Source organism: Carya illinoinensis, chromosome 8, assembly GCF_018687715.1.
Source record: "Carya illinoinensis cultivar Pawnee chromosome 8, C.illinoinensisPawnee_v1, whole genome shotgun sequence".
In the NCBI taxonomy this organism is placed as follows: domain Eukaryota; kingdom Viridiplantae; phylum Streptophyta; class Magnoliopsida; order Fagales; family Juglandaceae; genus Carya; species Carya illinoinensis.
In genome coordinates, this window is record NC_056759.1 from 237,323 (window position 1) to 381,501 (window position 144,179).

General features: G+C 36.7%; 10 protein-coding genes, 2 long non-coding RNA genes and 1 pseudogene across 15 annotated transcripts; 6 read left to right on the forward strand and 7 right to left on the reverse strand.

Annotated features, from left to right (window-relative positions):
- Positions 1-19,714: 19,714 nt before the first annotated feature.
- On the reverse strand, positions 19,715-20,738 carry LOC122274151. Its single transcript, XR_006228235.1, has 4 exons — positions 20,466-20,738; positions 20,251-20,315; positions 20,087-20,152; positions 19,715-19,788 (listed from the first exon to the last, which is right to left on the reverse strand). It is a non-coding gene; the product is annotated as an uncharacterized LOC122274151 (long non-coding RNA).
- Positions 20,739-23,134: 2,396 nt separating this feature from the next.
- LOC122319015 (putative per-hexamer repeat protein 5) lies at positions 23,135-23,889 on the reverse strand. The gene has a single exon (XM_043136870.1). The coding sequence runs from the start codon at positions 23,759-23,761 to the stop codon at positions 23,297-23,299; it is 465 nt and encodes a 154-aa protein (XP_042992804.1). The 5' UTR covers positions 23,762-23,889; the 3' UTR covers positions 23,135-23,296.
- A 1,579-nt stretch (positions 23,890-25,468) lies between these two features.
- On the forward strand, positions 25,469-29,473 carry LOC122319014 (protein FLX-like 4). The gene is made up of 4 exons (XM_043136869.1): positions 25,469-25,647; positions 27,624-28,250; positions 28,710-28,849; positions 28,944-29,473. The coding sequence occupies exons 2-4, from the start codon at positions 27,697-27,699 to the stop codon at positions 29,198-29,200; spliced, it is 951 nt and encodes a 316-aa protein (XP_042992803.1). The 5' UTR covers positions 25,469-25,647; positions 27,624-27,696; the 3' UTR covers positions 29,201-29,473.
- A 940-nt stretch (positions 29,474-30,413) lies between these two features.
- Positions 30,414-38,088, forward strand: LOC122318390 (cytochrome c oxidase subunit 6b-2). Its single transcript, XM_043135678.1, has 4 exons — positions 30,414-30,521; positions 36,358-36,446; positions 36,546-36,627; positions 37,708-38,088. Exons 1-4 carry the CDS (start codon positions 30,513-30,515, stop codon positions 37,759-37,761), a joined length of 234 nt encoding a protein of 77 aa, XP_042991612.1. The 5' UTR covers positions 30,414-30,512; the 3' UTR covers positions 37,762-38,088.
- A 2,248-nt stretch (positions 38,089-40,336) lies between these two features.
- Positions 40,337-43,133, forward strand: LOC122318388 (tetraspanin-8-like). The gene is made up of 2 exons (XM_043135677.1): positions 40,337-40,974; positions 42,658-43,133. Exons 1-2 carry the CDS (start codon positions 40,468-40,470, stop codon positions 42,958-42,960), a joined length of 810 nt encoding a protein of 269 aa, XP_042991611.1. The 5' UTR covers positions 40,337-40,467; the 3' UTR covers positions 42,961-43,133.
- Positions 43,134-44,940: 1,807 nt separating this feature from the next.
- Positions 44,941-47,548, reverse strand: LOC122274297 (WAT1-related protein At4g30420). The gene is made up of 7 exons (XM_043083336.1): positions 47,202-47,548; positions 46,985-47,053; positions 46,733-46,849; positions 46,127-46,361; positions 45,862-46,020; positions 45,584-45,735; positions 44,941-45,332 (listed from the first exon to the last, which is right to left on the reverse strand). The coding sequence occupies exons 1-7, from the start codon at positions 47,378-47,380 to the stop codon at positions 45,095-45,097; spliced, it is 1,149 nt and encodes a 382-aa protein (XP_042939270.1). The 5' UTR covers positions 47,381-47,548; the 3' UTR covers positions 44,941-45,094.
- Positions 47,549-49,917: 2,369 nt separating this feature from the next.
- On the forward strand, positions 49,918-53,934 carry LOC122318391 (splicing factor-like protein 1). 2 transcript variants are annotated; one of them, XM_043135679.1, is made up of 2 exons: positions 49,918-52,421; positions 53,558-53,934. In XM_043135679.1, the coding sequence occupies exon 1, from the start codon at positions 50,043-50,045 to the stop codon at positions 52,389-52,391; it is 2,349 nt and encodes a 782-aa protein (XP_042991613.1). In that variant the 5' UTR covers positions 49,918-50,042; the 3' UTR covers positions 52,392-52,421; positions 53,558-53,934. The 2 variants fall into 2 exon arrangements, with proteins under 2 accessions (XP_042991613.1, XP_042991614.1); XM_043135680.1 differs by having other exon boundaries at positions 53,669-53,934.
- Positions 53,935-58,409: 4,475 nt separating this feature from the next.
- On the reverse strand, positions 58,410-81,708 carry LOC122318393. The gene is made up of 4 exons (XM_043135685.1): positions 80,858-81,708; positions 78,127-78,328; positions 60,362-60,455; positions 58,410-59,053 (listed from the first exon to the last, which is right to left on the reverse strand). The coding sequence occupies exons 1-4, from the start codon at positions 81,280-81,282 to the stop codon at positions 58,782-58,784; spliced, it is 993 nt and encodes a 330-aa protein (XP_042991619.1). The 5' UTR covers positions 81,283-81,708; the 3' UTR covers positions 58,410-58,781.
- Positions 60,462-76,774, reverse strand: LOC122318201 (annotated as a pseudogene).
- Positions 81,709-82,271: 563 nt separating the features above from the next.
- LOC122318392 (ran-binding protein M homolog) lies at positions 82,272-107,550 on the reverse strand. 3 transcript variants are annotated; one of them, XM_043135683.1, is made up of 11 exons: positions 107,396-107,550; positions 106,932-107,319; positions 105,442-105,588; positions 105,175-105,261; positions 99,051-99,096; positions 85,398-85,474; positions 84,558-84,720; positions 83,934-84,002; positions 83,362-83,421; positions 82,945-83,031; positions 82,272-82,844 (listed from the first exon to the last, which is right to left on the reverse strand). In XM_043135683.1, the coding sequence occupies exons 2-11, from the start codon at positions 107,312-107,314 to the stop codon at positions 82,572-82,574; spliced, it is 1,392 nt and encodes a 463-aa protein (XP_042991617.1). In that variant the 5' UTR covers positions 107,315-107,319; positions 107,396-107,550; the 3' UTR covers positions 82,272-82,571. The 3 variants fall into 3 exon arrangements, with proteins under 3 accessions (XP_042991617.1, XP_042991618.1, XP_042991616.1); XM_043135684.1 differs by having other exon boundaries at positions 83,368-83,421; positions 106,932-107,477; XM_043135682.1 differs by having other exon boundaries at positions 106,932-107,476.
- A 2,797-nt stretch (positions 107,551-110,347) lies between these two features.
- LOC122318636 (protein FAR1-RELATED SEQUENCE 6-like) lies at positions 110,348-111,832 on the forward strand. The gene has a single exon (XM_043136184.1). It carries the CDS (start codon positions 110,348-110,350, stop codon positions 111,830-111,832), a length of 1,485 nt encoding a protein of 494 aa, XP_042992118.1.
- Positions 111,833-125,285: 13,453 nt separating this feature from the next.
- LOC122319399 (proteinase inhibitor PSI-1.2) lies at positions 125,286-126,090 on the forward strand. The gene is made up of 2 exons (XM_043137455.1): positions 125,286-125,484; positions 125,781-126,090. Exons 1-2 carry the CDS (start codon positions 125,436-125,438, stop codon positions 125,996-125,998), a joined length of 267 nt encoding a protein of 88 aa, XP_042993389.1. The 5' UTR covers positions 125,286-125,435; the 3' UTR covers positions 125,999-126,090.
- Positions 126,091-142,309: 16,219 nt separating this feature from the next.
- On the reverse strand, positions 142,310-143,830 carry LOC122318109. The gene is made up of 4 exons (XR_006244717.1): positions 143,396-143,830; positions 142,926-143,047; positions 142,640-142,815; positions 142,310-142,523 (listed from the first exon to the last, which is right to left on the reverse strand). It is a non-coding gene; the product is annotated as an uncharacterized LOC122318109 (long non-coding RNA).
- Between the last annotated feature and the right edge of the window lie 349 nt (positions 143,831-144,179).

The window sequence follows — 144,179 nt, forward strand, 5'->3', positions numbered from 1 at the left end:
CCAGCCATCACCTACAAACTTATCTTCATTTACACGTTCCTTTAAAAGAATATCAAATACTTTCTCTCGGACAGCTTTCAGGAGTTCTTTTGCACGCCCATTTCGAAACTTTTGTAAGTGTTTTATCATAAAGTATCCTTCATATAAGTTGTTCCTTTTTTAGTCTAGTTTATATGGATATCATATTTGTCCCATTTGAAGATCATTTGGTCAGTAAAATATTATATAAACTATAAAAAGGTCATTCTGGGAGATAAATTGGAGAATATGTTATAGTTTAGAGTTTTTGACTAAGTTAATGGATAGATATTGGTCCGAAATTTTTATGGAGTATTGTTAACATGTATATATGACTATTGGTTGAGGGGTTTTGCATGATTAAAGGTTTTGATGAAATATTTTCTTAGATTTAGAAACTTAGAAACTGGAAGAAGAAAAACAGTTTCTGTTTTGAGAAAGTTTAACTCTTTGGTGGTCTAAACCTATTCTAATGACTTTGATAATTTTATTGGAAGATCCTAAGCATCTTATATACATGTTATATTATTATTTTGAAAATATTTGATGTTAGTTTCAAAGATATGAAATTTTATGCAAAGAGATATTCAGATAAGCCAAAGTGTGGATATTCTTGGCTAAATTTATGTTTTGGTTAATTTCTAACCATGTGATCTTAAATTAGAAGCTTATATATGTTTTAGGACATCTTTTTAAACCATGTAATGGTTTGGTTTGAAGATCATATATTTATAAGTCATAGATCAAGAGATTTATCAAAACTAGTTGAGGAAAAAGTTTCTGTTTTTGGACTAAGTGTAAAACCAAAAACTCCAAATGTTATTTTGTGATTTTGGTGACTTTAGTTTGATGATTTAAAGCATGGTCGATGTTAGGATGATATTATGAATATGTTAGAAGTAAGATTTGATTTTTTGAAATTCTTGGAGATGTTTTGATTTAAGGTCAAAACTTGTGATTCAAGTGCTTGGATCTTTTTACAAAAAAGTTTGGTGTTGATTATTAGATTTTTCTAAATTGATGTTTTAAGTATGGTTTTGAACTTAGGATTGGAAGATGTTTGTTGCAAAATTTTGGTTTAAGCATGAGTTTTGAAGTTGGAAGGAATTGCAACAAAAATCAAGGGAAATGGCCTATGGATGTTTCGGCCATAGTGTGTTTTCCATAGTTGTGTTTTGTTTTAAACTTTTCTGAGTTGATATTTAAGTTTAGGACAAAATTTACATGAGGAATGTAAATTTTGGAAACTTTTGGAGTTAGTATGCAAAATTCTTAAGTTATGGGTAAAACGGTCATTTTTCCACATGTAGAGAATAAAATGAAAATTTTACTATTTAAGTTAGTATTTTCCATATTTCAAATTATTAGTGATTTAGTTCTAACTTTTAGAATCACTAATTACAGTTCCTCGTGATCGCACTTGAAGTTTTATAAGAAACGCGGAGATCGAGGTAAGTTAGCTTTTAACTTACTAGCAGTCTACTGTGTATGTGTGCTAAGTAAAAGAACTACAGTGTATGTATGTGTGTTATAATATATGTCATGCCATGCCAAGTCATCACGTAATTGTTTGTTATACAGAATTTATTCTGTCATCAATTTTTATCTGTTACATAATATATTCTGCCATGTATTGCTGTACATTATAAGTACATCATGCTAAGTATGCCATCTATTACATGAATGTCAAGTCATGTAATATTCACTGTTGCAAGTATGTCATGTTAAATATGTTGTCTATTATATGTTGTGCCATGTTACGAAATATTTCTATCTCAAGTTGGTCATGTATTTCAAGTTATGTTCAAGTCACGTTATGTTATGTCAGAGCTTCAGTCATTTCGTATTCCAGTCACGTTTCATCTTGATTACTTATGTATGGGGTCACAGCAATTGTGATGCATACACTACGTGAGACACAGCAATTGTGACACGTAGAATACATGGGGCCACAACAACTGTGGAGTATGTATTTAAGCAGTTAAAGAATAAGTTTCCGTAGAATACTTGGGGCCACAACAACTGTGGAGTATATATTTACACGTAGAATACATGGGGCCACAACAACTGTGGAATATGTATTTTTCATGTTAAGTCAAGTTTGTGTAGAATACATAGGGCCACAACAACTGTGGAGTATGTATTTACACGTAGAATACATGGGGCCACAACAACTGTGGAGTATGTATTTTTCATGTTAAGTCAAGTTTCAGAGCAAGTTCATGCTAAATCAAGTTTCAAATCAAGTTCATGTCAAGTCAAGTTCAGTTCGTGTTTCAATTTAAGTTATGTCAATTATGCTATGTTGTACGCCAAGTTATGCTTTAATTACTTATGAATTTGATTATGCATTTATACTTTTACTATCATTCATGCATCATTAGCTTGTGTGGAAGTTTTTTTTTTTAACTTACTGAGATTTGTAATCAAATCTCAATTTGGTAGTCCCAACTACCATTCCTCCCGAATGGTAGATCTTGTTACAGGACCTGAAGGAGAATCAAGAGCTGATCAACTAGACACAGTTGACTAAGCGACGGTGCGACATCAATGTTAATATAGTAATTAACGTAAATTACTACTTGTACGATTGAGTTACATCTCTAGTACTTTTTGGATCATAACCATTTTGGACTAGTGTTGTGATCTTAGTTGTTCAATGGGTTTTTATGTATGAAATATGTTTTAAGTATTTGGGATATTTTCAATTTGGTGCATAGTATTGCTAAAGAAAAAATTTATCCGCTGCGAATATTGCATATTGTTAGATACATGTTAGGAACATTGCATCTTATATGTCATGAACGAGGGCAGGTGACCTTGTATTGCATGTCTCGACGCTTCAAATGTCTGTCCGATCCCAAACGAAATTTGGGGGCGTCACAGGGTGGTATCAGAGCAATACGTCTCTGGGCAGTAAATCCACATGTCCTTAGGAAATGCACCAAACATTAGGCTTGAAATTTTAGTCGTCAGTAGGCTTGAATTTCTTAAGGTATGAAAGGTAGTATGTGGTTTTAATACATATACTCGTGTGTTTCAAGAAGAGACACATGACTTATGATAGAATACATCGGAATCCTAAGGGAGATAACAATCAAGAGGATCAGAATTTCCCGATGGATGAAGGATTAGTTGAGGCAAACATAGTTAACGTTGATCTGATTGCAATTGATGGTAGTATTGCATTATTGTTATTTTCGAGTAGGTCAAATCATTGGGGTTGGTAAATTGTACATTGTTTGATTCAAACGAGTCATTGTTTCTATTAATTGTGGTAGTGCTTGAGAATTCAGCTTGGAAGCTGAATTGTTACCCTAGTGGTAAGAGTAACAATTTTCATTAGAAGGATTATTGTTCATACCAATGTAGATATAGAATACCTTTTAGTAATATGAGAAAGGATATGTAGGATTGATGAATGATATTTCACATATTTGGAGAATTGTTTTGATTCTGAGAATACGATAGAAATTGTGTTTGGAAGAGTAATTTGATTAGGAGAAACTTTAGCGTTAGTATGATTCATTTATGATAATAGTATTACCACGTCGCCAGTAAATGATTTCTGGCAAAGCACTATCTTTATGGATATATAGATCGATCTTCTTTTGAAGACTATTATATGGGGAGTAAAATCTTGGTCTTGAGGATTTATGTGAACATTAGTAACAAATCATTTAGAGTTAGAATAATTGATAACTCATGATGGATAGAAGAGTTATAACAATCATAAGAGAGAAAGTCTCAAGTTTAAGTTATTAACTGGTCAGTTATCGAAGTATCACCTAGGAAGATGACTGATTGTTGCGATTATAAAGAAATAAGTTAGTCCTAGACCAGTAGAATTCCTTGAGGTTTTTATTAACTTGAAGATTACTGAGAGTTTGGATATGCATGATTAAATGCATATTTATATGAGTCATTGGATCATGTCATATATATGAAAATCTCTGAAAGAAATAAAATGCACATAAAATATTTATCAGAAGATAGAAACACAAATATGAATATTTGTGAAGTATTATTTTATTATCATAAAGTAAAATTACAGAAATTTGAGGCTCTCTGCCTCAATCTTTAAACGCTCTTGCTCTTCAAAAATCTGCATGCCTTTCCTATCTAAAGGAGTAGCCACTCAAAAAGAAGAGTTAAGCAAAGATTTTAAATCTCTGTTCTCTCGCTTTACTGCTTCTATCTTTATGTTGGATTCCATAAGAAGCCTCTGAAGGATAGAAATATTCTCGTGGAGTTTGTCAACCCCACCAGTCCTGGATTGCAATCGCTGAGAATATGCGACAATGGCTGATGAGTATCGGATACCGAGACTCACAAGCTCGTAGATAAGTTCATTATCTGACTTATTAGTCAGATCATTATTGGATTGCATTATAGCATCTACGAAAGAAGCATAAACAACTGGTGAACGAGGTGCATAATACCTCATGTTTTGGTAATAAGAAGATTGCTGAGCCATTGCAAAGTAAGTAAGCAAAAAGAGATTGCAGAGTAAGAATGCAGACTAATTTCAGAAAAGTGAAGAAGATGAGATGCGAAAGAAGATGAACTGAATAATTCTTTTATAGAGAAAATTATGACGAATCATCTCTCGTGAAGCATTTCTCTACAAGAGACAAGAGCAATGTAGTATCATAAATGCGGTGCCTGACAACTACAGAAAAACAAAGTAGTGTCATAGCTATGCGACGCCTGACAACTACAGAAGAGCAATGTAGTATCATAGCTGCGGTGCCTGACAACTACAGAAGAGCAAAGTAGTGTCATAGCTATGCGGCGCCTGACAGCTACAGAAAACCTATAAAAATCATGCGGATCAGAGTTGTCTGGTCTAAAACAGAGGGCTACCGATTTTGTTAAAAAAATAAATAAAAAGAGAGAGAGAGAGGTTAACGGCATAATTTTGATGAATTTTCTACTAATTATGGTATTTATAAGAACACTTAAAGTATATCGCCTATGTTTTGCTAAAAAAAAAGTTTTGGAAGATTATTTACTTGAAGTTTTAGGTTTGGAGAGTGTGTCGATACAACTTGGCCAATCTGGTGGAAAGAAGTATAATATAATTGTTGATTAAAGTAAGAGAGTTAAGGAATGACATAATCTCAAAGGCAAATATATATGGGATAGACAGCAAGTTGGTAAGCAACACCTATTCCTTAACTTGTTATTTCTTACTTCGATTTCGAGGACGAAATCTTTTTTTTAGGAGGGGAGATTGTAACAACCCGCTATAAATTCAATTGTGAAATTTCTATTGACTTTAAGAACCTTGTGAAGATTCTATAAGTTTTTACAAATCCATTAATCATATAGGTTTTAATCTAACCACATACTTAGTGTTACTATTTACTATGGTATCCGAAGTGTGTTTTTGATTATTGGAGATAGTTAGAAGTGTCAAAATGTATTAAGGTTTGTGCCATTAGACTCGGAGGGTTATTTAAGGTCTTATGGTGCAATAACACTTTTTCATATTTTCGGACGAAACGTCTGCTCAAAACTGTAGATATTATTAGATAAAAATATCTTGAACTAATTTTTGTAGATATTATTAGATAAAAATATCTTAAGTTGATTTTTGTAGATATTATTAGATAGAATATTATGAGATAATATTTTATAGATATTTTGGGTAGGAGAAAACTACACTCAACTCTCAACTCCAGTCTTATCATCTTCCTTATCTCGTCCATATGTATCTCCAGCCATCACCTACAAACTTATCTTCATTTACACGTTCCTTTAAAAGAATATCAAATACTTTCTCTCGGATAGCTTTTAGGAGTTTTTTTGCACACCCATTTCGAAGCTTTTGTAAGTATTTTATCATAAAGTCTCCTTCATATAAGTTGTTCCTTTTTTAGTCTAGTTTACATGGATATCTTATTTGTCCCATTTGAAGATCATTTGGTTAGTCAAATATTATATAAACTATAGAAAGGTCATTTTGGAAGATAAATTGGAGAATATGTTATAGTTTGGAGTTTTTGACCAAGCTAATTGATAGATATTGGTCTGAAACTTTTATGGAGTATTGTTAACATGTATATATGACTATTGGTTGAGGGATTTTGCATGATTAAAGGTTTTGATGAAATATTTTCTTAGATTTAGAAACTTAGAAACTGGAAGAAGAAAAACAGTTTCTGTTTTGAGAAAGTTTAACTCTTTGGTGGTCTAAACCTATTCTAATGACTTTGATAATTTTATTGGAGATTCCTAAGCATCTTATATACATGTTATATTATTATTTTGAAAATATTTGATGTTAGTTTCAAAGATATGAAATTTTATGCAAAGAGATATTCAGATAAGCCAAAGTGTGGATATTCTTGGCTAAATTTATGTTTTGGTTAATTTCTAACCATGTGATCTTAAATTAGAAGCTTATATATGTTTTAGGACATCTTTTTAAACCATGTAATGGTTTGATTTGAAGATCATATATTTATAAGTCATAGATCAAGAGATTTATCAAAACTAGTTGTGGAAAAAGTTTCTGTTTTTGGACTAAGTGTAAAACCAAAAACTCCAAATGTTATTTTGTGATTTTGGTGACTTTAGTTTGATGATTTAAAGCATGGTTGATGTTAGGATGATATTATGAATATGTTAGAAGTAAGATTTGATTTTTTGAAATTCTTGGAGATGTTTTAATTTAAGGTCAAAACTTGTGATTCAAGTGCTTGGATCTTTTTACAAAAAAATTTGGTGTTGATTATTAGATTTTTCTAAATGGATGTTTTAAGTATGGTTTTGAACTTAGGATTGGAAGATGTTTGTTGCAAAATTTTGGTTTAAGCATGAGTTTTGAAGTTGGAAGGAATTGCAACAAAAATCAAGGGAAATGGCCTATGGATGTTTCGGCCATAGTGTGTTTTTCATAATTGTGTTTTGTTTTAAACTTTTCTGAGTTGATATTTAAGTTTAGGACAAAATTTACATGAGAAATGGAAATTTTGGAAACTTTTGGAGTTAGTATGCAAAATCCTTAAGTTATGGGTAAAACGGTCATTTTCCCACATGTAGAGAGTAAAATAAAAATTTTACTATTTAAGTTAGTATTTTTCATATTTCAAATTATTAGTGATTTAGTTCTAACTTTTAGAATCACTAATTACAGTTCCTCGTGATCGCACTTGAAATTTTATAAGAAACGCGGAGATCGAGGTAAGTTAGCTTTTAACTTACTAGCAGTCTACTATGTATGTGTGCTAAGTAAAGGAACTACAGTGTATGTATGTGTGTTATAATATATGTCATGCCATGCCAAGTCATCACGTAATTGTTTGTTATACAGAATTTATTCTGTCATCAATTTTTATCTATTAAATAATATATTCTATCATGTATTGCTGTACATTACAAGTACATCATGCTAAGTATGCCATCTATTACATGAATGTCAAGTCATGTAATATTCACTGTTGCAAGTATGTCATGTTAAATATGTTGTCTATTATATGTTATGCCATGTTACGAAATGTTTCTATCTCAAGTTGGTCATGTATTTCAAGTTATGTTCAAGTCATGTTATGTTACGTCAGGGCTTCAGTCATTTCGTATTCCAGTCACGTTTCATCTTGATTACTTATGTATGGGGTCACAGCAATTGTGATGCATACACTACGTGAGACACAGCAATTGTGACACGTAGAATACATGGGGCCACAACAACTGTGGAGTATGTATTTAAGCAGTTAAAGAATAAGTTTCCGTAGAATACATGGGGCCACAACAACTGTGGAGTATGTATTTTTCATGTTAAGTCAAGTTTGTGTAGAATACATGGGGCCACAACAACTGTGGAATATGTATTTACACGTAGAATACATGGGGTCACAAAAACTGTAGAGTATGTATTTTTCATGTTAAGTCAAGTTTCAGAGCAAGTTCATGCTAAATCAAGTTTCAAATCAAGTTCATGTCAAGTCAAGTTCAGTTCATGTTTCAATTTAAGTTATGTCAATTATGTTATGTTGTACGCCAAGTTATGCTTTAATTACTTATGAATTTGATTATGCATTTATGCTTTTACTGTCATCCATGCATCATTACTGTCATCCATGCATTTATGCATTTTTTTTTAACTTACTGAGATTTGTAATCAAATCTCACTTTGGTAGTCCCAACTACCATTCCTCCCGAATGGTAGATCTTGTTACAGGACCTGAAGGAGAATCAGGAGCTGATGAACTAGATACAGTTGACTAAGCGACGATGCGACATCAATGTTAATATAGTAATTAACATAAATTACTACTTGTACGATTGAGTTGCATCTCTAGTACTTTTTGGATCATAACCATTTTGGACTAGTGTTGTGATCTTAGTTGTTCAATGGGTTTTTATGTATGAAATATGTTTTAAGTATTTGGGATATTTTCAATTTGGTGCATAGTATTGCTAAAGAAAAAATTTATCCGTTGCGAATATTGCATATTGTTAGATGCATGTTAGGAACATTGCATCTTATATGTCATGAACGGGGGCAGGTAACTTTGTATTGCATGTCTCGACGCTTCAAATGTCCGTCCGATTCCAAACGGAAATTGGGGGCGTCACACCCTGGGCCTAGAGGTGCTACCCGCACCATACGGTGCGGGGTAGACCCCCCCGGCCCCCGCATGGGGCGGATGGAGAAATGTTTCCCCGTCCCCCACCCCCGGTGTGTGGGGGCGCGGGACCTTGTCCCGCATGATGGGGTACGGGGTGGGGGGGCAATCCGTCCGCCCCCCCGCACCCCTTCCAGAAGCAATTTTTGGGCTAAAAATGGCCCAAAAGCAATTTCTGGGCCATTTTGGGCCCATAAACCGAAGCAATAGGCCAAAAATGGCCCACAAAGTTGTATTTTTGGCCCAAAAAAGCTTGTAGGCCATTTTCATTTTTCAGCCCATAAAATTATAAGTAAAAAGGAAAAAAAAAATTTAAAAACCAGATTAAAAAAAAAGAAGTGTTATGAATGGTAATTGATTTTATGGCTAATAAAAGTTGCTAGTCTAAGAGTCTAATACGTAATAAACTAATAATAATAACTAAGTTATTACAAAATTGAAAGATTAAATAATTACAAAATTACAATCATAAAAGTGTTCAAGGGACATTGTATCAACATTACAAATCATTGAATACAAAATTTGACCAAATAATTTAAAATTGAATATTCTAAAGAGGCTTGTCAGCTGTGGCTTGTCTTTGAGTCAAGGGGTGTGACAGTTGGGGCGGCCCAGGCTTGAGCACATTTTTATGTTGCAGATGTGCTAGACGTCTCATGTGTTACTACAAAAATTAATATTAAAATTAATAACGATGAAATGGGAATGAATATAAATAAATTAAAATAATAAAATAAAAAACAATTACCAGGTGGTCCAAATCCAAACTGATCACCACTCTCATCGGTCTTCTTAAAATCTAAAATATCCGGAACATGAATATCCTTTCCTATCGTCCAACTCTGTGTGCATATCAATGCCTCTACAGTTGTAGGAGACAATGAACTACGGAAAGGATCCAATATATGACTAACGTTGACTCTGAGGCAACAGTGCTAATAGGGATGACCAAAATACAGCGGGCAATCTCAGAAATGATGGGATATTTTTTTGAGGCATTCTTCCACCATCCTAATATATCGAAATGATCATCATCATCTTGGACCATATCCGCTGATAAATAGTTGTCTAACTCAGAAACGACTTTCGTAGATTGATGGACTCGTGTGAGATTCTGTGCGAGGGTCTTCGTCCACGACATTCTGCGCTTCTTTGTAAGGCCCGGTCACGGTGTCTGTAGAAGGTGTTGGGGTCGGTATATGTGTCTTTGATGTAGTACCACCCTTAATTGCATTAAACTCATCATACAATTTTTTCAGGGTATCTCGGGCCAATTCACCAATAAGTTCAATCCATACCTGATTGTGAACAAGTCCCAACCCATATAACAAACCTGAAACTTTTAGACGGGGATCAAGAATAACAGCCACATATAAGAAAATATTCATTCTAGTCAAATCTCCCCAATACTTGTCATATTTTAGCATCATGGTCACTGACATCCCCATCATCCTTTCATTGGAACCCCTACACATATCTTCTAATTCTTCTTTTACCCTACATATTTGTTGACAAAACCCATGGGATGTAGGGTACAAAGAACCAGATATATTCAATGTGACATCATAAAATAATCTAAGAAAATCAACGAAAGTAGAAACTATCACCCAATCATCATCATTAGGCTTTCGTGATCCCTTGTGCTCATCAAAGTATTTGACATATTAAATGTCTTCATCACCCAATAATTGAAAGGCTGCCTTATATTCTTGGGCCGCCTCCAACATCAAGAAGGTTGAGTTCCATCTGGTAGGAACATCAGTACAAAGACCCTTCTTCGATGTTATGCCTGCAGCCTTTGCAGCAACTTTGAATTTCTCCAATCTAGAAAGAGAAGACCTCACCTATTTCACAACCATTCTAACTCGTGCAACCAAGTCATCAACATCTTTCAACCCCTCAGTCACAATTAAATTCAAAATATGTGCAGCACATCTAACATGTAAGTATTCACCACCTAAGAATGTCTTATTTGCATCTTTAAGATAATTCTTTAGATATCCCAATGCGACATCATTAGACGACGCATTATCAACTGACACGGACAAAATCTTTTCCAACCCCCACTCCTTTATTGCGGCCTCCAATGCCTTCCCAATCGTCTCACCCTTATGATCCGTTATTTGACAAAATTTAATAATTTTTTTGTGCAGAACCCAATCAGCATCAACAAAATGCACAGTCAACGATATGTAATTCATATTTTGGATAGAAGTCCAAGTATCGGTAGTGAGGCAAACTACCAAACCCGCCAATTGGCCCCTCAAAACATCTTTATCATGGAGGTACATCTTCTTAATATCTTTTGCCACAGTGTGACGAGAAGGAAGTACAAATCTCAGTTTCAATTCTTGGACAAATTCTTGGAACCCTTTACCCTCCACAAACTGAAAAGGCAGCTCGTCCATGACAATCATATGAGCTAACTTCCTTCTACACTCATCGGGGTTATACTTCGTATACCCCTTCAATGTTGGCCCCCCGGCCCCACTACTCTCATCCGCCATTTTAAAATCTAGTCTAGATTGACCATTATCTACTAAGAATTTTAAAATTGGACTCTTTTTGCATTATTCCTCTAGATGGACCTTCAGCTAGGATGTACCATATTTTCTATAGTGACATCCATACATTTTCCCAAAGTGATTACATTTAGCTTGTGGGTTGTTGGGGTCACCACCCTCTAGTTTGGTAAAGTGTTGCCAAACTATGGATACAAGTTTTTTGCCCTGTGTGGGCTTCGGAGCAGGGCAGGGTGTACTCGTTATAGAGGTAGGAGTAGGGTTAGTTTCTGGGGTAGGGGTGTTGGCTGGAAAAGGCGAGCTATCACTGAAATCCGAAGACATTCCCGATTCTCCAACAAAAAAAAAAAAAAAAAAAAAAAAAAAAATTTAAAGTGCAATCCAACACAATCAGTAAAAACTGCATACAAAACTGCATACATCAAAAAAATAATTGAGTTTCGGATTGGAACCCCAAATTTTCAATTCGAAACCCTAAATCAAATTGGGGGTTTCATTGATTGAAACCCCAAAATCAATTTGAGGGTTTCAATCAATGAAATTGCCAAATCAATTTGGGGGTTAGGGTTTCAATGAAACCCCAAACAATTGATTTAGGGTTTCGGATTGGAACCCCTAATTGGGATTCCAATCTGAAACCCTTCCTCAAATTAGGGGTTTCATTGATTGAAACCCCTAATTCATTTGGGCTCCAATCTGAAACCCTAAATCAATTTAGGGGTTTCATTGATTTAAACTCCTAATTCAATTTGGGGGTTTCAACCAATGAAACCCTAATCAAAATTAGGGTTTCGGCTTGGAACCCCAAATTAAATTGGGGTTCCAATCCGAAACTCCAAATCAATTTAGTGATTGAAACCCCTAAAAAAATTAGGGTTTCGGATTGGAACCCTAATTTAATTTAGGGTCCCAATCTGAAACCCTAACCCCTAAATTGATTTAGGGGTTTCAATTCAGGGGTTAGGGTTTCAATGAAATTTACAAAAAAAAAAACAATCTGAAACATCCAAAAAAATTGAAATCCGAAACAATCACACAAACAACGAATCCACAACACACAATTCACAAATCTCATCCTCCATCTCCGATTCAACTCCATCCTTCCTCCAATCTCCGATCAAAACTCTAAAAAAAAAAAAAAAATTAACGGAGAAAATCAAACGAGGAGGAGAAAATTTAACTTACCGTGTACCGTGTGGCGTGCGTCCGGGGCCGAGAGAGGGAGGAGGGAACACGGCGTGCGGCGGACCGATTGGTTGTGACTTGCGAGGGGAAGGAGGGTTTCTGGGTTTCAGTCCTTCAGATGTGCGAACTGCTTGGGGGTTTCGGAGGGATGGGGATTTAGGTTAACCCACTAAATGAAACGGCGCCGTTTTGTGGTGGACAAAACGGTGCCGTTTCATTTAGTGGGTTAATAATAAACCCCCCTAAGATGAAACAACGTCGTTTTGTCAACTACAAAATGGCGTCGTTTCATTTAAGCATACTTATTCATATATATATATATATATATAATATAATATAATATATATTATATATTATATATAATTATATACTTATTAATATATATATTAACCGGGGCGGGGCGGGGGAAAACCGGACCAGGGGGAGGCCGTTTCTGTCCCCCGCCTCCGCTGGGAAGCCATATACTGGCAGGGGGCCCCGCCCATGCGGTGCGGATGCCCCGTCCCGCCTATGCGGGTGCGGGGAGAACGGGGCGGGGCAACGGGTTCCCCTTGCCGTGCTGCCCCTCTGACACCGTTTATTATTCGGTACTCTCTCTCTCTCTCTCTCTCTCTCTCTCTCTCTCTCTCTCTCTCTCTCTCTCTCTCTATCGTATACTTTTGTTTGGTATTTCTTGCATTTATGCCCAGTAAGTGTAATGGCTATTATGGATAGGTAGAAAATATGAGAGAAAATATAAAGATGTGTTTAGATTCTTACAATATGTATGATTGTATTTTTATTAACTGTTAAAAACCCATCAAGTGGATCGGAGAAGGCCTCCAAGTTGCCTTGTGCCGCCCCTTTGTAGATAATAGGATCCATTCCAGTGATTGCCTCTATATGCTGCCCGGTCTTCATTACTAACTGTGGAGCCCTCAATGTAAAGCAACAGAGTACTCCAGAAAATCCTATGTTAGCAACAATCATTCATGTAGTTGATCTCACATTGAACATTTCTCTATTAATGTGCAAATCCTATATATAAGATTACAGAATATATAGATTCGTCTTGAAACATGACTATCAATGATCAACGTTCTAAACAAAATAGAAGTTTTCTTATTAAAAGAGGTCGAAAAACGTTCTAAACAAAAGTTCCATTAGTTATTCCAAAAATAATTATCAGTCTGCATACCCCATATATACATTTTTAATGAATATATTTGGAAACATACAATGACGATATATCTACTTTCTATATTAACACTTATTAATTAATAAACAATTAAAATTGGCAATAAAGTAGAAACTGTTTATTTGAATCTTTACGATTGTTAATTCTTTGAAATACCAAACATGACCCTCTATCTTCATGTATCATTTCTTCTGTGAGAGATATGAAATGATAGTCTATTTCCTTCTAAATTGAGTAATGTTTTTTTTTTACCTAATTGCTAATTATGTTCAATAGAAAGAAATTAAAGAATACAATATGCATTTGAAGGCATCTCTGTTTCTGTTTCTCTGTTTCTGTTTATCTATTTCTGTATTTTTTTTCTGATTCTCTGTTTCTGTTTCTGTATATTTTTTTTTTCTGTTTATCTGTTTCCATGTTTCTGTTTATCTGTTTCTGTATTTTTTTTTCTGTTTCTCTGTTTCTGTTTCTGTATTTTTTTTTCTGTTTCTCTGTTTCTATGTTTCTGTTTCTGTTTCTGTATTTTTTTTCTGTTTCTCTGTTTCTGTTTCTGTATCTGTTTCTATTTTTGTATTTTTTTTCTGTTTCTCTGTTTCTGTATTGTTTTTTAATCTCTACCTATTGGCTAATGGCTATTATCATTATGAGACAACAATTCTGTTTCTTGTTTTTCCTGTAAATTTATTTTATGTCTCTTCATTTTTGTAGATGGAGTCGTCTACAAATGATGTGCAAGAGTCAACACAAGACATTCCTCCATTTTCACCTCCACCTCCACCTCCACAGCCATCCAATGTAAGTAATAGTTCGGTTGGTGGGTCACAACGTGGTAGACAGCGGTCAATGGTTTGAGATCACTTTACAAAAATACCAAAAGGTGATCCCACTAAACCTAGGGCTGCTTGCAATTATTGTGGTGTTTCGTATGCATGTGATATGAAGACCAATGATACGAAATCCATGAAGTGCCACATTGAGTACCAATGTAAAAAATGTCCGTTTAAGAAGACGGATAATTCCCAGACCACTCTAGGTTGGAAGGTGGAGGGAGGAAGTAGTAGTGGGGGACTTGTGCCCATTTCATTTTCTGTTGAGGCTTGCTAACAAGCCTTAGCGGAGATGATTATTTTTGATGAGTTGCCCTTTAGGCATGTTGAAGGAGAGGATTTCAGGAAGTTTATACTTGTAGTTTGCCCTAAGTGGGTAGGGATTCCATCTCGTATGACGGTTGCCAAGGATTGCTTTAGTTTGTTTTTGAGGGAAAAACAAAAGTTGAAAAATGCTCTTCGAGGGCAGCAAATTTCCTTGACCACGGATACATGGACATCCGTTCAAAACCTAAACTATATGTGTTTGACAACACATTTTATTGATGATGACTGGAAATTACACAAGAGGATTCTATCATTTTCTTTGGTTGAAAATCACAAGAGTGATACACTTGGTAAGGGTATAGAGATGTGTTTGCATGATTGGGGGCAACCAAAGATACTTGCAATCACTCTTGATAATGCAAGTTCTAATAATGGAGCTGTTTCTTTTTTGAAAAAAAAAACCAAGTATAGGAGAGACACGATTTTGGAACATGATTTCTTACATATTCGATGTTCAGCCCATATTTTGAATTTAATTGTCCGTGAAGGGTTGAAAGAATATGATGAGTCTATTGTGAAGGTGATGGGTGTTGTGAAATATGTTAAATCCTCCCCTCAAAGGTAGTCAATATTTAAGAAATGTGTGGGTTTGGAAGATATTCAATCCAAATCCCAAGTTTGCTTAGATGTACCAACTAGGTGGAACTCCACCTATCTTATGTTGGAGAGGGCTGTAAAATTTAGTAAGGCTTTTGAGAGATTGAAGGAAGAAGATCCGTGTTTCCTTGGTAGTATTCAAGGTGATGATGACGACGATGTTGATGATGAAGATGTGGTGAATAAAAGAAAGTCGAGGAAGTTAGGGACTCCCAATGCATCTGATTGGGAGAAGGTGAAGCTATTTGTGAGGTTTTTTCAATTATTTCACGATACAACGTTACGTTTCTCGGGGGGTGAATACATAACTTGCAATATTTTTTTCCCGGAGTTGGTTGGTATAAAAGATGCTATTAACATGGAGTGTGAAGAACGAAGCCCTGTGGTGGGATTAATGGCCACAAATATGTTGAAAAAGTTTGAAAAGTATCGGGACAATTTGGAAAATCAAAATATGTTGCTGTATGTTGGGGTTCTTCTTGATCCTAGGTTTAAGATGCGATATCTTGATTTTGGTTTGTGACAAATGTATGCACATGATCCTACAAAAAAAAATTGATTTCAGTTGGAGGGTGAGAAATGCATTTACTCGCATTTATGAGGCATACATGGAAAATGAAGAAGAGAGTTCTCCTCAGTCCACAAGTTTCCCACATGAAGATGTAGGTCCTTTAGTTGACAAGAATGAGAGTAGAAAGGCACAATTGATGGCACAATTTAAGCACCAGTTACAGTCAGAAGACAGTTTGGAAAGTAAGTCAGAGGTTGATAGATATTTAGCTGAAAGATGTGATGATCAAGATGATAATTTTGACATTCTAAAGTGGTGGAAGGTGAATTCAGTTAGATATCGTGTACTTTCAAAAGTTACACGCGATGTACTTGCAATATCGGTATCTACTGTGGCCTCTGAATCTACTTTTAGCACTGCTGGTCGTGTGCTTGACTCTTTCAGAAGTAGTTTAAATCCGATGAGTGTTGAGGGTCTCATATGTGCACAAAATTGACTTCATTCTTCTTCTACTCCAATGAACTTTAATGGATGAAGCAGAGAAATTTGAGAAGCAATTGGATATGGGTATGTAATGCATTTATTTTGTTGTTTATTTTGTTTTATAATATATGTTGTGTAAGGTTATTTAACTTGTTTTGTTTTAAATTTTAGAGGAGTTTGCTGATTCTGTGGAGGCATCAAATTCAATGCCTACCGACCCAAATTTCAATGCTAATTAAAGACTAAACAGGTGAGAAGATTGTAGTGAATTAATGGTGCTAATGCTTCTAGTTTCTGTTATAATAGTTTCTATTTCTGTATTTTTTTTGTTTCTCTATTTCTATTTTTTTCTATTATAATAGGTGAGAAGATTGTAGTGAATTAATGGTGCTAATGTTTCTGTTTCTGTTATAATAGTTTGAACATTTCTCTATTTTTTTCTGTTTCTCTATTTCTATTTTTTTTCTGTTTCTATTTCTCTGTTTCACTACAACTATTTCAGTACTTTGCCTTAGAGGTTCTTACCTTTTTGCTAAGGATTACTTTTCTCTATTTCCATCCATAAGAACTATATTAATTGTCTAAACATTTCAATATAATGAGTTCTAAACATATAATTTGTTATGTATATTGTATTCAATAATTTTACAACTAGAAGCTAGGGCTATAAGCTTTCTTCCAATATGAAGAGTTTGAAATAAAATGCTGTTTGGCAACTACATGGGGCAAAGATTTCTGGTTTGTTTTTTGAGTTTGAAGAATAAACCAAATCACATAATTTAAGTTAAGAAGAAAGAGTAACATAGGACTTCGGCTTATATATACTCCATTTTCATATGCAAATATCAAATACTACTGACATCTATTTCAATTTAGTTCTTGAAGAAAACAATTATGTATTCTCAATACATAATTGTTTTGCAATCAGAGTATACCAAGTGATATTTTTTTTCATCAAGTTATTGTACTAAATAACTTATTAATCAATATGCTTCTAACTCAGGGTATTTCCTATGAGAAAATTTATTTACAAGTCTAGTTTTTTACACACCCACTGCAGCTTTCCACATCAACTACACTAAAAACTTATTGGTATTTTGATTTTTTAAAGCTATCTTGGACTATATTAATATAATCAACATTATCAAGTGTATGTGGAATATCTTAACATTACGGTGCAGAGCCTTATGGCTAAATGTGTATATAAAGAAATTTCTCATAATTACTTTATTTTTTACTTGGTTTATTGAATTTGTTCTTTACTGATTTTGAATCTGATTCAATAATTTTGTGCCTTTTTCAATGCAAATCAGTGCATGAGCATGTGCAAACTGGAATGCATGAGCATCAGTAGCAAGATGATTGAAGTAGCAATTTTGTGGTAGTAGCAGGGAATTAGTAGCAACATGGGAAGTCTGGAGGCAGCAACTTTGTGGCTATGGTTTATTATGTGTTTTGTTATTTTGTAGCAATAGGCTGTAGTAGGGAAGAAACTTCATTTGGTTGCTAGTCTAGATGTGTTCATATATATATATATATATATATATTTGTGTTTTGTATTGATGTAAATCAGTAAATATGAGAGGGTAAGAGCCTAAGAAAGTGACAGCTATGTATTATTATGTAATTGTTACTTGTATATATATTTTTTTTTATCTTTTTTTATTCAGACTTTTTATCATAGGTTCACTTGTTTGGAATGGATGGAATTAGGGAAACTGGGACTTCTCCTGTTCTCCAGTGCTGCAGCTGCACTAACATGGAATGTTAGTGTTTTTTTTTTCCTTTTGGGCATGTCCATTTTTTGCTAATGTAACAGTGTTGATAATTGGAATATTTAGTGTTTTATGGAGTGATGTACTAAAATAATTAGATTAATAATTTTAATTATTTTTATTTTTCCATCAAGATCTTTTTTTTTAGTATTTTTGGACTTAAAATTCGAAAAAATGTATAATGGGCTGAAAAAATTGAACATAAAATGCAAGTGTTGGGCCAAAGGCCCAGTTCGGACCAGGGCAGACCGACCGGACCAAGAGCCCCGAATTGGACCGACGGACCAACTGGACTGGCCCGTCCCGAATGGGACCGGACCGAATCGGTACTTACCCATTTCGATCTGGTCCAGGGTGGAAAAACTCCGAATCGAATAGGTTCGGTCTGGTCCATAATACCCCCTTCGGACCGACCAGATCAGACCGAATGAACCCCTAGGCTCAACTTAGCTCCAACGCCATGTTAAAATATTGAATGTAAAGGAAAGTTTAACAAAGAAGATGAGAGAAAACTGAATTCTCATTAAGATGATCAAAAACTTACATCCACATTGTGCATTACAAATATATACACTACAAATTGTAGCTGATATAGCAGAAAGGAATAAAAATACAAAAATGACAGCTGCACAATAACTAACTCCGCAATATCTACATGAATGTGAGTGCAATACACAAAAGTTCCTGGAGTGGCAGACTTGGTGGTGCGAGGCCAAGGCATAGCAGCAGTGTGGTTAGTGGCCTCTGTTGTAGACTGTCTTGTGTCCTCTATCAGTGCTACTTTGACCACTTTAGCAAGGGAATAAGCATATTCTCTTGATGCTTTTGTGTATAATTCTTGAGAATGTTCTTAGCCAAAAGGTGATTTAGCTGAATTCTATGCCTATACAACCTTATAGGTAGCGGTTTTGTAGTATTGGAAGTAGGCCTGTTCATCCAGGTTTCGACCCGGAAATCCGGGTAGATCCAAATCGGAATCCGGATTTCAAATACGGGCCGAAACCCGGCCCAGGTTAGTCCGTGTCATAAACGGGCTGGAACCCGGATGAATCCGGATTTTTCAAAACCCGGATTCCGGATTAAACCCGGTTTTTTTTTTGTTAACCCCATATAAAAGCCTAAATATATCCAATATTTTCACATATAACTCTGATTTTTTTTATAAAAAATAAATAAATTTGATTGTGCACTTTAGAGGTTGAAAAATATCACTCCTATATAAAAATTCCACTTAATTTGCCTCCCAATAAAAATGCATATCAAACCAAAAAAAATTCCAATATTCATCTATGCAAGTATGCATGCATTACAATACAATCCGCTACATATTATATTATTTGTTATTTATACATTACATTACGAAATACTAAATTACAATATATGAATTACAAAATCAGTGATTTAATTTCTACAACAAATAGCAACTTCAAAGAGATTGGCCTCAAAGTGATCTTGCAAAAAATAAAATAGAATGAAAATGGCATTTTAGTCTTCCCAGTTTGTAACTACTCAAACATTCTCATCAAAATAATAAAACAGAGAGTTTCTAATAAGCAGCAGTAAATACAGTTGAACTTTTATTCAGTATCCATCTAACACTAACAATACGATCCACAAGAACCGAAAGAAAAAGCAGTACTTCAAAAAACAAAAGCCCATAAGGTGCACCTCAGTCTCTTTTGTACTCCTGTAAGTTGAGCTTGCAATACCCTTAATTGATTCCTCAATTCCTGCACATCGTATTTACCCACAATCCACTTAATCGAGTAAATAAAGAATCCAAATAATAATGTATTAAGATACTGGTGGTAAACAATCTGTACCTCGATTGTTTGAGGGCTGCAAGAAAAAAAGAAAAATAAGGGGGTGCCAAGTCAGATAGGGTCAAGAAGTTCTTGGATTAAATCATACAGATTTGAGGAGTAAACAGAAAAAGGGCAGCACACTCTTCATTAGTATTTCAGAAGAGTCGGGAGAGATTAGCTACTGGACACAACTGAGAAAGAATAAGCTGAAACTTGATCTTACCTGATTGGAAATCAGTAGATTACCATCACCTTGAACTTCTTCCTTCGCCACATCTGAAACTTCTTTCTATAGCATCAAAATTTTCAGATATTTCAGTTAAAATGAAAACTTGCAGGAATAACCTTGAACACATAAAATTTACAGATTGATCAATACAATAGTACCTTGAACACATAAAATTCTCTATATTTACATCATGGTCCAACTTCTTGAAGGTTTTCTTTAGAACCTATATTGCCAAATAGAACATCGACATGAATAAAGGAATAAATATTGAGGGATAAATGTTGTTTGTGATATTGATCTGTGAAAGGAAAACAAAATGACCAATATGATGCTTTTCTTTTTTTTGTTTTTGGTCTCATGGATCATGACTCACATCTGCAGGTAGCATCCTCAATCTCGCTACAAATCACTGTGTCTACAACAAGAAACAAATGATATTATTTCAACAGTTGAGCGATATTAAGGATGTCTAGAGAATAACATGTAGGGTTCATTATGCACAACTTATTACTGTCAGCAAAATTAGCAACAGCAAAGATCTTCCAACCTTTTGAAATTGTTACACTGTAGAAAACCAACCAACTTATCTGCCAGACAAAGTGATTTCATTCTAAAAGAAGTACTAATAATGATGACCATTATCAATATTATTTCACTTCGTTTACTCTGTTTGTTAAACTTGTTATGCTAACATGAGTTTGCCTTTTAAGTAGAGGAGGTGTCAACACTTTTCTCAAGCTGCGGTAGCTTGAAGATATATACAAGTTACTACAGCCTATATTTTCTTGAATTTCTTTTTCTTCTACTCAAATAAAATAATATTCTTAATATTGAACTTACTCTAAAAACATTAAGATTTATCAAATATGATTTTCAAAACCCCCCATAGACCACTCTGATATTATACTTTCAACAAAATACTCCCATTACTTCTATACTAACAAAACAATCCAGTTCAACAAAGAATCATATGATATTCAACATGTTTCGTAGGTTCAAGGGCATTACCCTCAATATTACAGCAAATAAGTATCATTCAGTGAAGACCCAAGTGATAGAAGATTTAACGATAAAATAGAGGGTAAGCAAAGAACAAACCTTGGGCTCTTGAGAGGGAAAATCAGTTGTATTAAGCTTTTGGATGTTCAAAACTAGAGCCCTTGGCTCGTATATAAACAGGATGCCCCTTACATGGACCTAGGCTAACAAAACTAAAAATATACAAAGAAAATAAAACAAAAAGGTATCCCTTTTTGTCCCTTTTATTAGCTCTATATAATATGCTATAATATGTGATGCTGTTGTTCACAGCTACTCCTTACTCTTGATCATGATAAGATTATCATCTATCTCTTTGGTAAGACCACTCAAATGAACAGAAAAAACTGATCTTGGTAAGATCCTAAGGTATCTACCAACAAGAGGATCAACACAAAAAAAATATTGACTAACAAAAAATACGTATGCTAGCACAGATCTGACCCACAAATATATTCCTCGAAAAAATACATTCAACATTCTCATCAAAACATTCAAACATTCAAACAACAAAACCCTAAAATACATTCAAACATTCTCATCAAAACAGACCCAAATCAATAAAGAAATAAAAGAAAAAAAATCCTAAAAGATCTAATAGCTTGGCGATGACTAAGGTTTTAGGGCTCAAAACAGAGAGAGAGAGAGGTCAGTTAGGGACGAAGGCCTTCGAGCGAAGCACTTCCATCTTCTTCCCATATTTGCTCTCTCTCCATCAACTAACCATCGAGATCTCGGAGATAGGGAACCCTGAGACGAAGCGGCGGCTAGGTTTCTTGGCTAGGTTTCGCGTGAGAGAGAGAGGGAGGGGGGGGAAGGATTGAGGCCTGGGGGAGGCGAAACAATTTTTTTTTTTTTCCTTTTATACAAACCCGGTTACTAATACGGAACCCGGGTTTCTTACCCGGGTCTGGACCGGATAAATTCGATTTGTCTAATGCGGGTTCCAGCCCGGATCAAATCCGGGCTGAAACCCATAACCGGAATTCCGGTTTTCAGTCCGGGCCGAGCCAAATCTGGTCCGCATGAACAATCCTAATTAGAAGTATGCTGGAGATTCCTATTACTGCAGATACAAATCTGCAGCATAATTTATTTTCAAGCAATATGACTTCAGTCTTCAATTCTAGGGCAACCAATTGTGTTTACCAAAGATTTTCACACACGGTTTTGTTGTTTAAGAATTACATTTTGATGAGATTTGTTGGATACTTTGGATGAGATTTGACAGCTTCCCTAGTGGAGGATTAGATTTTATTGGTCATGGCTTTAGATGGATACTGGGAAAATTATTTGCCATTGTTATATTTTCTGATAATGCCAAATTGCCAAAGGATTTCTGGCTTGAAACAAGACTTGTTTGCCATTTCCAAAAGGTTTATTTTCTTCCAATTTCACATCATTTGCTCGGACTAGGGTTATGTTTGGAACATAAATTCCTATCAACTCATTTCAAATCAATCATTGATGGAACTCACCACTATTTCAACTTCTCTTAAAAAAGTTAAACTAGATCAATTCAAATCATTTCAGCATCCAAATGCAACGGAATAAGCTTTTTTTTATTTGAATAATATTAAGAAAAAATAGATAAGTTAATACATAGTATTTTATAAAAGTCAATGTATATATATATAGAAGAGTTTTGGTGATATATTTTAAGAGTTTAGTTATATGTAATCACTTTTATGTATTTTTTATGCTCTCTTATATGATTATAAAGCCATTGAGAATGTTGGGTGGGTTGGGGAATAAAAGTTAAGAAAGAGGTACAATAATTATAGTATTCGAAGGAAACTTTTCTTAAATGGACATATATAGAGCATCTTAAATATAATTATATGGGATGAAAGATTGTAAATATAGATTGAGTTTTGCTATATACAAACACAGTCGCGTACTAATCTGTGTACCAATATTGATTCATTTATACTTAAAATTTAAATTAACACTATTTTTAACAAAATTTACTTTTTGATCAATCACATCACATTGATACACAGATTAATATATAAGTATGCTTGCAATTATATTTTTCCATATAAATATATCATATAAGGATACATAGACGCACGTCACAATCACCATCTACTTATTTATTCATGCTTAAAATGGTGAAACTTTTTGTTTTTCTTTTCATTTCATTCCAAGCAAATTGGGGCGACTTTATTTTCCGTGTCCGCTCCCAGACCCTGAGCCATAACCACGACCTTCACCGTAACCAGAACCTTTACCGGAACCACTTCCTCTGCCAGAACCCTCGCCATAACCTTCACCACGTCCAAAACCAGAGCCTGAGCCTTGATTGCCTCCTGATCCTGATCCGGCCCTTGACCCAGCGTAAGATCCAGCATATGAGCCTGCTTCTGACCCAGCGCCAGACGAGCCTGACCCAGAACTTGATCCCGAGGCAGAGGCTGAACCTGACCCTGAGCTAGACCCAGAACCAGAGCCCGAGCCCGAGCCTGCACCACTTCCACCTCCGAGTCCAATGCCTACCCCTGCACCAAGACCAATTCCAACGCCACCAAGGTCCAAGCCCAGGTCCTTTCTTGCCACTCGGCTTTCAGACACCATTGCAGAGGTTGACATGAGTAAAGCAACAAGAGCAAAGCACTTCAAACTGCCCATGATTTGAGGCCAACTTGCCCAAAGAGCCAACAGTATATAAATCGAGGTTTGGAACGCTGGGAAAAGAGAGTATATTCTAAAATTTAGCTATTTGTGCTAATGTGCTTAATTAGTGTGAGGGGGAGGTTGAGAAACAGGGCTATTTATAGTGATAGATAGCGAGGTTGGTGGAGCATGTGAAGTGGTGAGCGAGTAGACTGCAGCAGCAAGAAGTGGGAAACAGATGTGGCTTGCTTTATAATCAGGGATTGTGATGGATTTGGGGCAATATTTTACTTAAATCTGGTTGAAAAAACTGAAGTTAGTGGATGCAAATGCATGCTGGGGTATTTGGGTGGAAATGAATATGAGGTAGTTTAGAGAACAGTACTGATATGATCAATTTTATATGCCACGTGAGTAGCTAGGAGGAATATTGGGTGGACACAATAATTTTAGCATGGTGCCGACCCATTTACATTTTATTCCCCACTCACTCGTCATAGTGGAGTCTACGTACAGGTGGCTCACAAACACTATCACAAGATAAAGTTCTGATCATTTCTTTCGGGGATCGAAAGCATTATGACATCTATGTTGCGTGAACCTGTTGGAGATGCAAGACACTCGATGCAATATATTATTAAGAATGGCCGTGCATGCAGCTAGGCTAGAAGATACTAGAAAAACGTGAAAATTTTTACAGCAGCTAGCTAGCTCCAGTTCTTCCTTTCGACAGACATCTCGAAACTGCATGCATGTTCCCTCCACGGTCTTTTATTACTTGTTTTTTCTCTTTCCTTTTTGGTTTTCGGATAACTATCATGACTATCATGCAAATAGAGTTTGAAGGAGCGATCTCATCTTAATTTCAACAACTAGCTAGCTAGAGCATAGAAAATATTTAAAAGCAGAGTTTTTTATAACCTCAAAAACTCTGAAGTCTGTGATGCAAAGCAAGTTTCTTCGCCAAGCATATATATATATATATATATATATCATACATGTGATGCATCCACGTACATGTTATCATATATATTACAACTAAGAGTTAGCTAGCCAGTTTAAATTTCGAAATTTATTAAGGAATGATCAAGACAAACTGCTAGTTTCTGTGATCATTGGTGAAAATCAAGCGGGAACGCTACATGCAGTAGTACTATGCCCGGCCGCCAGAAAGCGTGCGGCCGGCCAGCGGCAATGGCGTTTGTTAATTATCATTTATATATTTCAAAATGGAGCACATGTATGCAGCTGTTTATAAAGAAGTTTGTTTGGCATTATTAGGTATATATTAAAAATTATATGAGATTTCAACAGCATATTCCATAATTAATATATATATATATATGGATGTTTAGTTACCAAAATATTTTGATCTTTCGGCTGTTGGTTCGTTCCAATGTAAATGTAATATTGTTCGTAGAGGAGTAGGAGGATATCATATGATATGAGTCCAGTTCTAACACATCCATTTGGATTTTGGAGGCGTACGTGCTCTTTCACAGCTCCAACATGTCAATCTGATCGATTGACCCTGAGTTGTTTCTAATACTGGCACCGCTCTTAATGGACTCCCAATTTCATATTATTATGGACACAAAACGCTAATTGGGCCTGTTTTCAACCCTAGTATTGCTGGTGGGCTACCGTTACATATATTAAAAGATGGGCTGCTTTTCTTTCCATAAGTCCCAAAACGGCTAACAATTTCGTCGTTTAACTACAGCCAGAAAAATCCTTATCTCCGTACCAGACAAAGCCGCGGCAGCTATTTCCTCCGGTTTCTGCAGACTCTCTCAATCTGATCACAGCCAACGTCTCCATTTATCCCATTCCCCAAACCAAATACTACCGCTTGTTCGTATTCTATTTATTCGATTACCCCCTGCCCAGCACTGCAACTTGTACGTATCTCTCTTTCTTTCGACACTAATTCTTGTTTTGGCTCGTTCTCTTCTTGTGATCATATTTTTTTTTTTCTTTTGTTTCTCTTCATTTTATTTTCCTTTGTTTTCGGGTTTGGATATCTTTATCGTATTGCCTCTTCTTGATTATCTTTATCTGATATCAACCATGTTATTTGATCAGTCAATTTGATTCTGGCTCGCATTTGCATAAAGATGCGTGCTTGGGAAGCTATTAAGCTCGCCAAGTATCGGTATCATCCTGTTAATTTAGGTGCCGTTTGGATAGTGAGTTGAGATGAGATGAGTTAAGATTAAAGTTGAATAAAATATTGATAGAATATTATTATTGATTTGAGATTTAAAATTTGATGTTGATTATATTTTATGTGAAAATTTGATAAAGTTGTAATGATAAGATGAGATTAACACTTTCAGGCAGTGTATAATCTTCGTCAAATATGCAAATTACCCATAAGCTCATTCTATCATTTCCTATCCGATATAGAAGTTTTGGGTGTTCAGGCTTCAGAGTCATCTGCTCCTATACTTCTTTGTAATCAACTAGCTCTCTCTCTCTCTCTCTCTCTCGGGATTTGATATGTAGGTTTACTCCGGTCACAGGATTTGTCTGTAAATTTCTCTGGCCACACGTATTATCTTCCTGCTGCCCTCTTTTTGTGATAAACTCGTATGATTGGGAATGCCTGGCATTATTGTACTCCGTGCTCTGCACAGCAAGTAAGAGATTGTTGGGAAGTGGCGTTTCTGGATAATATCGACCTACTCTTCTTGAGATTTAATCATTTCTGGCTAATGGCAAAACTTTTCCCTACTTGGGAAATACTCTACCTCTTCCTAAAGTTCAGTGCTTTAAGTATTTAGAAACATAAGTAGAATCTACTTAACTGTTTAGGTAGAGCATCTGTCTGGGAGACAGCTTCTGTTTGACATTAAGGCTGAAAAAAAGGAAGGAGAGAGAGTGTGTGCATATGATTTCATTTTTACAAACGAAGAAAATTCAGCTGAAAGGATAGAAGGAAAGTGATATTAATTCAGATAATTTGGAAATTTTATTTTACGTTCTTTGAGTGGTTCAATCCCATTATGGAGTGTCATTTACATTACGAACAAACAGAAGTCAGCTCTACAGCTTTAGAAAGAGCATGGCTACTGCCCACTTGTGTTACTGTTAGTAAAAATGATGGTGCAAGTGAATAATATGTGCTCATTTAGAAAATAAATAATACGCGCCCCAATTGGGAAGAAGTTGGTAATGGTAGTTTATGGGGGGTTTATGCGAAATATCAAGGCAATATATTTTTTTTTTGATAAGTAAACGCAAGGCAATATAATTAGTTATGCATTTTTTTTATACTGTTTCTATACTAGCAATAAATTTATAGTATTTAACGGCAGCAATGACTACAGCAAGGTCATAAACTGTCTAACAACTTTCCAGTCATCAGCGTCTAAAGGAAGATGTCTTATTTTACTTTCATTCGATAGGAGTAAAACTATTCCTTTCGGATGACATCATCAATTAAAATTTACAGGTGGTTATCTAATGGATGGAGCATATTTCATGTGGGTGATTTTGAGGCTTTTTAAGTCAAATGCATCAATTAGAATGAAATATAAGTTGGCCAATCATATTAGAAGCTTTAATCTCTCCAGCTTGCTAATGATTTGCTGATAATGCAAATATTCAGGGATGCTCCTAGTTTTTTAACACACACACACACACACACATATATATATATATATTTATAACTCCATCTAGTTATTCTGTTTGGAAATATTGCTATTGCATTGTGATCTTTGTAATATTTCATATGTTGCCGATTTGTCTGGGTAATCCTGTTAGTTAGTGTTGTGGGTCATCTGGTTCTCTCTCTTAAGTTTTAAGGATGGCCTGAATTTTAGCTTGATCACTTGTTTTATAGGTTTGATCACTTGTCTCGATAAAAATGCAGGTAGCTGCCTCAGGACTCATATTGTGTAAATCATAGTTGATGTTTGCCCTGGTCTGAGTGGGTCTTCTTACAGATGGCTGCAAGAGGACAAATTCCACCAGCTTTTGAACGACATCCTGTCCAGGCTTCAGGAATGATCCGGCATGGCCCATTTCCTGGATTGTTTACTGCTTCTGGGCAGCGCCTATTGGAGCCACACCCTCCTTCTGAACTGTTGGAGAATAAAATTGCCATTCAGGCAGCTGAAATAGAAAGACTTGCAGGGGAGAATCGTAGGTTGGCAGCCACTCATCTGACTTTGGAGCAGGAGCTTGTTGCTGCTCAGCGGGAAGTGCATAGAATCAGTGACCACATAAGAAACATCCAGAGGGAGCATGATATACAGAACAGAATTTTGCAGGATAAGATGAGAAAAATGCAAGAAGATATTAAAGCTGGTGAGAGTGTGAAGAGGGACCTGCAAAAGGCCCACATGGAGGCTCAGAACTTGGTTGCTACTGGACAAGAGCTGACTGCCCATGTTCAGAAGGCCACTCAGGAATTGCAGAAAGCCGAGATAGATGTAAAGCATATACCAGATTTTCATTCTGAACTTGACAGTTTGAGGCAAGAACATCAAAGGCTGCGGTGAGTCATGCTTTAAGTATCTTTCATGGATGTTTCCTGAAAAGACCTTACTCGTGTATGTAAAGCAAAAAAGTCCTTACTAAATGTAATTTAACAATATTCTAACAAGGTGTCAACTCACTAATAATTGAATTGCAATAATGTGGCCTTGTACTTAATATTCAGATTATTAGAATCCAATGATTCCAGTCATATCTTGAAGATATTCCTGATTGCTTGTGCCCATTGGAATAAAAATGTGGAATGAAATCATTGTTTCTTAAGCCTCTCAACTCAAGTTATATTTCTCTGCACAGACCCTTTAGTCATGCTGTGTGGATTGATGGAAGGGTAATGAAGCTTATAGACAAAAATATTTTAGATACCAAAGAATCTTCTCCACCTTATTTTTCATTTTGAATCTACGTAGTGTTTTAACATGGACTGATTATTCTGAAAATCTGTTGTTTGGGTGAACAGTACCACATTTGAGTATGAAAAAGGAATTAACATAGAGCAAGTGGAGCAACTGCAAGCAATGGAGAAGAATCTAATTGGAATGGCAAGAGAATTGGAAAAGTTGCGTGCCGAGGTCTTGAATGCTGAGAATAGAGCACTTGGTAACTTTTCTTGCCTGTTTATATGATGGTCTCAGTAGCAGATAGTTTCTTTAGATGTTCGTTTCTAACGCCTGTGTTGAAATTGCATGAATAGCTCCAAACCTATGTGGTAGTAGTTATATGAATCCAGATTCGTCGTACCCACCTCCTATAAGAGGTGCTGGCGCCTATGTTGACAGCTATGGAAGGCCTCTTGTTCAGGTGGATGTTGGGCCAGCGGGAGATGGGATGATTCCTTATAGTACTGGCAATGGAGCTGCTAGTGGTGCTGCTGTTGGTGCATCTGTCCCTAGTGCTGGAAGTGCCTCTGTCCCAGGAGGAGCATATGATCCCTCCCTTGTGCAGAGGTGAATGGGAAGAAGCTGGCATTAGAGATTTTTCATAAGCTTTTCTGTCTTCTTTGGAAATTTGTTGGTTTAGCAATGTGAAGAGTGCTTTAAAAACTGTAGATTAGAGCCCTCTCTCACAGAATTATTTGTTCTCGTGCTGCCTTTTCATATACGTATGCAACCTTATGGGTTGACGAGAAGTTTGTTCTTCTTTGATCTTGAAGTAATGAATTGACAGGACTGGAGGACTTGAGTTTGAAGTACCCAAATATAAGTGCGGAAATTAGTCAATCCAGTGAATCTGTTTTAAGTCCCTTTGAACGTTGAGTTCATCTCAACTCATCTCGAAAAATTTAATGTCAGGGTCAGGTGACATCTCATCCTTCTGTTCATTTTTTTAATTTTGTATGGCAAACACCATTGTCTTAAAAAATCTATGCCATTTGATTCTTGATCGACCACTCCCAATCGTTTTCCACTATACACGATGTTTCACTATCAAACGGCACCAGTTAAGGTGCTCAATGTTTCTACTTAAAAAGTTAAAATCATGGTAAAACGAACTAGAGGATGCTGGATTGAACTCCGACCATTACTGGAGCCCTCTCGACTGCTGTGAAGCTTGGAGTGGCATGGCAAAGCTCTCGACTTTGTGTGCTATGGAGGGTTCCATGATAACTTCTACTTAATGATAGTTATGAATTCATATAACATAGTTAGTTACATAAATATTTTTTCTTTAATATATTTAATTATTTCTGCTTATCAATACGCGACTGTTTTTATATTTTGAACAAGCAAACACCCCCCCGCATAGAGTCATCTCTTCATTGTTTTTTGTATTATCCGTGTAATTTCACGCCTGGTTTTCCTTTAATTATAGAAAATAATTTGAAGGTATTTCCATTGTTGCTATAGTTTAAGAAGGAAATTACCCACCCAAAATTTTACGTGGGAAAAAGAAAATGAGAAAATATCATTATTTTATTTTATTATTTAAATAATAAAATTTAATTTATAAAATTTAAATTTTAAAACTTATTTTTTTAAAATTATATTATATTATGTCACTTTATTATAAGTATGTTAAGTCTTAAAACATTTTCTAAAATATTTAACGAAGTATTTAATCATCAACTCGTAATTTCTGGAGGAAAAAAAAAAAAAAACTCGTAATTTCGTAAAAAAAAAAAAAAAAAAAAACCCGATGGCGTGGCACATCATTGTTCACTGGACGAACCGGAGGGAAGCTTTGAGCCATTCTTATACTCCAACTTCCCAATTAGACCCTAGCATCATTTCTTTTCGCGTGCTCTCATCTGATCCGACCGGTCATGGCAGAGGTAAGCTTCGATTCTCTCTTCTCAAACTAGGAGTTATTAAATCGATTGGGAGCCTCATGTATGTCGAGTTCTACACGGATACGTCTGTTTGTCTGTCCATATGCCTGATTGTCGAGAATTTGCGAGAAAACTAAGAAAAAGAATTTGTTTTTTGTGATTTCAAAGTCTGAAACTTTGTCTGTTGATCCTGATTGAGATATTCATGTCACATAAATGTATTTTTCGAATCCTTGCTTTGTTTGCTTATTCAGATTTCTTTTATATTTTGGTATTGATCCATTATCGTTACTGTTCTTTAAAAACTATTCCTTTGACGAGGATTTTGTGCCTGTTAAGTTTATTAGGAACTGGGCCTAATTGATTTCGGCCAAGATTTTCTTAATACAATTACCGTGTCATTTATGAGATAACAATCAATATGCATACTCAATGCATACTCAATGTTAATCACTGGGTGCATGTGGTTCTATGTTTTTTACCTGTTAAAAATTGGACCCTTTCTCTTTTGATAAATTTATACAAATCTTATTGGAAGGGTAGAAGGATTCAACCAAAGTACACAGGAAGTATGCCAAAGGATACACCCAACAAGCAAAACTTTGAACCCTTCTGAGATTACTCATTTTGAAAAAAGGAGATTAGACCGAACTGGTGGAAATTTTAGTTAAAGTGATTTTGATATTTCAACTAAGTTGCCAGTGCTGTTAGTGGTTGTCTATAAACGTAGGCTTCATAGAAAATAACTAAGATTGAAATGCCTAAGCTGTTCTCAGCATTTTGTTAGTCATTGATTCACAGAAAACAAATGGGTGTGCGTATTCTATTTTTGTTTTCCTTTCTTTAATGAGTAAAAAGGGTAAGATGGGGCAACCTAAGGTGGCTTCTTTACCTGGGCATGACCATAGTAGCACCCTACCCGTTGGGAATTGGACAAGGGGAGCTTAAATGGCAGGAAGCTGCGAGTGTCCTCTCAAGTTGGGTTTGAGCCATAACTTAAACCCTTGCTCCACTAGGGAATTTAATTAATTCTTGGATGGCTAATACCGATTGTCTAAGGTGAATCTATATTGGGATTTGAACTCAGGACTTGGTACATGCCACTTGGGAGTAACCCAAGGAGTACTGAACCACCCCCTTAGTGGCAGGGTGTACTTTTATCTGAAATTCACTTAGGGCAGGTTTGGTAAGTAAGATGAGAATTTTGAGTTAAGATGAAAGTTTAAAATATTATTTTTGAGTATTATTATTGTTATGGAATTTGAAAAAGTTGAATTGGAATTTGAAAAAGTTAAATTGTTTATTATATTTTGCGTGGGAATTTGGAAAAGTTGTAATGATGAGATGAGAATTTTGAGTTGAGATGTATCTTCCCAACCTGCCCTTAGAGCTTTTATTTCCAATTGCAAGGTGCATTTTGTTCATTCATTTTCTAGAAGACACTAAATAGAAATGTGCGAGAACCACTAGAATGTCACATGGATCAAAGGTGCTAAAGTTTATAGCTTTTTTCCACAGTCATATGCTGGTCTAAATTCTTCTTTGAAAAGACTTTTTGTGACTAGAATGATAAGCTTGGGTGTAACACCCTGTTCCCGTAGAATAGAGATGTTACTAACGTACATAACATAATGCCCGATAAAGAGATTCATATTCTGAAATACTTCATTTATTGAAAACATTAATTAAACTGAACATAACTTTTTTTGAAATATGAAACTGAAAACATAAAGTAAAAACATAAACTAAACCTACATATGACTTTTTATCCAAAAATCATAAAAGAAAACTAAGTCCTTGCACTAGATCTACTCCTAGCCCTTCAGCTTTATGTCCTCGCAACCATCATCTGTGATAGTTAAACGTAGGAGAAAACAAAAAAACAAACAAAAATGAGTCGAAAACTCACTAAATGGCACATCATACCGTAAAACATAACTTAGCAAGACTTAATTTTTGAAAGACTCTTCAAACAAACATATATGATTCACAAATTCTCATAGCATGTCTATTCATCATTAACATGATCGGAAACATGCATAATCATGGCAAACATATAACGTGAATGCATAAATTACTTGTTTATCTTGTCTTTCACTTATTACATGGTGTACCACGCTTGACTCCGTGGCACCCCATAACTTGTCATAACATGAAGTGAAACACACTTGAGTCCTTGTTTCACTTAACATAAGGTGAATCACGCTTGAGTCTGTAACACCGCATAACATAACTTGTTGTAAACACGCTTAGGTCTGTGTCACATATAACATAACTTGTAGTGAACACGTTTAGGTCCATGTCACCTTTAACATAACTTGTGGTGAACACATTTAGGTCCATGTCACCCTTAACATAACTTGTGGTGAACACACTTAGATTCGTGTCACCCTTAACATAACTTGTCATGAATATGCTTAGATCCGTGTCATCCTTAACATAACTTGTGATGAACACGCTTAAGTCCGTGTCACCCTTAACATAACTTAGAGTGAAACATGCTTAGATCCGTGTTTTACTTAACGTATGGTGAATCACGCTTAAGTCTGTGGCACCGTCTTAACATAGCTTGTGATGAACATGCTTAGGTCTATATCATCCTTAAACATCTCATCTTTCTTAATGCATGAGAACTTATTGAATATCATGAACTTTTCTAGCATGGCATATACTTGTAAATTAGCATAGCATAACATGACATATTCTTGTACATGGCATATTCTTGTACCTAGCATAATATGATCTAAACATAAACATTCCATGGCATACATGTGATAACATATCATCCATCAATCAACCATACATTATAGCATAACATACATAAGCTTACTTACATTTATATCATCATAATTCATTGAAGACCGTGAAGGGAATCTAACCTTGACTTGGCTCTTAGCATAGCGTAGATAACCATCATAAGCACATCATATTTTCATGCATAACACTAATATTTACAGTACCCATGCATTTATATGATCATACTATTTACCTCTTAGCACTGCTTCGACAATCTTACGTCATAGCCTGTGATTTATACGAGGCACTAGTTGTCACTAACTTTCCTAGAAAGATGCGTCGTAGCATTCTAAATACTTAAAATAATACCAAAGAGATATTTAATAATTATTCAATTATACAAAGATTACATCAAATAATATTATTCAAAACTAATAACATATTCCCTAACTTCTATTAAAAAAAAATAACTGAATAATTTTCTTAAAAACATAGTTAAATAGAATAGACAATTAGAATATTAATTAAAATAATAGATTAAAAAGTATACTTTAAAATATGCTTAAAATCCCTTAAATATTTTCTGATAAAAACAAGTCTATGACTCATATATTTATTTAAGTAAAACAGCCCACTCAAATACACTAAAACAGTTTTCTGCAAACACAACCAGCCCATTAAAATCATCAAGCCCACAAGAAATCAACTCACTTAACTATTATGATAGTTTCTGCAAAAACAAGCCCACCCGATTTAAAACATTAGCCCAGATACAATGAAAACCCAGCCCCAGCAAAACTCATCTTACTAAGAAGGGCATTTTGGGAAAGGCATAGACAAAGAATTAGAAGTTCTAGTCTACGTTACCAACGAGACAGTGAGCTTTGCGGCATAGGGGACTTTCAAACGCACCGAAAGAGAGATGAAATCTTGCGATGGTGGACCTTGGGTGACTGAAAGTGATCGGCGACGCAAAGGGCTCCTCAGAATGGTGGTGCGACCCGAGAGAGAGAGAGGGAGGGAGGTAGGGAGTGGGTTCGGCTGGGAAAGTGCTCCGACGTCCTCTGTGGTCTTTTGTAACATACGAACCTAGAATTTAGGTTAATTCAGTTAGAAATTATTTAGTTATGTTATGATTATATTTATTCTTTTTATTAATTACTTATTTATTAAATTATCTCTATGGTAAGATTTTAAGTAATTAGATTGCTACGACACGTTTTCTATAAAGATTAGTAACGTCTAGTGCCTCGTATAGGTCACGAGTTACGACGTAAGATTTCGGAAGCAGCGCTAAGAGGTAAATAGTATGATCATATAAATGTACGCGTAATGTAAATATTATAATTGGGTATGATAATATGATATGGTTTTGATGGTTATCTACGTTGCGCTAAGAGCCAAGTCAAGGTTAGATCGCTTTCACGAACTTCTATGAATTACGATGATTTACATGAAAGTAAGCCTATATATATGTTATGCTTTATGAATTGTTGATTGATGGATTGAATGTTACTAAAATCACATGGAAGTCATGATATGATCATATAATAATTTAAGATAGGTATTCTATGAATTAAAATAGCCAGATCATGCATGCTTCATTCATGTAGTACTTAGACCATATATGCCATGTATTGTTCATGCAATAACTTAAGTCAAGCATGCCATGTAATAAATAGCCAGATCATGTATGACATGTTCATTAGTTCTCAGATCATGCATGCCATGAAATGTCATAAAATGATTAAATCATGTTAGGCCATGTCATGCTATACTATACCATGTACAAGAATATATTATGTTATGCCATGCCGTGTACAAGAATATGCCATGCTAGAAAAGTCTAAGAAGTCCAAGAAAATTATCATGCATCAAGAAAGATAAACATTTTAAGGTAACACGGACCCAAGCGTGTTTACCACAGTTATGCTAAGACGGTACCACGAACTCAAGCGTGTTTCACTCCATGTCATGCAAGTGAACATGGACCCAAGCATGTTTCACTTCATGTCAAGCAGGATAAGTGAAACACGGACCCAAGCGTGTTTCACTCCATGTCAAGCAGGATAAGTGAAACACGGACCCAAGCGTGTTTCACTCCATGTCAAGCAGGATAAGTGAAACACGGACCCAAGCGTGTTTCACTACATGACAAGTTATGTGGTGCCATGGACTCAAGCGTGGTTCACCATGAAATAAGCACAATTCAAGATAAACAAGTTACTCATGCATTCACGCTTCATGTTTGCCATGATTATGAATGTTTCCGCTCATGTTAATCCATGAATGTTATATGAAAGTTATGATAAGGCTTTAAAAACCAAATTTATGCTAAGCTAGATAGTATTTTACGGTATGATGTATTATTTACTGAGTATTCGACTCATTTTTGTTGTTTGTCTTTTTGTTTTCTTCTATGTTGATTGCCACAGATGGTGATTATGATGATGCAGAGCTGGATGACCAGGAGTAGATTTAGTATAAGGACTTAGAGATGAATAAGTGTCATTTACACAAAGATTAAGTTTTTTTTTCAATAAATGAGGTATTTCAGAGTAATGAGTCTCTTTACCGGGCATTTTATCATGTTTGTTAGTAACGTCTCTATCCTACGGGAATGGGGTGTTACATCTTTGGCACTGGCTGGAAAAATTGAAGGGGCTAAGCGAGCGAGTTTTTTCCTCTCTGTCGACTGGATTTTTGTATGATTAATATGAGGGTTTCGTGGGATTTTTATAGACGAGGAGAAGGGAGTATTCGTGAGTCTTCAGGAGATTGGATAAAATTTGGAGTTGGGAGTTTGTTTCCAATTAGGGGACTACTGGGAACTAGAGCATGACTATACTTTAGGAACCTATTCCTACGGGAATACCAACACTGAGAGGATAATGGCTAGGTGGGAACGCATTCTATTGCAAACTATAACTAATTCTACCCAGTAGTTAAGGTGACTCTACTTAAATTAATAATAATAATAATAATGGTAAAGTCACACTTTTGGGGTCTGGATGTTATATTGGGACTTGGGGACAAGTTAATTATTGATGTCTTACTTATTTCATATTCTTATTTATTGAATGCTTCTGCTATTTACTCTCAGATTGAGCTTAAAACAGCCCCTGCTGATTTTCGATTTCCTACAACAAATCAAACAAGACACTGTTTCACACGCTACATTGAGTTTCACAGGTACATTTCACTAACTCACAAATTGGGTTCAAAGGGAGTTTATTATCCAAGTTCCTTTTTCTCCCTTGTTTTCTTTTTTGAAAGCCAACTTCATTACAGGTGCTTGGCAGCAAAAGGTGAAGAGTCTGTTGATTGTGCAAAGTTTGCCAAATTTTATCGTTCTCTCTGTCCTGGTGAATGGGTGAGTACCCCTGGCTTATTGTATTGACACAATTGACTGAAAATTTACTTAGTTGTACCCTTCTTCTAAACATACTCACGCTCTTTTGATTTTTTCTGATCTGGTTTAATAGCTTGCCTGGTTAAATAAAGGCACTGTATTCAGTTAGCAGTTAGTGTTATATTTATTATCAAACTGCAAGAGTCTAGGATTCTTGAATGGTATCATGAAGCAACTTTAAACCAAACTAGTCTATGCGCTTTATTCTGCCTTTGAATAGGGAATGCAATGCCACTGCCATGCCAACAGTGTAGTTACTTTTCAGCCCTATGCTCCTCACCTTCAGCATGCCTCTCCCGATGATATGGATTAAATCTTTTGCCCTCATGTCGGAATTCTAGCATTTCCAACCAATCTTAAGTAGCAATCTCATTGTCATATTACAGTCTCATGCTAACAAATTATTTGTATGTTTGGTACAATCTGAAGATACGACATTGAACCACAAGAAGCTCAGCAAGCTCTCGTCTGCCGGATAAAAATATTAAACTAAAAGCCCATACAAAATGAGTACCTAGGAAAAAAGCCATATGCAGGTAATGAAGAACCATAAGACTGAATTACCTAAGATGGCTGTGCCTATCAGAAATCGCAGAGCCAACTATTTATAGTAATGGAACTCTGTGCAAAGTTTCCTTCTGATTGTGCAAGAGGAGGTGATGGCTGCGAGGCACCTCATAAGTTCCTGGTTCGGTAATGTTGAAGTTTGAACTTTATAATTTTTTGTGGAGTAGAGTTGTGAAAAGTATGTAAGGATATAGAAATCAATGATCATGGAATACTTTTTTCTATTGTATTTATTTCTTCTAACGACATCACACCAAAAATAGAATAGCTAATTCAGCAGCTGGACAAAGCTTGTTTATCACAAAATTATCTTGTCCTTGGTTGTTCATCTCTATCCTGTGATTTTCTATCTTCACAGCTCTTACCTCTATGTTTTCCCGAGATATGGGTTCTTAGCCATTTACATGCGACAGAATTTTCAACAGTTTCTGCAGTTTTTCGTAACTATTTTTTCTTTTAACTGAATTGCTGCAGGTTGAGAGGTGGAACGAGCAGAGGGAGAATGGGTCTTTCCCAGGCCCTCTTTGATGTCACATCAGCACCGTAGATGGTTCTTCTGCAACATAAATGGCTCTGATCGTTTCTTTAAGCTGTCTACAGTATCTTTCATCTGAATTTAGTGGAACAATAAGGCACGAAATTGAGTTTTATTTGAGTTTATGGAACAGTTGATCCCTTATTCATTGCGCGTGGACAAGTTGCTTCCATTTTGTTTTTTCTTTTGTTGATCGGCAGTTGCTCCGGAACTTGGAATGGCTGTTGGCTGTCATTTTCCGATGTTCTGATGGATGAATTTGTTTGAAGCAGATATTGTTCAATCTTTACAGATAGACCTCGTCGGCTTGGTTTGTTCTACATATAACCCAAAACTGAGCCAAACCTGTGTTGTCAAATATTCACGTCTAATTTATTTTATAGTCCTAACTAAACTGACGAAGAACTGAAGACAGACAAGACTGCATCGTCACATTCACAAAAGGAAGAAAGGGGCTTTCCGAAAAAGCGAAGGAGCTCTGTGAATCCAGCATGCAGTCATGGAAAAATATTTCCACAATAATCTCAAAATTTCAAGAGATTCTAGTGCATATGCAACACTCAAAAGTACATGATAGCTTGTTTACAAGTAAGGCTCTTTACCTATGTCAGTCACCTCTGCAACATCATCCCATTCTCCCGGACATCTTGAAAAAGAGCTTGTCACATTCGAGTTATGAGAAGTTATTCTCAGACAGCCTTTAAAAATATGAGATCGAGATCCTCTCAAATTCAAGCAAAAACTGATACAAAGGATTGATGGATAATGCAATTATTAACGCAATGGGATGAGAAATTTCAAAATCTGATGGATAATACCAAATCAAAACAGTGAGATGAGATTATAGATTTAAATCTCGTTCCAATTTGAATTTGTCTATTCCTTTCTAGAATTATACCATCTAATTCAATTGAACAATCGAAGATCTAACATGGTTAATAATGAATTATATTATAATACAATTGCAATATTGCTAATTACTTATTGACTTTACTTTTAAAATAAGAGATGGTTAAAATAAAAATGGAAATCATTTTGGAAGAAAAAAGCCACTTCAACTTCAAGTCTTTGTTAATGGCCAAAATGTTATTATATATACATATATTTATAACTCAAAAGGGTTTCTCATCTAACAAAGTCCAAGATATCATTATTCAACTTCACTAAGTTGTCATTATTCAAAGATATTTTTATAATTTATTTTTTTTTATGCATCAATCAATTTTCTTTTGTTAAAAATTATATATTTTTTTTATTAAAAATATTGTTTCTAAACGTGTCTTACAATGTGGTCTTAATCTGCTTTTCTGTCAAATCTGCTACACCCCTTATTCTTTTTGACCTTTCAGCCACATTAATTAAGGAACTAAGTCCTTCAGCACACAAAATTACAATGGCAGATTTTCTGTCAAATCTGCTTATTTTCTTGGGAAGGAAAAAATTAGGAGGAATAGGGGGAAAGGTTCAGGGAAAGATAAGGTGGAGGAAATGTGGAAGCAAATATGGAACTTAAATGTGCAAGGTGCTGTGAAGTTGTTTTTGTGGAGAGTGGGTCAAGAACTATTACCTACTAAGGAAAAACTACATAGAAGGAAAGTATCTGATTCTAACATGTGTCCTATTTGTGAGAGGAGGGTGGAAACAGCTGTACATATGATATGGGGATGTTCTGCAGCTGCGGATGTATGGGGGATGGATGAAAGTCCTGTCAGGAAATGGTGCAATGCGGAATGGGGTTTTGCAGAATTATGGGCTTCTATGGTTCAGAAATTAAGAATAGAGGATGTGGAGCTAATGGCTTATACCATGAGGAGATTATGGTTGAGAAGGAACTTATTGGTGTTTGAAAACAAGTTTGATGCTCCAGAAAATGTTTTCAAAGCTGCTAAACTGGCAATGTCAGAATTCAAGGAAGCAAACTTGATTAAGCAGAGATGCTTGGGTGCTAGAGCCGTGAGAAGAGGGGTGGTTAGATGGGAAAAGCCTGAGGTGGGAATGATTAAAGTTAACTGGGACGCTGCAGTTGATGCCAATAATGGAAGAATTGGATTGGGGGCTGTTGTGAGGGATGATCAAGGGGAAATCCTGGCTTGTCTATGCTCGGGTGTTGAGAGTCAAGTGGGGGCCTGTGCTGCTGAAGCCATGGCAGCTAGAAGAGCTGCTTTGTTGTGTATAGAACTGGGGCTGAGCAGAGTAATTCTGGAGGGGGATTCACAGGTTGTTGTGAAGGACCTGAGCAGTGATGAGGAGATTCTAATAGATTATGGGGTGTTCATAGAAGATGCAAAGAAGTTACTTAAAGAAAGGCCGGATTGGTCTATAAAATTTGTGTATAGAGATGCTAACAAAGTAGCACATATACTTGCAAAACTAGCTTTGTCTAGTATAGAAGAAAGAGTGTGGATAGAGGAGGGTCCTAGGCAAATTACAAATACTGTGCTTAGTGAGAAATACTGTATTGATTGAACTTTGTTTCCAGTTACTTCAATAAAGATTCATTGTTATACTCAAAAAAAAAAACGTGTCTTACATGTTGGTCCAACCTAGCGTATATATATATAAAACTCAAAAGGTCTCTCATCTATCAAAGTCTTAACGTTTTGCAACAGGTATAAACCAGGCGATTGGCAAGGTGCTGCTCCTTAATAATTCCCCCGCTATTCGATCGGCGTCAAAAGCGCTAGCCAAAGCCACCAATCATGTTCCGCGTCAGCAACAACCTGGTGGGGATCCTCAACCTGGTCACCTTCCTTCTCTCCATCCCGATCCTCGTCGCCGGTATATGGCTGAGCAAACAGGCCGACAGTGAGTGCGAGCGCTGGCTGGAGAAGCCCGTCATTGTCCTCGCCGTCTTTCTCATGCTCGTCTCCCTCGCCGGCCTCATCGGCGCCTGCTGCAAGGTCTCCTGGCTCCTCTGGCTCTACCTCCTTGTTATGTTCCTCCTCATCCTCCTCCTCACCGTCTTCACCATTTTCGCCTTTGTCGTAACAAACAAGGGCGCCGGAGAGGCCCTCTCCGACCGAGGATACAAGGAGTACAGGCTCGGCGACTACTCTGACTGGCTCCAGAACAGGGTCAGCAACACCAAAAACTGGAACAAGATTAAGAGTTGCTTGTACGACAGCAAAGTCTGTTCCAGTTTCGCGGACAATTACCTAAACGACACCGTCCAGGAATTCTATGCCGAGCACCTCTCCTCGCTTCAGGTATCCGGCTTATTTTTCCCATTTTATTTGGGTTTTGGTTATCTTTTGTTTTGGTTATTCTGAGATTGGGATTTTATTTTTTTCTTGCTTTGCATGTCGAATATGTTTGATAGAGATCTGATTACGTGGTTGATTTGATTTTGAGATTTGTGTTTGTTTCAGATCTCAATTTTTAAGCAATTTTGTACATTTCTTCTGGAGGTCTGAAGTTTTCTTATCTTTGTATTTTTAATATTAAATGCAAGGTCTGAATAATTAGTTTGAACTGTGTTCGAGATTTTTCCGACTCTTGTTTTGTTCTACATGCTATCCTTTTTTGTCCAAAAAGATAAAGTTAATTATTTAAAAAAAAAGTTAATAAACCTGCTTAACTCTCTAAACAAGGGTATGTCCATTTGTGGTCAGATTTCTGAATGCGTGTTGCCATGGAGGGTTTGATGTTTTTTCTGTCAATCTGCCACTGCCTGTTGTGATAAGTTTTTTTTTTTACTATTATTGAAAAGCTCAGAGAGAGAGAGAGAGAGAGAGAGAGAGAGAACGTTCTTTTTGAAAAGGTTGAAGCCTTTTGAGCGCAGTTTGTTTATTTTTGGGTATAAAAAAGGGCTACATTGCTTTCCTCGTATTTATCTTGTTTCAATTACTCTTATGTTGACCAAGTATTGCTACTTTGTATGAGTTCCTGAATACAGATCTGCTTGGATTCCTTTCTGAACGAGCACACACTATTGGAGCTTAGTTTGTTTTAATCAAATTCGGTGTTCAATCTTTGAGTTTTGTTGATAATATTACTTAGACAAACGATTTACATCTTCATTCTTGATTATTCGTGTTCACCACTCCGTTCATGTTTTTCTGCCCTTTTGGAGGCAATCCCATCCTAGGTTGGGTTAGTGATTAAGAGTTATTTGCATTAAATTTCTGGTGCTGCCTAAAATCTTCACCTCTTCTAAAAATAATTGTACTCCGTAGAAGCCTGGGACTAATTTTATAAATTTCTGAATTTGTTTGTTTTTTGTTGATGAATTGGTCTCTTGGAAGGAAGAAGCTAACATCTGTCTTTTCTCCTTCTCCAAGCAGATCCTATAAGCGAAAGATGGATCATTTCACTCCTATTTCTCCTTTTGGGATTATCTTAACATTGTCCAGATCTGTGGTCTCTGTCTCTGTTGTCTCTTTCATTTCTGATCAAATCAGGTCATTGAATGCATTTAGGTCCTGTGTTTCCTCAAGATTTATAACATTCATGGGACATTTGGATATCATTTTGGTGGTTGTGGTGTTTAAAGGAGAAGTGTTACATCCATAAAAGATTTCACAAACTAACATGACTTAACGTGATACGTCAAATCTTTTACACACATAATAATCTATCATATCACATCAAGCCACATCAGTTAGTAAGTTTACTTTTATGTCTATTTGTGGATGAAGCATCTCTCATGTTTAAATATTAGAAACCAAAACAATTGCAATTCTTGTAGGACACACAAGGCCCTCAAAATAGGTGCTTCTTCTTCTTCTTCTTATTTGGCCTAACCTCCAATTTTAACAGATAAATATGAGTCCTGTGTGAAAAAAGTGTCATGTGTGTAATTTAGACTGTAGTTTGAATAATTTCCCGACCTTCTATAACTTATTTTCACAAATTGAACATGCCTTGTCATGTGTTCACTGATTTTGCAGTCTGGTTGCTGTAAGCCATCAAATGACTGTAATTTCACCTATGTGAAACCAACGGAATGGAACAAGAACGTGAGTGTTACCAATTCTAACCCCGACTGCAGTGCATGGGAGAATGATCCAGAGGTTTTATGCTTCAATTGTGAGTCATGCAAGGCTGGATTACTGGACAATATTAAAAGTAACTGGAAGAAGGTGGCTATTGTCAACGTTATATTCCTTGTCTTCCTCATTGTTGTGTACTCTGTTGGATGCTGTGCGTTCAGAAACAATAGGAAGGACAATGCTTATCGGAATCGATACTAAGGCTGGATTTGGATCATATTCTAGCATGTAGAGTGGTTAGGTTGCCACCTTTAATCTTATGGATTACGTTTCACTGTCGGCACCTATATTTGTTTCTTTGTAAAGTGCTTTTGAAGACAATAATTTATGTGTTCTTAGTTTGTTGGCTATTGGTTATGACTATTAGTTTGTTATGACTCGTCTGTTGCTAGTTTGATCGCTATTGGCCCTGTGCATCAGCAGTAGAACAAGGCCTTGACTGAAACTTGTACACGATGGCGGTGGAGGGTCTTTATGAATTGAATGGTTGATTGGTTTTTTGGAAGAAACGAACTAGGTGGGCAGGTTTGGTAAACATGTCTCAACTCAAAATTCTCTTGTTATTATTATAATTTTTTTAAATTTTTATAAAATATAATATACAATTCAACTTTTTCTAGTCTCAATACAACTTTTTCAAATTATAAAATAATAATAATACTTAAAAATAATATTTTAAATTTTTATTTCAACTCAAAATTCTCATATTACTTACCAAATTTGCCCGCGTTTTTCCAAATGCTTTTTTTGTTCCTTCAGAAAGGCCTCTGGTAGTTTCATTCTTTGCCTAAACAACTATGGTGGCTGCTAGGAATCATGGTCCAAAACTCGGAAGAGTTATTCTCGCCTCCAGATCTGAACATTATAGGATTTATTCTGTTGCAGCAGAAAGGAAGTTACTAAAATATTGACCCTAATATTCTTGTTTAACAGTGTGCAGCCCAGCACCTCATTTTCTGTAGTTGAGTTACAATCCAGATTCTTATATATATATATATATATATATATATATTAGTTGAGTTAAAGGTGTTCGTAAATTTCGTTGCCAACTTAGCTGGTGGTCCTGAATGACGTTTTCTGTGGAAATTTCATCTGGTGTATGAAGCCCTTATCCGCTGATTGATTGCTTTGGTCCTACAATTCTTTATTAAACTGTAACACGTTAGTTGTGAGAGAGACCGGTAGATGTGGCATTATTTGCTTATTCCAGCTATAACTTCTTTTTTTTTTTTTTTTTAATGGACGAGAAATTAGAGAGACTTGAGAGAGTGTCGCACTTGCATAGATGTTTGCTCAAGAAAGCGAGAGATTGGAGAAAATTATTTTATCTTGCGTGATAGAGTGAGATTTGAGTAAATTACGACTTTTTTTCTCTTTAATTAATAATATTTGTTTTTTCTTTTTGGTTGATTAGTAAATTTTCTTGTCGCCTGATCTGCCTATGATTGAGGTTTATGTGTTCGATGATCTTACTGTTTGGTTGATTGTTGCATCTTCTGTTTGGCCATTGAAATTTCTTATATAAGAATTTTGAGTTTTAAGATTAAATATTAAAATATTATATTTTAATATTATTATTATTTTAGAATTTGAAAAAATAAAAAAAAAGTTAAATTATTTATTATATTTTATATATAAATTTGAAAAAATTATAATAATAAGATGAGGATTTTATGTTTGAGATAAAAAAATTTTTATAACCAAACAGTAACTTAACTGTAGGTGTACGTACGTACTATTCCTGCAACATCTTTATCACTGTTATGATTCAAATACCTGTGGAGCGAACAGTAAATTTTAGGCTTTTTTTTTTTTTTTGTTTTTTTTTTTTTTATTTAGCAAAACAGATTTGATCAGATTCATTCATTCATATATCAAAATGATTAATTTTATCAATAAATATTAATATGTATTTAAAAATACTTTATATCATCAACTTAATACAAATTTTATATATCAAAATTATCTTAATATAAATTTCACTAAGTTGATTTTAATAAGTATGAGAGAGAAAAAAAATAAAATAATGTTTAGAGAGTGAATAGTAATTCTTCAAAATATTATTTATAATTATGCAAAATTTAAAAAATGTATAATTTAATATAGACTAATTCAGAATGATATTATGTAAATATGAAGATGAATATAAAGATACATAAGTCATTACCAATGCTCATAGAATACATCTCGTCATGAACAGTAATAGCTAGCCAGATATTAGTGTTAGATCATGAATGTAGAAAGAGTTAACCCTCAATCCGGTTCTTAAAAGATTTTATCTCCAAAACACGCAATCAAATTCCTTGATCCATGCGATCATGGATGGAGTACTAAACTACCATGAACTGATTAGTGAAGGTCGCCATATGTTTTCTTCTGATCGATCTTCGTCTTTAGTTGATTTTTGAGACAAGAGTGGTTCCTCCAAATCATCATCATCTATCAAGAAGTTCACATTCCCGACTTTATCATTTCGAAGATTTGTTGCCTCTTCATTGGTTTCCACAAGGTCTTTGGCTTTGCCCCACAGCACAATATATAAACCAATAATCACACCAATGGCACCTAACAAGCTGAAAAAAGGTCATGTTGGATCTCATCATCAAGAAGTAATTTACCTAAGCTAGCATTAATGATCATAAGATCGAAGATAATAATTGCTGCAAGACTACGTGTTTTTTTATGATTACTTCCACTTTGATCTGATCTGCATGGGAAGATAAGGATCTTCTAGCTAAAATATAAATTAAAAAGGATCTCTAAGAAGAGAATAATAGATAACTATTCCATGTATGGTTAATTTCCGAAGTTGAGACTGCGTTACCTTCCGGTGTAGATCTCCTCGTGAAGAAATATAGCAGCGAAAATGGTCACAATAACTGTGCATAGAGGATTGAACATTGCACAAAAGAGTGGGCCCTTTCGTGATATGCACCATGCTTGAACGAAGAATGAAAGCCCAGATCCTATGACTCCCTAGTTATATATATATATATATATGATATTCCAATAATTTCAACAGTTAAAACCAGTCATGAATTAATGTTCATTATTAGAGAAGGAATCGAAATAAACGGGCCCGATTGAAATTTAACAACATACTGTGTATATACAAGAAGCAATTTCAAGATTTGAATGTATATTCCATGCTTTTGGCTCTGGCTCTGTAAAATATGCAAGGACTGCTGATTGTAATGTGGCCAAGAAACACATCCAAGCTGACAACGATAGGAGGTCAGGACAGCTTGCTGAAGTTGGAACCTGATAAATATATATATATATATATATATATATAACTTAATTTAGTACGTGATCCAATTAGGGCTAGCTATTTCCTTGAAGACAACTTTAATCTAAAGCTGAATACCTGCAAAATCAGCCATAACGACCAGCAACAACAGCTTCCAAAGAGAAGTACACAACCCAGCAACCAGTTCTCATGTCCCGAACCTAACAAATGAGAATTTGCCGGTAGCAGCAATTCAGCATTGAGTAGCTTTGGGCCCCTAAGCAATGTCATGGACACTGCTCCACTCACACACAAGATTGTCCCTACTATCTTGGCAATACTTGTCAAGCTTCCAAAATCAACCCTCTCCAATCTAATCAAACAAACAAGCTGAATATACAAAAGATGTACAAAATCTAGAAACAAATGACACGTCCAAGCTGCTTTCTAGCTAGTATATATATATATATATGCTAGCATTATGATTGCAGATCAGAGATTATGTTTTAGATATAAAATGCATCACTCCCATCTCTCAAGTGATTTGTTTTTGCATGTCCATCGCCTCTCAAGTAATGATATATTCATGACCATTGACCATATTATATAATATACGAATTCAAGCTATTTTTCACTCCTTTAAATTTCCACCCTATCATCGTGAATAGATCATGTTTATACTTTGCACCCATCTAAATACTTATCAAAATCCATGACAACGGAGTCATTAATTAATACACTTGCCCGAAAATAGATGCCATTACAAAGGTGACTGCGGGGAGAAGATTGCCCATTGCACTTGCCATCGACGATGACGCTAAGTATAGGCCTTCAAAATAAACGTTCTGATCAATTGTTACCCTGTACATACGTACGTAATAGATTCAAAGAGTAGCTAGGAAGAAATTTATTATTAAAAAAAAAAAAAAAAACTTGATACGCTTCATTCGTACGTAAGAAAACTAATTCCGATTAAAAAAAAAAAATCTATCTTACCCAATAAGAGAGACCAAAAATATCAAAGAGAAGCTCCTCAAACCCAGAGAACATCCACCACCGGATTCTCTCCTGCCAAGTTACACATTAATTAAAAAAGCAATTAGGTTGTAAATATTTGGGTGAGAGTGAGAGAGATCGAAAAGAGGATTTATATATATATATATATATATTTAAATAGACATTGCTTGTAAGCAAATAATTAGCATGCATGCACCTCGAGAAGTAGGCTATTGGTGCTATAACCAAAGTTGCAATGGCTTGTCTGTAAACTACAAATACCCTGGGATTCATTCCTTGTAGGAGGGATGCTCTACTTGTTAGAGCAAGAACTGCGTATGAAAATTGCAACCCAGACATAGCCATTACAGGCTTGTAATCATCCCAACCGCCCATAGCTAGGCTTAATTACCTTAATTACCTGCAGCTTTCAAAAGTTTGGAAGACGTACGTTGGATCGGATCATGCTGCTGCGACTAAGGATCACTACGTACATTTATATTGCGAATTCATTTGCGCCTGAAAGAACGGGTACTGCGTGTCAAAATGTCTATATACACAAATATCGAAAGATCTGAGTTGTTCCCACCCGATACTTAAATTCCCTATATCTAGCATTTATTAAATAATTAGCAGTGCTTGCATGGCGCTAATTATGACAATTAGTGCATTTACATACATACATCTTCTATATATAAAAAGTGTGTATGAAACGGAAAATCTTGTTTTAACGGTTTTTCTTGTTTTTCCGTTAAAGTTAACACCGTTTGTTTTAACGGTTTGGCACATAAAATGAAGACATAAATGTTGAGAGAGATAGCATTCAATGTTGTTATATGATTTATTAATCTCAATAATTATAATACTTAATAGTTTATATAATAATAAGTAATTAAAGATTAGTTATTATATTTTTCTCTTTCTCCTTAACATATACACGTGTATTAGGTGCATAAGACGTGAATCCCTAAGTATAATATACATATATTATACGTTTCATTAACTCAGATTATTGAGTATTCCAAATTTAAAAATCTCATATAATATATAATACAAGTGTGTTTAATCAAAGTGTTTTTTTTTCCCATGGTAGTAGGACCTAGCTTCCGCTAAGTCATATTCCATACGTGGGCTTGCTATGATAGGCACGTGACAAAGGCCGTGATCCTTGAACTAATCAAAAAAGAGTAAATTCGGCCAACAATTTCAAAATATATTTTATGATTTATATATATGCTATATATAGAAAATATTATACCACAAATTTTATAAAAAGATTATGTTTTAACTTTATGTTGTCCCTGATCGACTCAACCAACAACAAAATAAGAATTTTAATATTGTCTCTATTGATTATCTACAGGATGACATAAATTGATGAATTATAATACAAACATCAAACGACACATATTTTGAACTACCGTTTGTGTTAGACTTTTATTAAATTTTTCTTATACATCTTTATTAAAATTATAGATGTTATAAACATGTATTGGATTATATGATATTTTGAACTAAGTTTTTTATTTTCTCCAATATGCCTTAAATTATTAAGTGACATCAATAATTTTTATAAAATATATATTATTTTTTACAAATAATCATTTCATAAAATTAGACAAACGTGCTTTGCACGTTACTCCTACCTAGTATATATATATATATACACATATATTCCCTGTCTACTTGTTTCAACAAAGTTTTTATTTTACTTACGAAGAAAAATAAACTCCCGTGCTGTCATTAATAATTAGTCCCTTAAGAGTACTTAATAATTATTATTAGTTAGCAGAATTATAAGGAGTCATTGGCTAATTAAATTGGGAGCTATCTCGTAGTGTCATTAATTTGCTCATGATAACTGACAAACAAATTATAAAATAAACAATATGGTACAAAACAAATTGCTCTGTCCTGCCGCTGCCAGCTTTTTTATTTAAAATATCATGCATGCCTTTAATTAATGGTACTGTTAATACCATATACATACCCTGGTTTTAACTCTCAATAGCCTCCTTCTCTCATGCATTGATTATTTGTTTGATTTGGGAAATAAAAACTTTGCTGGCACCGGAACCCCTTGTCCTCTAACTAATTGTAACTTACAAATTCCAATAACATAAAATAAATGCAGAAAAATGATATTTGGTTTCCTCCTCCCGCTAGGATATTTTAATTTTTTTAAAAAAATATTTTCAAAAAATTATTAATGAAGTTGTATATATTTTTTTAATTGTTAAGGATGTTAAAAAAATATTTAAAAAAAAAAAAAAAAAAACTTCAAATACACTACAAGGGCACCTTAACGTCAGCCTTAAAAATTTCAATCCTCTCAATTGATCCCTATTCATTCGATCAAAGTTTACACGGCGTTTTCACGACCCGCAATAGAAATTCCTTTATAATCAATTGTCACAAAACAACGTCAAAGAAAAAAAAAAAAAAAAAACTGTCACAAAACAACGAGTCCATGTATTAAACTTTACATTTGCCATCTATGTGACACAATAAAACTTATTTTTTCAATTGGAAGATCAGATTCTTTTTTTTTTTTTTCTTTTCTTTTTTATGATAAAGGGTTACGAGGTTTCAAATCCATATCCTTCATTTGGAGAACTTAATTATATGCCATCAAGTCAAGAATATCCTATTTGTAGATGCATATTTCTTCATATCTCATAAACTTCTCGGTAACGTTTGCAAAAAAATCTCCATCAGCCAGAAACTGTAAAGTTGATAGATTTTATCTGCCCAACGTATAAACTGTTAGTTAATGATGGGCTTTATCGGCCCAGCATGAGAGTACTTGTACAATACTTACAACGGGTGCCTACTTTTGCCACCAGATCGTACAAACTGTAAGTCAATGATGGGCTTCATCGGCCCAGCATGAGAGTACTTGTACAATACTTACGACGCGTGCCTACTTTTGCCCCTGATTTGGCGTCAAGTCTTGTGCTTTCTCAACGTACGCTTCTTGATCTTTCACGCCAAGATATCTCTCTCTCTCTCTCTCTCTCTCTCACGGCACATACGCTTCTGTTTTCTAATCAATTCCATGGACTCTCTTCAACCAAACCCTAGCCCCCCAATGGCTTCCCTAGACGAGTCTCAACAACAACTCCTTTCTATCCCCCCTCCTCCTAAAACCCTAGATCAGGATCCCACTCACTATTTTCCCCAAAATACTCCCGAGAACAATGTCTCTTTTCCCACGTCTGACGACCACAAGCCCGACTTCCCAAAACCCTTCCTCTCCGATAATGGCTTCACCAATACCCACAGCGGCACTACCGACAAGGACCACTCTGGCGGCGAAGAGGAAACCACCAGTCGCCGCCGCCGCCGACGCAGCCGATGGGATCCACAACCGGATTCCAACGACAATAACCACCAAAACGGCGAAGATTCCGGCAGTGGAACGCGGAAGAGGAAATCTAGGTGGGCCGACGACGACCCCAAGCCGTCCATGCCGATTCAGCTTCCCGATTTCATGAAAGAACTCACCGGAGGTATTGAATTCGATCCTGAAATTCAAGCTTTGAATAGTAGGCTTTTAGAGATTAGTCGGATGCTATCGTCCGGTTTGCCTCTAGACGATAGACCAGAAGGGGCTCGGTCCCCTTCGCCCGAACCAATATATGATAACATGGGCATTAGAATTAACACTAGGGAGTATCGTGCCAGAGAGAGATTGAACAAAGAGAGGACTGATATTATCTCTCAGATTATAAAACGGAACCCGGCTTTCAAGCCACCCGCAGATTATCGGCCCCCAAAGCTTCAAAAGAAGCTTTACATACCAATGAAAGAGTACCCGGGATATAATTTTATTGGCCTTATTATTGGGCCAAGAGGGAATACGCAGAAGAGGATGGAGAGAGAGACGGGTGCCAAGATTGTAATTCGGGGAAAAGGATCGGTGAAGGAGGGTAGGTTGCAACAGAAAAGGGATTTGAAGATGCCGGATCCTTCCGAGAACGAGGACCTGCATGTGCTGGTAGAGGCGGAGACGCAGGAGGCGCTTGATGCTGCAGCAGGGATGGTGGAGAAGCTGTTGCAGCCGGTCGATGAGGTGTTGAATGAGCATAAAAGGCAGCAGCTAAGGGAGCTGGCTGCCTTGAATGGGACCATAAGGGATGAAGAGTTTTGCAGGTTGTGTGGTGAGCCAGGTCATCGCCAGTATGCATGCCCCTCGCGTACTTCAACTTTTAAGAGTGATGTGTTGTGTAAAATATGTGGTGATGGTGGGCACCCTACTATTGATTGTCCAGTGAAAGGGACCACTGGGAAGAAGATGGATGATGAGTATCAAAACTTTTTGGCAGAGTTAGGAGGGACAGTTCCTGAGTCAGCGACTAAGCAAAATAGTACTTTGGCACTTGGTGCAGGACCCGGAAATTCAGGAAGTAATCCTCCTTGGGCTAGTAATGCTGGCAATGCTGCTAGTGCATCACAAGCAGGGTTAGGTTCAATTGGAGTTAAACCTACCAAGGAAATTGATGATACAAACTTGTATATTGGTTATCTGCCACCTACACTTGAGGATGATGGTCTGATCAGTTTGTTTTCACCTTTTGGAGATATCGTGATGGCTAAGGTTATCAAGGATCGGGTTACGGGATTGAGCAAAGGGTATGGTTTTGTGAAGTATGCAGATATTCAAATGGCCAATAATGCAACTGCAAGCATGAATGGTTATCGTCTAGAGGGGCGAACTATTGCTGTGAGAGTTGCTGGTCGGCCTCCTCAGCCTGTCGTGCCTCCGGGCCCACCAGCCTCAGCAATGTCCTCATATCCAGTTTCAAGTCAGCCCCATGGTGCCTATCCATCTCAGCAATTTACAGCAGGTGGTCCTTTTGGGAATGCACCACCTGGAAGTTTTGGAATGACTCCAGTTCCATGGGGATCTCCTGTTCCTCCTCCCTATGCTCCTTATGCACCTTCCCCTCCTGGTTCAACCATGTATCCTCCTCCTGTCCAGGGTCAACCTATGCCACCTTATGGTGTACAGTATCCTCCACCACCTGTGCAACCAGTCCCTCCTGGTGCACCGTCTCAGCCTACAACTTCAAGTGAAGCACAGCAGAGTTATCCTCCAGGGGTGCAATCTGAGAACAGTACTACACAATCTATGCCAACCAATATATATGGGAACCCTTTAGCTGCAATGCCACAACCTTCATATTCCACATCTTCATACGGCTATTCAAATTATTACAGCGCTGTCCCTCCGCCACCTCCTCCTCCTGCATCTGTTCCTAGCTCAACTGGTGACCAATCACAGAGCATTGGGAACATGCCTTGGGCTACAAATCCACCTGTGCCCCCTCCTGTTTCTTCTGCAGAGAAGACAACATATGGTGCAGATGCAGAGTATGAGAAGTTCATGGCAGAGATGAAATAAGTTAGCCCCTTTTCTGCAAAAAGTCAAGAGGTATGCATGCCAGATCCATTTGCTTTAATTTGGTCTTACTAAAAGAAATTTTGATTGATTCTTGATGTTGGTTGAACTTGATAGCTCTGCCATCTTATGAAACTTGAGCCTGATCTGTTATTAACCATTTAGTCTTGTAGTTTCGTTGTTTCAGTTTAGCAGCGTTGAGTTTCTGCTGCTTATTTAATTAATTTTTATTCACAAGTGGTCTGTGCAGCAATCCAGTGATTCCTTTAATTACATTGGAGCTAAGTAGGAAGGGCAAATAACTATATATTGTGGCAAGTGAATGCGTTTTTTCTATTCCTATGAGAGTTTATCAAACATTTACATCTATTAGATTTTTTACTTTGTAGGCGCGCTACATTGATGCAAAGAATGGGGATCTTAAGATTTAATTCACGTGTAATTGAAAAAATTTAGAGATACTATTTGTAGTTGCATGAGTGCATGTTAATGTGTAATTGTTTCTTCTGTGGACCTTTGCTTCTTTTTCTTCTTCTTCTTCTTTTTTTCTTTGTAAAGAAACCTGTACAATCATAAGATGATTGTGAAGCATTTCTAAAAGGGTTCAAGAGTTTGAAACTCCATGAAAAATAATTTATAAACTGTGTGTACATTGACTATGATACATAAAAAGGAAAATGTCCGACCAGAACTTTTTCTGGCTTTTTTGTGTTAAAAGGTCCACCCTCCCCCCCAAATTGAAGGATGGCGTGTTTCTTTTTTTCCCCTTGGTGAATGATGGTGAGGCTAAAAACAAGATTATTTTGGTTTCATCTTTAGTTCCTGCATGGTCATTCTTGTGAGTTAATACTATCCAGATTGGGTGAAAAAAGAAAGAGTAAAAGCAAGACTGGCACGATAAAAGAATCTGAGAAAAAGAGAGTTGGTTTTCGGTACTACAGTTGATAATGCCTTTTTCCCTTTATCTAGATCACTTGTAACTTTATCGTGCAGTGATGGATGTAATTATCTGTCTCAAACTAAACTTACAATTTCCTTTATATATGCTAATATATTTTATGTATATAACTAGAATTAAGTGCATGTGTCTTATTGCTGCATAATTTTTGTTGATATATTGTTTTTACAATTCTTAACTCTTTCATTGTTATGATCTAAAATTTTGACAGGCTGATGTTTCATGGAGATCTTGTGAACCTGATTTCTTACCTCTTGCCATGATTTTGTTGGAAGTTGGGACTCACATCTTTAACCTTGCTGTACTGTTATGACATTTGCAGAAACTTGGACCAGAAGTTCAGATCGTGGAGTGTTGTATTGGAGAAGCCACTTTAAAGCATATTGTTATGATTATTATTATTAATCTGCGTGCTCTTGTAGGACTCTCTGTGGTGGTTTCTTTTTACTTTCTAGAGAATGTCTGTTTTTCTATTTTTCTTTCTTTCTATCAGCTATTTGAACTTTTTGCAGTATTATGTCACTGATGTTTTTTTGTTAACATTTTCATTTGACTTTCTTGGGTTCATAAGTTTTTGTGGCTTGCTAATTCTAACTTGTTTTAAGTTTTGATTACGATAACCATTTTTATTTTGAGGGTATGAAGTTATTCTAATGCCATGGTGTTGAAGCTGTCTATTTGATGCCCTATCCTTTCTGTGCAGAAGGTAATGATGCCTTACTATTTTAAGGCATTGGGGTAGGTGGAAGAAATATGTTGTTTATGAGTTTCTTCCTTATATACATTGTGCTTCTGTGTACACGGTATATTTTGATCCCTTCTTTCAGTTCTTATGTGGCAGGTACAAGAATTCAGACATAAATCCATGTCACGGCTTTTTATAGCTTTACTTAATGTTAATTGAAGGAAATAGCTCATGCAGGTCAAGCCTGTGAATAGAATGGCTGAGGCTGTGTTTTCAGTGAGCTGAGTTTGCTTTACAATTTAATAAGATTATGAGCCAAGGGAATGGATTTGTAGAATCCTCCACCCCCCAATGTAGCTTTTAAGCTCTTTACACTGGGGGTTTGCTTCAATTATTGGTCTAACACAAGTGACATGATCAAGTAGGGGAAATTCTGCCGAGCAGAATAGAAAGAAGGATCAAAAGAAATTAGAGTGTTACTCTTTTGAGCTCATTATTTGTCGATCTATGGAAGAGGAAATGGGATCATGCCTTATGTGTATCTCTATTGAGATTAAGAGTCAACTGCTGTAGTCATGCAGGTGTTTGAGTGTGTATTGCATGAACGGCAACAATAATAGGTTATTTAGGTGTTTTACACTAGATGGATTTAGTTTGGATAATAGTAGGGTAATCTTCTTTCCAGGATATACATACAATTGCATGACTGATGGGATATGCAGTTGAAAAGTATTGATTTTGCTTTTTATAGATGCCACAATAATATCTAAGAGAAATGATATTTGCAATCATAGAGTGCGCAAATGTCGCACGCTCCTTTTGGAAAAAATGAGTAATTATGGGATTCACATGAAAAAAATTAATTTTTTTTATGGTGGACTCCACTCTTTTTAAAAATGAGTGCGCAGCGCTTGCATAACCCATGACTGTATCTAACATTAATCGCTAGCTAAGTAATTCATGACTTGAGAGTTGTTAGCCTATATATAATTGGGTCCCTCATATCCTCTTCATGAATATTTGATGAAGTCTGAATTTAGTGGAGATATTGTTGCATGACTTCTATCTTCCAATGTTTGCAGGTTCGATCTTTGAGGATTTTATACGTACGTGTCTGTTTTACATATTATCAATGCATATCTGTTTGTGTGAACTATTGGGTCAATTCATGAGGGGGCTTTCATGATCCCAACCTTTTGGAAGTGGTTGCATCATGTTTAATAGCCTAGAATCCTTTCGTTGAAAACTTCAGGTCTCAATGTTGCACACGTGTAAGAAATATAAGTGTAGGCATATTCATAATGCTGGTCAATTACTTCAGCCTATTTTTTATAGAAAGAACAGTTTGTAGTGTAGTAGTCTGTATATAGTCAGCTCTATTAATACATCATTAGTTAGCTTTCTTTGCTCTTGTTAGATCTGTTCCTTGAAAATGAGCCTCACATTTTCAGATGATTCTGATATCAAATTCAAATTTCTGACGACAGATCTTATTGATAATTCCTTTCCAGAAGTTCTATTATAAAGGATTACCTTTCCTTGGCCCTGTTGATTTTAAACTTTTAGGTGGTTACGTTCTTTCGGTTTGTGATATATTATAATCTTGTAGGATTTGACTGTGTTTTATGATTGTAGACATGCATGCTTTTGAATAATTTGTGTAATAAGATAAAGAAGCATAGAATATTAATGCATCTTCTAGAACTTAACTGTATATATTCCATGTTACGTCTGAAATATACCCTTTTTTTACTCCAAATTTCTCCTTTTACTTCTGCTTAGATTTTTCTTTTCTTTTTTTTTTTTTTGTTTGGTTTGTTGAATGAGAGAGAGTATCCTTGGATTAGATATTAGTCTCCAATCCATCTCCAGGTGCCCCAACCTATGTCTTATGTAAACCTGGGAAAATCTGTGGGTTTGGCCATATGTCTGACCTTGAACTTGGATGTCCACTTCATGCGGTGCTGTGACCTTTTGTTAACTGTTGTATCTGATGATGGCTCCTGCTGATTAGTGTACGAGTGGGGGGAGCCAAAAATGTGTGTTTTAGTTGTCAACAGCAAAGACTTCAGAGTCTAGATGATGTTTGCGTGCTACCTTGAAAGGTTTGTTTTTACTGAATGTCAAAAAGAGTTCCATTTTTTAGTCTATAAATAGTTTGCTTAATAGGTGGTGGTCCAGTGCTTTCTGATTTCTTATGTGAGAAATTATACAAGAATTTCTTGTATAACCTAACTTGTCAGAATATAGTTCCATAGGTGCTGCATTGAGCTAGGTTCTAATTAGATACTTGGCATTTTCAAATTGTCTTTATGAAGATAATTGCAGCCGCAAATGGAACTTTGGTGCTACTTGTGTATGCATTGATCCAATCATGCATATCTGAAGAATCTCTTTGCCTGCACTACCTGTTGATTGGGTCATATAATGGGAGTAGGAATATGTGGGTTGTGGTATTTATTCATCTGGCCCTTCTTTTTAGTACGAGGCAGACATGCACATGGTTATTCTTTGTAGGGTCACTCCTATGGCATATAATTTTCGCATAGACTCAAGTCTTGGGATTGTAAAAAGGTCTGCGGTGTTTTAAGGTTTTTGCAAGTATTATCACTGTGCTTACCAAATTGTGATTAAATTGGTCAGGATTTACTTTTGTGAGATGATATTACTTGCAGCCCCTTGCCAGCGAAGATATTGCTTCAGCTATCGAGCCATTGTGCCTTTAATTTGTCTTGGGGTTGGGGCTTTCTGTCTGCTTCTATTGTCAACGGAGATTGAGAGAAATTTGATTAGTGGAAAGGAAAAAAGATTTTTTGGGTTTTGATGTTTTGGTGGGGGGGGGGGGGGGGGGGTGTTTAGAGTGTGTGCCAACAAGTAGTACAAATTGTGAATTTACTAATTTATGCATCAATTGTAAAATTGCAATGATAAATGCTAATACTTACCTTTTATCTGGCCTGATTATGCCGTTGTTGATTTAACGACCGTAACGAGAACCAAACACACCTTCGTATTGCAGCATCCATTTTGTTAGCCTCACTGAATATTGCTTGTTGAATCCCATTTATTGCCAGAAGATTTGTTTTATACATTATTTTTGCACTCTGATTGCTTGCATGTCTGAAGTGGTTAGTCCGTTTGTTTGTGCTCTTTGCTGCTTAAACACAGGAAAAATTTAATTGTAAGCATAATTGCGTATTAATATATGCATCAATTTAATGTGATTGGTTAAAAAAATCAATTTTATTGACAATATTGTTAATTTAAATTTTGAATATGAATGAATCATTATTAGTATGTCACTTTGTTTGTATGAAGTAAAATTCTTAAATATATGACATATATTGTTACACAATTGAATCAATTTTCACGTATAAATTCACGATTTATATGTAATCTGTAGGTGGATTTGCTACTTAAACATATGGCATATACTGTTACACAATTGAATCAATTTTCACGTATAAATCCACGATTTATATGTAATCTATTGGCGGATAAATGAGATGAAGCAGATGGACATGTGGTGATTGTTAATAACGGTTTATTTGTCTTGTGAATAATTTTGATAAATAGATTATTTTAATCATATTAATATATTTGTTTATAAAATTTTGAAAACTAACTTCTGGTTTTGGAAATGTGAAATGCTCTAATCATAAGGTGATCATACAAAAGTAATTTTATAAATTAATGTAATTTGATGTGGTTTATCGGATTATAAAGTTATTTTCATTATAAAGTATTAGAACTATATAAATATGTTTAGTTACATTATGTTATATCCATCAAATGTGTACATAAGAACTTAAAACATGATGCATTATACCTTTTGGATTTTTAAAATATTCGATAGTGAATTATGGGAGTTGGGTCAAGGTTTTGCGAAAAACAGTACTTAATAACCAATTTTAATTATTATTTATATTTTTATATTTCAAGCTCTTGACAAAATTTGACTAATAGTAAATTTTGTTGCCACTTCTTTCAGAACCTCTCAATAGATTTTAGTGGCGTCACTTTATAACTGTTGGTGTTACTGTGGGTGAGCAGCTGTTACCGACACTGGTAGGTTAAAAAGTTTCTACAACAATATTTTTTTTATTTTTTTGATAACCTTGGGTGTCCGGGTCAGCTTACGCGCACCTCGACTAATCCTAAGGGGTCCTGAAGTTAACGACCAGGTAAATCCTCCAGTGGCCCTGAGGGGACTCGAACTAGTGACTATTGGGGAGCAAACCCAAGGCCTGACCAATTCTATCAATATAATCTATCAAATTCTGATTTGTAAACAATGCAAAGAATGATTATATGCCTCTAATTGCCTGTGAACTCTCTCTGTCAGTGCACGTCAAACAAACAACAAAAGTATTTTAAGTGTCCTGATAATTTGTGACTAATAATTAAACTTGGAAAATGAGTCTCCAGAGTCTTGAAACGAAACGAAACTTGTGATACATATTATCCAAAAGCAGAAAAGGGAGGTAACATCTAAATATCCCTGCTCGAGGACATCACCAAGTAATTTGAGCCTAACCCTAAAATCAAGATACAAAGAAAAAAAGGGGGCTTAACTTTACATCCCCATAGTCTAATAATGCATGACCTGCCAACTGAGATTGCATTGTAAACATAAAAGCAATGAAAGCATAGCTTGAGCTTAAAAAAGATTATCCAGCTGGAAACTTGCAGTTGTAGCTGCTATACAAAGTCATCCACTCCTCCTGTCATGTCGTCAAATTCTATACCATCAAGCCTTGTGGGCTCGAGACACCACCACTATCAACAGCACCACAACAGATAGCATGAATGAAGCCTTTAGCTTTTCCTTGAAAGGATCGGTGGCTCCTGTTGTCTTCTGATTATCGGGAGACTGAAATAACTCGTTCATGAGCTTTGTGATGTTCTCGATCACTTCCATGACCTTAGCCTTAGTGTTGTCAAATATCCACCTTAATATATTCGCCACTTCATTGGAGTCCTCAGAACTCTCATTTGGACTCTGGAGTTCCTTGTTTTCAACTGCATATATCATAAAAATTCCTAATCCTAAATATTAAGCAAAAATGTTTTCTTTTCATAAGCCTGTCACTGTTGACCACCATATTGACCTACCAATACACGATTAATATTTTTATATAATTTCATATTCTCCACAGGCAAGATGGCTGAGTAAACAAAATGGTGAAAGGCCGGGAAACACAGGCAAAAACAATCATGAATAATTTTTTTTCTTTTGGGTTGTGGGGTGTAAATAAGTAGATGCCAACAGAAGTACTATTAAGAATGAATCATTTTAGTATCACTTGATTTAGTTGCATAAAAAGAAGTCACCAAAACGATAGAATATATGCCAGGTCCATCAAAATTTGAATTCAAATCCAAAGTCAAATAATTATTTCCAGGGGGGCAGGTACAATTAACAATTACCAATTACCAATTTACCACTAAAATCAAGATTACATTCAAGATTAAAAAAAGCCAAAACCTTTTATGAAGACCACATATGACTAGAACAGAAACAACCACCAAGCTAAAGCATGCCAGATGATTAGTCAAATCAAATTTGGGGTAACCACCTATTTCATAACCTAGTATTAAGTACAAAATTTGAAGTACCAAAGCAGGTTGACCCTTATACAGCCATAAAATCAGATGTGGTTTATCTAAGCACCTTCACTATCGTCATCATCTTCAGACTTGACAACAGACAATCCAGGACCAGTGGCTATCTTCCATAGAATGCTATGGTTATTTATAAGACTTGTCAATAAACCAATTCTGCATCTCCTTAAATATAAGTCTCATGCACATCTTGATTGTGAGCTTCAATTAAATGTTGTCTCAAATCATGCTTTATGCCATTCAGACAGAATATCCCCTTGAAAGTCTTCTCTTTAAAGTCAATTTTAAAGGGGACTCAACAGATAAATTTCAAGGAAGACAAGATAACTAAATACAGAAATACAACAAAATGCGTCATTAATGTTATGATTGATGGATGTTTTCCAACATTGATTATAATATGGACAAAGTTTTCCTCCAAACTGGGTTCGAGGAAAACTTCCTCTAACCCATTTAGAAAATTTCCACGTGTCCCTTGAAGATGTGAGAAGCAAATAATATTTAAATAAAGGGACACATTAAACTTAAAACTTCTAAAAAAGCTTGTACTTGCACATGCTCAATAGACACTTGTCATTTTTATAAATGGGTTGGTGGAAGTTTAAAGTTTGGAGGAAAACTCTCCATATATGTCTTTTCTTCATACGTAAAAATTTAAAATGAATTAATTAGAGAGGCTTGATAGAGTCCTAAAATTGATAGAACCTGCAGAGTATGATTCCCTGAGCTCCCGCACCACCTCATTATTCAAAACCGCATCCCAAACTAATTTATCTGATGACAATGATATGACCATTCTCTACACAAAAATTATGCCCATTAGAAACATACATAACCTTGATAGAGATAAGAAATATCCCTGCACGACCTTAATATAAGTTTAAAATGCTTAGAAATAAACATACAAGTTCAAAATAGAAGGAAAAAAACTATAGTCATTATGCATATCAGAGCCAGATCACAAGCCCTACCAATGTCATACGTTAAATCTTAATTCACAAGCATTAGGGTTTTTGCTGAAAGTTTTGCAATGACTGGCCCCACGCCTGTGGGGTCTGGAGCTTGAAGCCACAAAAGTTTTGCAGATTTACTCGAACCCCAGGTGCCTTCGAATCCTATTCCTTTGAGGGTCTCTACTTTAGTCAAAGGAGAACCTGCATTCCTTTTTACAGAGAAAGAGATGATGATGACAGAACATAAATTCCAGAATACTCTGGTCTCGAAATTTCTTCAAGGAGGACCCTCTTTAGATTCGATCAAACTGCATATTATTAAAAGATGGAGGGGCTGGCCAAAATTCCGACTTTAGGAATCCTAGATCCAAGGCATATCATGGTACGTATGATTGACAGGTATGATTTTGCTTAAGCCTGGGCAAGGGAATCAAGAGAAATAGAAGGATATCCTTTTAGGGTCTTCAAATGGACTCCGGATTTGAATGGGATGGAGGAGCTGCCGCTGGCTTCACTACCCGGTTTGCCTTTACATTTATTCAAGTTGGATTATCTACAGTCATTTGCAGGTTCAATCGGGAGGTTCTCGAGAGCAGATAACCCAACCATTTCTTTAACAAGACCCAGTTGTGCTCAGTTTTGTGTTGAGATAGATGTGTCTAAATCCTTGATGGAGGTTTTGGATGCGAATATCGGAATCTTGTGGCTTCTGGCAGAGAGTAGTGTATGAAAGGGTCCCGGCTTTCTGCTGTATATGTAAGCATCAGGGTCACCTTCCAACTGTTTGTAGAAAAGCCTCAAAAGGGAAGCAGGTTACTAAGTGCGTACAAAGGGAGATAAAATGTGTCTATGTGGTAAAACAGAAAGCAGCATTGGTTGAGGAAGGCACTTATGAAGAATCTTCCAAGCAGTTGGATAGTGTGGATGTGGTGAATGAACTTTTGGGTGGCCCTAAGGAAGGTAAAGAACTTACCAAGCTGGCTGGGGAAACAAATAAATAGGACAGTGAGAAGTTAGAGGAACATCTAGTTGTGAAGGATGGGGATAGACAATAAATGTTTTTAGAGGGGAGGAATGCAGAAATTGTCTTGGATGGACCAGAGGAAGGGGGAACTGATAGCTGAGACAGCTGCTGAAGAGATGGTGGAAAAAGGCTCCTTTCAATCCAATGGTGTTCAAATCCCTTCAGGGAAGCCAGGGAAACCTGATATGGTAGATGCCTCTGGCACACAGGATGTGGATGAGGAAAAGGAGGGTCACCAAACTCTGATGAGCAACTCGTTTGCCTCTTTACAAGATTTGGAAGAAGAAGAAGATTTATTCCAGGCCATTCTCAGTGCTAGCAAAGAATGTATATCAGACTCGGACCAACCATTTAAGTTTTTCAAAACAAAAGGTAAAATTTACCTCATAGCTGTTCATACCTTTCAGTAGAATTAATAAAGTCTCTATGAAATTATATTTACCTCATAGCTGTTCCAATGAAGTCCAAGGGGGTAAAATTTGGATTTTATGAGGGAAGGAGATTAATTTTGAGGTAATATCAGCATCTGCCCAGTCAATTTCTGGTTTCGTCTCTGTGAATTGTGTTCACAGATGTTGGAAGTAGATAAACCATGGCTGGTCTCTGGGGATTTTAACATTATTAGAGATAACTCTGAAAAGATTGGGGGAATCTCCAAACCAAAAATTGATATAGAGGACTTCAATAACTTTATTAATGATTGTGGATTAATCGAGCCAACTTTTTGAGGGATCCAAATTCACTTTGTGTAGTGGAAGAGAAGGTCTATTCAGAATATGGGGAAGATTAGACAGAACTTTAGCAACTCCAGATTTCTTATACACACAGAGAAGGTTGGTAGTTAACCATTTACCTAGGATAGGCTCGGATCACTGTCCTATGCTGATTTCAACAGGGAAGGAATTTGAGGCATATGGTCCATCTCCATTCAGGTTTCAGCGAATGTGGAGTCAGCATCAAAACTTCAAAAGCTTAGTGGAGGAAATTTGGGCACAGCATGTAGAGTGTAAAGGTTTGCTTAAACTCGCAGCCAAGTTAAAACGACTCAAAATAAAGCTCAAAACATGGAATAAGGAGTGTTTTGGGAGGGTAGAAAAGAGGATTTATGGTTTGGAAGATTCTATTCTGGAACCAGAAGCAATGATATTCAATGGCTATGATGTGCATGTGGAAAAGGAACTAATCAAAAATAGAGTTGAGTTGGACAGATGTTTGCTCAAGGAGGAAATTCTATTGAAACAAAAGGCCAGAGTTAGGCGGCTGCAGGAGGGCGACTCCAATTCCAAGTTCTTCCATGCATCAATTCAATACAGGAGGAATAAGTCGATTATCAAACGGATGAACATGACAGATGAAGGATTTTACAATCTCTTAAGGAAATCCACAATGCAGCTACCAGTTATTTCCAAGAGGTTTTAACATCGAATGGGGATATGGCACTTTTTAATTTGAGTCATCTGATATGCCCCGTGATACTGGAGTCAAAGAATTCTAAACTTTTTCAACCCCCTACTTAAGAAGAGCTTAAACAGGCATCATCTGGCATATCCATAGACAGTAGTCCAGGTCCTGATGGATTTGGTTCTAGCTTTTTCTTAAGCTGTTGGGAGATTGTTTCTGGAGATGTCCTTGAGGCTGCTAAGGAGTATTTTGAGGGGGTTGAATTACCACCCTTCTATTACTCATCATATATCGTCACAATTCCAAAGGAAGATAACCCAAAAAGTTTCCAAAGATTAAGGCCCATAAGTTTATGCTCAGGGGTTTATAAGATCTTCTCCAAGGTCATGAAGATAACCCAAAAAGTTTCCAAAGATTAAGGCCCATAAGTTTATGCTCAGGGGTTTATAAGATCTTCTCCAAGGTCATGGTAGATCAGCTATCCCCCTTTCTTTCTAGAGTGATTTCTAAAGAGCAAGGAGGTTTTATTAAGGGACGGAGTATTCATGAAAACATATCCTTAGCCCAATAAATGATAGAGAGTATTAATAAAAAGGTAGTTCGAGGTGGGAATTTAATATGAAGGTGGACATGGCACAGGCCAATGATAGGCTGGAATGGTCATTTCTCTTAGATGCTCTTAAAGCATTTGGATTCTCAGATTGTTGGAGAAGCTTGATTTGTAATTGCATTGCACTTTCTTCATTCTCAATCATGATGAATGGGACATATCAGGGGTTCTTTAAGTCATCTCGGGGGTTGAGATAAGGCTACCCTCTATCGCCTTATTTGTTCATAATAGCAAAAGAAGTACATAGTAGGATGTTGAATCAAGCTTTTCAGGAAGGTAGGATTGGTCCTTTTCAACAATATCGAGGCTGCCCTTTAATCACTCACCTTCTTTATGCTGATAATTTGGTTATATTTTTTTTTTTGATAAGTAAGAGTTAAATATTATTGAGATGAATGAGATAGGCATTAGCCGTGTACACCGGAAGTATACATAAGAACACCTAAATACATTCTAACTGCGATGAATTAAAGACAAAAAATCATGAGCGTTGTCCCCATTTAGTACAATAGCGGAAAACCAAAGCAATAAAGTGTGGAGAAAAAAATTATTCAGCTCCTCCCTTGTACGTTCCTTATCATCAAAACAATGCGCATTCCTTTCTAACCAAATACACCACATGATACATAAAGGAATTATCTTCCACACCGCCGCCACTTGATGACAACCTTGCAACTTCCTCCAAGGACCCAACAAATCCACCACCCTCGAAGGCATCACCCAAGGAACATCAACCCTTTGAAAGATCTCATCCCACAACCCCCTTGCTACCTCACAATGCAATAGAAGATGGTCCACAGATTCACCATTCTTTTTGCACATATAACACCAATCTACCACAACACAACCCCTCTTCCTCAAATTGTCCGTAGTCAAGATCTTCCCAAGAGCAGCATTCCAAACAAAAAAAGCAACTTTAGAGGGCACCCGGGACTTCCAGATAATTTTCCAAGGGAATAGGGCATTATCTTGTATTGTCAAGATTTTATAATACGCCTTAACCGTGCATTTCTTATTATTGGACCTTCACTTCAAACTATCCCCCCGAGTCGTAGGCATCCGCTTGGAGTAAAGTAAGCTGAAAAAAATTTGAGACAATAGCTAATTCCCAGTCATGAAAATTCATGGTAAAAAGAATATTCCACTGGTGAGAGCCATGCAAAAAGATTCGCATATCCGCTACTAAAGCCTCCCTATTCGCATATCCCCTTTTCAATGCAGTTGCCTGCTACAAAACAGATCTGATTTTCAAAACATGGCCAGCCCCTCCTTATAAACTTCCATAAACCCACTCCATACCCCCCTCTCACTACATTAGAACACCACCCACCCCAAGCCGCTCCATATCTAGCATCGATGATTGCCTTCCACAAAGATCCCTCCTCCGAATGATATCTCGACAACCATTTCCCCAACAACGTTTTATTAAAAGTTCTCAAGTCACACGCTCCCAACCCCCCCTATACAACTGGAGCACATACTATCTTCCATTTCACCAGGTGGAAGTTCTTCTCCTCCCCCATACCCCTCCATAAGAACCCCCTAAATAATTTCTCGATCCTATCCACCACCCCTACAGGCATCGGAAATAGTGATAAGTAATAAGTGGGGAGATTAGTAAGAGTGCTCTTAATAAAGGTGAGACGACCCCCTTTCGATAAATACATCCACTTCCAACCAACCAACCAACCTTTTCTCTATCTTCTCCACCACCCCATCCCAAATAGCTATAGCTTTAAAAGTTGCTCCCAACGGTAAGCCCAAATATTTCATCGACAAAGAGGACACTTAACAATCCAAAGTGTTTTCTAATCTGGGAATATTTGTGACCACACCCATTGGAACCATCTCAGACTTCCCCAAATTCACCTTAAGTCCCGACACTGCTTCAAAGCAACGTAGCAGTGCTCGTAGAGTCTGAATCTGACTAATATCCGCATCACAAAAGATAAGCGTATCATATGCAAATAAAAGATGTGAAATAATAATAGGACCCCAGTGTTATTGCCCACCTGATAACCAGATAAAAGAGACCCCCATCCACAGCCGCCTTTACCATCCGACTAAGAGCCTCCATGACTATAATGAGCAGAAGAGGAGATAGTGGATCACCTTGTCGCAAACCCTAAGAACTATTAAAGAATCCAGCAGGAGTGCCGTTAACTAGCACTGAGAACTGTGCAGTAGAAATATAGTGACTCATCCAAGAGATCCACCTCTCGCCAAACCCACATCTCCCGAGCAAATATAATAAGAATTCTCAGTTCACATGATCATAAGACTTTTCCATGTCTAACTTACAAAGAATACCTGGCTCTCCCTCCCTCAATCTGTGATCCAAGCACTCATTAGCAATGAGTACTGAGTCAAGAATTTGTCTCCCACGAATAAATGCGTTTTGTGACTTGGAGATAATTTGTTCCATCACAGGGCTTAACCTATTGGCAAGCACCTTCGAGATTATTTTGTGAATACCACTAATCAGGCTTACAGGGCAGAAATCCTCAATACTCAACGCCCCTTGTTTCTTAGGGATAAGAGCAATAAAAGTCGCATTGAGAGATCTTTCAAACTTTTGAAATGAGTGAAATTAACAAAAAACCTGCATGACATCACCTTTCACAATGTTCCAGCAAGTTTGAAAGAAACCCATACAGAAACCATCTGGACCTGGTGCTTTATCCTTAGCCATACCGGAGACGACCTTGTAAATCTCATCCTCATCAAAAGGTCTCTCTAGCACACTCCCACTCTGCGGATCAATGCTCTCAAAAGCCAGGCCATCAAGCTTCGGCCTCCAATCAGCTGGTTCAACGAGAAGGGACTCATAATAATTCACAATATGGTTCTCTATATCATGAGGCGAGGACAACTTCCCCCCATTTGAATATAACCCCCTCCGATAGCGACACCACCTGACCCATCGCCGTCGATGCTGGCTGAGGCCCACCCGACGACGACGGAACGTCAGCCATGCCTAACTCGAGTCCACTGCCTACGGTAGCTGGGCCTGTATCTTCATACAAGCATTGGGCCGTGATTACACTAACACTGGGCCTCTGGGCCAATTGATCCGAAGCCTTCAAAACTTGCGGCCCAACCCCAACCACCCCTTTACCCTTCGTCGGCTCCCCCACTGCTTCCAAATCTTCAACAGCCCTTAGCCCAAAGCCCAAGCCATTCTCTTGGCCCACACCCCTTTCATTAGTCCTCCAAAATGCAGCGTTTCATCACCACCATATTGGCCTGCAGACTCTCAACTTGTTTCTCCATCTCCTCCAAGGCATGCAGCAAGTATTCCATATGTGACTCTGACACATCCCTGCCACTCCCATCGCTATGTTGAGCCATCACCAAAGAGGGTAAAACTTCTGTCCTCTCACATTTTTTGGCGCTTGAGACAAGACATCACTGTAGGACAAGACAGGTTGAGGCCTTTGCAGCAAGGTGGATGGCAGCCATGGAAGACCTCTGTTTTTCCCCCCCACACCAAAGGAGGTTGCTTTAAGCTCCAGCAACAACTCCCCAAGAAGCCTCCAACCTTCCCCCTTCCTCCCCTCAGGGATCAATAACGTTCCACGCCGTTTCACTGGACCAAACTCTGATAGAGAGAAAAAAACTCCCAAAGGAGTTGCGCTGCCTCTGCACCATCAAAACTTGGGCACCACTTCTTCTCGATCTAAGAAAGTCTGACGATCCCCCATAAGCTGCTCCTTCCTTAACCATGACAGCCAACCATCCTAAAGCTTCATGGTCTAAAGAAATAAATCTCACGACTCGACAACTACTCTCAATGAACCTCCACCAGCTTTCATTCAACTTCCTCAACTCAAAACACTTATTATCAACGATAACGTTTCTACGTAGCTCCATCCCAATGCTGTACTGTAATGCGTTACACAACTAAGAAACTACACTAATCTAAGAACCACTGAGAGATGATCGCTAGACAAACCATCTTTTTTTTCTCAAACAGTACGGAGAGAAAATCTGTAGTAGATTCTAGATCCGAACCTCAAATCCCCCAGATGTTTCTTGCGAGAGAATCGCATCGAGCAGCAATATTCTCAAGAAACGAACATTTCTTTCAATCATTTGGTTATATTTATGAATGGGTCAAAGTCTTTTGTTAAAGCATGTCGAGGTTCTAAGGATTTATGAGAGTATATCTGGTCAAAAGGTGAATAGCAACAAGTCGGATATATTTTTCCAACCAAAGTGTCAGCAGCTAGGAGATCAATTGTGCTAAATGCCACTGGTTTCAAAGATGCAAAATTCCCATGTACGTATTTGGGAGCACCACTTCATACAAGCAAGCTTACTTCTGCCCTTCTAGAGCCATTGATGCTGAAAGTGAAGAAGAAACTTGCAGGATGGAAAGCGGTTTTATTTTCTAATGGTGAAAAGCTTACCCTTATTAAACATGTCTTATCAAGCTTACCCATACATCTTATATCAGTTTTGAATGCCCAAAGAATGTGATAAATGAGTTGACAAAGGTATTTGCGGATTTCTTTTGGGGGTGAGAAGGAAGGGAAAAGAAGAAAAAATGGATTGCTTGGAGAAGAGTATGTAAACAAATAGAAGGGGATCTAGGAATCCGGGATTTAGAAGAAGTGAAGAAAAAGCTGCACATGAAGTTAGCATGGAAATTTTTACATGAGAACTCTCTGGGGGCAACTTTTTTAGAGTGAAATGCCTCACACAGGCACACCCTTTTCTCATCACAGCATCTCGACAAGACTCTAGTTTCTGGAAAGGGTTTAGATTAGTCCTTCCAGATGTAATCCGTGGCACAGGCTGGCTAGTGAAGCAAGGAAATCTCTCCTTCTAGTTTGATAATTGGTCTCAATTGGGTTTGTTGGCAGATAACGTGGAGTGTATTTCTCAACCTCTGCTACTGTTTAAAAAGGTATGGGGAAATAATGGATGAAATAAACATAAATTGAAGAACTACTGGGGTAGATTTTAACAAACCAAATAGTGAAAAAGGAATTATAGATTAGAGAAGGGAATGACTATCCAATATGGAAAGCTTCTAGCACAGGAGATTTCACAACTAGATCTGCATGGTCTTACACTCGAGCATATGGGGAGAGAGTCACTTGGGCCAAGTGGGTTTGGCACAAAGCCATTCCGTCAAGAATTTCTAATTTTATGTGGAAGAGTTTTAGGGGCAGCCTGCCTTTTGATATTGACATTCAAAAGTTGAATATTGCTTTAGTCTCCAAGTGTAATTGCTGTGAAAAAACAGATATGGACTCATTAGACCATGTGTTGTGCTTAAGTCTGTTTGCTTCTGAGTTATGGGATTATTTTGCAAGGTTACTGGGCATCAAAATAGAAGGAAGAAGAAGCTTGCAACAGATGACAGAGACCTGGTTCCGGAAGGCTAATGCTGTCTCCCAACTAGGTATTATTTTGGGTTCATTTTATTTTTATTTTTTAAACATCAAATCCAATATCCCTTGAGTTTTGGGTATGATACATTCATTCTTTGGCTAGTCCCCTGAAAGATTCATTAAATTCCTGTTACTGTAAGAACAAACACTTCACACAAACATCCACACACGTCCCTTCGTGAATGATGAAACAGCAAAAAAGGTAATTCGTTGTCCATTTCAACTGAGAATTATAACAAATAATAAACAAAGTGGTTTTAATTCCTCCAACTACATTAATTATATCATTAACAACTCTAACAAAGGTGTATCATGCAGAGGATGCTTGCCTGCAATTCGAGAACACGAGATGCTCTAGCCAAGAGTTGTAAGAAGTCTTCCTAGTGAAACTTGAAGTTATTGTACCATAAAAATGAAATTAGTCAGTCCAGAGCAATGTACATCGCAAAATCCTCCCCATCGCTTCTCTAAACCTGAGATAAGCTCAGCATTGTTCCTCCAAGTTTTCTGTCTTCTCAAGAGAACACAAAAAGAAGGGACTTTACCTCTAAAGCTTTCAATTTGGGAATACTCTACTCCTCACTATCTTTTCTGTCTCAGTTACACTCAAATGCCTAATCCCATTATCCTTCATCCATTTCTCTCCTCCGACCAGACTCTCTTGGAGCTGCTTCTTGCCCATCTTCAACAACTTTAAGCCCTCAGTTACTTTTGAGAAGAAGCCTCTGGTTTTAAACACCAAGCTCCAAACACCCAGAATAAAACCTGCTAGTCACTATCAAATCTCACGACGCCACCATCATAAAATTTCACGTTGCTCGTAAGAATACCATTAAAAACCAAACGATCCACCCCAGCATCCAAACGTCTCCAGACCCCAACGAAATCTATACCATTCAAATCTTTTTCTAGTACAGAAATTTTTCCTTGCAAATAATCTAGAGCCCCAAATAAAGACTTGGATACCATCCTATTAGCATGATATGCTCTTTGTTTCCTTATTTATCTTTCGATAATTGTATATATTTCTTTCCATAGAATCTGTACAGAATACTAGTTTCCATACTTAGACAGATTTTGATTATTGTAATTTAGGCTTAATTCTAGCGATGTATACTGCACATTGGTGCCTTTATAACGAAAGCAAATCCTCACAATGGAGGTATTCAATCCATTTGACATGGTATCAAGAGCAGGTTACTAGCCTTATGATTTTTCTTCGATTTTTTTTTCCTCAGGCTTTTCTCTTTTGAGTTCCCGGCGGCATTTATGCTGGTTTTTGGTGCTGTTCTGGTGATTTGGCACCATCTGGGTGCAGTCTTGGTTTCTCCTCTGATTTTCGGTGCAGTCTAGTTGGGTCTGGTGTTTTTTGTGGCTTTCGGCTTCCTTGCTGCGTGGTGCTGGTTCCAGGCTCCTTGTCAGCAATTTCTGTTGCCTTTTCAGTTTCTGCTTTGTGAATTTCTGTTGCCTTTTCAGTTTCTGCTTTGTGGGTTGTTGTCAGCAGCTTCTTGTGAACCTTTGGGCGTCAGTAGCTTATTTTATTTTTTTTGGTTGTCTGCATATTTCAGTTGGGCAGGCATTCTCTTTGTTGGACGTGTGATTATTTTTTTTACTTAAGAGTATCATGTCTTCCGATTCTTTCACTGTGAAATTCACAGGCAAAAATTATTTTGCATGGGAATTTCAATTCCATTTATTTGTTACGAGAAATGAGTTAAGGGGTCGTATTGATGGGAGTAATCCGGCTCCTACTAAGCTTCCTAAATTAGCTCAGTGGAAGATCAAAGATGCTAGGGTGATGACATGGATTTTAGCATCGGTTGATCCTCTTATTGTTCTTAATCTGAGGCCCTATAAGATTGTTAAATCTATGTGGGAATATTTAAAAAAGGTGTATAATCAAGACCATACATCCCGACGGTCTCAGTTAGAGTATGAAATTGCCAGTTATACTCAGGGCTATCTCTCCATTCAGGATTATTTTTCTGGATTTAATAATCTCTAGGGAGAATTTACTAACATAATTTATGCCAAGGTACCAGAAGAGTCTCTCTGTTGTGCAGGAAGTTCATGAGCAAAGCAAGCAAGATCAATTTTTAATGAAGTTAAGCCCTGAAGTTGAGGTCACTCGCTCCAATTTGATGAATCATGCTCCCGTGCCGTCTTTGGATGTTTGTTTTGGGGAGTTACTTCGTGAGGAGCAGCATCTTGCCACCCAGGCTACTTATCAGCACAACAAAATGATCCCCAATGCAGTGGCTTATGCTACTCACGAAAAAGGCAAGGACGAGACATGCGGGCAGTTCAATGTTTCGACTGCAAAGAATACGGTCATATTGCTAATAATTGTGCACGGAAATCTTGCAACTACTGTAAGAAGCATGGGCATATTATCAAAGATTGTCCTACTCGTCCTCAAAATCATCATGCTAATGCTTATCAGGCTACTGTGGGTTCCGCTTCTTCTACTACTGTTGATGACTCATCTACTCTTACTACTGAGAAGGTTCAGCAGATGATTCTTTCAGCTTTTTCAGCCTTAGGGCTGCAAGGTAACGGTTCCCTTTCTCCCTCATGGCTTGTTGATTCGGGTGCGTCTAATCACATGACTAGTTCTTCTGATACACCTAGCAATATTCGGCCTTATACTGGATCGGCACACATTCAGATTGCTAATGGTGGTCAGTTACCCATCCGTGCTATTGGGGATATGGATTCCACTATTAGAGATTTTTTTGTATCTCCTAAGCTTTCTACTAGTCTTATCTCAGTAGGTCAATTGGTTGATAACAACTGTGATGTTCGTTTTTCTTGTGATAGTTGTCTTGTGCAGGATCAGGTGTCGGGCAAGATACTCGCAAGGGGGCCTAAAGTTGGACGTTTATTTCCTTTGCATTTTTCCATTCCTAATGTCATTTCATTTGCTTGTAACACTGTGAACAATAAGTGTGAAGTGTGGCACAAATGGTTAGGTCATCCTAATTCCATTATTTTATCTCATGTCATAAACTCTGGTTTATTGGGCAATAAAGACCAATTTTCTTCTCTCTTTTGATTGTTCAACATGTAAATTAGGCAAAAGTAAGTCTCTTGCTTTTCCTTCTCATAGTAATCATGTTGAACATTGTTTCGATTTGATTCATAGTGATATGTGGGGAATTTATCCTGTTATCTCCCATGCAAATTATAAATATTTTGTTACATTCATTGATGATTATACGAAGTATATTTGGATTTATTTTCTTCGCTCAAAATCTAAGGTCTTCTCTGTCTTTCAACAATTTACTGCTTATGTTGAAACACAATTTTCTTCTGGCATTAAAATTCTACGGTTTGATTTAGGTGGTGAATACATATCTCGTGAGTTTCATGATTTTCTTAACCAAAAAGACATTGTTTCTCAGCGTTCTTATCCATATACACCTCAACAAAATGATGTTGCTGAATGAAAAAATAGACATTTGTTAGATGTTGTTCGTACGTTACTACTCCAATCCTCTATTCCCCCTAAATTCCAGGTCAAAGCATTATCTACGACAATTTATTTAATTAATAGATAGCCATCCAGTGTCTTGAATTTTGAAAGTCCTTACTTTCGTCTTTACCTTGATATGCATACTTTTGGCTATGTTTGCTTTGTTCATTTGCCTTCCCATGAACAACATAAGTTATTTGCTCAATCTGTTAGGTGCGCTTTTATGGGTTATAGTGCTTCTCACAAAGGCTATATTTGTTATGATCCATGTTCTAACCGATTTCGTATTTCTTGTCATGTTGTGTTCTTTGAAAATCAGTCCTTCTTTCCTTCTCCTGTTGAGTCTTTGCTTGAGATGCATGCTTTGCCTAATTTTGATGACCCGGTTCCTTTTCCTGGCCGATTCAAATCTGGACTTGAACATGAAAGACGATGAACTACTTTGCCCCTTCCTAAGACTAGTCCGCCATCTGAGCCTATTCAGATTGAATCCTCTACGGGTGATCTAAATACTACCACAGTTCCTCGCCGTTCGACCAGAGTATCTCGTCCACCAGGCCGGTATGGTTTCTCTCATACCTCTCTTCATGCTACTTTGTCCTCCATTCCCATCTTGTCAGGTTATTCTGAGACCACTAAACATGAATGTTGGTGTGCGGCAATGGCCGAGGAACTTCGGGCTCTTCAGAATAATCATACATGGGATGTTGTCCCTTGTTCTGCTCAAGTGAAAGCCATTGGTTGCAAATGGATCTATTCCATCAAGCTACGTTCTGATGGGACTCTGGATCGGTATAAGGCCCGGTTGGTTGCACTTGGCAATCGGCAAGAGCATAGGGTGGACTATGAGGAGACTTTTGCTCCAGTTGCCAAGATGACTACGGTTCGGACTATTCTCTCTATTGCTGCCTCCCAAGGCTGGCCTCTTCATCAGATGGATGTCAAAAATGCCGTTCTTCATGGGTGATCTCAAAAAAGAAACCTACATGACCCTTCCAGCTGGTTTGTCCTCTTCTTCTTCCTCGAATGTCTACAAATTGAAAAGATCCTTGTATGGGCTGAAACAGGCTCCCGAGCGTGGTTTGATAAATTCCGCTCCACTTTGCTTCAATTTTCTTTTAATCAGAGTGCCTATGATTCTTCTTTATTTTTCTGCAAGACAACTCTTGGCGTTCTTCTTCTTCTGGTTTATGTTGATTATATTGTTATTACTGGGACAGACTCTACTCTGATCACCCAACTGCAGCATCATCTTCAAGCCTCCTTTCATATGAAGGATCTTGGTCCTCTTACATACTTCTTGGGGTTGGAAGTCCATATTGATCCTTCTGGCATTTTTTTGAATCAACATAAATACACTCAGGATCTGATTACTTTGGCTGGTCTTCAGGATACTTCTTCTGGGGATACTTCTCTGGTAGTAAACACGAAGTATCGTCGGGAAGAGGGTAATCTCCTCTCTGACCCCACTATGTATCGACAATTAGTGGGGAGTTTGAACTATTTGACTATTACTCGACCTGATATTTCCTTTGTTGTACAGCAGGTTAGTCAGTTCATGCAGGCTCCATGTCATCTACACTTGGCTGTTGTTCGTCGTATCATTCAATATCTTCAAGGTTCCCCTAGTCGTGGCATGTTCTTTCCTACTGGAACTCCTCTCCGTCTTGTGGCTTATAGTGATGTTGATTGGACAGGATGTCCTGATATGCGTTGATCTGTTACGGGATGGTGCATGTTTCTTGGTGACTCCTTGATATCTTGGAAGATTAAGAAACAAGATCGTGTTTCCAAATCTTCCACTGAATCTGAATACCGTGCAATGTCCGCTGCTTGTTCTGAGATTCTCTGGCTTCGTGGTCTCCTTGCTTAAATTGGTTATGTTCAGTCCTCTCCTACACCTCTACATGTTGACAACACAAGTGCCATTCAGATTGCCGCCAATCCTGTTATTCATGAACTTTACATACATATTGAGGTGGATTGTCATTTCATTCGGGAAATATTGGACACTCGTATCATTACACTTCCTCACGTTTCTACTGACCTCCAGATCGCCAATGTGTTTACAAAGGCCATGACACAACAACTTCATCAGTTTCTTTTTGGCAAATTGATGCTTCATTGCTTCTTGACCGACCAGCATCAATTTGAAGGGGGATGTTAGCATGATACGCTCTTTGTTTCCTTATTTATCTTTCGACAATTGTATATATTTCTTTCCTCTATACCGCATGGTAGTTTCCATACTTAGATAGATTTTGATTATTGTAATTTAGGCTTAATTCTAGTCGTGTATACTGCTCATTGGTGCCTTTATAATAAAAGCAAATCCTCACAATGGAGGTATTCAATCCATTTGACACGTCCAAGCCTCTTCACCTTTTTCCTGCCATTGCCTCCTGTTCTTTATATACTTTGCAACAACAGAAAGCATCAAATCCCCTCAAAATAACAACAGAAAGCTTCTTAACCCACTTTGCTATAAACCTCTCCAACTTTCTAATCTCCTCGTCAAGATACCACTTGCAAGACCTTTACCTTCATTATTCTCAGATACTGATATCCCTGATTGATCATCCTGATCTATCCCATCTCCAGAAAAAATACATCCTCACTCCATTCCTTTAAAATGGATTCAAAGTAGTAAGCAAGTAAGCAGCATTAATGGACTTTGCAACTTTAATCATGGCATCATCTTCTATTAAGGCAGTCAGCCCTTCACCTTCTTGGCATCTGAAAAGGACGCAATCCAAAAAAATTTGGATCATGGGTGTACCTGCTAATTTGAGAAACCTTTTGTCTCAAAGAAGTGCTGGGCAATGATCGGCACCGCTCAACCACAAATGATAGGTGCTTAAGAAAGGCAATGGAAATTGCAAGAGACTTGAAATCTTTAGAACTGCCCCCCTGAACTTTCATTCTCCAAAATTTCTCATCATATATCTCAGGTTTTATCTTCTCTAAGGCATCACTAAGCTCTATTTCTGCCCACAAATCAAGCCAGTCGGTCAATCACAAAATACAAAGAGACAATAAATCTTCTGCAGGTTCTCGTCTTCCGCAAAGGAAAGCAATGTTCCAGAATGCTCTACCAGCGACCTGACTCGTTTATCAAAAGATATCATCAAATCAACAAGATGCAGCAATGATGTCCTTGCCTGAGAACGACTATTATGACAGTCTCTTCATCCAAATGACCAAGATATACGGGAAATATACCTTTAGCCAAGTATGTTGATAAGGAGATGACCATTGCTAATACCCATTCTACCCATTCTTCTCCGCAACTATACTCGGATTGCATTGCTTCATCAACCAGTGGCAACAATAACTCATCCATAGAGTCAACATAGTCCCTAGTGATCTTATACACAAGGGCAAAAATGAATTCCGGTTTATTGATGCTTTTTGAGAAATGGCGTTGGGATGCCAATGAAATAGGATTTACAAGCTCTTCAATAGCCCAGAGTGGCTGGTGCAAAGCCACTTTCTTCGCCATTTCACAGCACTTGTATTTCAAATCCCCTTGCATTGTAAAATGAGGATTTGGTACTTCTGTTGATTTCCTTGTATCTAGGTTGGACGAGATCGAAGTGGAAAGAGGTGGTGGCCATCCAAGGGAAGCAAGAAGGGCCTGATGGTCTACAATTGATTGGGGTCGTAAAATGGCTAGGGCTCGATCTACCTTGTGATCAACTAATGAAACAAGATGTGCCCATTTAGGGCATCTTTGTAACAAAAGTTAGACATCTTCTGTCAATTTTAGGGTTTTAATTCCAAGTAGACGTGTTTCCTCTGAGTTCTAGGTCATAGAATGCTTTTTGAGGTTTTTGTTCTTAGTAAAATAGATGGCATCTTCAATATCACCAACCAAAGTGTCAAGCTTTAATGCCATCTCTGCATACATTCGAACAGTCTCCACCCTTGCCACCTCCTTGGCCAATGCCAGCTCTTCCCCTAAAATCTACTCCGCCCTCTCATTTCCCTCTCCTGCTCTTCCATCTGATATCAAGCCATGGGAGCGAGTTGAGGATCCGAGAGCGATCAATTTGCCATTGATGTTGTTGAAAAAACCATCAAATCGGTTGAAAAACACAGTGTAGGCAACAAGACTTGCTCCGAGCCTCCGACTGAGGTCGGTTAAGAGCACTGAGTGTGGAGCTCTGAGACTAAATGTGGAGCATCATTGAGATTCTCCTTGGTGCCAAACTTATCGTCGAGGGAAGAGAGAGCACCAAGGAGAGGTCCATTGTTGAGATTCTCCTTAGGTTTACTACCATCTATTATCAACTGGTGTCTTTGGCTTCATAGGTGCACAGCTCGCATGGAAGATAAAAAGGAGTCGATAAACAATACATTTTAAGATTAAACTTTTGGTTGCTAACAAATGATGAAATTATCTCCTTGTAAGAAAGTTAGTAATTCTGATCTTGCCATAATGCATCAATTAGGCATCACCTTCTCAGGTATCCAAACACCAAAAGTTTTGCTTTTTCCGATGGACTCCCCCAGTCTCAAGTTTTGTCAAGCTGAATGCAGATGGATGCAGTTTGGGCAACCCAAGTATTTGTGGTGGGGGAGGGATAATCCAAAATTTAAGGGGGGATTTGATTGTAGGTGTTTCTGCCTAGTATGGATGGAGAACAAGCACAATGGCTGAGGTACATGCTCTACTAGATGGCCTTAAAGTTTGCATAAGGTCGAACCTAAGTAGAGTTGAGGTTGAAACCGATTCATAGATCCTTGTAAATTGGTGGAATAGACATAACCGTCTTAACTGGGAAGTAAGGGAGGACTGGGAGAGAATCTTATGCCTATCAAAAGATTTGAGTCTTACAGTTAAGCACATTTTCAGAGAAGTAAACCAAGTTGCAGATATTTTGGCTAAACAAGGTGCAAAAGGGAGTACAAGAGAGATCTCGTCAGCCACTAGAGACATTATAGGAACTCTTAGAATTGAGAGAGCTGGTTTGCCTGTGCTACGGTGTAAATGATAGGGCTCAATATACACAGTCCATATACACGATTTTTTATTCTCTAGTTTTTCTTTACTTTGGGCTGTATCTGGGTTTTTGTACAGTCTAGATGTTGGTTCATTATCATGGTATTCATTTGCCATAAGTGAGGGTTTATTAATAAAATTGGGGCTTTGTCCTCTTGCATGATAAAAAAAATTCACAAGCATTCTCAGGTGCGTGTGGCTCTATCTGTTCTCATACCTATCATTACTCCCAATAGCACAAGTTCAATAGATGGCTGATAGGGTACTGAGTGCAATACTTTCAACTCTCATCAACACTTCCTCAAAAAAATTTGTTAAAAGCATTTTAAGCACTTTGAGAAAATAATGGTGCCACAGTTTTCTATCATCACATTCACTTCAAAGAGGTCAACAATTCATATGATATTAGAAATAACAGAACTATAAGATATTACAAAAATAGATCTCAATTTTAATGCATCTTAAATATTCTCTTACACAATTTCACGCTACAATTTCCCCCAAAAGAACGAAAATTTGGGGGAAATGCATTTTAACTTTTCCACACAGATTATATGGAAACCTAGATTATAGGAGTACAAGGGAAATAGTACAAGGCACCTGAACAGATGGCTCGGTCTGCAATAAATGCAAGGCATTGTAAACTCTGTTGGATCCCTGAGTTTGCAAAATCCTAGAATTGCATAGATGCAAAGAGGGTTCCACCCAGTCTAACTCCAACCCAGTAGGACTTGTAACTTGATCTGCCACACCATTATCCACAGAAGGAACGGCCTTGCAGTATGAGGCAGGGTCAAAAACCCTAGACATGAAAACCATACCAAAAACAGCAGATGTTACTATTATACGTGCAAGTCATAGTGAAATGTGACTAGGTGATCCCAGAAAACAAATCAATCTAAAATCATATAACAACATTTTTGGTGGAAATTATCTAGCTCAAGGAAATCTTACTTTAAATCATTTGCATCATGAGCTAAATATCATCAAGTTCATAGCATCGTCATGGTATGTGATAGTCACGAGTGAAATTTCATAAGAAGCTCCTCCAAGATTTTGATTTAATGGCATGGAGAAACATTTATGGGGAAATTAGCTGCTCTCTAAATTCCATAATTCTTCAGCTTCATAGCATTAGGAAACAAAAAGAATGGGTATACTCAAACTGATAATACAGTGAGCCAAAACATGCTTCCACCAAGTTTTAGTATCCCTAGCTTATCAAGTTTGCAGTAACTCAACCATGTCATGGAAAAAGTTTGTAGACCAATGTAACCATATATCGCATTTCTTTTTGTACAAGCCTTCAATACCAAATGAAGCGTACTGGAGGCAAATGCCAAACCTTAAAGCATGAAACTTCCATAGCAGTTCCATGAAAATCCTACACTAGATCTTTTTTTATAAGAAAAATTCCTACACTCCTAGATCACATTCAAAGATACCATAGAAGGTTTATAGGACTTCAAGTTTTATTCCAGAGACTACAAACTATCTAGAACCAAGCTTGGGCCGTCAATATACCCAGTTTTCCATCCATTAATTAGCTCAGAGCATGAGAGTTATTCTTTTCTTTATTTTCTGGCCAGAGGGGAGCTAAGGGGCAGTTTTGGGCAAGAGCAAGGGAGAGAGTCACTCGTGTTATATATAGAATCATACATGTGACTTTGGGAAGCAAGATAAAATTGATTATAAGCTTTTCTTTCTTCTTATGTGGTGCAGTTCTAGATCAGCCATAAGTTAAAAGCTTGCCTCTACCATCTGTTGCATCACCATGCTTCTTCAGATTATAAAGCTTTTTGTACTCTTCTCTACTGCTTATAGTAATTATTCCTAACCTCTCTCCCAAAAATACAGTGTAAAACTTTCTAGTGCAGGTATTTGCATAAGAATCTTCCTATCATTATGAATAAGCCATCAACAAGAGAGATCACATAGATGTAACTTTGATAACTACTGAATTCTCTTTCTTTCTTTTTTTATGTCGGGGAACCTCTCCAAGGCATTCGGACCCACCCCTCTTAACTTCAAATGAGAAGCTATCTACTGAATTCTAACATACCATGTTACCACATGTACGCAAATCCGAAGCCATCTATAAGATTCAACAATGTATGAAGCAAAGGAGTGACTTCAAATGAGAATAAAAAGGACCACAGTTGACAAATGTGTTTGTTCTCGTCCACAATCTATTACTTATATGATTTATGAAGCCTCTTCTTTGTATTCAATTGAGCCACCTCATCATTCCATTTCACTTTACTTTTCAGTTTATTTTATTAACATATTCCAACCCTTCACGTGCTAAAAATACCTTTCATTGTATTGTCTCTATTACCACAATACACCAACTCAATGTTTTGACATTAAGATTTTAAAAAAGATTTAAAGAAAAAATTGATTCCCTATTAGTAATTCCTTGTCTCTTTGACTTTTCTCACAACTCTAATACAATTTTATTATTACTTTTCCAACAAAGAAAAATAGACTATTTATCTTATTGTAGCTATCTTATTATTCTTAACTCTTCTACTTCGAACTCTTTGTATTCACACCACTTAATTTTGATGTTAATTGAGAGGTAAAAATTGCCCTTCCTCAATATTATAAGAATATTCTTACATTTTTTTTTAGAAGTAAAACTTTATAAATAAAAAAAGGCATAGCCCAAGTTCTTACGTTATATAATCTTTGTGACATATATCTTAAACAATTCATGCATGATAGTCACGTAATCATTCCCACACAAATGCACGGGTTGAAGACCAGTATTTTAAAATAATTGGACAATGACTCATTTTGGATGGCCAGCGAAGCAAGCAAAATACGGCGAATTTGATTTTTTAAATACATTTTTTTACTCTAAATTTACATGAGATCTGACCAAATTTGCTAGCTGAATCATTGAGTTCGATCATGACTTATATTTCCTTTATATACCGATATATATTTAACATCGCCATTTCTATTGCCATAGCCATCCCCATCACCGAGCCCATCACTATCGACGTTACAATAAAGTCATCGATAGCCATACCACATCGCTTGTTGCGGTATATCGATCCACTTCATGATTTCACAATAGGCCCAAAAAAAACCTAGGAAAATATCGATCTTTAGGTTCTTGCTCCATCCTGTGGATCGTAAGTTCGTAACTCCCCAGCACAACAATAACAAAATCAATGGGAAATTCAAAACAAAAGATTTCCTATAATTTCCCTTCAAACCAATAGCCCACGTAATTTATTTAAAAGAAAGCATGAACAGCAAAGGAAAAGAAAAAAAAAAGAAAAAAGAAGAGATTTGAACTTGAATCGAATTAGAATCTTACTGTTGGAGAGCAGAAACAGCGTCCTGGACTTCATCCATGGAAGGAACAGGGCCGAGAACAAAATCGTCAAAATAGCCAAGGGGTCGCTTATCTTCGCTCCCATCGACAGAAACCCAGTCAAGCTCATCACTCTGAGACAGAGGAGGAGGCCAAGTGGGTATCCCAGAAGTTGCAGAGATGGCAACATTGTGGGAAGCAAAAGGTGAAGTGGAAGATAGAGAAAGCTGACTTGAGGAACTGGGTTTGTGGGTAGGCCTAGAAGTGGGAGATATAGAAGTATGGGGAGTGTTGCCGGAGGAAGAAATGGATTCTTGGAGAGCAGCGCCAGCAGCCACACCAGTAGTTCTTGCAGTACCAACTGCTCTTCCAACTGTCCTCAACATGCTTCCTCCGCTTCCACCTCCCATGCCTTTGCCACCAAACATGGACGCTCTCCGCTGGCTGTTGTGATATCAATCTCTGTGCGTTTAAAATCTAATCTAATTTTATCGTTGATAAAGGAATGTACTTGCTCTTCTGTCTCAGACCGACTGTTGATGTTTTCGAGGAGATGAAGGGATAGGGACATAGGATATGCTCTACCAAGTTCCACAAGCACACGGGTCCACTTCAAGAGCAGCTTTTTCTGGTTTTCTTTCTTTTTCTTATCGGTGCCCTTTACCCCGTTTTTGTCTAGTGGTGTGTTTGGTATTTATTGATAAAGGAATGTACTTGGCCTTCCGTCTCAGACCGACTGTTGATGTTTTCGAGGAGATGAAGGTATAGGGAGTGAGGGACATTGGATATGCTCTACCAAGTTCCACGAGCGTCACGGGTCCACTTCAAGAGAGCAGCTTTTTCTGGTTTTCGTTCTTTTTCTTATCGGTGCCCTTTACCCCGTTTTTGTCCAACGGTGTGTTTAGTATTTATTTTGCTACTTGGTAGTCTTTCTGGGGGGTGACATCGCGTATAGAACATATATATTCGTTGCCTTGCAAACAAGCGGTATGTCAAAGACGACGACTACGATAACCGGTGCGAAGAAAAATTTAAAAAATAGAAAAAGAAGAGACAAAAATGATTTGAAAGGCAAAAGACAAACGAGGGATTTTTGGGAGTTTAGTGCGATTGGGGTTATACAAGTACGTTTCGAAAGAAGAAGCGATATGATGTGCTGGCTGCTGAGGTTTCTGCAGAGGATGAGGTGCTGGGACTGGGAGTAACGCCACCATCTTTCCATTGTGCGTGTCATTTGGGTTCGGGGTCTAAAGGATTAATGTACGAGGATATTTTTGAAGAAAGATTTTAGGTTAGGCATTTCGTCTAGCAATAGCAAGAAAAGTTAAAAATTGGAATCTCAAAAATGCTATCCAATCCTACATTACCCACTCATTTGCAATCAGATGGCACGTTCAAGAAGTTAATTGACAAGTCATTATATGAAACGTCTTCCACATAATATCTGAATTTCCATATTGAATCTACCATTCAATTCCATTCAAACTTTTTCATTCAAAGGCAAAAGTTGGTGGTGGGGAGTTACAAGTATGTAGAGAACTTCCCATTCCTCCCAAGGAGTGAAGCATTATTGCGAATCAGCCAAGTTGCAAGGAAGCATCTATACAGTATACCGTAACCTAAAACCAATGTGTTCGCTTGCAGCAGCTTAGGCAACTTTTGCTATTAAGGGGAAGATGGAGAGATGTGACCAACGCACCAGCTAGCACTTGCCTTCTTAGTTCTTACCGATGTCGAGTTCTTTGTTCAGATGGAAAGCTTCACCTTGATCCCCATTTAGGGACCTTCTCTCCAAGCAACAAGCAGTTAGCTGCCTGAGTAACCTCTCGAGACATGACTGCAAGCAAGCGTGCGAGTCTTTTAAATTGGGATTTGTTGACAAGATCATGGCATTAACCGTGTCAGCCACGACTTCTCGCTGTGACTCTTCAAGTAGATATCCAACTGATGACTCCTGTGGTTGTTCATATGCTAACAAGGCAACACAATCCTAGACAGAGAGAGTTACAATTATTATTTAGCTCAAAATGCAGAAGTATTTCCTACTTGCAAAGGATTTTATTATGCTTCGCAAACAATTTCTTTCATACCTGAACAAGATCGTCAAAACCAGCCAACCCAAAAAACTTTGCCAGTTTAATTCTTCCATACTTCACAGCTTCCTCCAGTGCCCCAACCTAGTTGTCAAATACAGGTTTTCAAACTATGAATAAATAGTTGATTAATTATAATCAGTCAAAGGATACGAGTACAGTTAATTAATCAGATTAAAGGGAGAGAAAGATGAGAACAGATGGCACATTGCAGTTTCTGCAGAAGAACATAGACCAAGATCTATGTTTTTGTTCATTAAAATTAGCTCATTTATGACAACGGACTTTTGAATGGGTAACTTGTGTTCATTTCTTTGGAACAAACAAAAACCTTCTACAATTGAAGTAGCTTGGCTTTCTGTGTGTATAACGCATATTGTAAGAAAATTCAATAGGGCAAAAAAGAGAACATACACGAACCAATTCGATGAACTTTTGACAGTGAAGAAGAAAGCAGGTAGCTGATTTATCATCCTGCAAAAAGCACAACCGATTTATCTTCACTTTTTTCAGGGACATAAAAGAAAATAATTTTGGCAAAAAGGTCCGCTATGTAATCTGATCATGCGATGACATCAGTATAGTTCCTTTTCCTGATTTGCTTTCCTCATCCCCAAGTTCTCATACTCTTCCCACCCCCAAACCTCTCTCCTTTTCTCTTTTGCAAAAGCTGTTAAAGTAACAGGTACATTATAGCCTCAACCACCCTTGCCCAGAAAAAATTTTGAGAAAAAAAGGAAAAGAAATAAACAAAAAAAAATTAAATTTAAAAATTAAAAAATAAAACATGTGGTGTGTGTAGGATGATGTGTATAGCAAAGCCCTCTATAATATATCTCTGAAACCCAATTTTATCTGTTCCAGCCACATCCCAACGGAAGTGGCCAGGAAATGCTTCCAAGTAAATACAGAAATATTAACAAATATACCTTTAAGGAAAAAAAAAAAAAAAACTGCAAAAGCATCTCACAGAAACTTGAGTCCACCTGAACAATCTGGGGATACCAGTCATGAAGTTTACCGAATGCAGAATCAATCTCCCCACTCTTTATTAGCTTCATCCAGTAAAAATAGGTTAGCAATTTGCAAAAGAAAATAAAGCGAAAACACCAGTGCTTGAATATAAAGCAGCATGATGATAATAAGCAACAATCAGCATTTCTTTAAGTTTGGAGGGAAATGATTACATAAACTTCAGTTCACATATCCAGGAAAGGATTAGGGAGTCTCCACAGCTAAGTGATCATGGGTCAACGTTTTATGTATATTGGAATTACTTCTTGCACCAAATAGGGATAAATAGGTCCATTAAACTAATTTTGGTGATCAAACTAAAAGTTCAGGTACCTCATAGAAAAAAAGAGTGTTTATTTCAAATGGAAAAAAATAAGTGCTCCCTCAAGCAAAAGCCACCTAATTATTCAAGAGCATTGCAAAAGGGGGTAAGAGTCTATCACCCATAGTTGAATCTACTCAAATATGCTTCCCATCTCAAGATTTAAGAGTAATCCAAGAAGAAGAAGAATCACTGCACCCATATGCTTCCTATTACTGATTTGTCAACCAAAAGTCCGTATGAAAATATTGATGATCTGTCTAAAATATCATACCTTTCGAAGAGTCTTTCTCCGGTTTAATGCATAAACGATGTCCTGCTCATTAAAGCCATTCTCTTGAGCCATATATACAGGAGGCACAGTAGTTTTACTAGCTACGTCAAATGTATTGAGTGTATCTTCATAGCCATAATAAAGTAAGTAGGAGCGGACAATTCTGTTTCATATAAAAGTCAATTAGTAATTAAAGAATGGTAGTCATAGATGAAATAAGAGTAATATGATTGCTTCACGGAGCACATGGGAATATATATGTTTCTAAGACGTAGTTCTCAGCAATAAACAACATTAACGGATTTGTATTCATTTGGCAGTGAATTGGCAGGAAAGCCAATATAAAGTTGTATAGCCAGTAGCCAAAATTCTACAGTCCACTGTAAGGTAGACCATAATGTGTTGGATTAAATTTTCTAGGACCATGACTATATGAGCCATTGATTTGATTTTGCTTTGCAACTTCGCTGGATTTGGTCTCCAAATGTTACCTTTGACAACTTAAGCATTTTAAGAGGGAAAAAAAAAAGTGGGTGACAATGTACTGAACAAAATTTAGAGAGATGGGTGAGTGGAGAAAATGCTTTTCTTGATCCAATTCCATGTAATTGCATTTTCCCTAAATTTAGGTAGGCAGAGATTTCAGTTTAATAACCATTACCATAAATCAAAAGTCAAGCTCTATGGAAAGACAAGCTTTAATGGTAAGGTAAACTTCTAGCTCTATCAACATAAATCAGACCACTCCATACATGTCATCTATATCAGAAGAACCTTACAAGGTGTACCAAAAAGCATAATACGTCTTGGTAAAATAAGATTTATCTGATATCATCTTACCCATAACTGACGTTTGGTGGCAAAGAAATCTTTTCAATAGTTGTTTGTTGCTTCATCCTCTCTTGTTTTTCAAACTCCTAATCAAATGATATGAATGTAAAAACAAAAAATTAATAACACAACATCAATAATTCCAGGAAGCATTATCAAGTGATTTCTGAGTTCAAAAGGACAGAAAGAATGGTAGAAACAATTTTTATCTATCCTCTTAGTTTCAGTTCACTAAACATTTTTTTTATAGGTAATAAGAGATTTTAGTCCAAGTATGTAGGCATAGTCCAAGTACATAGGAAGTATATAAGAGAATACACCTAAATACAAGCTAAAGCAAAACAGAACTAAGACAAAGCATTACAAATATTCCTGTCCCTTACAAGGTTTTTCAACCAAAAATTTAAAGTGCTAAAGAAAAAATCCCTAAATTCCCCCATAGTACGTTCACAATCTTCGAAACACCTCCCATTTATCTCTAGCCATAAACACCAAAACAAACACAAGGGAATCATCCTCCACTCTGCTGCACTGCCTCCACATCCCACTACACCTTGCCAGCTAGCCATGAAGTCCACCACATGAAAAGGCATCACCCAAGCAATGCCTACCCTTGCATATAACTCATTCCACAAGACCATCACCGTCTCACAATGAAGGAAAAGGTGGTCAACAGATTCACCATCTTTTTTACACATAAAGCACCAATCCATCACATATATACCCCTTTTCCTCAAATTATCTGTAGTTAAGATTTTCTCCAGCGACACCAACAAGCAGAAAAATGCAACTTTACTGGGCACTTCAGCTCTCCAAATGCATTTCCAGGGGTATGTTATATCACCATGACTATTTAACACCTTATAAAAGATTTCACAGAGAATCTGGAATTATGATCATGTACCTACAGCATCCCATCCTCCCTATGCTGATCAATCTTCATATCATATAATTTCACAAAGAAATCAGCAGCTTCACTCACTTCCCAGTCCTGTAATTCTGTAGTAAATTCCACATTCCAATGCAACATATTATTAGAAAACATGTAAGAGTCAGCCACTGCAGCCCCTTTGTTTCTAGCAATCCTGAAAAGGCTAGGATATGCAAATTTAAGAGCTAAATCTCCGCACCAAACATCATGCCAGAAAAAAATATTCCCCACTTTGAAATTAATGTTTTTGACAAAGTCCCCCCCATCCCAACCGAATGGACTTCCTTAATCCCACCCCAAACACCCCTTTTATTTTATTAGTACACCAATTCCCCCACATTCCTCCATATTTAGCATCTACAATCTGCCTCTACAATGCATTACTCTCTTTGTTGTACCTCCATAGCCACTTTCCAATGAAGGCTTCTTTTTTTTTTTTTTTTTTTTTGATCGGTAAAAGAAATTATATTGATCAAAAGGAGGCAAATGCCCAAGTAGACGGGACATATACAAGAGCAACGCCTAAGGGTGCTAATTTAGGGATATTAGGAATTCATGAAAAGACATGCCATGGAAATCAATTACAATTGACCAATGAAGCAAGGTAATGAAAAACAAATTTCTAAGCTCTTCCATCGATCGCTCTTGATCTTCAAAGCTTCTTGCATTCCACTCCCTCCAAATGCACCTCCATAGACATATAGGTATCATCTTCCATATGGATGCAATTTGAGAGTTGCCCCGAATACCTCTCCAAGAGGCTAGAGAGTCACATACCCTTTCCAGCATCACTCAAGCTAAACCCAGTCAAGCAAAAACTTCATTCCACAAGGTCATAGCAACCTCACAATATAGTAATAGATGGTCAGTGGACTCGCCACTCTTCTTGCTCATATAACACCAGTCCATAACCATGATGCCACGTTTCCTCAAGTTGTCTATATTCAGAATCTTCCTCAAAGAGGCTGTCCAAACAAAAAAAGCTGCCTTTGGAGGTGCCTTTGTCCTCCAGATGCTCTTCCATGGGAAAAAATCTGAGTTCTGCATGGTCAAAGAATGATAGAAAGAACGGGCTGTGAAGACTCCCTTCTTAGAAGGCTGCCAATGAATCTTGTCTTCACCTACCCCGGACACCCAAGTGGAGTACACCTGGTCAAAAAACACCAAAAATTCATCCATTTCCCAGTCTTGTGCATCTCTAAGGAAGGAAATGTTCCATTGAGGAATGCCATTGGAGATAATAACTAGATCCGCTATTGATGCCTCTTTTCTTCTAGCTACGCCATAGACTTGAGGAAAAACATCCTTGAGTACCCGATCACCACTCCATTTCCAACTTTTAAAAAGCTTTAAATTCCGCACTCCCAATCCTCTACAACTCACCAAGTGATATTTTCTTTCCTCCACAATACCATTCCCATAAGAAATTCCTAAAAATCCTCTCAATTCTTTTTACTACCCCCGCTGGAATAGGAAAAACAGAGAGAAAATAAGTAAGTAAATTAGACAATGTGCTTTTAATCAATGTAACTCTGCCCCATTTAGATTCATCCAAAAAAAAAAATCATCAAAAGAACTCTGCCCCCTTTAGACAAAGAGACCTTTTTCCAACCAGTTAGTCTCCTCTCAATCACCGCATCCCAAATAGACACTGATTTGTGGGGGGGCCCCAAAGGTAACCCAAGATATTTCTTAGGTAAAGAAGATACCTTACAGCCCAAAATATTGGCCAAATCATAAATATTTCTGACTGTACCCACTGGGACAATTTCAGACTTAGTTAAATTGATTCTAAGCCCGGAGACAGCTTCAAAACATAACAATAAAGCTCTTAAAGCGCGAAGATGATCCTGGTTAGTATCACTGAAGATTAAAGTATCATCCGCGAAGAGAAGATGAGAAACAGTGATGCTGCCCCTTGAAACATCACCCACCTTGAAGCCCGACACAAAACCCCCTTCTACTGCCACTTCAATCGTATGACTCAAGGCATCCATAACTAAGACAAATAGGAAAGGAGATAAAGGGTCTCCTTGCCTTAAACCACAGGAGCTGCTGAAGAAACCAACCAGAGAGCCATTCACCAAAATAGAGATTTTGGCCGTCGAAATGTAATGTCTTATCCATGAGCACCACTTCTCCCCAAATCCAAATCTCCCAAGCAAGTAAAGAAGAAAATCCCAATTGACATGGTCAAAGCCTTTTCTATATCCAATTTGACTAAAATTTCAGATTGCCCCATCTTTTTTCTACTTTCCAAACACTCATGAGCAATTAAGATCGAGTCAAGAATTTGCCTTCCCCTCACGAATGCATCTTGAGACTTCATTATAATCATATCCATAACCACACTAAGGCGGTTAGCTACACCTTTGAGATGATCTTATAATCCCTATTAACCAAGCTAATAGGGCGAAAGTCCCTCATTTCTACAGCACCCACCTTCTTAGGAATAAGAGCAATAAAAATTGTATTAAAACTCTTTTCAATTTTCCTAAAGGAATGAAATTCATCAAAAACTTTCATAATGTCATCCTTCACAATGTCCCAGCAAGTTTGGAAAAATGCCATGGAAAAACCGTCAGGACCCGGAGCCTTATCCTTAGACATGCCACTAACCACATCAAGAACTTCATCTTCCTCAAAAGGTCTCTTTCTAACCAAACTGCAGAAAGATGATCAATGGAATCAAAAAACAGCCCATCTAACTTAAGTTTCCATGAAAATTCTTTCCGAAAAAGTTTCTCATAAAAATTCACAATATGATCTTCAATCTCCTCCTTATCACAAATCACATTGTCACCTACATGAAGAACTTCAATGGCATTATTTATTCGATGAGAATTTGCCATTTTATGGAAGAATTTCGTACATATGTCTCCGTCCTTTAGCCATAAAATTCCGGAGTTTTGCCTCCATGAAATTTCTTCCATAAGCGTAAATTTTTCAATATTTGCCACCACTCTTTTCTTCAACTCCTTTTCTTCACAGGAAATTGTACCCACCAACTCCTTGTCCTCCAAACTCTGCAGCTGCTCCATAAGAAGTAATCTATTGTTTTTAACATCGCCAAAAGTCTCCGCATTCCATCTCTTCAAGTCTTTTTTAAGCTCCTTGAATTTTCCAGCCAAGATAAAATTGGGAGTGCCATTAAGTGATAAGAGGCCCACCACCTTCTTACTCTTTCAATGAAACCTTCCTCCTTCAACCACATATTTTCAAATTAAAGTGTCTTTTTCCACTAAATATGCCTCCACAGTCCAACAAAATAGGATAGTGGTCAGAAACTACTCGTTGTAACCTTTTCTGACTTAACTCAGGAAAAAGTGCTTCCAAAGATGCTAAAACCAAGAATCTGTCCAAAAGGGACCATGCACTCCCATTTGACCATGTGTAATCCCTCCCGCCATAGGTAAATCAATCAGCTGCAACTCAGAAATGAGTTATGAAAATTCAAACATAGCGTTAGAAATAACCGAGTCCCCTACTCGCTCACAAGGATAACGGCTAATATTAAAATCCCCTCCAAAACACCACGGAATATCCCACCAACTGCAAAGTCCACGATTTCTTCCCACAATAAACTCCTACGAGAATCTGAATTTGGCCCATAGACACCAGCAAAAGCCCATTCGACGCCATCATCCGCATTCTTTTTTTTTTTTTTTTTTATAAGCAAATAAAATATATTAATCAAAGAATAGGCAAAGCCTGATATAGTGTTTTATAGTTGTCCTAACTAAGTAGGAGCAATAGATACAAGAAAATCTACACCATTAAAGTCCACCGCAATGGCCCAAGTACAAAAAGTTCTAATAAAGTAAGCTTTCAATTCCTCCATCGATCTCTCTGTCCTCGAAAGTCCGGTCATTACGTTCTTGCCACAAACACCACATGATGCATATAGGAATCATCCGCCACACTATTTTGATCTGTTGGATACCTCTCAACTCTGTCCAGCTGGCCAAAACCGCTACCACAGTCTCAGGCATAACCCAAGCCAAATCAACTCTACCAAGAACTTCACTCCACAATCCTCTCGCAATGTAGTAATAGATGGTCCACAGATTCACCCCCCCTTCCTACACACGCAACACCAATTTGCGATAATCACCCTACGTTTCCTCAAATTATCAATTGTGAGGATCTTACCCAGGGATGCATTCCACACAAAAAACACCGTTTTTTATGGTGCCTTATGTCTCCAGAACTTTTCCCAAGGAAAATGGATATGTGAGTCTTGAGTTAAGGACTTATAAAAAGAGAAAACCGAGAAATTACCCTTGCCTGCAGGTATCCACCACAACCTATCCTATGAGTTACTTGGTGTACTAGAATACAAAAGGCTGAAAAAAGCTTCAAAGTTGCTCATCTCCCAATCTTGTGAGGCCCTTGTGAAATTAACATTCCACTGGATTTGCTCCCCCGTTCTCACCAATACTTCCGCCACTGGAACATCAATGTCACTTGCAAACTGGAACAGTGAAGGAAATGAATCCTTTAGAGCTACGTTATCACACCAAGTGTCATGCCAGAATTTAATTCAGGTTCCCTCTCCTAGACAAAGTCTAGTGTGACGAGAGAAGACCTCCCAACCACGTCTTATATTTTTCCACAACCCCACACGATATGCCCCTCACTTCTTTTGTGCACCAATCCCCCCAAAGACCCCCATATTTGCTCTCAATCACCATCTTCCACAGGGCTTCAGGTTCCTTGTGATGCCTCCACAACCATTTGCCAAGTAGCACCCGATTAAAAGATCTCATATTTCTAATGCCCAAGCCGCCACACGAGAGAGGGCTACAAACCTTCTCCCACCTAACAAGGTGAAACTTGAATTCCTCCCCCATTCCTCCCCACAAGAAGTCCCTTTGAAATTTCTCTAGACAAAGTGTCAGCTTTGCTGGTATAGAAAATAAGGACAAAAAATAGGTAGGTAGATTAGAAAGAGTACTCTTAATCAGGATAATCCTACCACCTTTTGACGAGTACATTCTCTTCCATCCTACTAGACGACGCTCCACTTTCTCTATCATTGAATCCCATATTGGAGCTACTCTCGAGGCAGCTCCCAATGGAAAACCAAGGTAAGTCATCAGTAGTGATGCAATCTCACAAATTGAAAAGACTGATTGAAGAATTGTAGTCGGCATCGTCAACAGCAAGGTTCGAACCTGAGGATCCCACATAACAAGAATGCCTCCTGAAGCTCCATTAGAGACTAACTCAACCCAACCTACATAATTTTTTTGATAGGTAAATAAATTTTATTGATCCACGTAAATAGGCCAAGCCCGAGTACACAGGGAGTATACAAGAAAAAAGCCTAGTTACAATCTAAGTGCTACGGGTAGTAGCGGAAAAGTCACTAAGACTCGTTCCATTCAAAACTATAGTAGATGCCCAAAGGAGTAGAGTGTGAAAGAAAAGAGCTCGAAAAGCATCCGGAGAGCGTTCCTTATTCTCAAAACAGCGGCTATTTCTTTCGGTCCACGTGCACCACATTAAGCATAAAGGTACCATCTTCCATACAGCTGCAATCTGGCGATTCCCTCTTAGCCCTTGCCAGCAAGACAGTAAATCGATCACCCTCCATGGCATGGCCCAAGCAATGCCAAGCCTCAAGAAAATCTCATACCATAATACATTTACTGTGTCACAATGAAGGAGAAGGTGGTCTATTGATTCAGCATTGTGTTTGCACATGAAACACCAATCCATTATGACGAGTCCACGCTTCCTTAGCTGGTCTATGGTTAGGATTTTACCATGAGACGCCACCCACCCAAAGAAAGCAACCTTGAGGGGAACCTTGCTTCTCCAAATGCTCTTCCAAGGGAAGGCGTTGGGGGAGTGATTCGTCAAAGTCTTGTAGTACGAACGGACTAAAAATTTCTTATTCCCTGTGCATGTCCATAATAATCTGTCTTCCCCTCCAGCCCTGATCTTCAAGTCATGTAGCGCACTGTAGAAGTCAATGATAGCGCCCACCTCCCAATCTTGTGCTGCTCTAGTGAATCTCACAGACCAAAGTATGGAACCATCGGTAAGACACATATTTTCAGCCACTGAGGAATTCTGATCAGAAGCTATCCTATAAATGGAAGGGAAATCATTTTTTAAAGCGACATCACCACACCAAATGTCATGCCAAAATCTAATTTGTGTGCCCCTTCCCACCACAAACCTACAATGACCCCGAAAACCGTCCCATCCACTCCGGATAAATTTCCAAACTCCCACACCATAAGCTCCTCTTACTTCCTTTGTGCACCAGCCACCCCACTCACTTCCATATTTGCATTCTAAGATATTTTTCCATAAAGCGTCTCCCTCAAGATGATACTGCCATAACCATTTACCAAGGAGAGCCTTGTTAAAAGTTCTCAAATTCCTTATGCCCAAACCACCGCAAGACAGATGGGTGCATACTATATTCCATTTGATCAAATGGAATTTCCTTGTATCCTCTAATCCTCCCCATAAGAAATCCCGAAAAATCTTCTCCAGTCTATTCGCCACTCCTGCTAGCACTTGGAATAAAGAGAGAAAGTACATTGGAAGGTTAGAAAACTTTTAATAAGAGTGATTCTCCCCCCCCCCCCCCCTAGACAAATAGATTCTCTTCCACCCTGCCAGTTTTCCTTCAAACTTCTCAATGATCCCTTCCCACAGACTTAGATTTATGAGGGGCCCCCAAGGGGGGAGTCCAAGATACTTCATAGGCAAGGATGAAACCTTGCAACCCAGGATGGCTGCCACCGTACTTAGGTTGTCGACTGAGCCCACAGGGACTACTTCTGACTTGGATAAATTCACCTTAAGGCCTGATACAGCTTCAAAGCAAAGAAGAAGTGCCCGTAAGGAGCAGAATTGTTCCTGGTCTGGGTCACTGAAAATCAATGTATCGTCGGCGAAGAGAAGGTGGGAAACGGTGAAGCTGCCATGTGTGGAACCGCCCACCGTAAAACCCGAGAGAAAACCCCCTTCCACCTCCCTTCTCAGCATTCTACTTAGCACATCCATGACAAGAATAAATAAAAGTGGGGAGAGAGGGTCCCCTTATCTCAAGCCCCGAGAACTGTTGAAAAATCCTTCAGGAGTGCCATTGACCAAAATAGAGAATCTGGCTGTTGTAATACAGTGCTTTATCCACTGGCACCATCGTGCCCCAAAACCCTACCTACCAAGGATATACAACAAAAAATCCCAATGCACGTGATCAAAAGCCTTTTCCATGTCTAGTTTACATAAGATACCTGGAATGCCGGATCGGATTCTACTCTCTAGGCACTCATTGGCGATGAGGGCTGAGTCTAGAATTTGCCTTCCTTTTACAAAAGCGTTTTGGGACTTCAAGATGATCTTTCCCAGTACTTCGCTCAACCTCTTCGCTAAAACTTTGGAAATGATCTTATAGACCCCACTTATCAAACTTATGGGACGGAAATCATTCACTTCCACCGACCTTGCCCTCTTGGGAATGAGGGCGATGAAAGAGGCATTGAGGCTCTTCTCGAATTTCGTGAGTGTGAAATTCGATAAAAACCTTAACCTTCATAAGATCCTCCTTGACAATGTCCCAACAAGCATAAAAGAAAGCCATTGGAAAACCATCAGGTCCTGGGGCTTTGTCTTTATTCATACCTTTCAACACTCCAAGAACCTCGTTTTCATCAAATGGCCTCTCCAACCAAGCCGCACTTGAGTGATCAATGGAATCAAAGTCTAGTTCGTCAACCTTGGGCCTCCAAGTGTATTGCTCCGTCAAAAGCTTCTCATAAAACTGGACAATATGCTCCTTGATGACATCTCTACCCAATAAAACTCTTCCATCCGCATGGAGAACCTCTATAGCATTATTTCTTCGATGGGAATTGGCAATTCTATGAAAGAACTTTGTGCTCCTATCCCCTTCCTTCATCCAAAGGGCCCGTGATTTTTGCCTCCACATAATCTCCTCCATAGCAGTAACTTTTTCCAAATCAGCAACAACCGTCAATTTTCTTGCCCTATCATCTTCTGATAATGTCCTTTCTACTTCTTTTTCATCAAAATGCTATAGTTCCATGAAGAGTTTGTTCCGCTGGTCGTTGATGTTCCCAAAGACTTCCAGGTTCCATTTTTTTAGATCATATTTCAAAGCTTTTAGTTTCCCAGCTAGAATAAAGCTAGGAGTGCCTGTGAGCTGATAAGATGCCCACCATGCGCTGACTTTCTCAACGAACCCTTCCGCCTTTAACCACATGTTCTCGAACTTAAAGTATCTGCGTCCCTCTTGAATACCCCCACAGTATAGTAGAAGGGGAAAATGATTTGAGCAAAGTCGGGGGAGCCGTTTTTGACATAGTGTGGGAAAGTGGGTTTCACAAGAGGAAGAAACGACGAATCTGTCCAAACGCGACCATGCCCTTCCATTGGACCAGGTAAAATCTCCCCCTGCCAAGGGGAGATCCACCAAGTCTAGATCAAACAAAAGCGTGGAGAAATCTGCCATGGCTTAATCCGAGCTAGGAACCCCGGACCGCTCACTTGGAAACCGAGTGATGTTGAAATCGCCCCCTATACATCACGGTATATCCCACCAACTGCAAAGGCCAGCTATCTCATCCCAAAGAAATTTCCTGCTACTATCATAGTTAGGCTCATAAACACCTGCAAAGCCCCAACAAAATCCATCATCCACATTAGAGAAAGAGCAAGCTATAGAAAATTCCCCAACACATTCATCTACAAGGTTAATTGCTCTTTTGTCCCATAACACCAGAATACCCCCTGAAACACCCTTAGAAGCAAGAGTGGTCCATCCTGCATACGAACAATGCCACAAGCTTCTAACAATGTTTCTATCGACATATTTTAGTTTCGTTTCCTGAAAACAAATAACATCTGCCTTCCATTCCCGTAATAAGTTCTTGATTGTGAGGCGTTTTTTCGGGTCATTCAAGCCCCAAACATTCCAGGCTAGAATCTTTGGCTTCATGGATCACCAAGGTTCGCCCTATCTTTAAGTCGTCCCCTGCTCGCGCTGCCCTCCCTTGCATCATAGTTTATGGAACAAGCCAATCTTTTAAGTTCCCTATCTTTCTTCACAACAGATTTAGCCAAGGCAAGCTGACCCGCTCTCATGGCGATGAGTAAAGTTTGCAACTGGTCCTCAAAGCCTTCGCAGGATATACCCAAGCAATGCCGCATCTCATTCACCTTCTGTATGACCCAGTCTGGTGGCAATGGCAGTGACTCGGTTGAACAATCTTCTGGTGGCAATGAGCAAAGTGGGCTAGTTACTTCCTCGGGTTCATCTGGTACAGTGGACAAAATGCCATCCCCTAACTCTTTACACACTAACTGTAAATCTAACCCACAAAGGGATCCTTCGTCTGAAGACCTCCCACCCAAAGGAGAGGCGTCTACCTCATCATCCATCATGCACAATACCCTGGACAAGGTCTCAGAGAGACCTATAGAGAGAAAAAGAGCTTTGGGAACCACTCCCGTGTCTAGGCCAGGTGCGGACGAAAGCCCATCCCTGTTGGATCTGTTTTCCACGATCTGAATATGGTCCAGAGTGCCACGCTCAGCTTCTTCGGAGGCCATTGGCCTGTTCTGTGGCTGCCGCGAGGTGACGGTGGGCAATGAGGCGTCATTCCAAGGCAGCCCGTGTGCGTTCTCCGGTGGAAACTGTGAGGAAAGACGCTCGGCTGCTTCTGTGTTCTCCGTACCGACGTCGGAAGGTTCGCCGGCAACCAATGGGACATTCTGCCACGGTGGGTGGACGGTCTGAGTTACCGCCGGTGAAGAAACGTTGATCGAGCCCTGGGAAGCCGACCCGTCTGAGAGAAGCAAGTCTACAGCTTTGGAGGGCCTGCCCGATGCCCGTGGGCTTACGGCCTGAGAAAGAGGCCCTAAGGCCCGAGTCTAAGGACAGGCAGGGCCTGCCTCAAATGAAACGAGCCGGCCCACGTGAGGGGTCCCGCTGGAGGGCCTGTTTGATCTCTGTGGGCTTATGGCCTGTGAGAGAGGCCTTGTGGCCCACGTCTGAGGACAGGCAGGGCCTGCCTCACCTGAAACTAGCCCGCCCACGTGAAGGATTCCGTGTGCTAGGCCTCTTGCCTCATGGGCTATGCTTGTGGCCCATGGGCTTTCGGCCTGCAATTGTGGCCTTGAGGCCTGGTATTGAGGGCAGACAGGTTCCCCCTGTCCTACGGCTTCCCCTATAATTACTTGCCTTCCCGATGTTTTCTGTAAGTCTTTTCCAGCACCATACTTTCTGCCCAGTTCAGCCTCCCTACCGTGTCCCATCACCATGCTCAAACCCAGGTCCACTTTTTTCATCAAAAAGGAAACATCTTCTAGAACTCCTGAAAGTGAAGCTCTGACACCCCATAAAATGCCTTCTACGTCCCCCAGTGACCGCTGGGTAGCCCCCCCAGTGACCGCTGGGTATGAAGAGATTTCACGTTCTGGCGAGGAGCCAGCCAAGACCGAGGCATAGGTTGCCGAAGTGCTTGGTTCCATACTTGAACCACCAGCAGTCCCTCCCCTACGCGACCCACCCTCCATCTGCGCCACCACCTTCTGGCGTTTTAAAGGCTCGGCCACTGCAGACTCAGCCACCTTCTTAAGGTGGTAAGCAAAACCATCCCATCCACTGCCCTTATCTCCCTCGGGTATGATCAGTGAGCCCTTTCTTCTTTCGTTGTTAAACTCCTCCAACAATAAATAGCATCCCCTTGAGTTTTTGAGAAGTTGCAGAATGAAGACCCCGTTACCCATCCTTAACTTTCTGAAAAAGCCTTCACGCCGACGAGAATCCGTGGCTTCCCCCACCATTCTAACCACCCATGCAACTGTCGCACCGTTAATGAGCAAAAATAAGGCCATACGTCTGTTTCTTTCGGTAATGCGAAAGAGGTTGGCACCCACCTTAGTGAAGAAGAAAGTTTTTGATTCAATCGTGAAACGCCTAGCCGCATCCATCATTAATAAGAAAGCAATAAATGGAATAAAAAGAAAGGAAAAAGATGAAGAAAGGAAGAAATTTGAGGAATGAGAAGTCAAAGAGGAAGGAGGAGATCAACTCTGGCGAGGGGCGCCAGAGGGTAGGATGTGTGCATGCATGCAGTACGGAGAGAAATTCCACCTTAAAATTACGGAGAGAAATTGCGCATTAAAACTGGAGAAGAGTATTTTTTTTCAACTTTAACCCAACCCACATAATTACAGCTCCATAAACTATGAACCAACGATAATGACCTTCAATTTAGTTTCTTGTAAACAGAAAATATCAACCTTCCACTGTCTTAACATATTTTTCACACGGAGATGCTCTCTATACTCATTCAACATCCGAACATTCCAAGAAATAATCTTAGGTTTCATGGGATACCATTGACAGCCCTCTCTTTGCCTTTTTTCCCTAAAGGCACTCCCACCCTTGAAATTATAATTAATCGTACATTCCAATCTTTTTAGCTCCCTCTCCTTTTTAGCAGCAAATCTAGCCAAAACAGGATGTCCAACCTCTATAGCAATAAGTGGAGCCTTAGATTGCTCTTCAAATCCCTCACAAGAGATGCCAACACAGCTTCTAATTTCTTCCACCTTCCTGAATACCCAGTCAGAAGAATTGCTAGACCAATCGATGCCTAGGTTAAAAAAGCATAAAGAAACAGGATCAAGGACTTTGTCAAAATCAAAAAAATTCTCCAAATTTGCATGATTCATAACCTTCCCCTCCACTTATCACCAATTGCAAGCCAGACACCATCCCCTGCTGTGGAAACAAATGAGGACTTCACAACCCCCACATTAGGCACAAAACTCGACTCCATAAAGTCCCCTGAAGAGCCTCCAACCTCCATCGCATCTTGTTGAACAAATGGTTCACCTAACTGCTCCATAGAGTTAGTCACCTCAACATCTAAAACTGTTGGAAAATTGCTAGGAAAATCTGCCAAACCTGTCGAATTTATCTGTGAAGATAGGAGCTGTGCCAAGACATTCTTCTCTATAGAATGATCTCCGAAAAAAAATCTTCGAGATCTAATTCTCAGCCTCCTAGGGAACTGCAGCTGAGTCTATCACCGGGAGACCACCAAAAGGTGCACATGTTGCTGGCAACCCACTCTATGACGTCGAACCAATCGGCAATTCCACTATGGGCTGGGCTGGCGTAACTCACTTCTCGGGCTGGAAGAATGGAAAACCCCAACTCCAGAATGCAGCTTTTGTCTACCAACGGGCTTATTGGTTTGACCTTGCACATGCCCAGATCCAACAGAACCCATCTGCCTCCCTTAATCTCTTCACACCCCTTTGAAAAACTAGAAGAAGCCAGGCAACACTTACTAAGTTGAAGTTATTGCACATTACTAATATCATCAGTAATAGGTTACTGAGAGGAGAGGAGTTAGAGCTCAAATTTAGAAATGAAATAACTGGAAGGCCACTTACCTCAAAGGGAGGGGCTAAAATGGTGCTGTTACTATAATGAAGTAGTGGATATATTAGAAAATCTCGGGTGTATTCAAGTGTGCATGTAAAACTCTAAGCTGAGGTGCAAGTGTGGTTTGCATGTATATCATTAGACTATCTCACATTCTTCAGCCTAGGTAATCAACCAATACAGTAGCTGAGAATAAAAACCAGGAAAAAAAAAACAGCAAAGTTGACCCAAATACAGCATGTAAACAAAAAGAAGCATGAGGAGGAGAACCATATCTTGCCTTAACATCAAAAGCAAATGACTTCTGCCCAAAATTGACCTGAACCCTGGAAAATTCAATCACATACACGGCTTAAAAGTCAATGTGCACTATGATAAAATGAACAGTAAATTTGACCAACATGCAATGACTATAATTGTAATTACTATGTAATGACTAATAGAACAACTAGTAAGTGCAACAAGACTTCGGGAAGGGTGATTTAGTATTCTTCACAAATGCATAAAAGAAGCTTTTGATTTCTAATTTGTTTCTCACAAAATAACAAATGAAAGCTCAGAACATTCACATTAGCAGAATCGGTGTAGGAGGCGCATTGGAAAACAAATTCTTCAAAAGTTTAGCTTAATTTTAGTCAAAGAAAAAATCTCCCCCTCTATTTTAGCTATCCGTATTTCCAGAACATCATACATCTCACTATTTACTCTTTTCCTATTCCATTTAAATAGTAATTTTTATTCTTTCTTTATCATGCTTATTCACCTCTATCATGCTTCACCCAGCCAATGTGGGAATTAGTGGGATATCACAAAGAGCATTTTAGAGAATGTAGGTTACTTAAGACTACAGAATAAAGTTTACCAAACATAAAAGCTTGATAGTATTCTCTACTGATCTAAATGGACTCATTGGAAAGCACAAGCTTGCTGAACTTTTTCAGCAGCTTCAACCAAGTATTAGTACTTTCTTCAAGCAGGAGGTTTTAATGGGCTAATTAATTGGAGTTTCACTTCCTCCCCTCAGTAGATAGATAGTTTTTCAGAGCAAGTCATGACTGAGAGGTTGATGCCTTCATGGAGTTCTTTTTGCACTCACAAGATTATGTATTGAAGGTGCAGATAAGATTCTTGGGGCCCATTCCAAGGAAATGAAGCTTACTGTTTGAACGTTCTAGAAGTTGTTATACCCTTAGAATATCTTGGAGAAGGATTTGGGCAGCCAAGGTGTGATACCTTATACGATAAGGATAATGATAGGTAGTGTATGAGATCCCACATTGCTTGAGAATGACAAGTTCTTGCTCTTTATAATTTTTCAATGGGACTCCAATTATATCATTAACTAGTCCTTTTAGAGATAGGCCATGTGGTTTAGACCTTCCATTGGAACGTTACACAAGGTGCCTTTGAGAGCAGTTCTTTTTTTTTCGCGTATACAGCCTCTTTAGGAAGACCATCACCATGGATAATCTATGGAACATCACATCCTTGTGACAGATTGGTGACGTATGTATAGGAAAAAAAAATATGTTGATAACCTTCTACTTCAATGTGAGATCATCAGGGCCTTGCAAAATGACTTTTTTATCTAGTTAGGTTACCTTCAATTAAGCCCAAAAGGTTAGCATACCTATTCGCTAATTGGAGATGGCTATACCTATTAAGCCCGAAAGGTTAGTAGTAAGGGCAAACTTGTGTGCATGTGCCCCATGTTATAGGCTCGATTCCCCCTGGGATCAAACTGCAATTTAAGTTCTCCGAGGATTTAGGTTACATGGGTGAGTCCTAAGGGCTCTGCCGTAGGGTGGTTCCCCCATCATCAAAAAAATATGATAGCCCACAATTACAAGTTGTAGCAGTGTAAGATGGTCAAAGAAAACGTAAAACACATCATGGCTTATACTTCAAAAGGACCAGTCAAAAATACAGTTGGAGCCCCTCGGAATCATCATAAAGGGTAGGAACTCCTATCCTTTAATCAATGCGAAATCACATTCACCATCCTCTTATACTTATCATTTGTAACGAACCAAAGAAAGCTCAGGTGACGCCTAGGATACACTCCAAAAGACTAGTCAAGCTTATAATTGAATCCTTTTGGAATCAGTATAAAAAGGCAAAAACTCACGGGAAATATGGGATCCCGTTCATTGCCCTCTTATACTCAATATGGGGTATTACAATGGTCCTTACTTGTTTAGCAGTGCATTTGGAAGGAAAGGAATGATAGAAATTTTGAGAATCATGAACAGACGATAAAGTTTAATACTTTATTCCGCTAGGTAGCTTCTATAGACTTCAATGGATGGTTTTTCCATGGCTTCCTTTACTGTTTCTCTATTTCTAGTTAGGTGTTCCTCTTGCATACTTCCTATTTATTTGGGTTATGCTTTATGTTTTTCAATAAAGTCTTCAATTACTTATACAAAGATAGAAACTTGCTTCAAGTGTAACATACGGGTCCTAAATTAGGGCTTAGAATTAATATTTTTATAATTATTACTATTATTAGTATTATTTTAGTAAATATTCCCATTGTCTATTTAGTCGGATTTTAATAAAAATATTATGTTATACTTTAAATAGAAAACCAAGGAATATGTTATGGGTTTTAAATAACATTACTACCTATTAATCTTAGTATAGCTGAATATTTATTGAATTATCTCTATGGTAGGACTTTAAGTAAGGCTACTGTAAAGGCAAAAATTGGCTAGGATTAGATGAGTAAATGATAAGGCTTATCTTATCATATTATTTATTATTGTTGGATGAATGTAAAGATAATTATTGATTTGTATCTAAACAATGCTGAGTCTATCTAGAAGTTTTAGGAGTTGTTTAGATAAGTCCTTGAAGTCAAAATCGAGTTCTGATAGTTTTGCACTTATTCAGAAGAAAACTGAACAGAGTTTAGTTTATAACAGAAGAAGTTATCACGAAATGTTAGCAGTCCATCAGGACGCGTTTTCGCGTCTGTTGCTAACCGTCAGCAGAGTCCTACTGCGACTAGAACTCTTTCCAGACTTTTTATTTAAAAGGATTCGGTTTTATATCTTTTTAAGGACTTTGAGCCACGAATTTTAGAGAGGATATTCTGAGCGTTTATGAGAGAAAATTCACTTCAGAATTTTCATGGAATTTTTCATATCTTCCTGAGTGTGATCGTGCTTTGAGGATAAAGCAATATCGATTGGATTTCAGCCTTTGGAGTTCCAGAAGGGAAGTCAACATTTAAAGATCGCCAGAGATTCTGGCTGCTATTGCGGTAGAAGACAAACAGGTCGTTTGTCTAGACAAGTAACAGAGTCGAATTGCAAAGGTTTTGTAATTGATTATTGCTTGTATTGTTCTTCAAATAATAAGATTGACTTTCCTGGGTTTGACTGCCCCGTAGGGTTTTCCCTTTAAAGAGTTCTTTAAAAGGTTTCCCTTCGTAACCAATCGTTGTGTCTTGCAAGTTTGATTATTTATTTTAAAGTATTCGATTCGTTTCATAATCTTAATAATTGAAATCTAACATATTCATTCAAGGAAATTGGTAGACAATTTCATGGTTTTACAGGGGTACGTTGGGAATTTCAGCTACAACACGTTAGTGACAATTAGTGACTCATATAGGTCACAAGCTAGGATGTAAGATTGTGGAAACAGTGCTAAGAGGTAAGTAGTATGATCATACCTTTATGTGTGTTGTAAATATTCAGTTTTTGCATGAAAAATGTGATGTTGACCTACGCTACGCGGTGAGCCAATTCAAGGTTAGCCCCTTTTCACAAACCTCAGTGAATTATGATGATATGCTTGTGAATAAGGCTGTGCATGCTATGCTAATATGGATTGTTGTCAAATGGATGAGATGTTATGAAAATCACATGTATGCCATGTAATGTTCATGTGATGGTTAGATCATGCTATGCTATGTTGTGTACACGTATGCCATGTTTAATGTTATGCCGTGCATAAGAGTATGCCATGCCATGTAATTTCCTGAAGCCAAATATGTTCACATGCATTATAAAAGTTAATAAGAAAACAAATGAATGACAAGTAAGCTTTAAGATTGGCCTTAAGTCATGGGTGAATGTGCAAGCCACGGACTTAAGCATGATCCACCACATGGAAGATATGATGTTTTAAGGTGACATGAACCCAAACGTGCTCCACCACCGGTTATGTTATGTGGTGTCACTAACTCAAACGTGGTTCACCATATGATAGGTGATAACACGGACCCAAGTGTGTTTCACTACATGATATAATATGTTAGACGGTGTCACGGACTCAAGTGTGGTTCACCATATGTTAAGTGACAACACAAACCCAAGCATGTTGCACTACATGTTATGATAAGTTATACGGTGCCATGGATCCAAGTGTGGTTTACCCTATGCTATGATATGTTATATACAGTCAATGACAATTGGACAAATGCACACATGTTATGATGGCCACTATGTAAGTGAAAGACAAGATGAATAAGATATGTACAAACGATAGGATATGCATGGAGTCAATCATTCATGCATCCATGTTACATGTATTGCCATGATTATGTTTGATTCCACTTATGTTACTAATAAATGATTTATATGTTATGTATATGTGTGATGATTTACGTCACTTTTCAAAATTTAGCCTAATGTTAAACTAAGTTTTTTTTTTATAGGTAAGAGAAAATATTATTGATATGAATGAAAAAGGCATGAGCCATGTACACCGGAAGTGTACAGAAATATCATTTGTTAAACTAAGTTACGTTTATAATATCATGTGGTATTACTGAGTCTTCGACTCATTTGTTTGTTTCTCTGTTTTTATATTTTAATGTATCGAATGATGATTTCATGGATACAGAGTAGGAGTGCTAGGAGTAGAATAAATTTCCAGAGACCTAGTGTATGATTTAGACATTTAAGCAGTGTTGGTATCACATAGAACTACCTTATGTCAATTCTCTTATTTTTCAAGCTTTTATGTATGAAAGACTGCCATGATAGGTAAGTTTTATAATTCAATACATAAGGTATTTTATGAGATTGAATCTCTTTATCGGGCATTATGTTATGAATCTACGTAATATTCCTGACCTACGAGAAGGCGTGTTACATCAAGTCAGTGAAAAATGGGAGAGAAATGGGGAAGAAAGTCTATGGGCAAACTCATTTATACAGGGTGTATAGAAAAGGTTCACCTACACTGTAAAAACTAAAGTTCCCGAGAACAATAAGTGGATATTGCCACACGTAGCCCCCCAATCAAACTGAAATCTTGGGTAAGTGGTTTTGGGGTCAAGATCTAGTGCTTCACACCATCAAAAGTTTGATTATTACCTACACGCTACCAAATATAGCGATCCACACGCCTTATCAAAATTTCATTGCTACAAAGTCCAAGTTAATGCAAACCAATACTTTTTTCAATAAGTAATGCAGTTTTATTAAAAGCATAGGGTACAAACGAAGCACACAGGAAGCATATAAAAGGAAATGTACAACTAGCTAGAAGAAGAAAAAGGGCAAAATTCTTTGAAATCTAAGAACCTAGAGAGTTGGGAGCTATTATGAGCAGCTAGCTAAACATAGTGTTGACCACAATTGTTTTTAACTTTATCACTGTCCTCTCTCGATCTTCAAAAGTTCGAAAATTGTGTTCTTGCCGAATACACCAAATTAAACATGGGGAAACCATAAACTTTTTGAGTTTCTATGATTTTCAAAATGATGATACCAACATGCCAAGAACTCTACAACTTGTTATGACATAACCCACTCAATCCCAAATTTTTAAAAGATTCAATAACTAAATTCACCATATTCTGTCTTTTTTTCCCAATAAAAAAAATTCTTGTCTTTTTCTAGGTTTTAGGAAGATTCCATCATAGATAGTATTTAAGTTATCAACATGAAGTTCTGTCAAGAGTAGATTTCTTGTTCATTTGCTTAAATGTGGAAGTGATCCTAGTTATGCCCTTACATGCCATGGATGTAAGCCACTAACTAAAAAAAACTTTTTTTTTTTTATAAGTAACTTAAAAAAACTAATTAATTCTATATCTTTAAAAAAAGAACTAGTTGGCCAGATAACTGATTTATGATGTTTTTTTTATAAGTACTGATTCACGATGTTGACAGCAATAGTTTCTTTTTTTCTTTTCTTTTTTTTATAGGTAAACACACACAAAGCATAAATATGCCATCCATGCAAAAGAAGTTAAAAAGACTCCATTTTTAGATTATAAAACACCATAAATAATTCATCTCCGCTGGAAGAGCAAAAGTTCCAGATTCAGATTGCTATCTGCACTATCTTAATCTTGCATTAAGAAACACAAGAAACTAACTTTTTACAATAGAGTAATGACAGAAGATGCATAAGGATTTTCAAGAAATTGTACGACATACTCCTCATTTTGGCTGTGAACAGCAATGGTTGGAAATAAGGGACCCTTCATGTCCTTGTACACCGCTCCTACTACGGCCCCATTTTTACTGGAGATAATGAAGAGAGCACACATAACAATCAGAACCCTTTAGCAATAGGAGACCATGAGCCAAAGTAGATTCAATGATACTTCCATCTTTTTCCAAGTGAAATGTTGACATAAGAATATATAAAGCTTCATTGATTCCAACAACAAATAAGCTGAAGGTCGCAGGCAAATGTCTCACGTGAAAAAGAATTCTTGTGAAGCATAATTAATTCCAGCGCCAACTATGTCATTAGCTGTGAAGGTTGGGCCAAAAGTCTCTCCCTTTCCTTGTCCACGATAAAGCATTCCATCATCCCCATGGTATCCACAACTATTTGCCTCCCACCTACCGCATAGACAATAAATGAATAAATACAATCAGGCAATGCTGTATAACTATAACTAACAAGGCATGCTAATCTAGCCCAACAGTTTTCAAAGCTGTGTAAAATGGCACACCCAAGGGCTGCATACCAAACCATGGTTCTCATTTTTTTTTTCATGTCCTTAGAAACGTATGCAGTGGCAAGTGGTGACCTCCTCAAAGGCCACGGCAGATTTGAACATGCAATTCACTAACCCATGCAATATGCTAGAAAAATGTTGTTTCTAAAGGATCTACCAAAGATTTGCCCGTCTGTGCAGTCTGAAATTGTCGGCCTTGCCGCAAAAGTTAAGTATATTATTTTTGTTGGTTTTTTATTCCTTTGGATAACTACTTTTGGTCGTATTTACTTTGTAAATACTATGGGGTATGACTTGACTGACCTGCAGGCTACAAGGTTCTAGTGTCCACTTAGGAGGAATCTGTTTTTGTTATCTATAGGTGTTCAATTATGGTTCCAATATGTCAGTGGTGCATGAAAGGAGAGCAATAGTGGAAGCTTTGAAGATAGTGAGCAGTCAATGGATGAGCTTAGAAATTTCTTTTTTAATACTATATTCCATCAGACTTTTGCAATAGATTTTAGTGCTATGAAGTTGCATGAATTTCTTGTATCACTAAATCATCAAGCATAGGTGATTCTCTTGTATATGTCCCGTGTACTCGGGTTATTGCCTATCCTATCATCAATAAAATTTTGTTTACAGACCAAAAAAAGGTGTTCGATTATGGTTCTTGTCCAAGTTATTCTTATTTGCACCAAGTATGCGTATTGTTTTGTTATTAGTTTAAGTAGGGACACCTAATTCAGAAGTGTTAAATCTGCTTCTACAGTATTGTAGGGGCATAAAAAGCTGTTGTTTACACTTGGAACATTAAGATTCGTCCAAGTGAACTCCTACGAGGCCTTGGTGAGATTGAAAGGTTTCCTATCACTTCTTTAAACCCGTATTTTAGGGGCCGACATCGTCCTCAGAACATGCCTGAACCCCGAGTTTGTTATCCCCAATATATCGATAACCATTAAGCAATGATTATAATCCTCTATCCCGGTGCGAAGCAATTCATTTGCAAATTCCTTTACTTCAGTTTAACTGAGTTCTAAGTTTTAAGCCCTAGGTTATAGTAATCTGGAACCCAAAATAAGGCTAAAACCCCAACTTGAATTACATTTAGAAGGAAACTTTTCAGAAACCCTAATTCAAACGAGAAACAAACAAACAAAACAAAACGAAACGATAAAAAAAAAAAAAAAAAACAGAAAAAAAAAAAAAAAAAAAACAAAAAAACAAAACTTTACTCACCCGGGCTGCCTCCGCATCTTGAAAGTATCAGTTGTGAAGCCTATGGCGATCTGGCCTTTGGCCCCGGCGTCCTTCACGAAAATCTCGAAATAGTAGACAAGTCGCTTGACCGGAGCTGGGTTGTTAGCCTGAACGACCCCAACGTCGTGGCCGTGTAGGTTGACGCTCGTGTACTTTACGGAAAGCTTATCAGTGGACACAAGCAAGAACCCCCCGGAGCTGTTGATGGTGTTGAGTTCGCTGGGTAGCTGCTCCTCCGTGTCCTCCAGATGCGTCGCTCTGCTCGCGCCGAGCCGCGCCAGCTCCAAGAAATACCAGCCCAGATCTTGATTGTGAATGTTGGTACCGTTACTGTCACTGTTGGCGCTGCTATTGTTGGTCATTTCTTCTGAATTAAACAGAAATCCCAGAATTCAATAAGTTTTCATTGGAGATGGAAATGGAATTTTGAGGGATTTACTTACGAAAGAGAAATGGATTTTTTTGGCTTCGCTTTGTCAAGAAGGAAGAATCTTCTTTTTATTCACTGTTTTTTAGTGTGCATTCAGTTTGTGCATTAATTTAACGCGAATGATCATGCCAAAGGGAAAGCTTCTACTTCTCTGCGGTGATGATCACACCATAGGGAAGCTCCTGCATCAGTCTGATTATGCCACCTCAGTTGGTTATATTGTTTTTTGTTTGATAGATGATGGCCTAGCAAGATCGACATGCTTACCAAGACCTCTTTTTTAAGAGTTAAGCTACAGAGAAGCCACTGTCTCTTTTTTTTTTTTTTTTTCATTTTGACCAAAACGGTGCGTTTTGACCCAATTTAAATTACGGTTTCATGTCTACATCCCCATTTGAAATGAACCCACGAAGCACCCTCTCATTCGACAGCAACCCCCCGCGTACTGGTCCATCTACCCAGGCCTCCCGACGATAGCATCTTTGTTGTCAGCCACTTTCTCTTGCGTTGCTCCGCCGTCTACCTATTGTCACCGCTCCCCACGAGGTCGTTGAACGGAGCAAATGAGGGCTAAATCCCCTGAGACTCCCTTCTGCCTGGGCACGAACCCGAATCTGTCATTCCTCTTCCCAGCGCCACCTCACGACGGTCAGTCTCTGATCAGCGCCACCTTGCGAGTCCCCTGAACCAACGCATCCACTCCCCTTGAAACGACTGTGAACAAACCAAAGCATAACTCATTCCAAATTGCTCTGTTTCGAGTAAATGCACTGATAAGTTTAGGAGGTAAATATTTTCAGTTTCCTACATGTTGTAATATTATGTTCTTCATATGTACATCAAGATTCAATTTTTCTGTTTTTCAAGATTGGTATGGTAGCTTAGGGTACGGAGAAAAACCTCAGCTTTCTTTTAGTTTTGAATGGGTTGGAAATATGAGATAAAAAATGTCAGCTTTTACTTGTATTCTGTTAGGTTTGAATGGTTGTGGATTGTGAGATAAAAATCTTAGCTTTTTCGATGGGTACTCTAAGTTTGGAATATGGAGGAATGAAATACTTGTTAGGTTTATGTAAATGACTTGTACGTACATACATTTAGCTGTGAGATTAATATCTCAAATTTATCTTCCCTTGATGTGGTACAACCTATTGCTTAAGAACGTGTAATGTGTTTGAAGATTACTGAATTTAGTTAAGATTACAGAAACCACATAATATACGTGAGCAAGTTTTCCATTTTTTTATAAAGTAGGTAATATTGAAACACACTGGAAACATGCGTGAGCAAGTTTTCTAATTTATTTACAGAATGCCTATAGCCCAAATGATAGAATGAATGATAGAATGACGTTTTTAGAGTTAAGAAGAAAGTTTTCTAATTTTATTTTTTATTAACTTTAATGAGTAACATACTCCAAAAAAAAAAAAACTAAAAAATTGTTCCGTTGACTACACTCTCTTAAATGGTTGATAAATCATAAGAACAAATTGTTATTATGATTTAGTGAATATAATTGGAGATGAATTCTTGAATTAGTGAATATAATTGCTTCTTCTCTTGATGTTGGTATTCATATTTCATGATATTCTTCCATTGACTACACTCTGTTAAGAGATGTTATTTAACATTTTCGACCTTCACCATATTGGGTAGGTGAGCTGAATATTTTTTCTTATTTAAACATGAAAAAAGTTCTGTCCAATATCATATTTTCAGTTGCATCTTTTTAAGTTATTGACCAACAATTTATTACTCCATTCCGAAGCTCCTCTGTAATCATTCCCATTCTTTTATTATTTCTTATTTCTTATTCTTATTACCATTCCCATTCTTCAAAGATGAGAGAAAAAACCAAAAAATTTTCCATAACTTAGTAATTTTTTCTCATTACCGCCGTTCAATCAATTCTTATGATGTAATTTGCAGAATCTAACTAACAGCGTAATTGCTGCTTGCTGCTGACTTTTGATGTAAATCATGGCCAACCCATTTGATGAAGACTTTAACCCATTTGATCATTCATTTTAGGTATATTTATTTAAAAATTTAAAAGGCTCTATTTTGTTTAGTTTATTGAGAAACTTCCATTTTGCCTAATAATGTCATATTTGAGCAGATGCCACCTTATATGCCATACCCTCTACCGAGTAATCGAGAAGACCTGACACGAGAAGCCCCCCCTAAGTCAATTGCTGCTGAATTTGAAAAAAATGTTGGGTGTTCATCACGGATTAGTGATTACAATGTTCATGACGCCGATGGTATTTATAGTTTCCTTTTAATTGATTATAGTTTCTGTATTTTCTTTTTATACTAATCCATCCATATTTGAATAAATTTAGAAATGGTCTTCGACATAAATGAAGATTTAGAGGGTACCACTATTGTCTAAGAAGATGAGGTACGAGTTGATACACCCAGATCCGGTATGGAATTTGCAAGTGTGAAAGAGCTGACAACCTACTATAAGCATTATGCGAAACAAGAGGGTTTTGGTGTACGGATACAGAGGACTATGAGAGATGATGATGGGAGGCCAGTTTATGTGACCGTTGGTTGTACCCATGGCTGAAAGTACCAACCTAAGAACAGTAATATGTCGAAGCCACGGCCAACAACTAGAACGGATTGTAAGGCCAGAGTAAATGCGACGTTGAGTAAGACTAACAAGTGGGTTTTCACCACTGTAGAAAATATACACAACCACGTAACTGTAAGCCCCAAGAAGACTAGGTTGTTACGATCTCACAAGGTTCTAGATGAATACAGCCAAAAGGTCCTCGACTTGAATGATCGAGCCGATATACGAATTAACAAGAACTTTTTTTCTCTTGTCATTGATGCATGAGGTTTTGAGAATCTTCAGTTTTAAGAGAAAGATTGTCGGAATTATATTGATAAGACAAGACATTTACGGGTGGGTAAAGGAGATGGAGATGCACTTAATCAGTATTTCAAAAGAATGAGAGACAAGAATGATGGGTTCGTTTCTGTCATGGACGTGGATGACGAGGGGAGGTTACGAAATGTATTTTGGGCTGATGCTCGTAGTCGAGCGACCTATGAGTATTTTGGCGACGTAGTGACCTTTGATACTACGTACCTAACAAATAGGTACGGGATGCCTTTTGCTCCATTTGTTGGTGTTAACCATCATGGACAGTCCATATTACTAGGGGCAGGATTGCTTTCGAGCGAAGACACACACACTTTTGTGTGGTTATTCCAAATGCGATTGGATTGCATGAATGGTCGTGCCCCTTGTTCCATCATAACCAACCAAGATCGAGCAATGAAAAGTGCTATTGCCATTGTATTCCACAACACTCGTCATAGATATTGTTTATGGCATATCTTGCGCAAACTTCCAGAGAAGTTGGGGTCTCACGCCATGTTCAATGCGGGGTTGAAGACTGACATTCAGACAGCATTATATGATTCACAGACCATCACTGAATTTGAGGAGAGTTGGGGTGAACTAGTTGAGAAGTATGATCTAGTTGGCAATAAATGGCTCCAAGCCTTATACGAGGAAAGGTCTTTTTGGGTTCCAGCTTACTTGAAAGGTGAATTTTGGGCTGGTATGAGCACGACCCAAAGGTCAGAAAACATGAATGCATTTTTCGATGGGTATGTGCATTCCGAAACGACATTGAAGGAATTTGTTGATCAATTTGATAATGCACTTAGAAAGAAGGTTAAGGTCGAGACAATTGCTGATTTCAAATCTATCAACCAGACTATTCCCTGCATATCACACTTCAACATTGAGAAGCAATTACAATCCGTTTATACAAATGCAAAATTCAAAAAGGTTCAAAGGGAGTTGCTAGGCTTAATGACTTGTAATTGTTCGTTGGTAAGCACAGAATGGTCAATTTTAAAATACGATGTGTTGGATGAAATTTCTACTGACGAGCTCATTAAAACAATCAATTACTCAGTATACTTTAACGAAAAGGAGGTGGATGTACGATGCACGTGTGGACTATTTGAAACGAGGGGGATTCTATGTAGGCATGCACTTAGAGTTTGTCAGTTGAAGAAGATTAAAGAGCTGACAAATGTATATGTGTTGGATTGCTGGAGAAATGACTTAAAGAGGAGATACACATTACTCAGGAGTAGTTACGATGACCATGGTGACAGAGAGGATAGTCGGAATTATGAGCTTGTTGTTAAGAGATGTTTGAAATTAGCAACCAAAATAGCCTCAAATAATGAAAAAGTCCATGCATTCTTACGTGTTGTTAATGACTTTGAGACAAAATGTGAAGACTCAACACTAGACTCGACACTCCAACAGATGAAGGAGAAAGCAGATGTGGTATTGGATAAGGGGAAGAAGCTATTAAGCCCAAATATGGTACGAGGAAACGGGAGACCCCAAGTAAGAGGAGGGTTCCACCAGTGGAAAAGATGGCCACAAAGAAAATTAAACGAGTAATTTATTACTTTGTTTTAACCTTCAATACAATACTTTTTCATCATAATTTTAACATATGTCATATATTGTTTTGGAACTTAGACATGCAGGAAAATCTTGATAGATGAAACAGAATTGGATAACAACTCGGGATCTCAATAGCCCCAATTTGCTGATGGGGTATATGTTAGGACACAAAACAGCATTATTACACAATCCACCCCACCATGAAATGAGGTTAAACATGACTTCATGTTGTAAATATATATTGTTAAAGAAATATCAATGAACAAGTTTTAATATATCATATTGTTTTTTCTTACAGAATTTGTGAATAATGGTCAGCTTGGGGAATTTTTGAAACCATTTGGAGAGGGTATGGAGCCTTGTGAATAGAATTTTTTGGTAAGCTCTCTCTATATTCATCCATATTGTTAATACATAGAATTTTCCATTATTGGGGTATATGTGAATACAACAAAACTATGTATTGTTCGCAATACTCTTGTTAGAATGGTTTGGAATACTCTTAAAGTGAGCATATTGGAAATAATTTTGTTATAAGTTGAGTGTTGGAGTGGGGTTGTTTATTGTTATTGTATACAAATATGTGTACCATAAAGCTCACCAGAATATTTGAGTATATATATATTTGTTGCTACTTGGGGTGGTTATTTGACTGTTGGGCAGTCCATTTTTTAATTCCAAATTTCTAGTTTCTATTTAGAGTCATCTAGTCGGTTTTATTAGGGAAACATTGTAGATGATAGGGTTTGGAAACATTTTTTTAATCAGTTTGGGCAGTCCCTTGTTAGTTTCGGTACAGTTGTCTCTTTAATTGCAATCTCATATGTCATTCTTTATTTTTCCCATTTGCAGTTATAAGTGGAAGTTAAACTTGTTCCTCTTTATACCTTCCAAAGTGAGGAAATCATACAAAACAACATAACTACAACAAGCCCCTCGGGAAACATCTTAGAGAATGTCAAGGGAACCACACTTTATGGTTGTTTTGTGAAATTTGTAAATTATTATTTGAACTTGGTATATTGGTTTTGGAGGGGATGGGGTTGAGTTGTAAGATTGGGCTTAAATTTCGGGTTTTGATGGATATGTCAATACTCAGTAATTGATTGTGTTGGAAATATGTATTTCAATGGAGGTGGAAAAATGTAAGTAAAAAAGCTAAGTGTATTGATGTATATGGTTTGGAAGTCACATTCGAGCCCCCTGCACTTTTACTTTTATATGGTGCTCATTAGAATGTCCTCTAGTTTGTCATGGGCGGAAGGATTTTGTATAGGCAAACTAATGCTTGAACTTGGGATGTGTATATGGCAGTTTTTATGACGTCTTTCGCTCGTATTGGATAGGGATGTTAATTATATTGCCATAATTGATCATATATTTGTGGCCTGTGCACCCTGAATGGTTTCGGGTAAAAATTGTATGGAAATTATATGTCATGCATTGTGATTTAAGGTAAGGAAAAAAAAAACAAACAAACACTCTGAAACCAGCATAAAGAGAAACACAGAAATGATGTAACATTCACATATTCATAATGTAACCTGAGTATTTCCTGTTAGAATGGTCAGTCTACTACAAGTACATCTTTCGTGTAATAATTACACAATGGGCATCAACAAGAAATTACAATGTGGCTATTACATTCATTCTACCACAACAAGTACATCCACTGTTAATAATTACACAGTGGGCATCAACAAGAAATTACAATGTGGCTATTATATTCAGTCTACTACAACAAGTACATCCACTGTTAATAATTACATAGTGGACATCAACAAGAAATTACAATGTTCTTCATCCCCAACGTCTCATTAACAAGCTATTTCCAACAAGAATTTTCAGTGATTCAGTACCAACATGGGTTAACAACCTGAAACCAGAAAATTTACATTGTTTTCAGTACCAACATGGGGTTAACAAGCTGTCACAACAACAACAAAAAAAAATCCAAACAACTCCAAAATTTGTTGTGCGCTTTACATGGTATTTATCCAAACCAAGCAAAGACAACTACAAGTGTCAAAACCCAATACATAATCAGTAATTTTTGTTTCTGTTTTTTTAGATTCTTCACAGCGTCTTGGACTTTTTCTTCCCTTTTCCTAACATCATAGTACATCCTCCTAACTACAGGAAGCCTTATTCTCTCTGACACGAAAATTCTCCTCTAGTAGAGTTAGTATATCCAACCAAACGAAAAATTCACACCAAGCATCTCCCTGCACACAGTGGCGAACTCCTAATTAACATGATTTCAATACACCCAATAGGGTAAAAAATGATATGTAAATAATATTTTTTGGGTATTACCGTATTATAATTTGGGCATGCAAACAACCTCCTTCCGGGATTTTTTTTGGTGTGGGATGTTTTTAGTGGTGTTTTAAACCACACCAACAAGTTGGTGACTCCATCACAAAATTATTCACTAAATATGATGGTTCGGATGGTGCCATGCGTGATTCTGAAAAACCAAATACAAATCCAAAGACATAAAACAAAAAAACCTATTAACATGGTGGAGTTAATAACAACCCAACTTAGTGACCAAAATCTGCCCTTCCATATGACTCAAAAAAGTCAATAAACTGTAGAAATTCCACAAGAAACCATAGGGAAATGGATTACGTGGTAATAGGTTTGGTCTTTAGTTTTAAGGTTCAAATTTCTCTAGACCATGATTAGCAGCTCAAGGCAAGAGTATATTGTTGCCCAGATGACTAACACAAGAGGGGAGTGAATTGAGTTGTATTAAAAAAAATAACAATTATAAATCAAATATACAATATAAAATATAAACAAAATACGAAACAGTAAAAAATATAAAGAGTAAGGGTAAGAGAGAAGCAAACTCAGTATGTTAACGAGGTTCGGCCCCACTGCCTACGTCCTCGCCTCAAGCTACCCCTTGAGAATCCCCAAATTCACTATTCAACCTCCTTCAGGTGGAGATAGAAACCTATTACACTTTTGAACAACATCGTGGTGATTCAACTATTCCTTGTATAGAACACTTTCTACACGCACAAAGGTTATACACACCCTTTTACTGATACAAGAATTGATAGTGGGTAGCTTATCAGAAACTCCTCAATGAGTGAAATAAGAACAATATAGCGCAAACTATATCTCTCAAAATGAACAAGGATTAAGGCTCAATGCTTAGAGAAGAGAATGAAAGTTTTGAATGAATGTTGTATGCTCTGGATGTTGTAAATGTGAAACTCTCAAATGATCTATTTATAGACATATGAGACTTCATATTCAAATTAAAAAAGATTCACATGTCAAAGACAACATCATTCACTTTTTCAAAAAATTTCAAATCTAATATTTTACTTTTGGCATATGACAAAAGGAGCACACTTTACTTTTCAAAAAATTCAAACCTATTTTTTTACTTTTTGCATATGACAAAAGGAGCACACTTTACTTTTCAAATATTTCAAACAAAATCATCTACCTTTTGCATAAGTCAAAAAAAGCATCAATCACTTTTGAAAATATTCAAATAAAATATGCACATGTGAAAGATGACAATCAATCATCTTTAATATTTTTAAAGTTCAACCATTTAATCAAGGTATCCACATGTGAAAGATGACAATCAATTATCTTTCAAAATTTTCAAATTTAATTTTCAAAATATTACTGTACATAGGAAAAATGTATTTTAATGCTTTATGATAAAATATTAATTTTGAACCTTAATCTTAATTTCGAATTTTTAAGAGATTTACAACATTACTCTATAACTTTAATGTGAACTTATTCCCTTCTTGTTCATGCTTGTTTCCTTGATATGCTTAACTCCATTGTATAGACAACTTGAGTTTGAGACTTCTTTATTCTTTGAATTTATTTGTTATCATCAAAATCCATATATAAATATATAATTACACAAAACTTGAAATCTTGGGTTCAACAATCTCCCCCTTTTTTATAATGGCAAATACTTGATAGAACCTGAAACCTGTATTAATACTTAAACTCCCCCTGAGAATGTGTGTTGGTTATTCAAGCAAAAGCATAAATATAATTTCAAGCAAATATAACAAATTTAGCAATTCAAACAATGTTAATGTTCTAGTCTAACACTTCTCCCCCTTTTGACATCATAAAAAGGATCCGCAACAAGTAAATGGACTGAAGAAAACGGTGAGTTAGTAGACACTGTATATAGTTGAAAAAAAAAATTAGATCCGTCCGTGACCCGACAAGTGTGGCTGGAGATTTGAAAAAATCGCCTGATGTTGTTGACAAACGAGATTGAAGGCTCCGAGTTTCTAAAAAATGTCATTTTCACCGATCGGGAAAAAAAATCACATTACTCTTTGACTTGGATGATAGCTCGTCTGGTTCTTTATGCTATATTTATAAAATCAGTCTTAAAGTTCATCCAATCCGCATCAAATTTTCTTCTCATCTCTAAAACTCATCTGCATTCTTTCAACATTCTCGTTTTAAGCATTCTATTCTTTTCTTAATGACTCATTCTTCTAACATTTCTCTAGATCCATCCATGAGGCATTCTGCACCTCAACCTCCTGTCCTTTCTGCAGCTGCCATTGGTGCCATGTTGCAGCAAGAAAATAATAATTTGGCTAATAAGTCAGATTCTGATGCTATCTATGACTTGGTGAGTCTTGGGACTCGCTACTCTTCCTCTATTGTTGCTTTTTCCCAGCGGCTACAAGCCAGAAATCATGAAGTTGAAAAACTCAAAGAACAAATTGTTGTACTTCAATGAATTATTCAAGAGTCTCACACAAGGGAATGAATCATTCGGCAGAAGAATAAACAGTTGAAATCTTTATTAGATTATTCATTCCGCTTGCCAATTCCCATGGATAAGAATGACATGATATTGTATGAAGAGAATGAGCGTCTCAAACATGAGGCTAAGAATCTCAAGTTTATGTAAAATTATTTAAAAAAATCTATTTTTATTTTTATTGACTTTGGTCTATCTTTTAAGAGATATCCATAGCATACATCATACATATTTCTCTTCTGATCATACATAATCTATCTTCTGGTAAAAGTTTTGTGAAAATATCTGCTAACTGGTCGTGTGTGTTTGTGAACTCTAGTACTATATCGCCTTTCTGCACATGATATCGAAGAAAATGATATCTTATTTCAATATGCTTAGTTCTAGAATGTTGTATTGGGTTCTTTGAAAGATTTATATCACTTGTATTATCACATTTGATTGGAATGTGATTATACATGAGTTTAAAATCTTCAAGTTGTTACTTCATGTAAAGAACTTGAACACAACAACTAGCCGCAGCAACATATTCTGTCTCAGCAGTAGATAGTGCAACAGAATTTTGTTTTTTACTAAACCAGAAAACTAGTGCATGACCTAAGAAATGGCATGCTCCACTAGTGCTTTTTCAATCTATTTTACAGCCAGCATAATCTTCATCTGTGTAGTTGATTAGATCGAAAGATGTGTGCTTAGGGTACCATAACTCTAGATTAATTGTACCACTAAGATATCTAAGAATGCGCTTAACTGCAATTAAATGTGATTCTTTTGGAGATGATTGAAAGCGTGCACATAAGCACACACTAAACATAATATCTGGTCTACTGGTTGTTAAATATAATAAGCTACCAATCATACCTCGATATATTTTTGAGTCAACTGGCTTACCGGATTCATCTTTATCAAGTTTAGTTGATGGGCTCATTGGTGTTCCAATTTCCTTAGCACTTTCCATCCCAAACTTTTTCAGTAATTCCTTAATATATTTTGATTGATTGATGAATGTCCCACTTTTTGCTTGCTTAATTTGCAATTCGAAAAAGAATGTAAGTTCTCCCATCATGCTCATCTCAAATTCTTCCTGCATAGTTTTAGCAAAAACTTGACACATATTTTCATTAGTAGTACCGAATATTATATCATCAATATAAATCTGAATCAAAAGAATATCATCATTTTCATTTTTAATGAAAAGAGTTGTGTCGATTTTTCCTCTTGAAAAACCTTTTTCAATCAAGAAACCACTGAGTCTCTCGTACCAAACTTTATAAGCTTGTTTAAGTCCATATAGTGCTTTTGTGAGTTTGAAAACATGATTTTCAAAACCTGGAGGTTGCTCAACGTATGCCTCTTCATTTATAAAACCATTTAAAAAAACATTTTTAACATCCATTTGAAAAATTTTAAAATCTTTATAACAAACATATGCAAGTAGCATTCGAATAGTTTCTAATATTGCGACTGGTGCATATGTCTCATCATAATCGATTCCTTTTTCTTGATTAAAACCTTGGGCTACAAGTCAAGCCTTATTTCTAATAATGACTCCGGACTCATCTTTCTTGTTTCTAAAAACCCATTTTGTTCCAATAATAGTATGATTTTTAGGTCTAGGAACAAGTGTTCAAATATCATTTCTTTCAAATTGATTCAACTCTTATTGCATAGTTAGAATCCAAGATTCATCAAAAAGTGCGTCATCAATATTTTTGAGTTCAATCTGAGATAGAAAAGCAGTATGATTGCAAATATTTCTAAGAGATGATCGAGTACTTACACCTCGTAAAGGTTCTCCCAAAATTTATTTCACTAGATGATCTTTCACAAATTTCTACTGTTTGGTTGCATCTTGTATTAAATTTTGATAATCTTTCCTGATGGTTCCATGTTGAACTTCTTCTATTGCGTTCTCTTTGTTGAGATTGAGACTATCTGTATTATTTATACCTCCTATTTCTTCATCAATAGATTTCTTGGAGAGTGGAGAATTGGATTCATCAAATACTACATGCATAGATTCTTGTACAGTCAAAGTCTTTTTATTGAATACTCTATAAGCTTTATTATTAGTAGAATACTCGAGAAAAATACTTTCATCAGATTTTGCATCAAACTTGCCTAAATTATCTCTGTCATTCAAAATAAAACATTTGCATCCAAATACATGAAAGTAACCAATGTTGGACTTTTTCTCATTCCAAAACTCATAGAGGGTTTTATCTAATTTAGACCTTAGCATAACTCTATTTATAACATAACATGCAGTACTTACCGCTTCGGCCCAAAAATAACTAGGCAAGTTATTCTCATTGAGCATTGTTCTTGCCATCTCTTGAAGAGATCTATTTTTTCTCTACTACCCCATTTTGTTAAGGAGTTTGAGGAGTAGAAAAATTATGCACAAAACCATTTTCATCACAAAATGTTTCAATATTTTTATTAATAAACTATTTTCCCCTATCATTTCGGATACTTGAAATAGTATAGCCCTTTTCATTTTGAATTCTCTTGCATAACTTGGTAAAGGTATTATGTGCCTCATCTTTATGAGAAAGAAAGATGACCCAAGTATATCTAAAGAAATCATCAACAATAACAAATGCATAATATTTTCCTCCTAAACTTGCAACTCTATTTGGTCCAAAAAGATCCATGTGTATCAGTTGCAATGGTCTAGTAGTGGAGTTTTAAAAGAAATTTTTGTTTGTTGACCAAATTGGCATGCATCACAAATTTTATCTTTAAAAAAATATGTTTTTGGTAAATCTCTCACAAGATCATTTTTTGAAAGTTTGGAAATAAGTTCCATATTGGCATGATCTATTTATAGACATATGAGACTTCATATTCAAATTAAAAAAAATTCACATGTCAAAGACAAGATCATTCACTTTTTCAAAAAATTTCAAACCTAATCTTTTATTTTTGGCATATGACAAAAGGAGCACACTTTACTTTTCAAAAAATTCAAACCTAATCTTTTACTTTTTACATATAACAAAAGGAGCACACTTTACTTTTTAAATATTTCAAACAAAATCATCTATTTTTTGCATAAGTCAAAAAAAGTATCAATCATTTTTTAAAATATTCAAATAAAACATGCACATGTGAAAGATGACAATCAATCATCTTTAATATTTTCAAAGTTCAACCATTTAATCAAGGTATGCATATGTGAAAGATGACAATCAATTATCTTTCAAAATTTTCAAATTTAATTTTCAAATTTAATTTTCAAAATATTCATGCACATGTGGAAAATGTATTTTAATGCTTTATGATAAAATATTAATTTTGAGCCTCAATCCTAATTTCGAATTTTTAAGAGATTTACAACATTACTCTATGACTTTAATGTGAACTTGTTTCCTTCTTGCTCATGCTTGTTTCCTTGATGTGCTTGACTCCATTGTATAGACAACTTGAGTTTGAGATTTCTTTATTCTTTGAATTCATTTGTTATCATCAAAATCCATGTATAAATATATAATTACACAAAATTTGAAACATTGGATTCAACATATATATATATATATATATATATAAGTACATATAATTGGAGATGTAAATAGAATTTTTCTTTTAGCACTCACATGAAAATATACAAAAATCCAAGGCCAGCTTAGTGACCAAAATATGCCCTTCCATATGACTCAACAAAGCCAATAAATTGTAAAAATTCCACAATAAACCATAGAGAAATGGATTACGTGGTAATAGGTTTGGTCTTTAGTTTTAAGGTTCGGTCTTTAGTTTTAAGGTTCAAACTTCTCTAGACCATGATTAGCAGCTCAAGGCAAGAGTATATATATATAAGTACATATAATTGGAAATGTAAATAGCATTTTTCTTTTAGCACTCACATGAAAATATACAAAAATCTAAAGCCAACTTAGTGACCAAATTATGCCCTTCCATATGACTCAACAAAGCCAATAAACTATAAAAATTCTACAAGTTTATATCTTTCTCACTTTGCCTTTTTTTAAAACCTCATTGTGGTATAAGCAGGATGTGTGTATAATAAGCATATATTATATGGAAATAATAAGCAGTCAGTGGTATATAAATGCTCTTCAACCAAACAAGATGCCCCAACGATGTGTATACATTTCATATGAAGAGTATTACAAACGAGCATGACGTCTATTTAAGGTGTATCATTTGAACTCAAAGACAAAATCATTTGAACAACCCCTAAATTAGTCTAAAATTCATAAAACCAAGGAGTAAAAATCAGCACACAAAGAAGTAAAAAACAAGTAGGAATTACATAGCAAGATGCAATAATTTTTACCTAGCTCCCTTTGTACCATTTTTTAAGATTACCAGTTAGTATTGTAAAGCAAATAAATTAGGAAAAATTAACCTGGAGCAGCGTTGGACCGGATCAAGTGGGGTTTCCTCCCTACGTACACAAATATATATCATACTGTTATTACAATGGATTTTCAACTCATCATGCAGATCAAGAAGGAAGCTATCTATACAAAATAAATAATAAATAATTTTACTTACCCATTTCAACTACAATGTTTTCTCAACCCAAATCGAAATAGAGAGTGTGTGATGGAGAAAAATCGAAGTTGACGATGGAGGGAAAACGTTGAAGACAACCGCCACGAGGAACAAAACTTCAATCGGAGTGACAGGAGGCTAGGGTTTTGACAAGACAGAGAGAGAGACAGAGTAGAAGACGACAACAACAGGGCGAGGAGAGAGAAACAGAAAATGTGAGAGAGAGAGAGAGAGAGAGAGAGATGAAACCGTGAGGGCTGAGGGTCCTCGGCACCCTCAGTCCTTTCTATGCTCGGGAGGAGGGGGGGAAATGAGGGGGGGTTAATGCCCGAATTAGGGATTCAAAATGAGGGAGACGGTTCATTGGTGGTGTTAGTAAACCCGGTCTGGTCTACACGTCATGTGTGCATTGTGTGCACCGAATAGTGGCTGCTGAGTGAATTTATTCATTTTTTAATTCTTTATGAATTTTATCTCTCTCCTATTTCATGAGCCACCATACAGGTATCCCAAAAATATTTGTATGCGAAAGCACATGATCATATCCACGTTGTCTTGAACACAAATTGTGGTACCATAGAAAGAGTCGAGCATATATCTTAATGAAATATAAATTTATTTTTTTATTCACTTTAACCAATCTTATATATTCATTTATATTACAGTATATTTTCAATAAAAAAAATAATAATATTGAATCTAAGCTGATCAGTCTATTAACAATGACATATGCCTAAGAGTTTACCTCTAATAAAAAACATTGGATGTGTTTTACAGAGTAGGTAAATAGAGAGAGGATTGTAGTAAATAAATCGATTGTTATCGTCTCTTCATGTTTAAATGCTAACATATCCAATAATCATTAAATTTTTTGAAATATAGAGAGTTTTGGAAAATAACTTGTATAATTTTTGTGTGTGTAAAACAATGAGGCCTATTATAGTTGAATATGGCAAACGTAAATAAGGTAATACAAGGAATAAATATTCTAACCTAGACTAATTACATGAAACTAAAAATATTACCATAATATTCTAATATTCTAAGAATATTCGGTAATATGCTAATCTAAGATATGTATGCGTGTGCACATACATATATATATATACACAGTAACATCTACCCTCAAATGCTTGGTGGCAAAGCCAGTTGGAATTTGGAAACAATATCACCAAGGCGACCATGTGAATGTGATTTTATAAAAATATCAATAAGATTGTCTTCACAGGGGATTGAATGTAACTATAGGACACCTTGCTGAAAATAATGACAAATGAAATGACAATCAATCTCAATATATTTGATATGCTCATAGAACACATCATTGTGTACAATCTGCATTGCACTACGATTGTCACATTAAATACAAGAACAGGTTGCTTGAGGAACACCCATATTTGTTAGAAGCCAGCGTAACTACAAAAGTTCAGATATCGTATCAACAAGAACACAATACTCAACCTCAATGCCAGAACAGGTAACAATTGCCAGCGCCAAGTAAGAAATAGTAACTGGTGGTGGAGTGACGATTAGTAAGATTAATAGCCCAATCTGCATCAGAATATACATGTAGCTCAAGATATGAGTGCAAGGAGAAGTGTAAACTATTAAACAAAGTGCCCTTAATATAGCATAAAACTCAAAGAGCAACAACAAAATGGGTAGATTGAGGCGCGTTCATGAATTAACTGATCAGGTGAAGTTTGAACAACATATGAAATGCAAGGCCTGGAAACAATGAGATAAATAAGATTACCAACTAACTGTCGATAAAGTGTTACATCCAAAAATGGGAAGCGTCAGTGGCCAAAAGTTTGGTATCATACTCAAGTAGAGGAGTGGCTATCTTGTTATGTGTCAAACTAGCTTTGGAAAGTTACTTGGCTTAAGTGAGATAATAACTATCCGGATTCAAATTAACTTCAAGGCCAATAAAAGTAGTTAAGGTGTCCCAAATCCTTCATCTCAAAATTATGACTAAGAAAATTTTGAAGACTAGCAATATTATCATCCGTAATAATCATATAATCCACATAGAATAAGAAATATAGTACCTACACTAGTAGGGCAAAATCATATGAGCTATAAAAAAAGCCCTGTTGAGAAACCATTGACTGAAATTTGTCGAACCAAGCTTGATGAGGCTATTTAAGCCCATAAAGAGCTATGTAAAAACAACAAACTTTATGTGGATGATGCTCATAACTAGGCGGAGGCTTCATCTAAAATTTTGCAGTAAGATCACTATTGAGGAATGCATTTTTAACATCAATTTGAAAGAGTTTCCAACACCAGACAACAGTAACTATAAGTAAAGATCTAACAAAAAGTAAGTCTTATAACATGTAAAATGTGCGGCAATACATTTATCTGTTTTCTTTACTAATATGTTTTCTTATGGGAATAAATGGATGATGGACAAGTGGCAAGATCTGAACCATTGAAGTTTATAAGGCTAAGTTGTTGGTCATGTGAGAAGCTCGTGACTGCACCTGAGGAATCAAGTGTTGAGCTGCTGGATCAGTACACGTGTTGGCATCTGCTTTCATCCTATTTATATATTGCTATCTGATGCTTGTAACCCTAATCTAATTTTTTTTTGCATTGTGTATTTTAGAGGCTTTGAGAGAGTGAGAGAAGGGAAGGGGGTTGCTTAGGGTTTGATAGGGTTTTCTTATGAAGAGAGAAATTTGTTTGATTTATGGAGTGAGAGAGAAGGTTTTGTAACTTTAAGTTGTACTAAGGCTTCTCTATGAATGATTGATCATCAATAAAGCTCTGAGGCTATTCTTGCCGTGGGCATAGACCGTTAGGGTCGAACCATGCATATCGGTTGTGTTCTTTCTTTCTTTCTTTCTTTTATAACAGCTTTATATTTTTGTTGATTTCTTGCTCTATTTTTGTTCTATTTTGTAATTTGGTTTATTTCGTATATTGTTGGTTTTCTGGTTGTGATTGATATCAAACTGATATCTTGAGTTCTTGTTTTCAACAGGAAACTTAAAATTTTTCATAACATAACACAAGCTAAAGTCTCGTCATAGTCAATATCATACTCATGGGTAAAATGCAAACGCTTCGCAACAGAACGAGCCTTGTAGCATTCAATTGATCCATTAGTTTGAGTCTCATTTTATAATTCCACTTGCATCCCACTACAATTTTACTAGGAAACAAGTCCACCATATTCTAAGTATGTGTTTTGACAAAAGCATCTGATTCATCATATATAGTTTGCTGCTAAAGAGGTCAGTACAAGCCTTACAATAATTGTGAAGTTCATGAAGGGTAGCAAGAACAAAGAAACAGTGATAATCACGATGATGGATAGGTGGAACACTTACCTGACTGAAACAATGAGGTTCAAGGAGTAGAGAAAGCTCAGAAATTGATAGTGTTGCAAGCGGACCATCAGACGCATTAACTAGATCGAGAGTAGCCATGGAAGAATTGTCTGAGGAGTTCAAAATCTCTGCAAGAGAGTAAGGAAGTAGAGCAGTATAGGAATTAGTGAATATGGATGAGTGAGTGGAGAAGGAAAGGGAGAATATGAAAAGACTAGTAAAATTCTCGTGTTCCCAACACTCAATATGATGAGAGACTCGAACATGTTGGGTGACGGGGTCAAAGCAGTGATCCAAAGTAACAAAACATGATAACCTTTTGAGTTAAACCATAACCAATAAAACAATATAACTGAAAGCAGGATTCAAGTTTGGTTCATTCATGAAAGTAACAAAACATACATAACTAAAAATCCAAAGCAATGAGTAGTTTGGAAGAGGGGAATTAAGGGAAAGGGGAAGGGTTACGGGAGAAGAGGGGGGCAGAGAGGGAGGGGAATTTTTTTGTCCTTATCAACTGTTATGGAGTTATATGAAATTTCAAATTGAAGACCTACGTGTCAAACACACATTAGAGGATTGTTATTTGAGAAAGAACGGATCAACCGGTTCGAAGATTTTCTCTACCACAATTGACATGGCCTTTTACAGCCCACTGCGCAGAGATATGCCGTGCCGATCCTCGCATCATGATCTAGTGCAGCGGCAAATTAATGGGTGATTGAGATAAGAGGTACTAGAGCAAAATCCAAGTCAATTATTGCTGCAGTCCAGAAAATAAGGGCCCCCTGTTGATTACGCGTGGGAATAAATTTTAGTTGAATGTCATCAACTTATAAATTTAACTATTTTTTTTTCATTTCCAATAAATATCAATTAGGTTAACGCTGCCCCCCACTTCCCCCCCCCCAAAAAAGGCGGCGGGCCATAGCCAGGAAAGTACGCATATATGGCTAAGTACATGAGTTTTGGGCTAACAGTTCTTCTTCTTGTGTATGGTAAGCTCCAGTACTTCTTTTCAATATCATTCTTGCTTTTCCTTTTTCCCTTTTAATGTTTTGCTTCATGATGCTATATATATAGCTGAGATGTAAGTGCAAATGAATGCGATCTCCACCCTGTTTGTGTATCACTGCCAGTACGGCACGATGCTCAGAGTGTTATTGATGATTGAAATTATCATATCTCTTTTTAACCATGCCTTCCAGTGCATATCATGATCGATCTTTCCCTGATCTGAACTTTTTGCAAGTTGTTTTTTTAGTTTAGCTTACCGTTCTTGATTAATGACCAGGTGCAATTTTACTGGGTTCCATTAATCCACAGATCAAGAATTTCATGATCATGAGCGTGAAAGCGTGCCCGCTTTATTGCTTAGACGTGGAGTATATGACTTGTCCATCTTCAGGTGAAAAGATTAAGCTTAATCCAAGTTGCAACTGTTGCTTAGCTCCAAAGAACTGCACTCTTCACCTCGCGGATGGGACTTCGGTCTATTGTAAAGGAAATTGAATTATTTTGGTGTGTCAAATGAGCGGAGGATTCTATATATGGTTATATATGTTCACAGTGATAGTCACTAATATATAATCCGTTTACAATTATTCACATTAATCTGGATATGGTGATCAATGATTTTTTTAATTATACTGTCAGTCAGTGTGCGATCGAGCAAGTAAGATCATCAATGAAGATATATATCATGGACCGGACTGTAATTGTGAGCGTATCTGCACAATTAATTAGTAAGCTAGCTACATATTAAGCTCTTCAAATATTAACCAAAGGCCAGAGACGCTTTATAATTACGTAATGAATGACGTAGAATTAATATTCGAGATGATCATGCATAGCCTAGGTTTTGGAGATCAGTCGACAGATCATAAGGCCCGGCTTCCGATCTGATCTTGTCATCCAAATAACGTACGTGACTAAATTAAGTTATAATATTTAACATAGAGCTAGCTCATTGAGTACTATTAATATATTAAAGCAAGTTTGAAAAGAATAATCATTAATGGATCATATTAATGAATAGGCAAAGTCAGAAGCTAGGTAGCAGCGATTCCAATTTCAAGGAAAGGGACATGAGCATCTTATCTGCGGAAGTTAATAACTAGCTAGGTCATAATAGTATTATTTCGCCGATATTGTTGATTTCTAAGGTCTGTTAATTAGTAATTAATTAATTTTGACTATTTATATATAATTCCTTTTATTATATTAATTCTCCTTGAATTTTGCCATAATCAGTACTTCATGAATCACTACAAGAAATTTCAGTTTTTCTTATGAATTTTTTTTCCAAGAGAAACATCCGTGGAAAATGCTTACTTTATGACACTAAACCTGTTCATGGGAAAAAAATATACATTTTGCCACTGAAAACGTGTCCACGAGTAATAATTTGTGAAAAATACTTTATGTTAAAAATAACCTAAAGTGAAAAGATCCAATTGGTTGTACCGATTACAAGACTCGACTCCCACAATCCTTTGACCGGCCGGTTACAAGGTGTTTGCTCTCTCCCCCTTTCTCCAGACAACGTATTCCCCCACCCCCCAAATCGAAAACCCTCTCTCTCTCTCTCTCTCTCTCTCTCTCTCACAACGGCCATCACAGACGCCGCGGCACACTCAATGGGACGCCACACATCTCTCTCGTTTTGACTCTCCCTCTCTCAGATCTCTCTCCTTTCCATTCTCTTCTCTGTTTCTCTCTCTAGAATAGCACTCTGCCGCCGCCACCTCCACGGCACGTCCCCATTGTTGCCCATAGCTCCTCGGCATCCTTTTCTCACTTTCCCCTACGCCGATCAACCCGCACTCACCCCCGCCGCCCCTCATTCTCCAGATCGTCCACGGTCCATCAGCCAATGAACCCCTGCCGCTTCCAGGTATGCACAGATATATATATATATATATATATATCTTTTGATCTATATTTTCATTTATCCTTCTTTAGTTCTAGTTCTTAAATTTTAGACAAAAATCTTAATCTCAACTAGGTATCTATAAGATTTTGCATTCGAAATATATATCTGTGTAAGATTTGATGCTTTTCTTGATATGTATAATTGGGGGAATATTTTTACCCACGTTTAGTTGTAGCTAAGAAATTAAAATTGTATAATTTGTATCGGACAACAATTTAAAACTCATGATAGCAATAATCTTGAGTTTGCATAAATCATTCTAATATTGTAAAGTAATACCCAGGTAGTAGATGAACTTGTGACAGAGTTGCTCTGTCGACCTGTTAAGGACATTGCATTTAATTGGTTTTTAAACTGATATGAAATGAGGTGCAAAGCAATTTCAGACTACCACTTCTGCTAGAACTATAATGGCTAGAGCGGATTTGATAGATAACTTTGCGGTTGAAAGATGTAAAGAGTTCTGTTGGCTGACTTTATTGTCTTGGATTTTATTGTCTTTGATTTTTGTGTGAATATCTCATGTATTTGTCTATCTATCTGATATATGTTGCTAGGAAGAAAACTAGCCTTGGTAGTGACATTTTTTCTTGGCAATGGTATTTGTTTGTGACCTTTAAACTGATGGCCTTGTTTTGTTTGCATTATTCTGTTTCACTGTGCTAGAAGAATATATAGTTATTTATGATGCATCATGCATGGCAATGTGAATGATAAATGGAAAATATACACTACATTTGAAATAGTTTTCCAGATCAAGATGACCTGGAAAAATCATGATCTTAAAGTTCCTATTAACTTTGATAGTGTCATGCCCCTTGCTTCTACTTGGTAGTAAACTGTAAACAAACACAGACTTGCCATCATGTAATCCTTTTTTGACATGCTGTTTAGTTTAACACGAGGTCATTGTGCACTCTACTTCTTTTCTCCCTTTCATCTTTAAATTACAGTTTTGCATCTCCATCTCTCTCTCTCTCCCTCCAAAAAAACTTTTAATTGATGTAGGTTTGGCTTATTTTGAAAATTCTCTAAGTATTTTCCTTAGTCTTTAAATAGATCCATATTTAAAACTGCAATAAGATTTTATTCTGTATGAGCATATTTTGGTCTTGATTTTTATTGCATCTTTATAATTTGCTTCTTGAACTGGTTACTACAACTATTTATTGTGCATTATAAGTCATTGGTATCTTGATAGGCTTAAGTGGAGACAATATTAGAGAGTTTGTGAATCATTTTAGACTTTTGCCTGCGAAAAGTCTTTGGAATAATGTATTTGAATTTCTAGCTATGTGTATCATGATGATCTCGATACTTACTCATTAATTCTACTTTTGAGATAAATTAGTTTGAGCATACTTCATAAAAATAATTTTTGTGTTGAAAAATAAATTATTTGATATCATATATACGTTACAATTGTTTCTTTCCGAGCTATATACATACTCAACTAATTGCATGGATGATTAATTAATATGAAACTTACTACAGGCCAGGAATTAATATTCTGGAAAGTACGTACGCATTAGGATTTATTTGTATTATTTACAATATTATTTATTTTCTTAGTATTTTTTTTTTTTTTGTTGTTGTCATATATATCATTATCAGCTAGCTAGTTATTATATTACTATCTAAAAGCTGTTGATTGGTGCTATCCATGAACTGGTATACATGCTTTTCAATGTGCTAGCTTTTGTTAGTAATTTGCCTATAATTTGGAAATCTTGGTTTTGAACTGTAGTTAACAGGTAATATATAGACTAACGACAAAGCTTGCCAATTTGGCCAGTTATATGTACTCACAAGTAAATAGCTAGCCTTCTTATTAACTACATACGTATTGTGTTTGGTAATAAACTCACTGCACACTCTCTATACTTGGGCTATTGCTGTTAGTTTTAATGGCCGAAATTTACATGAGTTTCTTATTTCTTTTGATCCTACGTAGTGTACGACATTCTTTGTACTGAACGTGGCATTTTGCCTATTCTTTTGAATATACCTTTTTACTTTTCTCAGAAAAAAATAAACTCACTGCACACTGAGTGTTATGCGAATTGAGCTAACAGCTAGTTTACTGCAATCGTTTACCACTCTCTAAGTTTGGATATTCCACACTGTGAGAAAGAGGGTAACATTTCGAGATTGGTCAGATAATTACTCCCCTATGGTATATGTAAAATGCAGTATGGAAGCAATAATATTGGCTATAGCAATATTATTGATTATAATCTAATCCCAATTTGCTGGGACTCAAATAATTCAACATTGAAAAGAGTCACATGACATTAAAAATCTCATATTGAATTTTTTTTCACTAGTGCTGTGTATGATGTCTTTCTGAAAGGGAATAAATGATCTATTAAGTAGAAAGTTTTGGATTAAGGGGGTCATTTTGGGATTCTATGAAGGTAGTCCTAATTTAAATTCTCATTAACTTTTTGCTACATCTAATAATTTTTCATTTTCCTTTTCTGAAGTAATTTTCTGGGTTTAGTTTCCTTTTTGTTCCTGGAAGTTGTACGTATTTCCTGGTGTATATGCCAAGTACTGGGGTATACAACAGCATGACTTGGGCTAATGCATAATAGTTGTTAGTTTTCAGAAAATAATTGGTCCACCATTACAATAAGCATTAGTTTTTTTGCCCAAAGTACTCAAGAAGAAATCCCTAAGATCTCGTAAATCAGCAATTGCATTCTTCGATCCATCTCCCATTTCGACAGATTCATAAACACGTATATGCAAGCCTCTTAATGGAAGTAGAAACTAAACAAACTTAATAACCCAACAATCAGTTGCATGTTGGTAGAGGTTCATAACAATAAACATAAAATTAGGAAAGGGCTTATATTTTGTGAAAAACATTAAAAGTTTCTTTTGCGACCCTTTATGTGCTTTTAAAAGTTTTAATATAGTTATTTTAAATGCTTTGTGTGCTTATAAAACTTAAATCTGTTTACTTGTTTCCATTCATTTAGCTATAGGACTCTTCAAAACGGTGCATGTTACCAACCTAACACCATAAAATATTGTCATATGGTATATACATGTAGAAGTGATCCCATAATTTGCATTATATTTTCTATTTATAATTAGATTTTAGAATCCTTGATCTGCTCTGATGTCTGGGTTGTTTTATATTTTTGGGTTGTTTTTTGTCTCCGGATGATCCCCTTTTGCTGAGAAAAGATCGCCCCTCTTCTCTCCCATTCGCCCATATCTTGCCCAAATCACTAAAACCTTTGGTTTCTATTATTCTTTTTCGTAATATTTTGGTCACATGCTTGATTTTTGCTAGGATTAACTTAAGAGCCCTGCTGTGTGAAAAATGATCTCTGTTTTTTAAGGATCACTTCGTTAATTTTACTGCTGCAGAATATTTTTGGTTTCTTTTTTGGTTCAATTATGTTAAAATATTTAGTTGTTGAATAGGTTTACTAATGAGCATATGATAGGCCTGAATGCTAGAGTATTACATAGGACTAAATGAGCAGGAGAGCTTATTGTAACAGCAAAAGAATGCATGCACTGGTTCAGAGTTTAATTTCTGTAGAATTTCCTGTTGTGTATGCTTTGTGTCTTCTGTTTTCGAGCTTATGAAGGGTTCTTGTTGTGATTCCCATTATAACGATGTGAACATCTTAACACTGTAATATTACCCAACAAACTGAAGAAAATAAAACACATAAGTGAAGAGAAAACAGAAGGTTAAATATTCTCAAAATGCAGATTTTGTTTTTTCAGATAATTACATGTTTTGGACAGATCTGGAAATAGAATGGTAGCTGCTGCTTTGGTGGCTTATAAGGTGGTTGTGGTACCTTTATAGGTGGTGTATGAGGTGATGTATGACCATGTATGATCAGTATTTTAAGGTGGTCAGATTTTGAGATGAAGAACAGAAAAGGTGGTTGTGGTACCTTTATTTGCAGTTACTGTTTGTTGGTTTGGGGTATTTATTGTCTGTGTTTATATGGGTTTAAAGCATCAGTTGATGGCCTATAAGTAGAAGCATAATTCATGCACACACATACAGATTTTTTCTTGCATGTTTGGATTTTTGATATATGTGGAATTGGAGATGTAAGGGCCCATGGATATGTTGGGTTTTACTGTTGGGTTCTTGCTTTTTATATTGTAATTTGGTCTGATTTTGCTACTATATTGATGTGGGCATTCAGAATTTGTGTATTGTGAAGCTGAAATGTTTTGCCATGTGGTTATTTTTAACGTGTTCTTTTCTTTTTTTATGGTCTAACTTTGTTTTCTAAACATTTTTAGATCATACTTTGTCCATTCGGTTGCACAGGAATTTGAGAAAACTTAGAATTTTCAAATCTTGGAAGTTATGTTTTACCATATGTTCATTTATATTTTATTGTTTAAGGAAGAAATTATAATATGAATTTGAAAGATCAATTATTGTAAAACTTGCTTGTAGCTATGCTTTGTTTAAATTTATTGCTATTTGAAATAATAGTTTCTAACTAGACTGAACTATATTATCCTTGTTTACCTTATCAAATTAAATTTTTCTAATAATTGTTTATTTTTTATTGTTTTAAAATGATAATACTTTCATTTTATAAATCAAAGAATACATGACTTGTCAAAGGAAATACTTCCATTGCATAAATCATTAGTTTTCTTCTGTGAACACTGGAAAATGGATGTTTATATTTTAGAACAATTTCTATTAGGCAGCCAACAATTTCAACTTGCTGTGGCTTTAAAAAACGAATCATTTCCTTTTACCTATAAAGATCTATTTTATCAGTGCAGTGGAATTTTATGTTAATGGGAAACATATGGGATTAGGATGTTTCTCTTAGTGATGCATATATAGCAGCCACCTGTTGGTGCATGTATTACCCAATGAAATTGGGATAGGGGATGCAGATCTGGACAAAGTATGGGAGCTAATGTCACAATTGTTTCATGATAATTGTGAAAAATGGTAGCAAGAATGCTGATGTTATTTGTGTTTTTTTGTCCATATTTTGTGTATCTTTTCAATTTTGTATATATGAATTGACAGAGTCTGGAGCTGAGTTATAAACTCCTAATGATTGAATTGATATGATTGTTTGCAGAATCAATGTTGTACACGTAATTGATCTAATTGGTAATGGAGACCCCTGATTTCTTACGCAAAGCAAGGGACTTGCCTTCCTACTGGTTCTCTTTTATTCCTAATGCTTTATCAACTTTCCTTTTATGTTTTTCAACGACTATGTTATTTGGTGTGATTAAATCCCATGGAAGACCCGACTATTGATAGATTCTCATCTTATAATTTTATATTTTGTAATGTAAATTTTCATTTTGTGATGTAATGTAATTTGTAGTTGATTGCATACATTTTAGTTGTTGTTTATTCTGTTTTTGATAGTATTATGCTTTTTTAACATTACCTCTTAGAAAAATATTTCTAAGAAATATAGGCTTTTATAAAAGTTATTGTGGATAAAAGTTATTCTCCACGAAACATGTTCATGGAAAAACATGCTAATTACCCACAAGAACTTTCGTAGGTATTAGTTATACCCATGAAGAATTTCATGGCAAAACATTTCTATTACCCAGAATACACTTGGTGGGTATTAGTTATACCCACGAAGGACTTCATGACAAAACATGCTAATTACCCACAGTGAATTTCGTCGGTATTACTTATACCCACGAAGAATTTCTTGGCAAAACATTTAATTACCCAGAATACGCTTGATGGGTAATAGTTATACCCACGAAGGAGTCCATGGCAAAACATGATAAATACCCACAAAATAATTGGTGGCTAATAATTATACCACGAAATGTATTAGTGAGAATTGTCTATATATCACGAGTTCTATAGTATTTAAAAGGATTTTTGCCATGAAAATAATGACTTTTACCCACAAAATATGTTGTGGTTAAATGCATGTAGTCCCCACGAGTTAGAGGTATCGTGGAGAGAAATACCTTTTCCCACGAAGTATACGCCACGAGGCTCCCACGAACAAAATTGGTGTGCACAATTCTTTTTCCACGAAAATACCGCCTTTTGCCATGAATGTGCTCCTTGGGAAATTCTTAGATTTCTTGTAGTGAATTATGTTGACTGAAACAACAGCAATACGCAATTAGTTTTTAAATGCTGCTCGATAATCAGAAATTAATTATTAATGCATCTCGTAAAGTAAGGTGCAATATCCAAACCCGCCCAATATTTATTCATATAACGTGTACATTACACACGGCCTACCTAGCTAGGATTAGTATAAATATGCAATAACTCTTAACACCCGGTATAGAGGAGGAAAGAACATGGGTGGCTACAAAGTTGGTGGGTATCTGCTTCTCCTTTTGTGTGGTAAGAGCCTCCCACTCCTCTCCGCATGCAGTCACATCGGTTTTCGCATGGGTTTTCTTCCACTTTTTTGTCGATTTACTTTATGTACGTGTTTTTATTTTGTTGAATGTTATATATACATATATATGCATGATATTGTAACAAGCTCATGTGAATGGGCCAAGGAAAAAATGAAGAAGAAGCTCATGTGAATGGGAACTGCGATCTGTGCAAACTGCATGTACGTACGTACAAAAAATTCTAGGCATATATGCACGAGCACTGCATTAAATATATATATCTCCGAATTCGCTTTACATACATACATATATATATAATTAAACTTTTCTAAAAAATTATTAATTTGTTAATTATCTTTAACATGATATATATGATCATCATGATGACTAGGCGCAATTCTACTGGCGATGAATATTAATATTCCAGAAACTGCAAGCGCAAAAATCTGCCCAGATTATTGCATAGGAGACGCAGCGTATATGACCTGCCCATCTTCAGGCAATGAGCAACTTAATCCACCCTGCAATTGCTGCTTTGCTTCGAAGGGATGCACCATTTACCGCAGCGATGGAACTTCAATATGTAATGGGACTTGAATCTTGATCGATCAAGGACAAGCTAGCAGCTTGCTATATTATATATATGGCATGTTAATTTGTTAAACGTGATATTGCATGTTTACTAGTACACGCGTAGACGCGTAGTAGTCAGCATGCAGTAGTACTTACGTAGATATAATCTGTAAAATGAAGTACGTACGTACAGTTAAAAAAATTCAAATAAAACAAGCGCGGAGAGTACTCCTCCCGCGTATTCATATTATAAAAGGATGATCTCTCTAACGTTATTGTTTGGGTACGTACATGTAATGGCCGTGTCTTTCTATATAATATATATATATACACACACACACACATAGCAATCAATCCCCATCTCCAAGCTGGAATATTAATTCTACCAGCACTAGTTTGAATTGAAACTAGCTTATTGTTAACCCGGCCCGGCCGGCAGTTAGTAGAATTAAGCTTTTATCACCTTTATTTGTCCCGGTTTTCCAAGTTTAATTACCTAGTACTACTGTTTCAAACTCTATATGGCATATGATTTTGATTCATATATATATATATACTAGGAAACACAACGTCCTTCGGACGTTTGCCTGGCGGGGCATAAATTTGGTTCTTAATCAAAGAGAATGATGAAAATAAAAAATTGTATAACTTGACATTATGTTGATAAAATAAATATTAATAAAGAAAATCTAAGAATTTTTGTTGGACCAAAAAATCATTAAGCGTTAAATGTTGTGGAGGTATGCAATAGAAGTTTAAAGTATTTTGGTTAGTCAACTTGTTATATCGTTTTGTAGAGTATAACAAGTACTACTACAATATTGGTATATAAATTTTTATAGATATCTATTTGCATTTTTTTTTTAACACGTAAAAGAAATTTTAAAAAACTCAACACTGAAAATTATTTCCCATTATTCAAACTACAGCGCCCAACAATACTAATAAAAAACCTTATGCTTTATTATAACCGTATTTGTCTATATTGACCAACAGAGATCTCAAACCAAAGCCACGACCTCCAGTGCCAACTCGATTGTATGCAGTCATTTTTGGAGAGACAGACACTGATGCCCCAAGAACATATAGTGCAAATGTGATTCCTGGTATATTTTGAAGACCACTATATTGTTAAGCTTAGTTAAGATTGATTGGATATGCATGATTAATTGCATATTTATATGGATCAATATTTATGTTCATAATAAGGATATGAAACTAACTGGTACAATCTTTCTTTTCAGGAATCGTAATCTTCTCTGAGGTCGAGGCAAATGATTCTAGAGTTTTGAATTCAGCACATATCATCATTGCTAGACAATCAATGCATCCATGTTGTGCTTTGGAAACTAAGGGGAGAAAATACTTACAGCCATTACTTGCATAGAGATAAGAGTAACCAGTAGAAAAATATGGAAAAAAAAAAAAAGAGTAATCAGGCATGCAGTTTCATCCCCATTCAGTGAAGGCCATAGGAGCATGGTTTCTAGCGTCTTCCTAATTTTGAACACAAAAGGATGGGTAACTGAATCTCTGCCTCTGATCTACAATGCAGAAAAAACCTTTACATTAGCTGTGCCATAATTATTATTGATGACGCTTTGGATCAAAGTAATCAAGAAAAGCAGTACTTCATGATCACATTAAAATATATTGATATCATAAGATTATTACCATAAGGGAAGTGCAAACTGAAAACAAACAAACTTTTATCTTCAGTATATCCTGAGAGCTGCTACATGCTCTAACTCGATGCAAAGAATTGGAAATAGAACCTAACAAATCAAAAGGCAGAGTCAAAAAGTATTTGAACATGAAAATGAGAAGACACGCAATTAAAACAACAAGCAGAAATGAGAACCCAATAATTGCTTCCAGAAAGTAAAACCAACACCAATTACATCAATTTGGAAACTTTTAAAAAAGAAAAAAGAAAAAAAAAAAACCATAATCAAATAATCAAACAGTCTCAAGCATAAGCCAAATAAGATGCACTAATAACAAGGTTGGGCACAGTTGTTGATACTTGGGGGTCAATGCGACCACAAAGCTTAGCAGCAAGTTTTCGTACATTGTCAAATTCAAACTTATGAAATGCCCTAAAATAAAGAACTGAAGAAAGAAGTACATTTTATTAAGTATACTGAAGTAACTGAGGTTATTCATGTGAATCAACCTGTTTAGAAGGAGAGCAGCAACACTGTCATGATTGTTGATATCTTTATCCCCTGGAATTTTCCCAAATAACAAGCAAATATTTTATAACTGAACTGTAACTAAAAAATTTGTAAAATGAGAAGATTCAATTGGGATTTAGAGAAGATTCAAGGGGGATATGAATGAAATTATTAGATTTGAAATACAATCTGTTAAATACAATTAGTATTTCAGATTCATATTACGATTTTGTAAGAAGTGTACATTATTAAAGGAGAAATAAAATGGAGCACATAAAACATCTACCAGAAGATAGAAACACAAATATGAATATTTGTGAAGCATTATTTTATTATCATAAAGCAAAATTACAGAAATTTGAGGCTCTTCGCCTCAATCCTTAAACGCTCTTGCTCTTCAAAAATCTGCATGCCTTTCCTATCTAAAGGAGTAGCCACTCGAAAAGAAGATTTGAGTAAGGATTTTAAATCTCTGTTATCTCGCTTTAGTGCTTCTATCTTCATGTTGGACTCCAGAAGAAGCCGCTGAAGAATAGAAATATTCTCGTGGAGTTTGTCAACTCCACCAGTCCTGGATTGTAGTCGCTGAGAATATGCGACAATGGCTGATGAGTATCGGGTGCCGAGACTCACAAGCTCGTAGATAAGTTCATCATCTGACTTATTAGTCAGATCATTATTAGATTGCATAATAGCACCTACGGAAGAAGCAGAAACAACTGGTGAATGAGGTGCAGAATACCTCATGTAGTGGTAATGAGAAGATTAATGAGCCATTGCAAAGTGAGAAAGCAGAAAGAGATTGCAGAGTAAGAATGCAGACTAATTTCAGAAAAGTGAAGAACATGAGATGCGAAAGAAGATGAACTGAATAATTCTTTTATAGAGAAAATTATGACGAATCATCTCTCGTGAAGCATTTCATAGCTGCGGCGCCTGACAGCTACAGAAGAGCAATGTAGTATCATAGCTATGCGGCGCCTGACAACTACAGAAGAGCAATGTAGTGTCATAACTATGCGGCGCCTGACAGCTACAGAAGACCTGTAAAAATCCTACGGATCAAAATTGTCTGGTCTAAAACAGAGGGCCACCGCTTTTGTTAAAAAAAACAGAGAGAGAGAGAGAGAGAGAGAGAGAGAGAGGTTAACGGCTTAATTTTGATGAATTCTCTACTAACTATGGTATTTACAAGAATATTTAAAGTATATCGCTTATGTTTTTCTAAGGCAATCGAGAGTTTACCACTGAAAATCGAAGATCTTAGACATGGGTACGGCTGAAAAAAGCCCAGGAGCTCGAATCCGCACCGTTTTCCACCAGAAAACCCTCCAAAAGAGAATAAAAAAGAGAAACCCAAAGAAGACAACGGCCAAAATCTCTTCGTACATAGCTTTAGGCCAGGAGTTCATGAGAGTAACAAAACTACCAGGACATGAAAACCCTATGAGATAGGGCAAAAAAAAGTAGAGAAAAGAAGTGAGAGGAAAGAGAAGGTGAGGAGCGAAATGATAGAAGTCGGGGTGGGTCAATGGGGAATACTTTTATGAGTTTTGCTGTATACAAGCACAGTCGCGTACTAATCTGTGTACCAATACTGATTCATTCATACTTAAAATTTAAATTAACACTGTTTTCAATAAAATCTACTTTTTGATCAATCACATCACATTGGTGTACAGATTAGTACACAATTATGCTTGCAACTATATTTTTCCTACTTTTATCTCGTTAGAGGAATGTGGGAGGTTTGTGTACGTGACAATACACACAACAGAAAGCCACATGCAATATATTTGTGCTGAGAAGTGGATTTTGTCCCACCAAATGAAAACCAGCCGTCCTTAAAACGGTTTTCGGTTTTTTTTTTGTGAATTATGACTTGTTTGGATGCTCGACTAAGTCTGTCTTCGACCCGTTACATTGTTAGATTAACTGCTCTACTCGCAACACCATCAACATGATATAACATCATATTTAATACATTATGCTACCCGTTCATTATATTTTCTGAAATTGTCTATCTTTATTTTTTAAAACTAACAAATAGAATAGTACTTAACTGTATTTTTTTTAGTTTTTTAATAGTAGTATACACAAACACTACAAGAAATATGTTATTTAGCCACGATTTTCCTCCCCATGACAACCGCTGGTGGGAAATAGATGACTTATGCCACAACAAGTCGACAACGAAATAGGTATTTTGTTTAGTTTTTTAATAGTAGTATATTTCCTTCAGATAAATAAAAAAAAAAAACAAAGCTCGTGGCCGGAGCAAAACATGTGATCACTTAAATAAGATGGCCTGGGGCATATGAAAAGTCTTATGGCTTTTTGTGGCGTTGGTTCAGTATTTATTTTTTTAGTTATTTACTTTTTTTTTTAAATAATAATAATTAAGCCTTAGATTTGATAAATTCAATACGTTTGACACAGACAAAGCCAAAAATACTACTTCAGTATTTTATATTTTAATTGCGTTTTTTTTATTAGTTAATTAATTAATTTCAAAATCACAAAATGTAAAATTGAAATTCAGTGCAAACAGGCGAGACCCTCCGATATTAATAAATAATTATTCTCTGAATTATTGCTTGGTCCCCGGCCCCGGCCTCGGCCCCCTTTTTTTTTCACAGGCTCCAAAAACGTGCGAGAATAGCGTATCATTATTCCAACCCACGCAACATATTCCATGCACAATTGCACACGCATATCCACGTCCCCGTGAAATATTGCGGAGACTTTTGAGTCTTTTTGTTGACTTTTTGGCATGGTGAGGCATCTAAGAAAATGTTTGCTCGTGGATAGAGGTGATGTCGATTAGCCCCACTTTGCACTGTGTAAGTAACAATAGATAATACTATGAGGGAGCCTTTCTTTTCTAATGACGTCTCTCATATCGCTCCCAATAGTATTTCGGTAGGGTCCAGCATGCATGTGCTTTTTTTGTTGTGGAAAAAAAGTTTAAAACCCTACTGTTTAAGTTCAACAAGATATTTAGTAAGACAAAATAACAAATTATTTTGTTATATTTTGAGATTATTATATTATAGATATGTGATTATTATAGATTATACATATGGAATTTTTATTTATATATGAGATTTTGTCATCTATATACATATAAAATTATTATATTATAGATTATTAGATTATGAATATGAAAATAAATATGATTATCGCAAGTTATCGAACATTAGAAAATAAATATGAAGATCAGCGTCTAATCTATCCATGTAATAATTATATATATCCATTAATAAGTATATATTATATGGCACAAGACATTGCATTGATCATCATAATCTTATATCTATACGTATATATATAGTGTGAATCCGCTTAAAACAATATGTCGTCTACATCTTTTCTCTCAATTTTGCCCTCAGTTTTATTTGGGAATTGCGATCCTTGTAGTTTTACTTTTATTTTCTGACAGACGTTTTGGTCTTTTTATATTTTAACCGCTTGATTTTTTTTCTCTATTTTATTTCCGATTTTGCTCCTTAGTATATATATATGCTGAAAAAAAAAAAAACAAAAGTCTTGTGCTATATATGTGATATTGATCATAAGCTGGCTTCCCTAATAATAATAATAATAATAATAATAATAAATATAGTAGTATTAATTATATTAATATTAATGCAATTACAATATAAATAATTAGATAAATAGCTAGCTTTTGAGTCTTTGACCGATCGATCGAGGGACTGGTGTTACACTGTTACACTCAATAGGGATCGGTGATATGCTCGTGGATAGCGTATCACCCTCCTTCCGCTGTTACACTCAACAGGGATTAGTTTAGTCATTTCCTTCACAATGCGTCTGTATGTGTACCATATAATATATACACATATCAAAATAGTTTGAATATCAAACTCCCAACAAATAATATTAAATTATTCACAAAACTAACATTTATTGACTGTCTTGTAACAACTCCCAGAAAAGGGTAACACTAAAATAAAAGAAATAGAATTTTAAAACATTTTAATTTTTTTTTACATTTTAGATTCTCAACAAAATTTTATTTATAACTCATATGTTAAGCAAAAACATTTAAATGAACTGTGTACTAATATCTAGATAACAAAAATCCTTTATAAACATTATTATTAAATTTTAAGTCATTATTAATATATAAATTGAAAAAGAAATTTTACAACATTTTAAATTTTATTTATTTATATTTTTAATTCTTAATATAATTTTATACAAAATTCATATATGAATTGAAACAATTTAAATGAAGTATATGCTAATAGTTAAATAATGAAATTTTTTTATAAAGATTATCATTAAATTTACAGAAAGGACGTGCATTGATCATCTCTATTTGCAAGATAAGCTCTATATATATAAAAAAAAAAATATATATATATATATATATATAAATCTATATCTAGGCTTCCACCGAACTATAGACACTACTGCTGTTAACGTCTTGTTAATTTTTCAACAGATAGCTAATCATGATGAGTGTTTCTTAACTACTTTATCTGGGAACGGATGCTCAGAAACTCATATAGTCATATATACAAACACGCAGCAAATTTCTGTCCACAAATTATATTAGTTAGGTTGGCACAATTAGTCATGAACACGTACATTACCATTGGCTGGCCGCCTGATTAATTTCAAATATCATGCAGTAGTACCTATATAATATGCCTACCAACCATTAAATTTGGATCCCAAGCCTTAATATTCGCTATATGTTTTGTTTTTCTTAAAGCAAGCAGCTCCCCTACCTAACTTGAGTGGAAACTTTTGACATTTGATGCATGCATTGATCATCGAGTCTTCAGAAATATCTCATCCTTCAAGTCTTCAGAAAAGTTGATCCAATAATCTAGATTAGGTGAAAAGAGAGTTATAGGTTTAGTGGCAGGTCTATTTTTGTATCTTTAATATCATCACGTGGATCTATACTGCTTCAACAACACTAATAATGAATTGTTCTCTTTCTAAAATTAGATTATTAATTTACTAAAGAGAATGTACATTTAGTTGTCTTTTATATGAGTTGGCCAGCTGTAGCCTGTAACATTTTGCAGTCAAACAATGGGTCCCACGATGCCCATCTCTACTCTTTTTACAGTCCAACGTTTTGCAGTATAGATCCACGTGATTATTAGATGGCGTTTAAGGTGCAGTCATGCACGGGCACACCCATTACGTTACTATTTTAGATAAAATATTATATAATATATATAATATTATATAATATATATTATTATCATCTCACCCACTCCGTTACTATTTTAGATAAAATATTATATAATATATATTATCATCTCACCTCCAGTGACTCTCACTCACCAACTCCCACTCCTGTCGAGAAAGATTCCAAAATTAATTGCCGTGCACACCCACTCCATTACTATTTTAGATAAAATATTATATAATATATATTATCATCTCACCCACTCCACCGACTCTCAACTCCTGTCGGGAAAGAATCCAAAATTAATTGCCGTGCACACCCACTCCGTTACTATTTTAGATAAAATATTATATAATATATAATATATTATATATATACGGTTATTATATATATAAATAGATACTGAATCCACCAACTCCAACGACTCTCACCCACCAACTCCCAGTCCTGTCGGGAAAGCATCTAAAACTGATTGCCGTGCTGTCTAACCACGATGCACCCAACCATACGGTGATGCCGTGTGACCTTGACATGGTGGCGGCAAGGGGGCCACCGGGTGACAACCCAACAAAACAAATAGAACCTAAAGGCAAACAACAGAGAAAACAAACAAATACTATTGGGAGAAGTCATCGCTTGAATAGTTGAAAACCCATTACGTGAATTTTTTAAAACTTTCATGATGCTCATCTAATCTCTATCGATTAAAAAAGTTTACAGGAAAAGTTGGTGCTAAGTCCCTTTCTCAAAAGCTCCCTCCTACCGACACATCTAAGAGCTCTCGCTCCGATTTGGTTTTGAGGAGACAAAGACCTATGTTCATTCAAAGAACAAAACAACAGTTAGTTCTTGATTATCAACTTACTATGGTTCAAATCTTTTTCTTCCAATATAATCAAATCCTAATAAAAACCATGAAAAATCAGTACCTGATCTTCGTTGATCTTTGGAACCCAATCGTTTGTTGCAGGATTGCTTCTGGATTCAATGCAAGACACCCCACCTGCGCCATCTTGGCCGTTCTGCAACTTTTTTTTTTTTTTTTGAAGTAGGCCGTTCTGCAACTTAAGTACCTCGTGTCCACCTTCACCTATATTTCCTTTCCCTTTAACAAAAAAAAAAAAAAAAAAAAAAAAGAGTGGAGTAGTGAAGCATACCATACTGATGAAAAGATCAACCTCTAGAGAGAGAGATAGAGAGAGAGAGAGATAGTACCCGGCCTTAGTTGGTGAGCAGTCAGCAATAGTAAGTCTTGCCGACAAGAATTTCTGTCTTTCCACTGAATGAGTAATTAGACCAAGGTGCATGGTGAAATAATACCATACTCAATTCATTCCCTACAAAAAGGGAATAGACCCACTTGATATTTTAACCTTTTTTTAACTGTTTGTGCAGGTGTGTGGTTGATTTCTGAAATCAATCAAGAGCGAGATCAGATCGAGGGTCTGCATATTTCAAACTGCTTTAGGGACTTTGTATGATGTGATCTGCAAATAAATGATCCTACATATATATATATATATATATATATATATATGGATAATGGATGCCGGTATCTTTGGGAAATCTTTTCTCTCTTTTTTTTTTTTTTTTGAAATAAATCTTTTCTCTCTTTTACTACGTAAGAAAAGATGCAAAGTAAACAGTGATCATGGACTTGTGGATCAATAGGGCAACCCCTTTACCTGCAGTGAAAAATGCACGGTTGATGCCAAGCTATTGTACGTTGAATGATTAGTACCGGCCAATCCACAATTCAAGATCTATTTTTTCCCGTCTGCCTTTATTCCATTCAAAACAGGTACTCAGAACACTAAGAAATAAAAATAAAACACAGTTAGTAAAGATGCGTTGGTGGGGGAGAAATCAAAAAAACACAAGTCATATAAATCAAAATTTGAAGAACAAGAAACAAAAAAGTAGAATAAATCAAACCAAACTTGAATGGAAAGCCAAAAAAAAAAACATATGAACACAGATAGCAAAAACGGAAAGAAAAACAATTTTTGTTTTGTAGATTTGAAAAATACGAAGGTAATATACATCAAACGACGATAAACAAGAAAAAAAATTGGAAGAGAGAGAGAGAGAGAGAGAGAGAGAGAGAGAGAGAGAGAGAGAAGGGAGGCAGGCAAGAAAGATCTGGAAGGGAGAGAGAGGAGTTTATGTTGCTTTTATAGTTAGGTTTTTGGTGGTGTCAAAACAGCGCCGTTTTGGGTAGGAACAGTGTAGGTATGGAGAAAGACCAAAAGAAGCATCAGTAAAATAAAAGTAGAATACAAATAACCGTAATTGTCAAATAAAACTAAGGGTAAAATTGGAAATAAAAATGTTGGACGAAAACACTATTCTTAAGCGATTCGCACTTTATATATTAGTATAGATATATATATACAGCAATGCTACATACAGTCGTGGAATTATAAACGCTGCGCAATCGCTTTGAAAAAGCGTGGGGTCCACGATTAA

Excerpts from the sequence above, each read along its gene's own strand:
- LOC122319015 (XM_043136870.1), bottom strand. The coding sequence starts at position 23,761 with ATGGGCAGTTTGAAGTGCTTTGCTCTTGTTGCTTTACTCATGTCAACC.
- LOC122319014 (XM_043136869.1), top strand. The coding sequence starts at position 27,697 with ATGGCTGCAAGAGGACAAATTCCACCAGCTTTTGAACGACATCCTGTC. Across the intron at positions 28,251-28,709 it reads CAAGAACATCAAAGGCTGCG|TACCACATTTGAGTATGAAA; the intron begins GTGAGTCATGCT and ends TTGGGTGAACAG. Across the intron at positions 28,850-28,943 it reads TGCTGAGAATAGAGCACTTG|CTCCAAACCTATGTGGTAGT; the intron begins GTAACTTTTCTT and ends TTGCATGAATAG.
- LOC122318390 (XM_043135678.1), top strand. Across the intron at positions 36,447-36,545 it reads CGCTACATTGAGTTTCACAG|GTGCTTGGCAGCAAAAGGTG; the intron begins GTACATTTCACT and ends ACTTCATTACAG. Across the intron at positions 36,628-37,707 it reads CTCTCTGTCCTGGTGAATGG|GTTGAGAGGTGGAACGAGCA; the intron begins GTGAGTACCCCT and ends GAATTGCTGCAG.
- LOC122318388 (XM_043135677.1), top strand. The coding sequence starts at position 40,468 with ATGTTCCGCGTCAGCAACAACCTGGTGGGGATCCTCAACCTGGTCACC. Across the intron at positions 40,975-42,657 it reads AGCACCTCTCCTCGCTTCAG|TCTGGTTGCTGTAAGCCATC; the intron begins GTATCCGGCTTA and ends CTGATTTTGCAG.
- LOC122274297 (XM_043083336.1), bottom strand. The coding sequence starts at position 47,380 with ATGGGCGGTTGGGATGATTACAAGCCTGTAATGGCTATGTCTGGGTTG. Across the intron at positions 47,054-47,201 it reads CCAATAGCCTACTTCTCGAG|AGAATCCGGTGGTGGATGTT; the intron begins GTGCATGCATGC and ends ACTTGGCAGGAG. Across the intron at positions 45,736-45,861 it reads TTGCTTCTTGTATATACACA|GGAGTCATAGGATCTGGGCT; the intron begins GTATGTTGTTAA and ends ATATATAACTAG.
- LOC122318391 (XM_043135679.1), top strand. The coding sequence starts at position 50,043 with ATGGACTCTCTTCAACCAAACCCTAGCCCCCCAATGGCTTCCCTAGAC.
- LOC122318393 (XM_043135685.1), bottom strand. The coding sequence starts at position 81,282 with ATGTTTGGTGGCAAAGGCATGGGAGGTGGAAGCGGAGGAAGCATGTTG. Across the intron at positions 60,456-78,126 it reads AGACCGAGCCATCTGTTCAG|AGAATGGTCATATCATTGTC; the intron begins GTGCCTTGTACT and ends ATTTTTGTGTAG. Across the intron at positions 59,054-60,361 it reads CAGGGAATCATACTCTGCAG|TTGAAAACAAGGAACTCCAG; the intron begins GTTCTATCAATT and ends TGATATATGCAG.
- LOC122318392 (XM_043135683.1), bottom strand. The coding sequence starts at position 107,314 with ATGACCAACAATAGCAGCGCCAACAGTGACAGTAACGGTACCAACATT. Across the intron at positions 84,721-85,397 it reads CCACCAAACGTCAGTTATGG|AATTGTCCGCTCCTACTTAC; the intron begins GTAAGATGATAT and ends TATATGAAACAG. Across the intron at positions 83,032-83,361 it reads AGTTCATCGAATTGGTTCGT|GTTGGGGCACTGGAGGAAGC; the intron begins GTATGTTCTCTT and ends TTTGACAACTAG.
- LOC122318636 (XM_043136184.1), top strand. The coding sequence starts at position 110,348 with ATGAGAGACAAGAATGATGGGTTCGTTTCTGTCATGGACGTGGATGAC.
- LOC122319399 (XM_043137455.1), top strand. The coding sequence starts at position 125,436 with ATGGCTAAGTACATGAGTTTTGGGCTAACAGTTCTTCTTCTTGTGTAT. Across the intron at positions 125,485-125,780 it reads AGTTCTTCTTCTTGTGTATG|GTGCAATTTTACTGGGTTCC; the intron begins GTAAGCTCCAGT and ends ATTAATGACCAG.